This window comes from Phaseolus vulgaris, chromosome 11, assembly GCF_000499845.2.
Source record: "Phaseolus vulgaris cultivar G19833 chromosome 11, P. vulgaris v2.0, whole genome shotgun sequence".
NCBI lineage: Eukaryota > Viridiplantae > Streptophyta > Magnoliopsida > Fabales > Fabaceae > Phaseolus > Phaseolus vulgaris.
Genome location: NC_023749.2, coordinates 45,200,154 through 45,306,950, shown reverse-complemented (window position 1 = coordinate 45,306,950; position 106,797 = coordinate 45,200,154). Strand labels below are relative to the sequence as shown.

General features: G+C 31.8%; 5 protein-coding genes and 2 pseudogenes across 10 annotated transcripts; 4 read left to right on the top strand and 3 right to left on the bottom strand.

Annotated features, from left to right (window-relative positions):
• Positions 1-13,956: 13,956 nt before the first annotated feature.
• On the top strand, positions 13,957-18,693 carry LOC137824846 (uncharacterized). 3 transcript variants are annotated; one of them, XM_068630540.1, is made up of 6 exons: positions 14,056-14,182; positions 14,936-14,990; positions 15,179-15,351; positions 15,836-17,276; positions 17,868-18,055; positions 18,349-18,693. In XM_068630540.1, the coding sequence occupies exons 3-6, from the start codon at positions 15,256-15,258 to the stop codon at positions 18,547-18,549; spliced, it is 1,926 nt and encodes a 641-aa protein (XP_068486641.1). In that variant the 5' UTR covers positions 14,056-14,182; positions 14,936-14,990; positions 15,179-15,255; the 3' UTR covers positions 18,550-18,693. The 3 variants fall into 3 exon arrangements, with proteins under 3 accessions (XP_068486635.1, XP_068486628.1, XP_068486641.1); XM_068630534.1 differs by lacking the exon at positions 14,936-14,990 and having other exon boundaries at positions 13,957-14,182; XM_068630527.1 differs by lacking the exon at positions 14,936-14,990 and having other exon boundaries at positions 13,999-14,494.
• On the bottom strand, positions 18,620-22,146 carry LOC137824865 (protein trichome birefringence-like 31). Its single transcript, XM_068630546.1, has 5 exons — positions 21,707-22,146; positions 21,235-21,406; positions 20,409-20,608; positions 20,169-20,315; positions 18,620-19,297 (listed from the first exon to the last, which is right to left on the bottom strand). Exons 1-5 carry the CDS (start codon positions 22,126-22,128, stop codon positions 18,943-18,945), a joined length of 1,296 nt encoding a protein of 431 aa, XP_068486647.1. The 5' UTR covers positions 22,129-22,146; the 3' UTR covers positions 18,620-18,942.
• A 6,870-nt stretch (positions 22,147-29,016) lies between these two features.
• LOC137808508 (uncharacterized) lies at positions 29,017-33,580 on the top strand (annotated as a pseudogene).
• Positions 33,581-37,893: 4,313 nt separating this feature from the next.
• LOC137825079 (malate dehydrogenase, mitochondrial) lies at positions 37,894-42,727 on the top strand. Its single transcript, XM_068630754.1, has 7 exons — positions 37,894-38,318; positions 39,226-39,399; positions 40,576-40,744; positions 41,040-41,101; positions 41,208-41,329; positions 41,485-41,602; positions 42,292-42,727. Exons 1-7 carry the CDS (start codon positions 38,064-38,066, stop codon positions 42,427-42,429), a joined length of 1,038 nt encoding a protein of 345 aa, XP_068486855.1. The 5' UTR covers positions 37,894-38,063; the 3' UTR covers positions 42,430-42,727.
• A 14,600-nt stretch (positions 42,728-57,327) lies between these two features.
• On the bottom strand, positions 57,328-59,087 carry LOC137828317 (VQ motif-containing protein 19-like). The gene has a single exon (XM_068634838.1). It carries the CDS (start codon positions 58,914-58,916, stop codon positions 58,233-58,235), a length of 684 nt encoding a protein of 227 aa, XP_068490939.1. The 5' UTR covers positions 58,917-59,087; the 3' UTR covers positions 57,328-58,232.
• Positions 59,088-69,880: 10,793 nt separating this feature from the next.
• Positions 69,881-76,441, bottom strand: LOC137828647 (dynamin-related protein 5A). Of its 4 annotated transcripts, none has more exons than XM_068635331.1 (9): positions 75,930-76,388; positions 74,506-74,697; positions 74,207-74,413; positions 73,267-73,695; positions 72,693-72,920; positions 72,409-72,604; positions 71,383-71,694; positions 71,034-71,304; positions 69,881-70,343 (listed from the first exon to the last, which is right to left on the bottom strand). In XM_068635331.1, the coding sequence occupies exons 1-9, from the start codon at positions 76,335-76,337 to the stop codon at positions 70,157-70,159; spliced, it is 2,430 nt and encodes an 809-aa protein (XP_068491432.1). In that variant the 5' UTR covers positions 76,338-76,388; the 3' UTR covers positions 69,881-70,156. The 4 variants fall into 4 exon arrangements, with proteins under 4 accessions (XP_068491432.1, XP_068491425.1, XP_068491418.1 ...); XM_068635324.1 differs by having other exon boundaries at positions 71,383-71,682; positions 75,930-76,362; XM_068635317.1 differs by having other exon boundaries at positions 71,034-71,694; positions 75,930-76,441.
• A 16,958-nt stretch (positions 76,442-93,399) lies between these two features.
• On the top strand, positions 93,400-104,364 carry LOC137831337 (protein SPA1-RELATED 3-like; annotated as a pseudogene).
• The last annotated feature ends 2,433 nt before the right edge of the window (positions 104,365-106,797 follow it).

The following is a 106,797-nucleotide window of genomic DNA, read 5'->3' as shown; positions in this document are numbered from 1 at the left end:
AACATGAGATGTTGAACATTTATCCATTATGAATCTCTCTAAAACTTTGTTCATATATGCTTTCTGAGACAAACCTAATAGTCCTTGTGATCTATCACAGAATATTTCTATTCCTATTACATAGTATGCCTCACCCATATCTTTCATCTCAAAGTTATTAGAGAGAAACTTCTTAGTCTCACTTAATAGACCAAGATCATTAGTTGCAGGCAAGATATCATCAACATACAGAATCAGGAATATAAACTTGCTCCCACTGACCTTCAGATATATACACCGATCAACGATGTTTTCCTTAAATTCAAAAGACACAATAGTATCATTGAACTTAAGATACCATTGTCTAGAAGCCTGTTTAAGCTCGTATATTGATTTCTTAAGTTTACACACCATGTGTTCCTTTCCTTCTTCAATGAACCCCACTGGTTGGTCCATATAAACATCCTCTTCTAAATCCCCATTCAGAAAGGCAATTTTGACATCCATCTAATGCAACTCAAGATCATAATGAGCTACTAATGTCATGATAATTCTAAAGTAATCTTTCTTAGAAACAGGTGAAAATGTTTCCTTATAATCAATGCCATCCTTTTGAGTAAAACCTTTGGCAACAAGTCGGGCCTTGTAACGTTCGATATTTCCATGAGAGTCACATTTAGTCTTAAAGACCCATTTACACCCAACTCTCTTGCATCCTTTTGGAAATTCTATAAGGTCCCATACATCATTCTGTGTCATTGATTTAAGCTCATCTTTCATAGCATCTAACCACTTATCAAAATTATCATCATTGATGGCGTCTGAAATGAAACTGGATCATTATCAACACTTAAGTCATTTTCTGACTCTTGTAGATAAATCACATAATCATTCGAAATAGCAAACCTTCTTTCTCTTTGAGATCTTCTTAATACTATTTCTTGTGGTTGTTCTACTACAGGTTCATTGTTAACTTCATGATCATTAATTTGTTGTTCTTCTTCATCGTTGAGTGGTTCAACTACATTAGGAACAACAATACTTGAAGTAGAGGTACTAGTTAAAGGAACTTGTACTCTAACTTCCTTAATCTCCACATTTTGTGAAGTATCACTCCCACTGGTTTCATCATTTTCAATGAACCTTGCATTTCCAGATTCAACAATTCTTGTGCTATGGGTAGGACAGTAAAACATATACCCTTTCGAATTTGCTGGATAACCAATGAAATATCCACTAATTGTTCTTGCATCCATTTTCTTTTCTTGCAGATTGTATATTCTAACTTATGCCTGACACCCCCAAACATGCAGGTGTCTCAAACTGGGTTTCCTTCCTGTCCACAATTCAAAAGGTGTTTTTTGAACTGCCTTACTAGGAACCCTGTTCAACAAATACATGGCAGATTTTAAAGCATGCATCCACAATGAAACAGGTACAGTTGACTTACTTAACATGCTCCTAACCATATCCATTAAGGTTCGATTACGCCTTTCTGAAACACCATTTTGTTGTGGTGTACCTGACATTGTGTATTGAGTACAAATACCACGTCTCTCAAGGAACTTAGCAAACGGACCAGGGTGTTGTCCACTTTCATCATACTTTCCATAATATTCACCACCTCTAGCTGACCTGACAATTTTCACCTTTCTGTCTAATTACCTTTCCACTTCATTTATATAAACTTCTAAGGCATTCACTGCTTGCGATTTTTCATGCAGTAAATAGACATAACCATAACATGAAAAATCATCAATAAAGGTGATAAAATACCTTTCTTTATTGAAAGAACTTGCATAAAAAGGTCCACATATATCAGTGTGTATAATTTCAAGAAGCTGAGTACTTCTTGTGGCTCATTTCTTTGTGTGTTTTGTTTGTTTTCCTTTAATACAATCCACACATACATTCAAATCAGTAAAATCCAAACTTGGAAGTATTTCATTCTTTACTAATCTTTCCATCCTTTCTTTGGAAATATGTCCCAAACGTTTGTGCCACAAGAAAGCAGAACATTCATTCACCAAACTACGTTTAGTGCCAACATTATGATGCGAGGTCATAAGAGTTTCGGCATATAGATTATCGAGATTTAATCTATATAATCCATCATAAAGAGTACCAGATCCAATCAAATAGGTACACTGATATAAACTGAAACAACCATTCCCAAATTTAAAAGAGTATCCGGCAACATCAAGTTTAGACAATGAAACTAAATTCCTAGATATACTAGGTACATAAAAAGTATCCATTAAGTCTAAATAAAATCCAGTGTCGAGGATTAACCGATAAGTCCCGACTGCTTCCACTGGAACCTTCTCTCTATTTCCCATGAAGAAAAACTTTTCATTTGGCTTTATGGTTCGGGTTGAAAGGAATCCCTGCATCATATTAGAAACATGAGTTGTGCATCCAGAATCAATCCACCAAGAATTATGTGGAACTTCAATTAAGTTTGATTCAAAACATACATAATAAACATTATGCTTACCCTTCTTTTCGAACCAAGCCTTACGTTTCAGACAATCCTTTTGAAAATGTCCAGCTTTCTTGCAGAATTGACATTTGTCATTCATCTTCTGGAGCTTGGTACAGGACTCATTTATCTTCAGTGGTATTTTACCCTTTCCATGTTTCTTGAAGAATTTCTTTCCAGCTCCCTGATTGTTCACATAATGTATGGAGTGGTTTCCTCAATTCTTCAATCTAGTCTCTTCCTGAACTAACATGCTATGCAATTCATGCATATTCCATTTATCTTTCATAGTGTTATAGTTCATCTAGAAAGGACCATACTCAGACGATAAAGAGTTCAAAATGAACTGTACGAGAAAATTATCATCCACTGCCATTCCAGAGAGTTAAGTCTTGCCGCAATATTAGTCATTTTAATGACATGTTTGTGCATAGTACGAGAACCATCAAATTTCATGGTGATTAATGTACTCATTAATGTCCCAACAAGAGACTTATCAGCTGTTTGGGAGTGCTCTTCCACAAACTTCATGAATTCTTTTGCATTCTCGGTTTCGAGAAGAGCAGACTTCATATTGTTTACTATGCTCATTCACATAAACATCAGGCTAAGTCTATTTGACTTTTCCCAAGCCCTATAATGAGCTTTCTCCTCATTGCTACTATCATCAGTAATAGCAGCAGGTTTCTCGATTCGAATGGCCAAATCAAGATCCAATACACCTAAGTGAAATTGAACTTTTTCACTCCAGTCAGAAAAATTTAGACCATTAAAGATTGGAATAGACGTAGCTTGCAAATGTAAGACTACAGGAACAGATACTGCAATCACACATGCTTAACATTAATACTTCGAGTCATAAACTAAACATACAATACAGATTTAGAAAACATTATATGTATACTAATGTTCTCTTTTGGGAGATCCATTACTACACAAAACATAATGATGCTAATAGTATTAACTTTATTTGGCAAGATATATGCATTAAATAGAAACACTTGTTATCTTTGGATATACAAGTAAAACTAATAACACATACTCACTACCAACAATCATATCCATTAATTATAAGGACAACTAATCAACCTTTGGGTGATCCAAAAATGTCTTATAATAATGAATTCCATTTACCCATATTTAAATAATTTAGCATCCATTCTATAGGTAATTGAAATAAAATTTATCAGTAATCTAGAATTAAATAAAACTTAAAGATTTGATCACTTTGGTGATTACAAATCTATCATACAAATAATTCCATAAATAATATCATTAATTGAAATAAAATTCATCCATAATTTGGAATTAAATAAAACATAAAGATTTGATCACTTTGGTGATTACAAATCTATCATACAAATAATTCCAAAATCATAATTTAAAAAATTAATACATAAAGCGGAAAAATTAATTTTCCATTTATCTTCATCAGATGTAGGTTTTCCATTAGGTATATCATCAGATATATATTTCTCACATTAACCAATGGACCCTTTATTCTATTATTATTAAATCATATTTGGGCCCAAAGCCCAAACTCTAAGTCATGTGAGTCACTTTATAGAAATTAATTTACATAATTTCTTACATTATTATCATACAAATTTTATTATAATGGTTTTATAAAGTGTTCTAGTTTTAACTCTATCTTATAAAATTAATTTACAAAGTGGATTTCTATTTATATGTTATATTTTGGCATTATTATTGATAAATATGAGATTTGATTTTTCCTCCTTTACATCATTCACCTTCGAGACTTCTTACAATTATAACATGATGAATAAGTTTTTTAATGAATTTAGAATAATCTTTAATATAATCTCACCTTCAAGACTTCTTACAAGTATAACATGGTGGATGACCTAAGTATAACATGATGAATAAGTTTTTTAATGGATTTAGGATAATCTTTAATATAATCTCACAAAGTAATTTAGACTTAATTTAATCTTATAAATTAGTTTGTTATAAGGTTTTCTCTCCCTTATGTACTGTAATGTAGTCATATTTTTAGTTGATGTGAGATATCAAACACACCCATTATGTTTAGAACTGAACATCTGAAATTAAATTTGTGGTGGTTCAATAATGAGTTGTACAATTGGTCAAAAAACTTCTAAGATAAACTTTGATATCAACTTTAGAGAGTTGCATATGCTAACTCAACTCTTTAAAATAAACTTACGCGGTAAAGATTGCTTTTACTTATACAATGTAGTATTAATTGATGTGAGACTATTGGGAATTTAAATTTAACTTTACAAAATTGAATTGTAAGGTGAAATTTGTAGTCACTTTATATTATAATTTAACTATTTGATGTGAGATCTCTAACAAATATGTTAAAATTATATATTTTTATTTTAATTATTAAACATGTGGAAAGTGTGATTTGATTGTACTCTATCATGGTTTAGAGCTCATCTAGATAAGAAATTCCAAACTTTCCTTTGTGATCTGGATGACTGTCTTGCATTAGTTAGAATAATAAAATTTGATTCTTGCTTTCCTTGCTAATCTTATTCTTCTTATCTCAAGCTTATACATAGGAATTAAAACATGACTATTATGTATGTTAATAGAGAGATTAATGTAGTTGTTGATAATTTCCTTGCCAATAATGATGCTAGACAAATCTCTTTCTTTATTTTTTTTAATAACTTCCCTTCCCTTCCTTACTACTCTTCTTAAGGATATTGTAAAATGATTTATTATGTTTATCTTCCATAGTAGAGCAAATTGATCTTATAAAAGATTAAACTTATAAAATGACACACAAGTAAATTTATATCTTATTTAATGATCTTAATTTCCTTGCTAGTAAGTAATTTATTTTGGTGTGTTATATATAACTATATATATGTGTGTTATTTTTAATTAATCTTTTAATGTGTGTTACATGTAATGAATTTTACATTTGATGGAATGTTATAGCACAACTTTATAACTTAACAACTTTACTTGTTTAAAGCATTGTAGAAGTTAATTCTCATAATAAATCTCCTTTTTAGGATAGTGAAAATTATAATTATGAAATGTAAAAGAGATAAGGAGAAATAGAGATACACAAAATATTTTATACTAGTTTTTCTAACAAAGCAAACTATGTTCAGTTCTCAATCAACATATTGAGTTCCACTAAGTAGACTAATGCTAATAAGTTATAAACAAGTATTATTTTGGCTCGTAGCCACTCTTTGCTAACCTACATGAGCATTGTATTGGATTGTAGCCATTTCTGGCTAACTTGTTGATTATTTGTTAGGTTCATAGCCACTCCTAGCTAATCTATTCGAGTATTCTTTGGAACACAACCACTCTTGACTAAAACCAAGTTTTTTTTGGAATGTAGCCAATTCTAGCTAAAATGTGTATTCTTTGACACACAATCACTCCTGACGAGTATTTTTTTGGAACGTAGCCATTCTTGACTAACATGTTTAAGAGTATTATTTGAACAACAAACATTTTTATCTAATAATAGAGTATTCTTTATCAAATAACCATTTCTAGCTAAGATAAAGGATTTATCTGAATAGTGATCAACATATCAGAGGGTTGCTCACTAGAGAGGGATACCGTCTTTCGACGTATACAAGATTTATGCACTTTTTCTAGTTTGCTAAGTGAACACAAAAACTATTCTCTATGAATCTTGTTGGCGCAAAAATTTGAGCAACGTATAATGTTTTGCACTTAATTAATTTCAGAACTTAATTAAAATCATAGGTGTTGGAAATTTCCCAAACAAACTATAATGATAAGTGGTTTTTAGAGATAAAGTGAGTGAAAGATCAATAAAATTGCAAAATCATATAAACCATAATTGATTAAACACAATGTTTTTTTTATATAGAAAGTTTATATTTTACAATGTTCACATTAGAACATAAAAAAGGAAACAAAGTAAATATGTTGGGTTTTACAATCATAGAATCATTATTTTATTACATGTGTTTGAAAATGTTCTATAATAAAGAGATGAAAAGCTTAAAGATACCAAGGTCATGCATAAAAGCTTTCAATCATTAGAAAGTCAAGGGAAGAATTGCGAAATCTATAAAGATGATAAAGATTGTTTGCAAAGGATTAAAAAGAAGCAAGATTTAAGCAACAATAATATTGAAGAAATCATATAAATGATTCAAGTTGAATGTGAAGAACACACAAGAGCTACACAATTTTTCTAAGTACTCATAAGTTTGTTAAATGTTCTTTATGAATGAGATAAACCTTTGTATTTGTATTTATTCACTTTGTGAAGTAAATCTTGTGAGTTTAAACTATCCACTCTTTGAGAGTTATCTTTGCATATTTTGAGATCTCATATTTAGAGAGAAATTAAAATGGGATAATCAAGAGTGATTTGTGCACTCATAATAACCAAAAGTGATCTGTGTACTCCTTGTAATCGTTGATTGATTGTTGAAACTTCTTAAGTTGTCTTAAAGGAAGATTTGAATATAATATGTGAGTTTATTCATCAAATTAGAGCTATTCATTATTCACATTAAGAATTTAGTCTTTATGGAGGTAAATTCACAACATTGAATAATGCTACGTTGTGTCATAGAACCAGTCAAAATTCAATCCATAAGGGTCAAATTTCACTTAGTTTTTCTATTTTTTATTTTAAAAACTTTTAAAAGATTTAAAATAAATAAATATAAAATAGTAATTAAAAATAAACCGATAATAGAAAATGTTGAATATAATAATTTTTTTTAGGTTGTGTAATTTAATTTAGAATATAAATTAATATAATAATGTTTTATATACAAATTAAAAGAAACATAGAAGACAAATATAAAATTGCATTATGTTATACTTATTATTATTGATCACATAAATTTAAAATAATATTACAATTCTTTAAAAATGCAATAACAAGTATAAAATTATTAAAAATTTGTAGTAGTTTGAAATAAAAATATATATTTTACTTTTGTTTGTTTTAAAAATAAAATGAAATATTAAATATTAATAAAAAGTAGGATAAATAAAAAATATTTTAATCGTGTTTACCATGAATTAAATTATTTAATCATATTTTTTTAAGAAATAAAATTCATAAGAAGTTAAATAATTTAGTTATATTAAAATAAATATAATGATAATAACTTATATGTAAAGTATTGAAATAATATAGTAAGAATTGTGTTATAAGATGATGTTAAAATAATATTATAATATAAAAATAGTATTTTAATTTAACAATTATTTAGCCTAAAATATAGTATAAAATAAAGTGGCGTGATTAAAATTAAGGATTAATTTAAAATAAGAAAGCTAAGTTAAATTGGTGTGAATAAAATATTTGGTGTAAGGATTACCAATAAAATATCCCAGTTCATTAAATAAAAAATATCTACTTTTAATTTATTTGTATTATTATACATATATATTTTTAATAATAAAAATATTATGTTTAACATAATACAAAATAAAATAAAATAACATAAGAATCAAATAAAAACTTTAAATAATTAGAAATTAGTGAATATATCACATCACTATCATAGGAAAATAAAATAACAAAATTATAAATTATTAAAGAGATGGGTGCGTAATTAAAATAAATTAAATGACACAAATATAAATAAATAAATAGAATGTATTTGAAAATTAAATGAGATAATTACAAATGAATAAATAAAATGAATAAATAGAACCATATGAAATGACATAATATAAATAAATAAATAGGATTATTTCACAATTAGAGATTAAATAAAATAATTATAAATAAATAAACAATATCAATATGCAAGTAGAGATTAATTAAATTATATAAATATAAGTAAATAAACAATATCAATATTTAAGTGAAGATAAATTAAATTACGTAAATATAAATATATAAACAGATCAATGCATAATTGAAGATTAAATTAAATAACCACAAGTTCTTTTAGAAGGTTAAAATTTCTCACAATTCCTTATTACAAACTCTCTCCCTTTCCTTCCCCTCTCTCTAATAAACGGTGAAACAAGACAAACAAATTTGGAATATAATATTAATTTTTTTGACCGAAGAACATTTAGCTTTGATGACCAATTAATGGAGATCTCCTTGGCTCCATGAAATGTTCTTCGGTGCTAATGGAAAAGGAGATGAACTGGTTGTGGAGATGGAGTGTAATTGAGTGGGTTAGGATGCACAATAGTGGAGAATGAAGGAGATTGGTGTGCAATGAAGAGGTTAGGCCAACGTCATGCAGTTCGGCTAGATCACTCACAATTGATAACAAAAAAATATAGAGACTTTGAAGAGAAATGAAATTTTTTTTGGCAGCATTTCTATTCTCAAATTCCAGTTTGAATTTTATGTACAAGAGATCCTTTTATAGGATAAAAATCTTGCAAAGAAAGCTTCAAACCCTAACCTAGTCCTACCTTGTGGAGAAAGTTTGTCAATATTCTCTCAACTTACAAGTTGACTTGTGGCAAAGGTAACTAGTAGCCCAAGCTTCAAATACTCTCCAATGAGAGAGTGACAAGTGGCACATGGAAGATGGCGTCACCAAACCCTAATCTAACACTAACAAGGTAGGTTATTTACCTTAGCTTGGAACCAACTTTCTATCATAGGGTTAAGTTATTTAACCTAAACTATTCATAACTCAAATACAAGGTCCAAATAATTTATGAAACTTTTACGACAAGTGTATTGAGTCAAAAGTAATAGTTTGTATCTAAGGACAAATATTGAAACCACAAGGAACAATTATTTAAAATCCTAATAAATTCACTAAGTTTAATAATATGCACAACAATTTGATTTGAAAGATATTGACATGAGTTTGCATGAAAATTAAATAAAAGCAAAGTAAATGATTTGGATGAGTCAATTGGGAAAATTGGGAATGAGGTTAATCCTTCTTACTTGTTTGTAGTTTCAATGAATAAAAACATATAACATTTCATCTTGATTGACATTGATGCACATATAAAAATCATTCATAAGAATTCCTCACATATACAAAATTATTAAGAGAGTCTTCTAAATATCGATTCCTCACATATTTTTAAAAACTCCTTATCATTATGAAAAAATGTTATAAAACAATTAACCTTTCAAATCTATTCCTAGCATTCAAATATGTTAAACATTCTCATTTAGGTAAGATACTCAGAAGTACTTTCTAGTCTAATCTAAAGATCCAAATCATGAATAATTTCAAGTTTTTGAGAATAAAATGATAATACCAATCATCAATCAAGAATTAAATATTATAAATAAATATCACCTCAATACATAAGAGTTTGAACAAGTTACTCACAATCCCAAAGGAAAGAATTAGCCACTCATATTGGCCATTACAAGCATGAAAAGTAAGAAAAAATTATCCAAGGTGTTTCTCATTGGCGGCTCTGCCTCTTCTAGGGTTTTTTTCATCTCTCCATATCCTCCGAATGATGTCTACGATTATGCCTCACGCCTTCTATTTAACCTATTTAGGTTTGGACTAAGTGACATCTCGCTTAAACGAGATATTTCTTGCTTAAGCGAGTTTTACGAGAAGAAACCCAACTTCACTGGAGTGAACTCGCTTAAGCGAGCCTTGGACGAGTTTTCAATGCCCCACTTTGTCTTTTCTTTTTGTCTTCAATTTGTCCATTCTCCTTTAGCCTTTTTTTATCTCAATTTTCTCCTAGATTCCTGAAATTAACACAAATTTGGAAATGGTTCATTCATATTCATCTTATAATCCAAATATATGTAAAAAGGTTCAAATTCCTAAATTAAATGTTGAATTATAACTATTTTATCAATTAAATTCCATATGTGCCTATCTTTTTGTATGAAATATTACTAAATTATGGCACCTATAATCATCAAGCAAAGTAAATGAATATAAATAAATCATATTTGAGTTCAAATATCAAAACAACTTTATTTACTAAACAACAGATTAAATTGATATAATCAACTTTTAGGATAACAACTGAAACAATGAAATGACAATTTATCAAGGAATTTCTTCTTAAATTCTCACAGGTAAGTGTTTATCTCAATTTTCACTGAATCCTAACAAATCACAGTTGTTTTTCATTTCACCTTCACATCACAATCACATTAGAATCATGAATCTTAAGCTCTTCTACATGGTTATAATCAATTTAAACAAAGGTTGGATATTTGGACTTGAGTTTCTAATTAATAAAAATGCCTTAATCATTTTTCATGCTCTTTTATGATGTAACATAAAATAAAAAATAAAGCAATCACAACTATTAATTCATCAATGAAACTCTCAAATTGTTTAAGATCACACACACTTACCTGACTTAATTAGCCTAATTCCTTATTGTTTGTCATTCTCTGATCTAACTAGTCATCTTGTTTAATTTTCATGTACCACAATCTCAACTAAATTGGAATATGGATTCAACACATTTTCTTTTCCAACCCATGTCTATATCATTTCATTGTTCTAATCTTAAACACAAAGTCTAGTTAATAATTTCCCCACAATTTAAATTAATATTCCAGTTCTCACAAGAATATTTAAGAACAAAATAAAACTAGAAAAATAACTCAACAAATAAAATATAAATATAAATATAAGCAAATTAAAAAACTAAAAAAATAAGCAAATTATACAAATTGAAAAGAAATAACTGTAAAGATAAAACCATGTTTTGTGCTCAATCATCTCTTCTTAGCAACTCATCCAACTATGTGTTGAAATCCTCATCTACAACTTTAGATGATTCTGCTTCATGTGTTGGACCTTCTCCTCGGGTCATGCAATATACGATTCAAACTATTCCGAGGTCATTAAACCTGGTTTTACCACACAACATATAACTTAAACAAAACACAAAAAAACAAAATATAGTAATTAAAATATTGGGTTGTCTCCTAGCAAGTGCTTGTTTAATGTCATATATCTTGACGCATATTTCTTTATAGCTACTTTAACAAATCACTATGATGAGCCTTTCAATTTCACCACCTAAATAGGGCTTCAACCTTTGACCATTGACTACCCAACTTTTGTGTGACACTGGGTCCTCCAACTCCACTATTCCATAGGATTTAACAAGTGTTCTTCTAGGTCATGGTTGTCCTTCATAAGCCATGTTACTTTCATATTGAATTATCTCAATGTGAGGGGTAAACATATTTGAAGATTATTTTCTAACTTCTTGCATTTATGAATAACAATAATAACGGAAATTCACAAAGTTATTTCATTTCCAACATTTGTGTTATATTGTTACTTTCTTGCTTCACTGATTTGTCTAACATTCACCTCTCAATTTAAATAGCTAGTAATAATATTATTATTTATAGTTTCTATTTATAAATATTACATGCAAAAGCTCCCTTTTACGTATCACTTTATTTTTTAAGATAATTATGCTGTGATATGATTAATTCCTTGTGGATATGACAACTCTCAATTATACCACAATTGACTCGATCCGTTTGCCGAGTAAAAAGAGTGGGATTTAACTGACCTAAAATTGATTAGTCCACCACCAAGAAGCAATAGGTTCTAATGCGTGTATGCATGGATTGTATGAGACAAATAATTATACTTAATCTATGAGTTCATCTGAGTCTAAGATCATTCAATTAAAGTAAAGCTTGAATCGTCTAATTTGAACAATATATTGAAACAACATGACAAATTACTATATCATCTAATGAGTTAGAAGTGCTTACCTATCTGACACATGTTTGCAAGATGATTCTTCATTAATAGATGATGTGTTGTTCATTCTAGTGTTCTTTCCAGTTTGCTTTGTTGCTTATTTTTCTTAATATTCCCTTGCTTTTCTGTTATAGGAATATAGAACTTTTTGCTATAGGTAGTTGCAGCCATCCATTTCTCATTATCCTAGTATTTTTGAAAGCTGAAAAAGAAGAACTTTGTCTCTTGGTACCCATACTTGGTTGAGTCCTTTTTTGTTAGACTTTCTCAAGGAATCTCTTTTATGAGTACCTTTAGAAATTGGGGGTTATCGATTCAATTTTGAAATAGGAATTTATACTTTCATAATCAAATATTATTTTTAAGAGATTTCTTGAATTTTCTTAATCAAAGCATTTATATCAATAACCTTTTTAGGTTTAGTTTCTTCTTCATTTGAGTAGTTTAAGATTTGATCAAAAGGGTTCTTCATTTGAGTAGTTTAAGATTTGATCTTAAAGGTCTTTTTTAAGTGTGACTACATCTTTGTTGGTTCTTTCTAATTTTGTATTAACGATCTCAAGGTTTTCTTTTAAATTTAGATGTTCCTTATTTAGTCTATGATTACTATTACTTAATTTTGTATATTTATCATGGTTATTCAGGTTTTCTTTCTGTCAAAACTCAATATCCTTGCAAGTATTTCTAAATTTCTTTTTTTAGATATTTATATGCATATATGAACTGGATATTAGTAATAATGGCTTGTTGGTAAGCTTTTCAAAGAGAATATAAATCAAGAAGGTTTATCTCTTTATTAGAGTCGTCAACTCAAGAGCTTCTTGATGAATCTGCTACAATTTTATCACACATATCTTCATCAGATTCTTCTAGTGCCAATTTGTCAACAATAAGATAGATGTGGTCAATCTCAGTGTCATATGAGTTTGAATCTATTTTTTATCCTCTATCTCAACAATGATCTCCCGCATTTCTTTAGCACTAGTTATGGTGATCATTTTGATCAAACTCTTCTTCAGACAATGCACATATTATGATATGTCTTGCCCTGACATTGAGTTGGTATCTGTCTATTTGCTAATCTTTTCAGGTTCTCCTGGAAACAACTCTCCAAATGAATCAAATAGAGTTGGAATGCCTTCTTCAATGATAGCCAACAAATGTTCATCCATGTAGTTCAGAAAATTGACCATCCTTTCTTTCCACAACTCATACTTTTGTCCTTTGAAAAGAGGTGGTATGTCTATGATTTTTATCTCGAATTCCATTGAATGTACCAAGGATCTTACCTCAAGTCCATTTAAGAACTAGCCCATAAGATTAGCTCTAATACCAATTAAAGGTTCAATTAACTTTAAAAAGGACAAAAAGTTGAATGGAGCCTAAACTCAATTATTTATGACATAACAATGAGTTTTATGAATTAAAATAAAAAAAATATAGCTTTTAAAAAAAAAATACAATAATACCACGTGCCATCGACTATATGAATTTTTTATTTTATAATATATAATATGAAATATAATAACCATGAAATAATAGATATAAATTATTTCTAAATTAGACCTTAAATAAATGAATTTTAAGGTTGGATTAACCCAAAACAAAAGAATAAAGTGTGTAAAAAAATTGGCAATCTAAATTAAATTTGTGAATTTTTAAATATGACTACTAAATTTAGAAAATAAAATTCCGGAAATTGCAACTTAGTCTATTTTTAATTATCAATATTTAAAAGAATATATTAAATTTTAGTTTAAAATAAATTTGAAAAAAACAATAAAAGTAATAAGTTAAGAAAAAGAAATTAGAAAAAAAAAAACAGTAGAGGAATATTACCTGAACAAACGTCCTCCGTAGTTTATGAGAGAAGATAATAACAATAAACAAATTGATTCTGTTTCTGAGCGAAGGTTTCTTTCTTTCTTAAAACCCTCTGATTCCACTCCTCACCCTCAAATTCAGAACCCTTTCTCACTTTGCCTTTCAGTTCTGTTTGGCCTGTCACCGGCTGCTCACGTTGCCGGTTGCTGATCACCGTTTCTTTGTATGCTCCTTATTATCCCATAATTTACTTCAACTGAATTCTGGCCATGCTTCTTTGATCATACCCCGTATGCTTGTTTCCTCTGAAAATTGATCAGGGCCTTTCTGGATGCTTTCAAGTTTTCATCTTTTGCATACCCTTTTTGTTTTTACTGTCACTCAATGTTCTGCAGCCACATATACATCTTTTGATCACCTTTGTGCTGCATAGTAAGATAAGAATATGTGCGTCATGCATGTTTAGAACTTGTTTATGTATTACTGTATTGGTTCTGATAGCTCCATCACCATAATATGAGGAAGTTAGAGTTGGGTAATTCCTGAACTATTAACTATTCTTATTCTTCTTCTTCTTATTGTTGTTGTTTATGTTATTATTATTGTTTTGTTATTGTTATTGCTGTCTTGTGTTGTTATTGGTATTCCATCCACAATTAAAGCACGGTAAGTGTTGAATTGTGTATTTTCTGTAACATTGTTTAGTTACGATGACTACTGAAATTCAGGGGGTCCTATTCGTGACTTCTTTAAATTTAATTCGAGTTGATTCTAGAAGATATGTTTATATGCTAGAATGAGCCAGAAAAGATTCTGTGAAAATTTGAAATTTGGAGGAATTGTATTGGTACCTGTTTAATTGCCTTAGTGATTTTTTATTGTTATTAAGCAAAAGCGGTGAGAGTATTTCCTTTTAAGGATAAAGCTTTTTGTTTCACTTATGTATTATTATTGCTGAATATTTTTTGGTTCAAAGGGAGGAGTTGACTTGGACAAGGGTTTATAACAATTCACATACTGCTCAAACCATGGTATTATTGCTGAATTTTGAAGAGTGGGATTGATTTTTTATTTTTTTTTTATGATAGGCATTAAAACTTAAGGAGAAACATATAGTGTGTATATTTTCATGTGAAAGACAGTTTTGTTTGACATATTACCTTTTTGTGTGTAACTCTTTGTTTAATATGTGTGAGATCCTCTTCCACTGTTGTTGCAGTTTTATCTAGGATTGAAATGGTATTTTCACGAACCTGAGGATTGAAATCTCTGGTCCTGGCACAGTTTTACAAGTTCATGATGGATTTGAGGTTTAAAAATAATAACTGGGTTGGGAATATTTACCAGAAGTTTGAAGCAGTGTGCCTGGAGGTGGATGATATTGTAGGCCAGGTACTATTTCATTATTGCTTTTCTACTTTTCCATTTGTTTGTCTTCCCTCCTCACCTTTGCCTTATTTTGTAATTTATATTTTAATAAAACCACAAAAACAGAAGACTTTATTTTTTTTAAAATTTTGTTTATAAATTTTTTGAATGAACCTGTTTTTTGGAACAATATTGGTTTAAAGAATTCAATTCTTTTATGAATAGTTTTGAGGTTACATTTATGGATTTGTGAAGTGTAATCTATAGACTCTGATAGGGTTTTGAAATTATTGCTTTTCAATTATCATAACATTAAAGCATTGCTATCCACGGGTAGTTTAAAGAACTTCCTTTTTCTGGTAGGCAAAACTTCAATTATTCAATTACAGATTCCCACTTGTTGCTTTGATCCTTGTTCAGTTTCTTGTACTTGTATAACATGTTTGAGGTTGGTTACATTACAATCTTTAAGTTCCTTTGTTTTTTCCTCTTTATTTGTTGTATTCAGGATGCTGTAAAATATCTTGAGAATCAGGTCCAGAATGTTGGAGATAGTGTGAAAAAGTTTTATTCTGGAGTTGTACATGAACTACTTCCCTTTAATTCATTGGCCAGTTCAAAATATGAAGATCATCTTTTGGTAGCTGAGACAAATAACATTGACTTTTCAGTTGAGTCAGTTGCTTGTTGTAAAGATAATAATAAAAAAAGGGATAAGAAAAATCCCATCAATAATTGTTATTTGGCACTGATGGATTCCAATGCCATTGATATTGCTGATTACAAGCAAGCTGGTGTTCTTGCAAATGAAGAGAGTGATGAATCGTGCTCAGTTTCCCTGGAGTTGGAAGATTTTTGCATCACTCAGGAAGAAGTTGGCAGTGACTCAAGAGGAACTTCTGAGTCAAAGAAAGAAAACTTCCACACCAGCTTTGAAGAGATTGCTGTTGAGTCTGTTCCTAAACCAATGGTCTTCATGTCTGTTGGAGATACAGAATCCCTGGAATTCCTTATACACAGTGAATCTTCTTCTGATACTTTTGGCAGTGGATGCGAAGTTTCAATCAGAAAAAAGGTTAACATAGATGTGAATCCTGGGAAAAACTCATGTTTGATTGCTGAAGAAAATGTTATGAATTCATCCACTTCCCATGTGTTGTGTTCCCAGTCTCTTGATGATTCTAATGCCATTGATACTGCTGATATTCAGAAAGGTGGTGTTCATATCAGGCACGCAAGTGAAGTTAGTGATGAATCTTGCTTAGTTTCCCTAGACGTGGTAGATTCTCACATTTCTCAGGAAGAGGTTGATGATGACTCCCGAAGAACTTCTGTGTCTACAAAAGAAACCATCCATACAAGCATTGAAGAAGTTGCTCTTGAGTCTGTTCCTAAACCATTGAACATGATGTCTATTGGAGATAAAGAATCTCTGGAATTCCCTATACATAGTGAACCTTGTTCTGATTCTTTTGACTACAAAGTTTCAATCAGAACAAAGGATAACAGAGCTGTGAATCCACGTCAAAATTCATGTTTGATCGTTGAAGAAAAGGCTAGAAATTCATCCATGTCCGAAGTGTTGAGTTCCCAGTCTCTCGATAAGGAAGAATCAATTAATGTCTCCTTGTTTAGTAAATCGTCTAATGCTGACCAGAACACACATGGTATACTAGCTGAAGTTTCACCTGATGTTTCAGTGTCAAGTGAAAGGCCTTTTTCATGGACAGAACCTTCATGCTCGAGTAGTTTCTTAACTTTGGGCAGTCTGTATTCAAAGCAGCTTAATGAATCCTGCAAAAGCAATCCAGGTGATGCTATACTGTGTATTTCAGATGGTTTCAAGGTTCATACATGTTCTGAATGTTCCACCCATCTAGCTGGTCTAGTCACGGAACCTCAGGGTTGTCTCGTGTTCTCTGGTTACTGTCAATCTATGGAATCAGAAGGTTGGTTGCTATCTTCAAATTTCTATTTATGAGAATTTTTTCTTTCATTTCTAGTATATTTCATGATCAATGAAATAATGTCAGGATAATTCATGTAGACTTGGGAATGGCATACATGTTCTTCTCAATACAGCGCTATAAGAGGCTTGTCAGTTCAGATATAGTTCAATTAAACGATCGTGTCAAATAATATATCGACTAAAATTTGAACTCCAGATAAAATAAAATAAAAATATCTGAATAACTTGCTTCACTATATGACCTTTTGGCTTTATGTTATGCACAGTTAAAGCCATCTGTGCTGTATTATCTGTGCAAACCTGTTGTTTTTGCAAGTAGTATGGTTTATCCACACTCATGTTATATAGTGTATCCACACCTTACCATTTTCATTAGTTTTTTTTCCAGTATTTCATTTTGTGTAAAATTCAAATAAAGTGATGTAGATAAAAAAAATTATCCGGTATATTACGTGAAAAAAAATAACAATAGGAACAAATTTTGCACTTACGAATCTTATAATTAATTATTACATGTTTCATTTCATTTAAGTATATTGTCTCCTGTCTAACGTGACTTTTGCTTGTTCAGATAAATCACCGGTGAGTTCGATTGAATCCTGCATGGAAGTCATTCAATTGAATGATGATCTGAAGCTTGAGAAAAGATGTGTAAATGTGGATGATGGTGAACTCCATGCAGTCAAAAGATGTGTAAATGTGGATGATGGTGAACTCCATGCAGTCGCTTTTAGAACTCGAAAGCTTAGATCATATAAGGTACTCTCCTTGGCCTCTCTAATTGTGTTTTAATGTGTAAAGTTATTTAGTAAGTAGATATTGTATTTTTGTGTTTTGTGCTTTGTACAATTTAATACTTACCAAGTAACACCAGTGCTAATCTGCTACTCTATAAAAACTATAATTATAATAGAAGAAAATGCAGTTGCTTTGATATATCTCCCTTGATTCTTTGTGTTTTACATAAAATGGGTAGGGTAGGAAGAGGAAATGAAGTTTATTTTTGGAACTAAGTTATTGCATGTATCATTATGATCTTCTTTCTCATGCAGAAAAGAATCCAAGATGCATTTACTTCGAAGAAGAGGTTATCCAAGGAGTATGAACAGTTAGCAATATGGTATGGAGACTGTGATATTGAGCCTAGCCAAGATTTTTCAGAAACTTTATTCCCATTAAGCACCCGAACGAATATGGAATCAAAGAATGTTGAAGAGCAGTATGATTCAGAATCTGAGTGGGAGCTGTTGTAAATACAGTTAGACTGCATTTAAACAATGATAGACCAATTGCTTTGGCTCTTTATTTTTTGCATATTCAAGGTGGAAATGCATACTGAAACTTACATTATTTAGTTCCATAAAGAAATGGTAATAATGAATTATTTGTGATCATAATTTTTTCTCATTGGTTATTTTAAAAGCGCCTTTTATTTTATTTTCTTCCTCAAGCTGCATACCTGAAAAATGTTTTACTTGGTGTATAAATGGTATCTACTTCATACTAATAGTTAGTTAAATGGTATCTACATCTGTTTACAAAAAGTGTTTGTTTCTGAAAAAGAAAATGAATGATGAGCATGAAAAAAATGTGTGCCCCCCATTTGAGAGATGCTTGTGCTTTCTTTCATGGCTTCTCTGTTCATGTCAAGAGAAGTTTTGATAACCCTTAAATAGATATGCATATAGGATTTCATTCCATGCATCTGGGACTCCAGGTAGGCACCAGTGAATGCAATCAGCAAAATCTTTTGGGTTGGCTCTTTGTTCTTTGGTCAATAACTTGCCCTTTCTCTCCCCATAAACTGATGTGTGAGCATCTTTTCTATACTCTGATAATTGGGTGATATTCAAAAGGGTGACATCTATTTTCAGCACCTTTAGTGCATCATGTATTATCTTCATAATTTCAAGATTTGAGCCCGTTCCCCAATATGGACCTTGGATTGGGTATGACTCATTGAAGCAGTTTTCATTGCTTCCAGGTTTCCATTCCCAGCTCCTGAAGAATGAAAATCAGTAGTCATTTTTGGGAAGTGTCCAAATACAAATGAAGGAACATGAATTGAATGAGTTAAAGCATGTCTGCTTCAACAATTTCTCCTATTTACATCATTCATTTTAGTTCACTTTTGCATTCCAAACAAAATACTAGCATGCTTGATTTCTATTTTCAAAATTAGGATAAAAAAATAGGAAAGAATGATCTTTGGGTTTCTAGAACACTTGTTTTAAAAATGATTTTCCATAGATTTTGAATGAAAATTTAAAATCCTAGTAGCATGAAATTATCTTAGAAAACAATTTTTGGAGCCAAAAAAGTGAAAGGAATCACACATGTCATGTGTCTCTTAGAAAACAATTTTTTCACAAAAAGAGTATAAAAGTATTACATTATTTTCATCTCTTATCTTTCGTTTTTACAAATTTGTATAGGAAACAGCAAAAATATTTTTTTTTCATCTTAACTCTTTTCGGGACATCTCTAACAAGAAACAAAAACGACTGATAAAAAGATGGATCTTTAATCACTTATGAAAACAATGCATTTTCTTGAACTTAGAAGGCAAAGCATTGTTAAAGGATCATAACTGAGTTCTTAACTTATTGTTGTGAATCTTATAATCTGCATTAGATTTGAGAACTCCAATAAATTTTCACTCCAGTTTTGAAGCTCTTGACAGAGTTCATAAGGTAGAAAAACATTTTTTTTATCCTTAGGACACTTCTAAAGAACCTTTATTTAAGAATTGTTAAGCAATATCATTTGATGTGCTAAAGAATTAAGCTCTACTTTATTTATATCATAGAAAAATAAAAATGATGATTCAAACTGTACAATTTTTTACAGAGAAAAATGTTTGAGAACTCACCACAGATGTGTTGGAGACATACTCATGAAAAACACCTTTTGAGTCAGTGGTTTGATGTTTGATTCTAACCAACTAGCCCATGTTTCCAAAGCCAACTTGTATGCTGTGGTAACTTCATATTCTTTGACAAGATGTGGCGATCCATATCTTAAACAAAAAATGTTTCAAACCTTTTCAGTAAAGGAAGAATGATGTTACTGCTATGAACATTGAACTACACTTAGCATTTTGGACACTCACGTAGCATTGATCAAAGGTTTGTGCATCCACCAAACATAGCTCTCGAACACCAGAATGTCCACTCCTTTCCAATGTTTGCCATGGTTATTTATTGAGTCTAGTCTCACCATTCGTTTGTGTACCGTGTGATTTGTTGCATGATCTGAAATGGATTCCACAATGAATGGAGCCCAGTAGTACTCAATCGATGCATTGAACTCCTACAGAAAACAAAGCTACAGAACATCTTAGAAAACTGGGTTTGGTGAGAATGAAACCCCAAATTCATTTTTTGAATAATTAAGGATTAGACTTATTACTTCCTAGTAATTGGTCCCTAAAATTTACAGATTTTGACATCATTAGTTCTTGAACATTTAACATATTGATGTCGGAAAAGTACTAATATGACCCACATTCATGATTTCCAGGTACTAGGGTAAGATTTTCCCATTTGTATGAATTGATGTGTCCTACCAAATTTCTTAGGAACTTTGGATCTGCTCCAATCTCATGGTTATTTTTTTTTTTTTGACAAAAATGGGGTAATTTTTTCCTTTATTAATAAAATGGGGGGTATTTTTTAAAGTCGGAAAAGTTGCGACAAGATGACAGATTTTATTGTGAAGAAGTCGTGCTAATGTAACACGAATTTAGTTTAAAATAATTACATTGAAGTCGTGTCATGTGACACGACTTTTATTTTATTTTTAAAAAAATCCCATTTTAGTAATAAGGTAAAAAAAAAATTGACACAGTTTCATAAAAAATCAATTTCATCATAAGATATAGTAATACTATGTACAAGTTTGGTGTTTATATACATGAGAGACATGTGTTTATATACCTCAATTTTGAAGATCTTCATTGGTGGAATTCTTTGGAGGGATTTCTTTCCTTCAGGAATAACAGATTGTACCAAACAGATCATGGACTCAAATTGGCCTCTTTGTAATGAGTCTCCAATAAACATTATTCTCTTGTTCCTCAAAATGTCCAATAACTTCAAAGCGTTAAATCTGAAGTCAAGAAACACAGAACAACAGAGTAAACCTCACTGTTCCAATGTCACAAAAGTGAATGATTTTTTTTTAACAACGATGCACTGTTCACTCTATTACTCTAGAAACATGAAATACTTTTCTGCTTATGCTTCTGAGAAGCTAGTAGGAGAAGAAAAAAAAAAATTTTGTCAGTAAAATACATTTTAATTTCATAAATATGGATTGTCAGTGTAAAAAGATTTACATCATAAAATAGGAAAGAAAGGCACATAGAAAGTTAGAATGTGCATATAGAAGGGTGGCAATTGGCAAAACCTTGGGAGGTTGCATCCATTAGGCTGCCACCTCCAGTTCTTGTAGAAAGAATCAGGTCTGCCATTCTTGTGGCATGTGGTTTGCTTGACCAAGTAAGGGCAACTCTCTTCTTCATAGTGAGGATAGGACACATTGTCCCACACCCAAGTCCCTTCAAACACATTGCAATTATCCTCAATGCGATCCTCTGGCAAAACTGCAACAGGTAATCTGGTTTTTCCTCCTTGTGGCATGCCATAGATTCTCAAAACATAGCTCTGGTTGATCTTCAAACTATCTAGGACTAATCTTGCAGCTCCTAAGATCAGAATTGAGTACAACGCAATTGGGAAGAGGGATTGGATCCTTCGATCTATCAAGAGCTGCATTGACAAAGGGTGGTTCAAGGAATTGAGAACTGTTCTTACTTTTGTTACAAACATTTTCCCACTAGTTCCTGATTTCGTAGTTTGCTTGGGTTTAAAGCACTTTATAAAACACCCTTTACAACAAACGGTTGGTGGGATCAAAGTTTAGGTGCTGAAAATATTAAGATTGAAGGAACATATGTACTCACACTTAGGCATTGTCAAATGTCACATACGTGTGTCGAACAATTTACCTTTCCTTTTATTCAAAAAAGTGTATATCAAGTTCACCAACTCAAATACCCCTACAATAATTTAACTATGCAGGAGCAATCATTCATTATAACTATTAAATTAAAAAAATTAAAGTATATAAAATAAAAAGAAAGATGATTTTTTTAAACTTAATTAGATGCATTTTGACAAACTTTATGATGGTATACTAATTGTTTTTATTGGAAAAGATCACGACTCTCCCAAGGTAAAAAAAATGGTACTTTTAAAAATCGAATTTATACTTCTAAGGATTATTGATGCTCAAATTATTGATGAATACACGTTGCCATAAAAAAGATGACACCCTATAATAGAATACAACATAAATCATTATGACAAAAAAATAAAGATGTAAGAATTAATGTTCCAACCAAAAAAAATATGTAACCGAACAAAGTATTGTAAGTCAATGTAGTATAACCTCTTTGTCTTGCAAAATCAACTCCATCGAAAACGAAATTTTAGATTTAGCAAGATTAGTAACAAACTACAAACGTATAACTCTAACAATGATGTTCCAATTCTCTTTTGCAGGAGTAACATCGATAACATAATGTATCTGATTATGAACTTGCAATTTGGACATGATCTTTTGTTACGTAAACCACAATGTAAATGTCAATGTGAATATGACAACAAAAGAAACAACCGAAAATACCACACTATAGTATACACCAAAGAAAAAACCCAGAACTTCTAAATTATCTGAAGTTTGATGAACATACCTATCAACATTATATATATATATATATATATAAAAGTAACTTTTAATATTTTCTTTAAAATTTCACATTACAAATTTTTAAAATTTAAATTAAATTTAAACATTAACTGAATAATTAAATGCATAGTATGCAGAATATCTTTAACAATGCAACCTATTAACATGAAAAATATGTTCTCACCGAAATGTTATCCTTGATTTTAGCATAGTTTTGGAAACATTGGAAGTCAATTTGCACTCGTCTCTAAATTTACATAAAATAGAAAAAATGAATTTTAAATGATAAAAGGAATATTTATGAAGCATAACATAAATAACATAAAATTATTAAAAAATAACAGAAAGAATTTTAATATTAATTAGAATATCGAATTTAATATTAATTAATGAGGTAAACAACTAAATTATGTATTAATTATTTTATAACAAATAATAAATAATAACAATTATAAATAAATCATAAATATAAAAAAAATACCTCTCATTTACCTTTTTGAGGTGTGGTACGGTACATAGTTCTTGTTGCTGCTAAGTAGTGTATTCTATTATAAAAAAAATAACATTGCACATGTGAGTGTTAAAAAATCAATCCCTTTTCTATGCTTTTAGATAGCGAGGAGGACTTACAAAATCTATTAACACTATTTTTGCAAAGTCAAACATAAAAACCTATAACATAGGCTTTACAGACGCGTCAAAGTAGACACGGTTTCTGTAGCAATACATACTTGTAACCTTTTTAAAGACAATTATAGGTATATTTACAAAGCAAATGTTGGATTCATAATATACAACTTTATATGAAAAAGAAGAGGTTTGAATATTAAAAACAACATAATTACAAAATACAACCTCGCCTTACCTTTTTTCTACAAAACATGTAAGAAAAAAAATACCACTAAACGTGATGAATGAATGATGAACACATACTATTGTACTATTATAATAAACAAAAAATTGTTAAGTTAAATACTGTAATATAACATTGTACTTCGCAAACCACCATTCCTTAACTGTTCACACCACTAATAGAACCCTCATATCAATCAGGCTCATCCCAATATGAGGCTCAAAAATTAATTTGTCACATTCACGAAGTTTATGGCAATCACAAAATTCTTTCCATCCACAGCCAAATTTAATAGATGCTTTCGGACGTGGGCGTATCAGAATTTTGCACTTGACTTGCCTCTTATGTCCATGAAGGACAATATACTTTAACTTGCTACCCCAAATGTAGTTGGCAAAATCAAGAGGTAGATCCTAAAAACAGACAAATAAGGATATAAATAAATTAATAGAGTAATAAATTAAAGTTAACAAATAGTGTAAAAAATGTCATACAAAATTACTAGATGGCTTGAATGGCACATATATTTTAATAGTAAAATGAACCTTCGGACCATGAATGAGAGGGCACCGATTCTGGATATGATCATAAAATTTGTATATAGATAAAGGGCTCGATTTTCCCTTAAACAAAGTAATATTAAAAAAGTTGTTTCCTACATAACGAAAAAATACAAAATGATTGCCTTCAAGACCATAAAATTTACGGAATTCAAATCATCCTCCACAGATCTCAGGAATGCACAAATCCATATTGTATTTAACAACATGTCTATGACATTTATTATCCACCAAGAACCAATTTGTACCAAGTTCAGAGGCAAACTCTAAAAGCACGATTAAAAAAAGCATGATCCTATTTGAAAAGAAAGAACATGTTAGATTTTGGTGAGTAATAATGTAAAATAAACCAAATATAGAAAACAACATACCTCGTTTAAAATGCTCTTGGTCTAGAAACTTCCCTATGTTTCCATTGTCAAAATCTCATCCAAATTTTGTAAATTTGGAATTTGTGGTACTATCGAAAGATTAGTCATAAGCATAACAAAAAGGAAAATGGTAAATCATAATAATAAATATAATGGATATATCTATGATAGATAGACATATACATAAGATATACATAAGACATAATAGATATGTATAATATATAATATATATAATACATAATTATAAAAGATATTAACTTAAATAAAGATATTAAGATATTCATATTAAGATATTATTATCATTACAATTATTATTATTATTGAAAGTTGGTAATAAGGAATTAAAAATTAAATATATTTTCTTATTATCATTATTATTATTATTGATAGTTGATAATTTAAAATAAAGAAATCAAGATATTCAGATATTCAGATTAGGATATTATTATGAAGACATCAATGGAGTTTTTTTTTGTTGAATGCAAACGACGACAGATATACTCCGATATACATAATAAATATTAAAGTTAATGTCTTTTATTGTCATTTCACAATAAAGATTAAAGTTATTATTTTATTATAATAATTATAAATATATTATTATATTATTGTTATCATTGAAAACAACAACAAAAATATTATGAAGAGGAAATACGCTTCCATAAGTTCATGATGAAGTTCATCATGGGGAATGACAAAAATGAAGACGTCAATGGAGTTTTCTTGAAAAATGTAAACGGCAAAGTCAGAGTGCATGAGAAATGTGAGAGAGAGTATAGTTATGTTAGATGGTAATAAATAATAGTATAATAAATACTAACACAAATATAAAGATGTCAAATTAGTTTTTTCTGGGACAATGAAAAACAGGCCACGTTTCAAAATACCTTAAAATAGATGGAAAACAAAAAATCTTTCAAAGTTGGATCAAATGTGAAATGAACATGAAAGAAGAAAACATTTCACACACTAAACTAAAAAAAGTGTATTTCAGAACTTCAAAAAAATAATAAGAATGTGAAAAATGATAGCAAAAAAATACACTTTATTGTCAAATAGGCAATAACAAAAGAGGACACATGTACTCAAAAGATATAATTTAATTTCAGTAAATGCCTTAAAAGAGTTAGAAAGCAAAAACATCTTTAAAAGTTGGATCAAAACTGAAATGACATAAAAGAAAACAATATATCACAATGAAAACCATAAAAATGTATTTCGGAACATCAAAGAAATCAAAAGAATGTGGAAAATGAAATGATGCAGTTAGTAAAAAAATACACTTTATTGGCGTATTAAATAAACAAACCCCAAACCCTAATTACAAATTTAGAAGATTATTTTACTTTGAAAGAGAAATATAAAAAAGCTAATAACCCAGATTAAAAGATGAAGAGATAAAAAAAAAAAAGAGTGCAAGGATTGCTTCAGGTACAAAAGTGACGATAAAACACTTTACTTGAAGATTAAATGGAGGAATCATGGAAAAAGATGAACTATAAAATAACAGAAAGGGAACAAAATAGAACCTATTCCATTGCATGCCATTGATTATGAACGAAAGCAAAATTTCTGGAGGTGGTTTGCCATAAAAGAAGAACGCAGCAACCAAAAATGATAGAAATGCAGCAAAAGAACATAATAGGTAAAGATTTTCTGCAAAAGTGAGCCTTTAAAAACGGTTTGAAATGCTATATGCAAGAGTAGTGATTATAAATTTCAAGATGAGACATTTATAATCAAAATAATGAAAATGAAAAACTTCTATTAAAACGAGAAATTTTTTTAATTTCCGCTTCATTTATTAACAATTTTGAAGTGCTCATTTATTAACAATTTTACGAAAAAGTAAAATTTTGTATAATTTGTATTAAGTTCATTTATAATTAAAATTAAAAATTATTCAATTCTATTGAATTTTATTAATTGTTCATGAATGAAATAACTGCATTTTCGTTATCATTTACTTGTGATGTTTACTCTCCTTTAATATGTAATTTTTATTTTTGTTTTTAATTTATTAACCGAAATTTAGTATTTATATTCAGAGCTCCAATTTTTAATGGAGAGAAGTCATTAAATTTTAATTAAATGCACAACACTTTTGAAATGAAATTAAAATAGAATTAACAAAATACAACTTACATATTAAACGAAAATTACATTACATTTAATTTATATTTCCATTCTACAACATTTGAATGAAAAAAATCCTAAATGAAGCCAATTTGAATTGTAAAACCAAATTTGTTTCTTTGCCAAAGCCAATACTCTAAGATGGGGTGCTTATTCTGCTAACATGCAATTTGAAATAATAATATGTTTTTTTGTATGGAAACAAGCATATGGAGTTGAACACAACCAATTATGCCAACTAATGATAAATATAAAATTAATCAATAAAACCAACATAGAAGTATAATAAAACTGATACAGTAACAACTAAATATAACCACAAATATTAATCATATAGGTAAACATTTACTTATATGATTTGTCCATAACCACAATGACCCGAATGTGATTCGAGGGCTTCTCACTATCACATTCAAAATACAGTTTGTTACCTTCTCGAAGAACATGTAATGCACAAAATTCCATCCAACCACTACCCAATTCTACACATCCCATTTCTCATTAATCGATTAAAACATCGCATGTGAACTCCTTTGAAGGACCATGCAAAACAACAATACATAACATCAGTGAGCGAATAAATGTGTCAAATGCAGGAGGACGTTCTTATACAAATTGCCAATTAAAGAATTCTAATTAAGAAATGGCCACATTATAAACATGATGCAAATAAACCATATCAATAAATTTGTTAGCAACATAACTATCACCAGGTAAGGTCCATGACATTGGTAGATAGTAGTTGTTATTGTGAAATGACATAATAGTCCTTCAGATAGCGGTAGAGAACGATTAATGGTATCCATAAAAGCTACCACAAAAGATTGTGGTGAATTTCCTTTGTAAAAAGTAATATGAAAGTAATTCACTAGAACAAAATTCTTCAATAACGACACCCTTTAAAGACGATTTAGTGATAACCATCGTTAAAAACGACGCGGTGGCATTCCTGTAATTTTTTTAAAATTTTTTCAGACTTTTAACGACGGTTCGCGCCAGAACCGTCGTTAAAACCAGACCCTAAACATACAACGACGGTTCGCCCCAAGAACCGTCGTTAAAAGTGCAGTTTCAAAGACGGTCGTCGTTAAAAGTGGTTTTTTCCCCCTCTTTCTCACACTCTCTCACATTCTTTCACACTCTTTCTCACAAACTCTTCTCCGCAACCCTCACACACGCAGACGCCCGCAACCGCACGATTCCGCAACGCCTGCGACGACCGTCGCGCCCGCGACTCCGCACCGCGCGATTTCACAGCGCCCGCGACCCCCCTCGCGACTCCGCACCGCGCCGCGCCGACTCCGCACTGCGCCGCGCGACTCTGCAGTCCCCCGCGCGATTCCGCAGCGCCCGCGACTCTACACCGCGTCGCGTGCCCCTGCCGCGACCGGGCGCCACGCCCTGATGCGACCGCGACGACCGTGACCGCTCGCGATCCACTGTCGTGACCGCACCGTCCGCGCTCCTACCGCGACCGCCCGACAGACACCACCTTGACCGTTCCATCAACTGCCGGCCGACTCTGCCGTTGCACCTGCGATCGCCATCCACGACTATGTGACGACCGACCTGTGTCGCGACGCACGTCCGTGAGCACCAACTCCTTGCTGCAACCGCTTGTCGTGACCGCCCATCCTTTTGAGGTTAGTGTATTCTTATTTATTATCACCTATATTTTGAAAGTATTCGTTTTGAGTTTGATATTAATTGTTTATATTGAACACATTGGTTCTGAGTCCGGAGGTGTTCGACCTTCGGCAATTTTCAGTCATTATATATTGTTTTGACATATTGAACACACTAGTTCTGAGTCCGGAGGTGTCCGACCTTCAGCAATTTTCAGTCATTATATATTGTTTTGACATATTGAACGCACTGGTTCTGAGTCCGAAGGTGTCCGACCTTTGGCAATTTTCAGTCATTATATATTGTTTTGACATATTGAACGCACTGGTTCTGAGTCCGGAGGTGTTCGACCTTCGGCACTTTTGTTTTATTTTTTCATGATTACATATTGAAAGTATTGGTTCTTAGTTTAGCAGTTCTATGGATCGGAGTTGGATTAATACATCACGAATAAGTGATACTTACGAAAAAGGGGTGGAAGAGTTCATACAATTCGCAGAACATAATGTCGTTAGTTATAAGAATGGAGTAAGGATAAGGTGCCCTTGTATCAATTGTTTAAATGGAAGGATATTGACTGTTTTTGAAATTAGAGAACATCTTTTGTGTGATGGATTTTTGAAAAGTTATACAACATGGACGTGGCATGGTGAATTGTTAGACTTGCCAAGTGTGCACGGAGGTTCGGAGGAAGTTCATTTCTAAATGGATGATAGATTAGAAGACATGATTCGTGATGTGGGAGCAAAATCATTTGCTAATGTAGTTTTTGAAAATATGTCTAATGATGCAGAGACTCCTTTGTATCCTGGTTCAACTAACTTCACACGATTATCAGCAGTGTTAAGGTTGATGAATTTGAAGGCAATGAATGGATGGACCAACAAAAGTTTTACAGAATTGCTTCAATTGCTTAAGGACATGCTTCCAGAAGGAAATACCTTGCCCAATCGAAATTATGAGGCGAAAAAAATACTTTGTCCAATGGGTATGGAGTATAGAAAATACATTCATGTCCTAACGATTGTATTTTATACAGAAATGAGTATGAAGATTTAAGAGGATGTCCATGTGTGTTATGTCACGCTATAAGGTTAAGGTTGGTCAGAATGATGAAATTGACAAAGGAAGGTCCTCCTGCTAAGGTTGTTTGGTATCTTCCGATAATTCCAAGGCTTAAGCGTTTGTTTGCAAATGTATATGACACTAAAAACCTTAGGTGGCATGCAAATAATAGAAAATGTGATGGATTATTTCGTCATCCTGCTGATTCTTTGCACTGGAAGAATATTGATAAAGAATTTCCTGAATTTGGAAAAGAATCAAGAAACTTAAGACTTGGATTGGCAACTGATGGAATGAATCCCTTTGGAAATTTAAGTAGTAATCATAGTTCATGGCCCGTTTTGTTAGTGATTTACAACTTACCTCCTGCGTTGTGTATGAAGCGCAAATACATGATGTTATCTATGATGATCTCTGGTCCAAAACAACCTGGAAATGACATAGATGTTTATCTTAATCCATTGATTGAAGATTTGAAATTATTGTGGAATGAAGGGGTTGATGTGTTTGACGCGTTTAAAAATGAATCTTTCCGATTGCATGCGATGTTGTTTTGTACTATCAATGACTTTCCTGCATATGGGAACTTGTCAGGTTATAGTGTGAAAGGCCATAGAGCATGTCCAATATGTCAAGACAAGACATCTTATGAGCAGTTGAAACATGGAAGAAAAACCGTGTATCTTGGGCATCATAGATTTCTAAAGAAATATCATCCGTATCGTCGATTGAAAAAAAGCTTTTAATGGATACCAAGAACATGACATTTGTCCCACTCCCTTAAGTGGTGTTGAAATTTATGAAAAAATAAAAAATGTTAATGTGACTTTTGGAAAAATGAAGAAGAAGCAAACAGTGAGTGAAATATGGAAGAAGAGATCAATCTTTTTTGATCTTTCGTATTGGTGTAAGTTGGATGTTAGACACTGTCTAGATGTAATGCACGTAGAGAAGAATGTGTGTGACAGTCTAATAGGAACACTTCTGAACATTAAAGGGAAAACAAAGGATGGTGTGAATGCATATTTGGATTTGATTGAAATGAATATACGAGAGGAATTTACACCGAGAGAAGTTGGTAAACGTACATACTTGCCTGCAGCGTGTTACACTTTGTCAAAGAAAGAGAAAACAAGTTTTTGTGAATGTCTTAAAGGTGTTAAGGTACCATAAGGCTACTCTTCAAATGTGAAGAGTCTTGTATCTATGAATGATTTGAAACTAATTGGCTTAAAGTCACATGATTGTCACGTTCTAATGCAACAATTATTACCAGTGGCTATTCGTGGAATCTTGCCCAAAAATGTTAGGCATACAATCACTCGACTATGTTCATTTTTCAATTCCATATGTAGTAAAGAGATTGACTCTCAGAAGTTGGATGAACTTGAAGAAGAAATAATTGTTATCTTGTGTCAACTCGAGATGTTTTTTCCTCCATCTTTTTTTGATATTATGGTACACTTGGTTGTTCATCTTGTAAGAGAAATCAGATTGTGTGGGCCAGTTTATATGCGATGGATGTATCCAGTTGAACGATACATGAAGATTTTGAAGGGATATGTGAAGAATCAATGTCGTCCAGAAGCTTCCATTATTGAAAGATACATTTCAGAAGAATCTATTGAGTTTTGTTCCGAGTACATGTCAAAAGCCAAATGTATAGAAGTTCCTGAAAAAGGTTGGCACTCTCGTAGATTCATAAGTAAATCTTCAAGAGGTGTACATGTTATAAGAAAATCTAGAGAAGAGGTTCTGCAAGCACACTTGTATATCTTGAATAACACTGATGAGGTGTTACCATACTTAGATACACACAAAGACATTGTCAAATATAAAAATCCAAGACAATCAGAAAAATGGGTGTTAATTGAGCATAACAAAACTTTCATGTCATGGTTTAAGCAACAAATAATGAATGATCCATCAACATCTGAAACATTAACATGGCTTGCAAACGGTCTCAAATTTGATGTTTTATGTTGTTCTGGCTATGAAGTAAATGGTTGTTTGTTTTACATAAAGTCTCGAGATGATAGGAGTACAGTGCAAAATAGCGGAGTCACCTTGGAGGCAGAGTCTATGCAGTTTTCAACTGCAAAGGATCAAAATCCTATTGTGGGATCAATGCCTTATTATGGTGTCATAATAGAGATTTGGGAAGTTAATTATACCAAGTTTACTGTACCTGTTTTCAAATGCAAGTGGGTTGACAATAAGACTGGTGTCAAAGTTGATGAATCAGGAATGAATTTGGTTGACTTTCGAAAGATAGGTTATCATGACGAACCATTTATAATGGCACATCAAGCTTCCCAAGTTTTCTATATCCAAGATCCTACGTCTGACCACTGGTCTGTTGTGCTACATGGAAAAAAACAACATAATGACCCAGAAGATACAAACAATGACATTTGTGAGATTGAATCACTTACAAGAACGACCATCAATAAAGAGTACGAGGATGTTGTTGATGTTGTACATGCAACTCGAAATGATCATGATGAAGGAATATATATTTGTATGTACATGTGATTCATGTTTAGTTTTACAATATATTTCATTTTCATTATATTTCATATTCTTGATGCTTATTATATTTTTTTGATAACAAGAACATGGCAGATGATAAAGTTTCCCATTCAAAAACTGGTAGAGGACCTACAAGATTAAAGAATATGTTTAATAAGATAACTAAAGATGACAAAATACCTTTGTCTATTGATATCCACACTGGTGTGCCCACTGGGCAACATGCAAAGAAATATAGGAGTTATCTCGGAGTACTATCTCGTGAAAGGATCTCTATCTTAACTCAGTCTTGGGATCACGTGACTGACCACGAGAAAAACATGATTTGGCAAGATATTCTGGTATGTAACTGTTTTTACTTTGCTCAATCTAAAGTTCTTTTATACTTTGCTTTTGTTTATGAACTAATTCTTTCAAACAATGTAGACGCATTACAACATCCCGAATGTGGAAACCTTGAAAGCGAAGGTTCTTTCAGATGTGGGTGTCAAGTTTCGTCAGTTCAAATCAAAATTGACAACAGATTATATATATGGGAAAAGGAAAGAAGAAAATCCTTGTGCAAAATATGCATCCATTGATGAAGAAACTTGGCAGCAGTTTGTCAATATTCGACAAACTGAAAAATGGCAGGTTAGTATCACTTTTATATTTGAATATAGTTTATATTAACGTATTACTAAATTTTGAGTGTTATGATAGGAGGTTCGGAACAAAGCAAAAGCCAATCAGGCACATAATGATACCCCACACTTATTGTCTCGTGGTGGTTATAAGTTGCTAGAGCAGAAGATGCTTGAAGAAAATATTAAAGCACGTTCTACTTCCATTGAGGAAATGAATAGTGTAGATTCTTTAAGACCTCCATCCCCACCACTCCGACATGAGATGTGGAAAGGTGCCCGTATAAACACATTAGGGACATGGAGTTCTAAGTCTATAGAACAAACAATTGAACGCATTGTAAGTTTGACAATTTCTTTTCAATGTGTTATTTTAAATTCTATGTGTTATTTTAAATTCAATGTGTTGAAGTTTGTCAATTTCTTTTCATTTGTTTTAGGATTCTCTTAATGAGCAATCAACACATGGGACTTTTAAATCATGTGGTCGCAATGATATTCTTAATGTTGCTCTCGGACGACCTGAACACCCTGGACGTGTTCGTGTAGCTGGATATGGGGTTGGGATTCGGTCATACTTTGGACCTCCATCACACAGCAAGGAACAATTGTCCAATGAACCTAGCCAAGAGTATTTACTACAACTACGTGAGCAGTTAAAGGCTGAGGTAGCTCAAGAGCTTAAAGAAAGCTTCATGGAGGAGTTTAGTGCGCGAATGGAAATGGAGTTCAAAAAGCGGTGGGAGGGTTTAGGACACTCATAACAACCACCTACTATGGTAGAAGATGAACCACCTCCGCCTCCTATTAAGAAAGTCAGCACTAAAGGGAGTTGTTCGACAGTTGATCTATCAGGGGATGACTTTGGCTCAACTAGCCAATGCGAATTATATGTTGAGTGTAATTCTTTGACCCGATTCGTTGCCTTGGGTAAGTGTTATGAAGGGGTCACAATGTTACACAATGTGCCTCTTCCTTCTAATTTCATGAAGGTCACGGTGGAAAAGGTTCTTTATGGTGATCTTGCAGTTCCTGTGCCGACATCAGAGGTGACAATTGTGGCAGAGGCATTACATACTTTCGTTGCCTGGCCTAGACATCTCGTCAGACCTATAGACTCTATGGTATATATTTGCACTAATATTAATAGAATTATATATCAGATATATTACATTCTAACTAATTTAAGTGTTTTTTTTTTGTTTTGATGAGTAGCAGGAACCTAAGACAAATGTGCCTCTGGGAAAGAAGAAAATAGTCTCCATTGATGATCCTCTAGCGACATTGGTGGAAGTTGCTACAACTTTAGATACAACCGTTTTAGAGGTTCCATGGGATGCCAATGTTTTTGGAAGGCATAGTAATCTACCGTTGTACGTTCACATGTCTGATTTGTTGGACCTTGCATCCGGAGATCAAGAGATTAACATAACAGTTCTGCAATTATGGATGATGTAAGTTCAAATTTTAAAATCTTTATACTTTTGATTTATTAAATATATTAGTACTAACTTATTGAAATTTAGGTATCTTTCTGGATTATGCTTTGATGAGGGGAAACACAATATATATGGGTTTTTAGACCCTCAAATCACTCAATCAATTGGAAACAAGAAGTCGAAAACACAAACATACATCACCACTGCCTTAAAGAATGGTGGAAAACACATTTATTTTGCTCCGTACATCCATGAGTAAGTTCTTATTTATTAAATAAGTTTTAATAATTTATTGAAATAAGAGAAACTAATTAACTGATTTGTTATACAGGCGTCATTGGAACTATTGATCATATCTGTTCAAGATCATACCGCTGCATGGTTTTGCTCCTTGCATAAAAAACCTCCTGTCTATTTTAAAAACATTATAGATAGGTACGACAGTTTCATTTAACATTTATTATTACTTATATATTATATAATGTTATGTATTTTAACATGAAATCTTATTATTTTAGTGCTTACTCTGGATATAATATGTTGTGTGGGAGGAGAACTTCAAACGCACAAAAACTCACTTGGATGTACCTTAAGGTATTTAAAGTATATTTGTTTACTTAATTTAATGTGTTTTACTCATTCATTTAATACATTTATTTTCACATGCAGTCCAACAGGCAACCTGAAAATTATGATTGCGGTTATTATGTTATGTAGTGGATGTTGACTATTTTGCAAGCTGAAATTAAGAAAGGTTGGGATAAGGTAATACCTCAATACAATAAACACTTTAAAATTTGAGATTTATTATTCATGCACTAATTCAAAATATTTCAAATGTCACAATTGTTCAACGACCAACACCCGCTAGATTTAGAAGCATTGAAGTATGTGAGAACAACATGGTCAAAGTATTTTGTAACCATGTATAACACTCTAGTATAGATAAATCATTACAATGAAATTTTTTTTTTATATATTACCAAACTTTTTTTATATAATGTTATAATTTGTTGTATTTAATTTTTATATTTAAATTATGATTTGAAATGTTTTTATTTTCTGGAATTGAAAACTTTAAGCAGGTTATTTGAGATTTTTTTAATTTTTTTTAATCAAGACATATAACGACAGTTCCACTTGGAACCGCCTTTAAAAGCCATACTTATAACGACGGTTCCTATAGGAACCGTCTTTAAAAGTGCCTTCAATTTTTTAAATTAAAAAATCGCAACCCATCTTTAACGACGGTTGTGGGAATCGTCGTTATAAATTGGAGTTTTAATGACGGTTATGGGAACCGTCGTGAAAAAACCATACCTTTAAACGACGTTGGTAATAACGACGGTTCCGGAACCGTCTTTAAATGTTGATTTTAACCGTCATTAATTTACCTTTTTGTACTGGTGATTCCCACCAACGTAACGAAAATTTATACAATGATGATCTTCAAATTCATAAGACTATACTAAATTTGACCACCCATCGTTAATAACCGGACACAACAAATTCATGTTGTAGTTGACATAATGTACTGCATCATTACTGTCTTGAAGAATCCACAACTCACGAAGTTCGGTTGCAAACTCTATGATAAAAGCACGATCCACAAAAACAATATCCTTTAAAAATAAATTAATAAAAGTCTATGATTTTAACGTTGAAAATATTTCAAAGAATAGTAACATTGTTAACTTAAAACCTATACAAAACATACCTCCCCGAAAATGTTCATGGAGCAAAAATTCTCTTGGTTGACCTTCTTATTATTTCATCCCACTCTAAATCTGAATCTGATTCCGACATGTTTTGGAGGGAATGGAGAAGATAAGGGTTTTGGAGAAGTAGGAACTGAAGAGGTTGAGGGGAAGGGGGTGTATATCACACGAACGTGGCTTCGTGTGGTTATGCCATTTGTCAGCCTTTCATTGGTTCCTTCCTTGAGATATTTCTACATTTGGTAAATTTTGTTTTTGATTTTTTGTTGGTTGATTTATCTGTGATTGACACATGGCAAATGTTACCCTGTGAGTGAGTTTCATTTGTATTATTTATAGATTAGACATAATATAAGACTACACATTATTATATCGTCTGTTAGACGAATAACTTGCATCTTACATGATTTGTTATTGATTTAAACATCATCTTTCAGATAAAGCATGATAATATTTTTATATATTTTTTTTAGTACTTAATTAAAATCATAGGCTGTTTGAATTTTTTTCTAACAAATTCAAACTCATGTCCTATTTTTATATGCATGGTTTAATCATTTACTACTTTCATGTTAACATTATCTGAAAGTCGTTGTTTAATGATTATTAATATATAGTATTATATGTGTGATTCCATTACTATTTTCATGTTACATCCTATGATAGCATCATCTAATCATTGTATATACTTTAGATTATTTGATAGTTTTTTTTTGTGTAAGTTCCTCATATTGTCTTCAAGCATAATTTTTTTTTCTCTAACATATATTTAGAGAGATTATGATTAACTCATCAAAATTTGAAGGTATTTATTATCTATTAAAATCACTTGTTTTCTTGATAAAAAAATTATATTAATAAATAACAATTACACTATCTATAAAAAAAAACCATTTATTCACTTATCATAATCTATATGCCTTAAAAAAAACATAAATATCTAATATTATTAATACCACTAATATATCTTTTCGTTAATTTTTAATCTTTTAATTAGATTGTTTTATCCTTTAATAAATGAAATATATTTTTTTTATTTAAAAAATGTACAATAGAACAACCGCTCTATACTAAAAAAATACATAATTTCTTATTTAAAAATAACTATCATAAATACTTTAATATCATTCTTAAAAAAATGAATATATTTCCAAAGTGTATTATTTTAATATTTTAATACCATTACTATAAAATATATACTTTTGAAACTATATTATTTTAATGTAACAAAAACATAGACACAATGTGGGATTATTAGGTAAAGAGTTTAATTTTCATATATTGTAAAAACTTTAAATAATTATTTAAATATTTATAAAATAATTACTATGAATGGTAACAAATTTATGGGACAAGGCATGTCTTAAAATATATTCTTATTTATATTATTTTAAATTTAATCAAGTTTTTGTGCAAAATCATCGCATTTAATACAAATACATTATCAGTTTTTATAAAAGGGAATATTCCTATTAGGTATGAGATAAACTAAAGTTCTTTCATGTGGTTGATGAATTTGTATCGATGAACTTCTTCATCCAAAGTAGAAAATGACGCGAATAAGTTTCTTTATTTTTGCAAAACAATTATTAAATTTTTTAAAGAAATTAGATCTATGTTTTCTTATAGTTTGATATCCAAATTCATCCATATGCTTAACTGAAAATACTCTAATTAAGAGAATATTTTCTAATTTGAAATAATGTCTTAATTACAAATATATCCATCGGTAGTTCACATATTCCAAAATAAAATTATTACTTTTAAATTTTTTTTTTAAAAATATTATAACTCAAATTTACTAGATTTGTAAAGATTAAATACGCAATAATTATATTTTTATTATTTTTATAGAAACTAGATTTATAACTGTGTTATTATGCCTCTTATTTCAGAGGATAAGTTATAATTTTTAAATAGTATTATTTCGTGTGGACCCGAAAAAGTTGCAGATGCTGGCTCAGACTCACTCACTGAGTCACACTCTCACCATAAATTGTGACCCTTCTCACGCCAACCCTTTGTTCCTTTTTCTCTCTCGTTTTTCTCACAAAGTTTAGTCTCGGAGCCAACTTCAAAGAGAGAGAACAATGATGAAGCCATCCATGCTCAGATCCCTCCACTCCGCCGCCACCCGCGGAGCCTCCAACATCTCCCGCCGTGGCTACGCTTCTGAGCCGGGGCCGGAACGCAAGGTCGCCGTTCTCGGCGCTGCCGGTGGGATCGGACAGCCCCTATCCCTTCTAATGAAGCTCAACCCTCTCGTTTCTAGCCTCTCCCTCTACGATATCGCCGGCACCCCCGGCGTCGCGGCCGACGTTAGCCACATTAACACCAGATCTAAGGTACCCCCGATCCACCCTCTTAGCCCGATTGTGTTATTATGTTGTTTTTTTTTTTTCAAAATTATAGACTTTGCTGTGTTTTTGTGAGGTACCCTTTAGAGGGTCGTTGTAAAGTTACAAGCTTTCTGTAGTGCGGTCTTTTTTGTCCCCTTTTGCGGGGTTCTTGCAAGGATTGAAGCTTTAATGTGATTTTATGTACGGTAGCGTGTCCTCTTTGTTGAGATTTTGTTAAGGTGCTATATTTAGTGTTTTTTTGGTGTTTTTACAGAGGGATCGGGAACCCTGTAGGGTTAATTCGCCCTCTATTTTTATTAAGTTTTGATTATAGTTATTTATTTTTAAATTTTGTGATTAAGCCTATTTTGTGGATTAGATCATCTATAGTTTTTTTCTGAAACTGTTGATCTCGAGCCCCTTTCTGGGGCATAATGTTGTGGTATTATAATTCGATCCGTTTCGCTGAGATGTACTAATCTACTATCTTTTTGCGTGTGTGGGGGGGGAGGGTTCAGAAGGGAAGTTTTACTGTAGTTTGATGTTAATATCACAGTGAATTGAGTTTTTTTTTTGTTAGGTACATGGATCTACCCTTTTGTAAGCTTTTTTGGCAAGTGTATATTTACTGTGTTTTTGTTTTGATGTTAATAGCAGGAGTTGCACTAATACACCCTTTGGGCTTAATTTTTCCAAAAATGTAAACTTTACTGCAGTTTAATGTTGAGCTGTTTTCATGTTGTGCATTGATCTAGCTTTCTTTTGGGATTTTTGCAATAATGCATGCTATATTGTAGTTTTATGTTTCAGTATAATTGCTTGAGCTCTTTTGCAACTATGTGCAATTTTTATTGTAGTGTAATGTTGTAGTGCTAATGATCGAGCTTTTATTTATTTTTTAATTGGATTACAGGTTGTGGGGTACCAAGGTGAAGAAGAGCTTGGCAAAGCTTTGGAAGGTGCAGATGTTGTTATAATTCCTGCTGGTGTGCCCAGAAAGCCTGGAATGACTCGGGATGATCTTTTTAATATCAATGCTGGCATTGTTAAGGCACTTTGCACTGCTATTTCTAAATACTGCCCCCATGTGAGTGCCTATTTCCTTGAGTTGTTTTTTCAGTTATTTTGGTTGTTAGTTGATGTTGCTTGCCGCTGTTAGTGTTGTCTTGCTGAATTTGTCTCCGGAAAACATATATAACGGTTTTGGAAAATTTCATTAAGTTTGGTTTTGGGTGATTATTCATTTTCTTTTTTTAGTCACTATGGGTAACACTGTTTATCAGTGGCTATATTGTTCCAATAAAAATGTTTTGGGAATTGAATTGATATTAATATTTGTTATTCTTAAGAAAATAGAGTTTAATTCAAACTCACAAAACTGGCTTGTAAGACGAGATTTAAATTTGTACCAACTTAAATACTATAATTTGATCATATCTTTAGTTGATGTGGGATATTCATAACTTGATAGGTCTAACAAATTTGATTAGGATAGACTTTGAAGGATTCTGATACCATTTTATGAAAGTGACATTTAAGCATAACATAACCTACAAAACAAGCTTGTAAGATGATGTTTGCTCCCACTTATACATTATAAGTTTGTTATATTTCTAGTTGACGTGAGATTTTTAACATCTTAGAAAGTAGAGTTTAACTCTAACGTAACCCTACTAAATAGGCATCTAAGGTGATGTTTGCACCTGCCTATACATTTACAAGTTGGCCATGTCTCTAGTTGATTTGATATTTTCAAGATTCTAGAAAGTAAAGTTTAATTCTAACTCAACCCTACAAAACTAGTTGGTAAGGTGAAGTTTGCACCTATATATATATATATTATAATTTGGTCATATTTTTAGTCGATGTGGATTGGACATCTCATACATTGAAATAGAGGGGAACCCAACAATGGAACGATAGTTCCGACAAACTTAACTAGAATAAACTCTGAATAACTTTGATATCATTTTGAGTAAGTGGACTTTAAGCCACCGGCATAATGTGAGGTTAACACTCATTTATATATTATAATTTGACCATATGTGTGGTTGATATGTGATTTTCAACCATTATATGGTTATAATGGTTGATAGTACTATTGACTGGTTGATACATGAATTATTTTCCTAACCTCTAGAAGTATTTAGTAAATCAAAAGTGTAATTGTGTGCATGTCCTGTTTTATATTACATATGATGGCTTGTAGTCTTTTATAGTATGATTTTGATCCGGTACTGATTATTTTTATCTTTGGAATCAGGCTCTTGTTAACATGATAAGCAATCCTGTGAACTCCACTGTTCCTATTGCTGCTGAAATTTTCAAGAAGGCTGGAACATATGATGAGAAGAGATTGTTTGGGGTAACCACCCTTGATGTTGTCAGGGCAAAAACTTTCTATGCTGGGAAAGCCAATGTTCCAGTTGATGGTAAGTCTACAGTAACAAACTTAACAATTGCTTTAAGGTCTTGCTTGGATAGTGTTTTATTTAGTGACCTACTGATGGAACAAATGAGGCAGATTGTTTGATGTCAGATTTCATTGTCATGTTTGTGTGAAGAAAATTCCAACTACATCCAAGAAAAATAAACTGAAAGTGTTTTTTCGCAAGTGGGTAGGGGTGGATGGAAGGGTTAAAATTGGATAATGTACTTTTTCTTTTGAAGAAAAAATTGTATTTAGTTGTAATAACATTTGATTTGGGTTTGTTTATGTTTCTGCAGGTGTCAATGTACCTGTTGTGGGTGGCCATGCAGGAATTACTATTCTACCCTTATTTTCTCAAGTACCTTCCTGCTCTATTAATCTAATTTTCCTCCCTGAAATCTAATGTGTTTGCCTAGCTTGATACGTATGTACTGAATCCTTCTAACTGTTCTTCACTTGTATAGGCTACACCAAAAGCCAATCTTGATGATGATATCATCAAGGCTCTTACAAAGAGGACTCAAGAGGGAGGAACTGAAGTTGTGGAAGCTAAGGCTGGAAAGGGTTCTGCAACCTTGTCAATGGCGTAAGTCTGGCATTAACTAATTATTAATCTTTTTATTCAGTTTATTCAGAGAAGATCATTGATACACTAAGGCAAGAGTGTGGTCCAGCGGTAAAATTTGTCATGTATTGATGTAATATCTAATCCTGCTTTTTTAATTTATTATGTTCTTGCAGCTATGCTGGTGCCCTATTCGCTGATGCCTGTCTCAAGGGCCTCAACGGGGTCCCAGATGTTGTTGAGTGCTCATTTGTGCAATCCACTGTCACTGAACTTCCTTTCTTTGCTTCCAAGGTCACTGAACTGCAACCATTTTATTGTGTTTCAAATTTTACTTCTCTCTGCTTAAAAGGGGCTGTTCCATTTTAGAAAACTACATATCTTTGTGTAGAATTGGTGAAAACAAAATATACAACAATAAAAGTAGAAATAAGGTGGCATTTTATAAATATAAGTGTGAACAGATTGTTTCCTCAAACCAAACAGTCCCTAAGATTCCTATATTTTCACCATGCATATGGCCTACTTGCTTGTTAGACTGGTTAGTTTGTGTCTCCAATTGAACTGGTCAAAATCTGGAAAAACTGGTTCAATGTTGGTCAACAAATAAAAAAGAAGGTCTTTTAAAGTGTTATTTATTACCTTTTTCCTTAAAAATAAAGAATGTTAAGTATTTTGTTATTTTCTTTTAAAAAAGTTAGAACATTAAACCTAAATATGACCATTTATTTGATTTTGTGTAGATTTTTTTTTGAATATTAAAAATTTATATAGTTACTTTTAGTTTCTATTATTATCAAGTTAACATGTTACACTGGTTCAACCGTAGTTCATGGTTCGACCACCGGTTCAATCAATGAGTGAACTTTTGAACTGGTGTTTTGTCCGGTTTAGTGACCGATCCGGTGCCTTGCCCGGAGAGATGGTTATCCATGTTGGTTGCTGCCTATTGCTACTGACACCATGGTGAAAATGTGTTGCAGGTGAGGCTTGGGAAGAATGGTGTGGAGGAAGTTCTTGGCTTGGGAGCTCTCTCTGATTTTGAGCAACAAGGCCTAGAGAGCCTTAAGGGTGAACTCAAATCATCAATTGAGAAGGGAATCAAATTTGCAAACCAGTAATTGAACACGTGACATGCATGTCTGGTAGGTAACTGGATATTCCTTTAAGAACCAAATCAAATTTTGCAATCTCAGAACCATTGTTGTATTGTTGCCGGCAGTGGTGGCGGCTTTGTTGTTTTGTTTAGAGTAGGTATAGGCCATGGTTTAATAATTCAAGTCTGAGAGCATTTTGTTAAGGGATTGATCAATCTTAAAACCAGTTTTAGGTGTTGGCCATTCAATTAATAATTCTCCCTTTTAACTGTGGTTTCACATAATGTAATTGCAGGGTGTTATACCCTTTTTACTTGTTTCACTCATTGTTTTAGTTGTGAAAGCTTTTTCAACCTTCTTCTGTGTTGATCTCAGTAGATGAAACTTGGTCTTTCTTGAAGTTTGATTACTGCACATTTTGACATGTTTTTTCTTATATGGTTAAAATTCAATAAAAACTATAAAATTATATAGGTGATTTTTAAATAACAAGTGAGATTCTCATTATTTTAATGTATACAACACAATCATTAATACACTTTACCAGTTGTAGGTTTTTTTGAAGGATAATGAGTATTATTTCCATAATATTTTTTCTATTAAATCAGTTAGCTTTTAAAATTTATTTTAACTCTAGTATATGAATGTATTCCATTTTAATTTCTTTTATTTCTTTTCAACTTGGCGAAAATATGCGAGATAATAAAAATTGAGTTAAAATACATGCAAATACAATAATAATTGGTTGTACATAAATATGAAATGCATGGAGGAGAGAAAAATTAGCAAGAGGAGGAAAACTACTTGAAAATAGTCACAATTTGTTTTTAATTTTTTCTTTCATTTCTCCTTTACCCTAAATACCAATATTATTTCTTTTCTTTATCCATATTTATCCATCCGATATTTTGATATATTCCTCTTGTAATAAAAGAATTTTTTACATCTACAACAAAATATTAATATTTATAATAAAAGAATTTCTAATATTTATAATAAAAGAATTTAAAGAAATGAAAAAAATATTTGTAATAAAAGAATTTAAAGAAATGAAAAAATATCCGTAATGAAAAACAAAATATTAATATTTATAATAAAAGAATTTAAAGAAATGAAAAAATATTCTTAATGAAAAAAATATTTGTAATAAAAGAATTTAAAGAAATGAAAAAATATCCGTAATGAAAAACAAAATATTAATATTTATAATAAAAGAATTTAAAGAAATGAAAAAATATTCTTAATGAAAAACAAAATATTAATATTTGTAATAAAAGAATTTAAAGAAATGAAAAAAATATTTGTAATAAAAGAATTTAAAGAAATGAAAAAATATTCTTAATGGAAATATAAATATAAACAAAATGTAAAATGTTAAAATAATTTTTAAAATTAAAAAATTAAAAAAATATCCTTAATAAAAATATAAACAAAATGTAAAATGTTAAAATAATTTTTAAAATTAGTAAAAATATAAACAAAAAGTAAAATATTAAAATAATTTTTAAAATTAAAAAAATTAAAAAAATTAAAATATTAATATTTAGTGGGATGTATATACTTAACTTCCTTTTTAGATTTGTATATATACTTCTACTCTCTATCTAATCTTTACCGGTTTTCTTATCTTTAAATTTGGTTAAAATATATTTTTAGTTTTTAAAAAAGCGACTGAATTTTGATCGAGTTATATAAAAATTACAACAGGTACTTTTAGTCATTTTAAAATGTGTCGAGTACAGTTTTAATTCCTGTAAAATACTTTGTTTTGATTTTCATTACTCTAAATTTTAAAAGTACTAATTTTAGTTCCTAATATTGATTATAGGATAAATAAATAACATATATTTTACATGTAGTAAGAGTTTTTTTTTAAAAGTGTTACACATTAAAATTATATCACAATACTAATATATATCAGTTGAATTTTTATTTACATGCTAACAGTTAATAATGTCACAATACTCTAGATAAAATGAGTGGTTTTCAATTCAGTTCTAAAGGGAGTAAACACAATGTTTTTTTACTAACAAAGTTAAAATATGCATTTTATGTACATAAGAATAACAATGGGTGAGTATCACTTTGATTATACTCATTTTTTTTAGAGTACCATCTTTATCTATAATCAGAACTATACCACTTCCATATTGTTCTAAATATTAATTGATATTTTTCTTAAAAAAATCACAATAAGAAAAATGTTACTAAATAATAATTATACATAACTGAACTTTATGATAACTACAACACTTATTATTTTTATGCAATATTGACTGGAAAATGTATCAAGAATTTGAGTAAACTTGTTGAATATCATGAGTTGAATGTTGAAAGAAATAATGAAAAAATATGTAATGAAGGAAAAATTATTCAAATGAAACAAATTAAGAACTAAAGAATAAAATATGTTTTTTAATTACTTAATAAACTAATGGCTTGCATTATTAAAGTCAAATATTTTCAAGTGACAAAATAAATAAAAAATAAAAAAATAAAAAAAAGTATAAATGATCAAATGTGTATATAAAAAAGATTTAGATAAAAGTTGAGGTTTACATTTTGTAAACTATAATATACCATTTGGAGAAAATCACATAAAGATAAAGAAAAAAACTGTGTAATTGAGGTTGTGATGAGAAAGAAAATACTTTGGAGATTTGAGTGAATTTGATGAATCTTAAATGAGTTGAATAATTGAAAATTTGAGTGAATTTGATGAATCTTAAATGAGTCGAATAATTGAAAGAGACAGTTAATAATTACGGAACAAAAGAAAAGTTATTCAAATGAAATAAATATCAATAAAAAAATAAAAATAAGTTTTTTTAGGTTATTTTGATAAACTAAAATATTTTAATAATTTAATGAAGATGGATATGATAATGAAGATAAGATGGTATACTCATCTCCATAATCAATTTAAAAAATCATGTATTACTCATACTTATAGTCGTATCCGATTAATGTTTAAGATGAGTTTGAACAATACTATGAAAACAAATTTGTTTTCCATCCACGTAAACTAATAACATATTCAACTCTTCAAGATTTAGTATGTTTAGATTTTCTTTAAGTCAAGTTGAATGCTAATTATTTATTAAAAAAGAGTTTATATTCAATGTTTTGGGAAGAGAAAAATAAGGAAAATAAATAACATATGTTTGGTTTATAGATTTCTAACAAATGGAAATTGAAAAAAATAAAAAAATATCATCATAAATAATTTTTTTTGTCATCCATTCATCCATTACATTTTAACCAATGTTTTTGAAACATTGATTACCATTACCTTATTATGTGTGACGATTGCTTAATTGTTAAACAAACATGTTTACGAACTCCACCAAAAACCATCATGAGATGTGAAATTTTCCTTGAATAAGTTTTGCTTTGGACCAACTCATGAAATGCTCAAACATTCCTTTTCTGCAAGAAATAACCTATTTGTGCAGGGTGGTAGTAGGAGAAGCATGTTTCCACTTTGTACTAGGCACTAGCTATTAGAGACTGTGAAATTCCTATATCTTTTTATAAACTTTGATAAGAAGCTTTGTGGAGACATACACGAAGACAACTTTTCATGCATATTTGTTGCAAACGATCAAGAGTCTATGAATGTCTCCAACATTTGATATTTATGAAAAAATTAGTAATGTAAGGGGCTTGATTATGTGCATATAGAAATTGTCATATTCATATTGGTAAGCAAACCTGGTTCTAATTGTGGTGATGGAGAGATCAAGAAGTTCATGTTCCTCCATGGAAATTGCTTCTATTATTCTTTTGTAGTAAATAACTTCATCATTTGGTATCAAGAGCTTTGGTCTTCAAGAGATAAGTGTCCAGTTCTTGAATTTTCCCATTGTTCTTAATTATTTTTGCTTGTTCTTGTATTGTTCTTCATTTGTACTAATTGCTTTTGAGTTTGTAATGTTTATTTCTTGTTTTTTTGTTCAACTCATTTAATTCCTTCCTTAACCAATCCTTGTGTTTGTTTTAGGATTCTATACATGGTTTGTCCTGTCAAATTAGTAGGAGCTTGTGATTTTGATTAAAATTTTTGTTTAGAGTCATGTTTAGTTCCTTTAAACATTCCTCAAAGTTATTATATATATTTTTTGTTTATTTTACTTACGTAGGAAAAATAAAATTTGAGAACCAAATATCTTTGTTTCATGTATTTGAGTTTATGTTTGTTACTAAATCATTAACAAATTTTTAAAGTAAGGTTCCTAATTGTTATGTATTAATGGAGACATATATGATTCCTTTTCTTGATGTTCTTGATTGAATCTACTTATTAGAACATGATGAACACATTGCTTGTTGAATTTGAAATTGAATTAGTATAATCATTGAGTTGCTTCTAGAATTATAAGTAAAAAATAAAAGGATAGTCTAAAAACATAGAAAAAAAGCAAATGAAAGAAAAGAAAAACAAATCAATCAAGAAAAAAAAGTGGAAAGGTTGAGACTCATACCTACTAATGGCAAAGAAAAACAAGCAACTAATACAATACAATGTTTTTTTTATGCAAACTTTCATACTTAGTTAATCTTTTGAATTAAATTCATGTCTTGTAACAAGCATTTTAGAGCATAAAAATTGTTTAATTTCAAACTAAATTTTCAACTTGTGTTGTGTTTGTGTTTTCACTCAACTTGCATTTTATTTTGTTTTGTTAATCAATTCTAGAACTTTCAATCATGAATTTCCTTTTTTGTGATAGCATTTAAATTTACCTTTAATTCTAGTTTGTCTTTCTTTGGAATTCTTTGAAGTATTGTCATCATCTCTATTCTCTTTGATTTTAACCAATTCTAATTCAACTTTTCTTGATTTTAGTTCTTTAAATTCTTGGAGTTATGTTAGTTCTATACGCTCTATTTTTTGAAACCTTTCTTATACAAATTTGAATTTTATCAATCAAACATAGTTCTATTAGTAATCAATTTACATAGGAAAGTATATTTCTTCCTTGAAATATTTAAGCGTATGTATAAAAAAAATTTGTACTGTATTTCAAATCAATTTCACAAGCACATTCCATTCTCAGTTTCAATTATTTCTTTTGATTTAAATCATTCTCAATTAATTTGTGGTATAAAAAGGAGTATAGAAAACATATAACACTCATTTGAGCATATATTGAATGTAAAATACTGAGTTTGAGAACTTCATTTTGAAGATCGTTCAACACGATTTCTGTAATTGTATGACTTGATCTTCGTCTGATGCGTTCCAGAGCTTTTTATCATCTGTCACTACAAAAAATTATGTATAAAGTGACGGTTTTAATATGGCGGTTACTAATAACCGCCACAATTTGCCGTATAATACGACATTTTACGAACCACCAGAATTATCCTTTAAATTGTGTCATTTTTAAGTGTCGCAATTATCCTTCATAATGAAATTCCCATTCCCGCGTTTGCTTTCCCTCCCTACACCATTTCTCTTTATTCTATTTTTTTTTTCTAAAACTGGTTGGAAACGTGCTTTCACAACCACTGTTACCTCCCACTCTCTTCCCCTTCTCTGCTAACTCACTCTCTTCCCCCTCTCTGCTAACGCGACCGCCAGAAACCCTTACACGACCTTGACGAAACCATAACACCATCTTCAAGAAACCCTAACGCTCATTCCTCTGTCCGCCATTGCCGCCTCCGCACAAGATTGTTTCAGGTTTGTGCTCGCGCGCCCTAACCCTTTGTCTTGGAAATTTTTTCGAAATCTAACTTTTGATTTTTGTTCATTGATTGTGCAACACGTACTCGCGACCTTCACTAACCCTTCCTCGGACGCTCACGAAACCCTAATGCTCACTCCTCAGTCCGCCATTGCCGCCTACGCACAAGGTTGTTTCAGGTTTGTGCTCGCGCGCCCTAAACCTCCATCTTCTGAAATCTATTGTGCTTTTGCTTTGTAGAGTGAATCAGAGTTTTGAATTTGATGTGCTTTTTGTTTGTAGATCGTAATCATGTTTTCATTGATTTTTTAAGAAATAGAAGGTGATTACTATTTGCTTTAATGGGTTGGGAGAAATGTATGACAATAACATTAAGAGTTACTAGAATGAAAGAGGTGTGTAATTTGTGAAAGGGCAAAGCAGATGATGGTAACGAAAATGAAGTATTGTTGAAATGTCTCTGTCTTTGTTTTTCCCTGTGACAACTGGTTGGATATACATCAACCAAGCGTAATTTCAGATATTAAAGTTATAAGATATGATGTTATTGGGGAAAAGTATTATTCGGAAAAAATAATATATATAACTATCTAAAAATTTGTCTGGCAGTGACTTAATTTAGTTTGAAATAGACTGCTATTTTTTAGTTTGACACTGATGAGAGGCACTGATGAGTGATGATGATTGGTTAGATTTGTAATAAAGTCTATACCTCCCCTGCATGTGAGATAGGCCCCATAGGGCATGTGCCTTGTTCTTCACCAAAATTGGCTTACGGATCATATGGGTTTTCGATATAATGCAGAATTGTCAAGCACTCTAAATATAATTGTCTAGTTACACAAAAAGGTTTTCGATTAGAGGACCACAATTGAGTTTACTAATGATAAAATTTAGACTCTAAATTATTGGGTGTTGAATCCTATGCCCTATATCAGCAACTACAAGTAGGAGTCCTAAAGCAATCCAAATGTCTTATATAAGATGGAGGGTTCTAGTTGAAACTAGAGCTGAAGATGGTGTGACTGTAAGCTTTGTTGCAGTAGAAAAGTGTAAGGAGGTTTAAGTGGTAATGGTTTAAGGAAACCTGGTGTAGGGGCTCATATTTCAGTGTTAAGGGTGTTGCTGAGATTCTGCAGAAGTAGTAGGAAAGGTAGCACGAGGATTGCCTTTTGTTGGCTGAGGTAATCTGAACCCAGTTTTAGTAGCACCCAAAGTCGTGGCTTTTGCTGGCTGTTGGGTGATGGAGTAACTTCTTTGTAGGGAATGGCTCTTGCCTTGGCCTATGAGAATGTGCTATAGAAGCTGTGAAATTAGAAACACTGATGTAAGAGGGGCAGAGTGGCTTGGTGGACCTTAGTAGGATCGTTTTTTATGCAGTAATGGTGTTGAGTGCCCTGGTTGTGGAGATGGCCTCGTGATAGAATGCTCTGCTCATGGTGTTCTAGAGTGAGGTGAGGTGGATGGTATGGTTTATGTGCAAGCTAATTTTGAATCTTGGGAGGTTATGGACAGGTAAGGAAGAGATATAAGTAGGAAGGTTCTGGAAGGAGGTGGAAGGCCTACTTTTTGTTCTGGTTAATCAAGGTGCCAAAGATGGAGCAAAAACAGTTTGTTGGTATGGACAATTTTGTTGGTTGCTGGTTCTCTTAGCTACTACGTTGGTTATCAAGCTAGCCAAAAATGGAGCAATAATCCGTGTAGTGCTTTTGAAGCTAGGAAAAGCCAGAGCACTCTTACATGCCTCCTGTCTTTGGTGCTAGGAGAAAAGTTGTTGTGGAGGAGGGGTTTGGTGCCTTAAGGACCTGAAGTTTCTCTCGTTTACTGAGGGGCCTTTAAGGAGACTTTCTGGCGTTTTAAGTTGTGTAGGTGCAAGGCAGGGGGCTCTATTTCTGGAGCTATTATGATGTTCATGACTTTTATGCAGATTTTGTGATGCTTCGGTGGTGGAAGGAAGTTGAAGGAATGATGTCAATGGCTTAATATGGTAGCTTGGGATGAAGAAGGAATAATGCTTGGGTATGGTAGTAGTAGAGTTTATTCTTGGAATCACTGGGAGCATATTTGCCAAGCTGCCAATCTCTCTACTTATATAGCAACAACCATGACAAATTAAAAGGTTTATAACCACTGCTTAGGCTTATGTCATGCAAATTTTTGCAGCAATCTTGGTGTGCTGGTTTTACCTGTTTAGGGTGTTCTGGTGCTTGGCAGCTTTTGAGGTGTAAACCTTACCATGAGCCAAAGTAATATGCTAAAGCTGCAAAATTTAAGAAGTGAGGTAATGTCTATCTAGACCGCTTCAAGGAGTGTTAGTGGAGTTTTACAACATCTTTTTCTAAAGGAGAATGGGATGGGCTTGTGATAGGGATTTACAGCTATGGCCCACAAGTGTAAAGGTGTTTTCGTCTTAGGTGGAGTAATGAGGTGAAGGATGGTAATCGTAGGAAGAATCACCCTGTTGGTTAGGTTGGAATGTATTGGTTAGTGATTAACTTAGCTTTAGAATAGACTGTTATTTTTTAGTTTGACTCTGTCCTATCTTTGTTAAACAATTTAAAGGGTGATTTTAGTCAACTTTCTTAAAAAAACAAATAAATTTTTAAAAAAATATGTATTTCTAAAATTTAAATTACATTATGAATCATGGTTCCTCTAGTGGTGGGTCTTCAACAAATGTTGAAGAAAAGGTAGACCAGATGGCAACTGAACTTGCAACTATAAAGAGCCAAATGCATACTCTACTAGCCTACATTGCTTCTAGACCAGACGTGCCGGAACATTTAGCTGCAATGGCAGCAAATTTTGTACAACCATCTATTAATGAGGTATAAATTATATACTTCAAATTTTATTCTAATACTGTTTTCATTTCTTTTTTTTTAAAATTGTCAGTTAACTATAAACATATTTTAACTTATTTCAGGCACCGGATGTTGGAAGTGATGCTCCATCACCAAACCAGAATATAAAATCAAGTGGAGGCAGTAAGACAAATTAGGATTGGAGTTTTAGTTCTAATATGTTTAGAAAGTGAAACAATTTATATTTTGACAATTTAATTTACTTGTTTGGATTAGTTTGACATTTTCAACTTTGTTCTTTAAATGAATGAATGAAGTCATCTTTTCATTATTATATTTCTCAATTTTAATTATATTATGAAATTAATTTATATTATAATTTAATTATATTATGAAACTTAATTGTGTATTGAAATTTAATTATAATATAAAATTAAATAATATTATGAAATTGATTTATAATATGAAATTTAATTATAATATTAAATTTAATTGTAATATGAAATTTAATTATAATATGAAATTAAATTATAAAACAGAATTAAATAAAATATTATAAATATTAAAAATAAAATTAAATATTTAATATTTAAATTATGACAGTCATAAAGGTTATCATAAACGCCATACTATACCGTATTAACTGGCGTTTATAACTGCCACAATTTATGTTGGAATTGGTTTACCAGTTTGAAAATTACGACATTTATAACTGACGTAAATTACACGCTTAAAACTGTCATATTATACAATGCATAATATGGCGTCTGCTACAACGATTCTCATTTGACTGCCACATTAAACTTTGTGGCGGCAAGAATGTTGGCGTTATGGGGTACCGCCACATATGTAAAATGTGGTGGTTATAAATGCCAGGTTATACGAAAATAACCGCCACCACATACACGTTTTTTTTTTTGTAGTGTGTCAATTATGTTAGCTTTCTCTAACATTATATAACAAGCTTGGTCCATTGATTTCTTTTGTAGACATCGTCTACCTTCTTAATGAGACCTTAATATAGCTCTTTCAAAGATTGAACATCATCTGGAGAATTCCTTGAGACATTGTCTGTCATTTCCAACTAGTATTATATTCACTCTTGTCATCATTTGTTACTTTGTGTAACATCATCTTTCACTTTTCTAAGACAATTGTCATATGTATTTATTGCATCATATGTGTTTTGGTAACTTTTGCATTCTTAACATTAGAGATAATCTTTTATATATTTTTGTTATCATTAAAACATGTTTGGAGTCTTTTATCACGAGATTGTCTAAGATTGATTATATTGTCTATAATCTTAACAATTTCTACTTTGCTGATATCTTGCTCGTCTTGAGTGTGTACTTGTTAACATTGTACTTTTGAATACTTTCTATTCTTGTATAAATTCGAACCTTGTAGCTTGAATAATCTATAATTGATGTTTGCACAAATCTCACACGGTTCTTCCCTATTTTCGTATTAGACGCTCAAAGAGGAAACTTCTGATTTGAAGATTTCTACGTGTCTTGAGTGTTTATTCTTTAATGTTGGTCTTCAAAATCATTCTATATTTGTAAATCTTTAATATTTGAAACTTGATTTTTCTTTCTTCACTATCTGCGCAAATCACGTATTGTAGCTCCTTCGTTTTCAAGTTAGATGATCAAAAAGGAAACTTTGACTTTGAATTATTTTGCATGTCTCAAGTGAGGTAAGTAATTTCTAGAAACAATTTGAACACCATAATAAATACTGATCATGATTTAAACAAATAGGTATCAATGAATCAAATTCTTTAAATTTTAGAATCATAAATTATAAAAACCTTCTATAACAAAAATTTCATTATTAGTGATATATTTTTTAAAAACTTTCCAAGTTTATATAAGTTTTAAACGTTTCAGACTTTAACCAAGTTTTCTTTTGTCAAAATATAATTTAAAAAAATGAACTAATACCAAGTTGAATATACCTCTATTTTTTGAAAACCTTCTATCTAAACATGGTAAACTTGAAATTTCTAATATTGATTTCTTTTGTATCGCTTAGGTGTATCAGTACATACACAAATTTATAATCATCATAAAATATATATTTCATTAAAAAACCATTAAGACAATCAATATATACAATTTTTGAATTGCTCTATTTTACCTTCAAAATACAAAAACTTTCTAAAATTAATTTATCAATTTATTTGAATGAAAACTATGATTTGTATGAGTTAATGTTATCAAATGATGTTCGAAAATAATCAAGTAAGGTCAGAAAAAATTTTAAGAACAGATCGAGTTTAGACACTCTATAATATGTTAGAATGTCTAACGAGTAGAAAATGAAGTGACTATCTAATATGCAGAAAATTAAGTGACTATCTAACGAGTTCATGGTAATTGTTTGTCTAACTCATCTTGTAATCTGGAATCGTCTAGCCTGTTGAGCGTCAAGAGATTGTCTAACTAGACGTATAACACATCTTTATACTGTGAGACCATCTAGCAGTCTTTGCATAATTAGACAGTCTAACACTTCTATTGTAAATTGACTTCATTTCCATGAACATAGAGACTGTCTAGTAAGCTTAACTCTGAGAGATCGTCTAACAATTTTAATACTGCAAGATTGTCTGACAAGTTTAATCTTAATAGATCGTCTAATGTTTTTGGCTAAGTCTACACAATAATAGCTTTGTTAAAAAAAAATCTTAGCACACCTTATGATATTTTTTTATCATGAAAACTCATACACTCTTTTATCATAAGACTGTTTAATAGGTATTAGATTGTCCAACCGGTAATATACCAGTTAGCGTCTTAATAGTATTAAGATAATTTCAATGGATTGAAATGATATTTTAAAATATTCTTAACAAAGGTCTTTAAAGACTGGAGTGAATATTTTAATTGGTTATGTCATCAAATCAATTTGTTAAAATTACTTAAAACCTCAAGTAATTATGTAGAAATATTTTAATTTGTTATAACTAATTTTTAGTAGATAAAAATCTCTTAGATTTTAAGGATGTTGCTATATGTTATATGTTATGTTTTTAACAAATTGAAAACTTTAACTAATCCATTATTCTTACCTTAAATAAAATCAATCTTATAATCCATTAAAATTGATAAATTAGTTTTTATAAAGAGTTTTTCTGTGAGGTTTTAAAAAACAAGAGAAAACTATTGAAGAACTTCCACATAGAAACATTTGTAATATTTGAGAGAGAAGCTTTTCTATGCAATTTTTTTTATCAATTATAGCTTCTCTTGAATATATATCACTAAAGGTATTTCAAAAAATCAAGAGAAAACTATTGAAGAACTTCCACATAGAAACATTTGTAATATTTGAGAGAGAAGCTTTTCTATGCAATTTTTTTTTATCAATTCTAGCTTCTCTTGAATATATATCACTAAAGGTATTTCAAAAAACCTTTTCAAACTCAAATTTAAATCTCAATTAAATACATTTTTGTTTTCATAAAATATCTTTTGCAAAGATATATCAATTAAGTTCATTGTGCTTTAGATAATGTTTTCAAAACATTAAAGCACTACATTGTGATTAAATATGATTTGTATAACTCATCATAATCAAAACACTGTTTAGAACACATTGAATAGTCATTTAAGCACATGTAAAAACTGAAATGATTAAGTATGGAAACTTCTCTGACACTTGTTCGTCCAACATATGATCTTCTTCTGTCATGTTCATTCGATCATCGTCTGGTCTATTAAGGCTCATGCTTTACTGTGTGTAGCTCGTTGATCAACATCGTCTGATGCATTTACCTTTGAGCACTTCGTGTTTAGATTGCACCTAAACTTAAGTATGATGCTTGATCCATTGAGTTATGTTTTCAGACTTCGTCTGCCTTGAGATCTATACAACCTGTTGCATCTAAGATATTCTCAAGGTTTGATTAGCCTTTTGATATCATCAAAACGTATTTGAAAGTTTCACTGATGGGATAATCTAAGATTGAATTGTATCAAGAAAGATCAACATCAACATAAAATTACTCAAGACACGAAAGAGGTATTCGTAACAAACATTTTCTTTTGGAGTCTCTAATGCCAAAATGATGAAGTGCACAACGAGAATTGTGTAGTCTTTAAGTATTGCATTTAACTAGCTTCAACGATCATCATTTCTGAAGACTATATGAAGGAATGAAGTTGAAGAAGATATAAGAAGTGAAGAACGATGAGGAAAGAAAATCAATTCTGATAAGATATAAGATTCACATATACTGCATATAAAGTATCTAATCATTCGGGTTGTGAGCTATCTATTGTAAATTATTCACTTTATGAAGTATACCTAATGAGTTTTTACGGTTCTCTCTTTGATATTGTTTTTCTAAGACTGGTGTACCTGAAAAGGTCAGGATACTTGTTTCCAAAAGTGTGCTAAAACTTGTTGCAACCTGTAATTGAATTTCAATATGTTATTTTGTATTCTTGAGATATCTTAATCAATTGAAATCTTAAAGAATTTCATTCTAAATATATTTTTTTAAGAAAATTTTGAAAATTCAATTATTCTTTTTTAAATTTGGTCTATCTTTTTAACAATATAAACACATAGGTAAAATGTTAAAAGAAATAGTGAAGTTAGTATTCAAGTTGGAATTGACATACTTAACGTTGAATATGTGTCATACACGGCAAAATCAAGAGTTAAAATTTCTAACACGGTAAAATTTATGAAATTGCATATCAACAAATAATTAGATAAAAGTGTAGAAAAATTGCATAATATATCAAATTAAAGTATTTATATAAAAGTAAAATGATAGTGGTCCCATTTCTTAGTTTTGGAGATTTGTGAAGATGTTGACAGATCTTTACAACAATGGAGGACTAAAGTGCAATAAACTCACATATTAAGGATTAAAAATATAAAAAACATGAGCAACATTTGGACGGAGAATCCAACCATTTTTGGAAGCATTACATTATAAAATTCTCCAAAAATGTGTTGTAAAGATAATAAAATAATGGGAATTTTTCTTTTCTTAAAATAGTTTAATAAAATCCTTAAACCCCTCCTAAATTTCATTATGCTTCATCATGAGGTCTTACTAGACCACCTAATTAGCTTCCCTATTTGTCAAAAAAGTGATCACAAACCGTGGAACTAGATGTCCTAATTGAATAAAAAGTGGTAGAAAAAATTTAGAAAACTTATTCTTGTCCATTTTTTGTTCATTGCATTGGCACAGTTGGGTCCAACCTAGATGTACCTAAATGACAAAACAAAGTCTAAAAGGTTGAAGAAAAGAAAAAGGTATTCATCTCATATTCTCTAATCTTGTTATTTATATATGGAATATTGTTTACAACCCAAGTTACTTTCTCTAAGAATGATGATCATGTCAAAAGTTCCACTTTCTCTTTCTCCATCTTTAGACCTTCTATTGTAAGTTTCTCATTCCTACTTCATTTCTAGGTTTCTCACTACAACTTCAAAATTTAAACCAACAAAATAGAAAATTAATAAAATATGGTGGAATAGCAAATTGCTTTCTAAATTTTTTATTTCAACTCTTCTTATTTGGTTTACAAGGATAATTGACAAGTTAAGAGAGGTGGAACAAATTTACTTTAATATTTGGAGAATGATATCTTGACACCAGTTTTATTTAAAAAATGATTGTTTTTTATTATTAGAGTGTCAAATATACTTTATTCTTAGTTTTATCTTGTAAGAGAAATTTATACGAATTTTAAAAATGTATGTTTTACATACTTTCACCTCTAAAATAAAAAACAAAAAATCGTATAAATTGTGTGAATTTACATATATACCCTCCAAATTATAAAACAAAAGAATGATGATCCTTTAAACATAGTAAGAGAGTTTAAGATGTATAACGTAACATAATTGATTCCGAATATAACATAAGTCTTTTAGATTTTCTTAGTCATTTTAAAAATATTATTATAAAGAGTTATTTAGAATTTGCTTAAAATTCCTTCTCCACAAGTTCATAAAAAAATAAGAAAATAAAATAAAATTTACTTCTATATATGTCTGAGTAAATTATTATTCTTATTAAGTAATTTTATTCTAACATCATCTTTGAATAGTCTTTTGCTGATTTTATTACATGCATTTTGTGGTAATCAATTTTGTACAAATAACATTGTCAATTTGAAAATTCTTTTGGATAGTCACAAACTCACTACTGATAGAAGCTCATCAAATTTCACTGAGTCATAGATATCTCTTTTTCTTTTGCTGCGTTATTTTGTTTCATCTTTCTCCCCTTTGTTGCAATTTTGATGGGATTGAAACAACTTACAACCTTATTATCACTCACTTGAGTCCTTGTTTAATTGCTGCCATGCGAATTTTCTTTTATACTTCTCATAAATGTCTAGTATTAGTCATGCAGAGCAGAAGATGCAGAACCAGAACACCCATTGAAGAAAAAATCTTACCAATTAGATTTCTGCATAGTTTCATCAGTAATAAGGAGAATTAATGAAGAAAGTTTTAGTGATCACTGATCAGTACCTACATACATACTCACTAAGATGTAACAATTATTACAGACAAGGTACTGTCACTATCCATGATTTTATTTTGTCACTTGAAAACAAAAGAAAAAAAGCAAGAAAAAAAGGTCTCTACTTTGCTACTTTGATCTGAAAGGGATCATGAGACCTAGTACATTAACATGAATTTCCATCCAATAAGAGTGAGACAAGGAAAACCAAACCCCAAAACACATCACGGTGTGTCGTGTGAGTCTCTCAGAAACTATTAATTCAGACTAAAATGTTGCATAATTACTAAGTAGAGGGACCCTTTCAACCTTCAACCTTCATGGAGTTGACCCACCCACCTTCCCTTTGGGTACATCTATCTTTGATGAGAGGTATAGTGGGATACAGTAAAGTCCTTAGTAGAGACACTGTTATGCACCAAAAATATCTCCCAAAAAACTTGTCTCTTCATAACTTAGTCTTTGGTGGTTGGTGTGAAATTGAATCTACACACATGATCATAAACTTGGACTCGCGATTATTTCCTTTTGATGTGGTTTAGTAACAAACGTTGGAACATGAGGAGACAAATTTAGAATTAAAAAAAAAGGAAGAAAAGAAGAAAAAGTCATCTAATTGAGAGGAGAAAGAGATAGTAATAGCAGCAAAATCTAAGGTGGAAGGAAGACAAAGAGGGCATCGTCATCTTCATTTCATGGAAGGAAGGAAACAAAGTGTACAATTTGAGTAAGCTATGTACCTTTCAAATGATAAATCATAGCTTGAAGATGATGATGATGATACACAGAAATCTACTTTTCAGTTTGGGTTGATTTTTCTCAAGGTAACTGAGAAACTCTAGGTGAAGTGACAGGGAACAATGGCAAGAGTTGAGGCTGAAATTCTCTTAGAGTTGACATGGGAGAGGGATGCAGGTAGAACCCTTTTTCAGCTATGGCTTTCTCTTCCTCTGAGGAGGAGCTTCCAAGTGAAGGTGAAGACTTGTCAAAAGGGTCATCATTCAATGGAGTGACAGGGCTGAGAGTGAGGGAGGGGAAGTCAAGCAAGCTTGGGGAGAGGATCTCTGCCTTGTGGGGTGAGGAGGAGAAGCCTGAGCTGTGTGCAAAATTGGGGACCAAGGTGTTGATCATGAGGGTGTTCTTGAGGTTGTTGTTCCTCCTTTCATAGAGCTTGAACCCTTGCTGCTTGTTTGGTGTTGTTTTCATGGGAGGGATGTTGAAGGTCTTGGAAGATGGTGGTGGAATTGGATCTTGTGGCTTGGTGGAGTCTGCTGAGCCAGTGAGCATTTGAACTACCTGTTTGAAAGAGGAAGTGTCAGCTTGAACAAAGGTGGTGGGGTAAGGGGTGCAGTCAGATCTGGGGAAGGATTTTGGTGTGGTGGGGATTTGGATTCCAATGCTATTATTACTGGTGCTGTTGATGCAGTTGTTGCTGAGATTGGTCCTTGGTGAGTTCATGGAAGGTGGGGTTTCTGTGTCTTGGAGCCTCAAGCTGATTTCCATTGATTGGAGGAGGGTGAAGTGATGAAGGTGTGAAGAGAGATCAAAAGGGTGAGGGTTGGTTTGGACTTTGGATGAACATTGAAGAAGAAGAAGAGAGATAGTAAATGGAAGAGTGAAAAAGAAGACTTGTTGGTTGGTTTTGATTACTTTTCCTGTTTTGTTTAGTTGAAACTTTCTTCTTTCTTCACACTATTCTTTTATTATTATTATTTTTTATCATTTTCTTATGCTGATGATGACATATTCTTTGTCTATAGAGAAGTGTAAGTAATTTAACTTTGGTCTTTTGGTGGGGCTTGGAAGTGTGGTTGAAGAGAGAAACAAATGGCTTTGGGATCAATAAATAAAGATAGAAAAACAGAAAAAGGAAGATTAAAAAGTCTTGTTTACAGCTGGTCCATACAAATTATGAATTTTAATTATATAAACTAAACTTTATTCTCCCTCCATTTTTAAAATACACTATATTTTTTTTATAAAATTAAGATAACAAATAAATAACTCTTTTACTAAATTATTTTTTACTGTTAGATGAAAAGTTGATGTGCCCTTTCTTGTTTAAAAAAAGTAGCTTTTACAAACAGTGTTTTCTTTCTTACACAAGAGTATTTGCTTGTTCAAAATTCCTTTCATGTTTAACAAATTATCAATTTTATTGTTTAACCAAACAAAGAAATTATTAAAAAATAATTAATCTTGAACGAGAAAAATACTTTTAAGAGATAATTAATAATAATAATAATAAAAATTAGTATTAAATTATGTTTTCATTAAAAATGTAAATATAGATATACTTTACCACATTTGTTTTCACTAGTAAATAACAGCACAATTGTTTTCTCTTATAAATATAAACATAACTTTATGAGTAATGCAGAAAATAGTAGTTTAAATGTTCAATTATTGTCTAAGCATATTTTTAGAAAAATATTTGCATTTAATTTTTAAAAATATTTCTAACATACTAAATATTTTTAAAAAATTAATTTTATTAAAAATAAAAATATAATATAATTTTGATGAACTAAGGATAAAATATAATCAATATAAAAAACGAAAAAAACTAATTAAAGTATAATTGAATCCTCTCTATTGTTTTTTATATCTGTTTTCACATTTTTTTTAATTGTTTGTTGTATTAATTAGTTTTTTTAAATATCTTCAATTAATTAATAAATAAATATTTAGTAAAAAAATATTAAATATTGAAAGATGATAAGTAACAATTAGATAAAAGTAAAATAAAAAATAATTTGGAAGAATTTTACAAAATATTAACAAATTTAATATCTGAAACTAAAATAAGTATATGAGAAAATAAAATAATTTTGTTGGCATGAAAATAGTGCGAAATTGCATGATGTGTGAATGGTTGATTGGGTTGTGTGTTACATCTGTGATGCATGCTTATGCAACAAAAGAATCTGTGATGTTAGAATTAGGAATTTTTGGGCACAAGCATCGATCAGTGCGACACCACTAGCAAAGTGCTGAATGATTATTATACTATGGGAGTTAAATAAAATATGAGAGTGGGGGTTTGACTTTTGAGACTCAATTCTACTATTCATCATGATGGGATTGGTAAAGAATGATTTTGTTCACTTACGTTTAATACAGTATGAACTCGGACGACATTTGTAAAACACTCCGATATATATTCGAGAAGTGGCGAATTCAAAAGATATTTGTTAAATTTATGAAAATTTTAACATGATTTTAATATAATTTTAAAAAAAATATATTAATTTTTTAAAAATTCAAATTTATTATATAAATTTTAATATGGTTCTAACATAATTTTAAAAAAAATATATTAATTTTTTAAAAACTCAAATTTATTATATAAATTTTAATTATGATTATAAAAATAAGAAACAAATTCTTTTGAATTGTTCATAAAAAATATCTTTCTGCTCCAAAAAAAAATCTGAAACATACTTGTGTACATAAATATCTATTATCAATTTATATAATTTATAATTATATAATATATAGATTCACATTTTATAGATTATACGTATCTCTGTGTCTGTATAAGTGTCCGTATAAGTGTCTATGCTACATAGGTCATATTGTTTAGAAATTGAGACCAATGACAATTTATTTATTTTTTATTTTTTCAACTTATTCAAATATTTTTTAAAGATAAAATTGTTGGAGATCCCACATCGACCAGAGATTAGAGCCTTTCATTGTATATAAGTGGGTGCAAACCTTAACCTCATGAGTCGGTTTTATGGGGTTGAGTTAGGCTTAAAATCCACTTTCGTAATAGAAACTGTGATAGAACATTGATTTAATAATATTATTTTTCAAATTACAATTTATGAGAAAAGTTATTAAAATGTAAATCTTCATGATAAAATAATTTTAAAATTATATTATGTCACGTTATATATGGTTACACATTTTAGAGGTGAAGTTTATTATTATGTAGTTGTGAAAATAAGATTTTTTTAATAATAAATGTATTACATTACGTATATTGTGGTGTGTTGTGTGCACTTTCTAGAGTGCAATTTGCACGAACCAATGTCGTTCGGTTATGACCAAATCCAACTCTGACATGCACAACACGGCTATCACCTAACATGGACTTTAACATGATGGTTATGTATTCTTTGACTAATGATTAAGAGTTTTTATCATTTTAAACGTACACAAAATTTAGGAGAAAAATATTGACATGAATTTAAGATAATTGACCATGAATAATTCATAATATGATGAAAAAAATATGAGTATTAAATAAGGGTAAATAAATGGATAAGTTAAACTGAATTATTACCATAAACAAATTGTATTTTCCAGCAGAAGATATCTCTTTGTAGTATTTCAAAAAGTTTTCATGTAAATACATATTATCTACTAATTGTCAAAGGTTTAAAATATGTATGTATTCTTACACATAAGTAATTATTCATAAATAACTAAAATATAAAAAATTATTATTAAATAAAAATTAATTTTAAAGATCAAAATAATTAATTATTATATTCACTAAATTATAAATCATTTTATAAACTATTTTTTTTTATATTTATAGTAGTTTATATTATTAATAAAAATTTATAAAGTAATTTTTAAATTAATAATTAATCGTTAGTTATCAAAGTTTTAGCTACTAACTATTTTATATTCTAAATTAGTTTCTATTAGTCTTTTAGAGACTATTTTATAATTTAAAATATTAATAGCTAAAAATTTGATAATTAATTTAAAAATTATTTTATAAATTTTTATTAATAATAGAAAACACTTTAGATATCAATAATATTTAGTTTATAAAATAATATATAATTTAGTCAATATAATGACTAATAATTTTTTTCTTCTAAAATTTTATTGTTATTTAATGATTTTCTTGTATTGATAAATAATTATTCTTAAGTAATTAATGTCGATAAATTGATCCGGAATTCTATTATTCTTAAGTTACCTACGAATATTTTTCCATGGGCAATATTACATTACGAATCCATGGCAATGAATATTAGGAGTGGCAAAGCGGGCAAAAAGCGGGTTGGGTTGGCCCGCTCCGCATAGAATCTGTGGGCTGATTTTTGTAGCTCGCCTCGTATAAGGGTTTGTCCGTGAGCTTGCGGGCCAGCCCACAGAATTTTTTTTTTTAAAAAAAATTAAATAAAATTTTTGAAATTTTATTATTTAGATGCATTAGGTAAATTGTTTCATAATATTATTTTCATGAGACATGCATAGTAAGATGTTATTAAAATTTTCGAAATGTGAAATATGAGGCTACATGAAGAAAATATAGAGGTGCAGAAAAAAAATGTATACATTTTAAAGTTATGCGGGCCAATCCGCCCCGCCCGGCACTTGACCCGCGCGGGCTACAGTTTATGTGGGGCGGACCTAAGCGGGCCAGCGGGTTGAAATAAGCAACCTGTCCCGCGTTTTTTTTCAGCGAGCCGCGGAACAGTCTGCATGACCTATCCCACTTTGCCACTCCTAATGAATATATATGTAATGAAACTATTTGTGTTACTTTAGTAAAATTTGTATATATTGGCAAATAATTTTTGTAAGACTTTACAAGTGTAAATCGTTGATAAAAATATTGGTAATTTATACATTTATTAAATAATAATATTTTTTATTTCATATTATTTTTTTTATTCTTCAATGATGAATACAATCTAACAATATTTAAATATATAAAGAGTATGTCAATCACACAAAAAAAATGTTGATTGTGTATTAAATTTTTTTTATGGAAACATTTCTAAGCAAGTCCTGAAAGGAAAATTCTTAAACTTTTAAGTTTCTTGAAAGAAACTCATATTTTTCTTCTCTTCAAGGAGGGTTCCTTGAAGAAGAAAAGAGAAGATTACTCCCTTGTTAATGACCTCAAAAGAACAAGTTCATATGTGCTATATCAAATCTTCATTTAATTTCAAGGTGAGTTTTGCAAGAGACAATGAGCTTTATATATAAATGTCTAGCCCTCTTGCACTCCATATACAATGGATGTGGGACATAAAACACAAAAACAAGAGTGAACAAGGAACACCCCAAATTAGCCTATTTTAGGCTTATTCCATGTGACGTGGGACTACTATGCACCCTCTCTTGTGTTGACTAAGGTTTGGAGGTGTTTGGTCATCCTTCCTTATGAAATAAAGAAGTTGTATTCGGAAATGGAAGTAAAGGTGTGATAGAGTTAAAACCATAAACAACCTCAAAAGGAGAAAAATTACTTGTCTTATGGATTACTCAGTTATAAACAAACTCTACATGAGGAAGATGTTCATCTCAATACTTGTTCCCCTTTAATATGACCCTCAATAAATTGGGTAGTAACCTATTCACTACCTCAATTTACCCATCAATTTGAGGGTGACATATGGTAAAGAACAAGAGTTTGGTTACAAGTCTTTCCAAAAGAATACTCCAAAAATGAATTAGGAACTTAATATTCCTATCTGACATTATAGCCTTGGGTAGACCATGCAGTCCGACAACTTCCTTAAAAAAAGTATTGAGATATGGCTAGCATCATCTACTTTGTGACATGGTATAAAATGAGTTATTTTACTAAAACAATCCACTACCACAAAGATAGAATCGTAGCCATTTTGGTTCTTGGGAGACTAAGTACAAAATCCATACTAATGTCAACCCAAGGGGTGCTAGCTATGGGGAGGGTTGTGTAGAGCCCATGAGACATTACTTTAGCTTGAAGACAAACTAGAGCAAAACCTTCGAACATCTACTCTCATGTGTAACCAATAAAATTTGTTTTTCAAGAAAGTAAGAGTTTTTATCAACTCATAAATGGCCCACGAGACCTCCCTCGTGACTTTTTTTTATGAGAAGCTTGCTAATGGATCCTAGGAGTATACCCATTTTATAAAGATACCCTCAGAAATGTGACCCATTAATATGCTTCTTGAGACATGGTGCAAATGTGGATGCAAAGTTGATGTCATTCCTTTATGTTATCAAAGCCTAAGATTTGAGAGCTTAGAGAGATGAGTAATGCGTGTCTTCTAGATAAGGCATCAACTTCTAAATTATTTTTCCCTTTCTTTATAATAACATAAGGGAATTGTTCCAAAAGTTTAAGCCCCTTACCATGTCTTTTATTTAATTTCCCTTGTCCTCAAAGATACTTAAATGACCCAAGACCAATGTGTATGATAAATTCCTTGGTCACTAAATAGTGCTCCCATGTTTTGAGGGTCCTTATTAGAGCATAGAGTTTTTTTGTCATAGGTGGGATAGTTCAAGGTGTGTCCATTAAGAGGTACATCATTCTAAATAAGTTCATTAAGAGGAGTGACAAGTGTAGAGAGGTCCTTGACAAATCTTCTATAGAAGTTAATGAAAGCTTAAGACTTTTACCACATTTTTAGGTGTGGGCCATTCTTGGATAACCTTTATTTTATCAGGGTCTACATGAACACCATCTTTTCCAACTTTGAAACCAAGCAAGACCACTTTTTCCTTACAAAAGGTACATTTTTATAAGTTGACAAAGAGGTGTTATTCCCTAAGAATAAATAAGACTTGTTTAAGATTACCTATGTGTTCATCTAGACTTCTACTACAAATTAAAATGTCATCAAAGAAGACAAAAACAAATCTTCCTATTCAATCCCCATGTACACGATTCATTGATCTTATAAAAGGGCTAAGAGCATTGGTTAAGTCAAAAGGCATGACTAACCATTCATATAGTTCAAACTTGGTCTTAAGATCAATTTTCCATTCATATCCTTATTTAATTTCTTATTTAAGGGTAACCATTTTCAAGATCAATATTGGAAAATATATTCACTTTATATAACTCATCTAACCTAGTGATTAGGTTCTTATATTTTAGAGTCAGGTTGTTGATGGTCCTACAATCTGTACACATTCTTCATGACCCATCTTCTTAAGGACAAAAACAAATATAATCTAACTGATGGATTTGATGCCTATATTTTACAATGATGTTGTTGATGGCCTTACCAATTCTCCATGACCCATCCTTTTTAGGGACTAACAATGGGACATCACAAGGACTGTGAATCTTCTGTATCTAACCCATCTTCAGCAAGTCATTCACTTAATTCTCTATCTCTTTAGTCTTTTAAGGGTTAGCCCAATAAGTTGGCCTACTGGGTAGATTGGCTTTGGGAATTAAGTTAATTTGATGTTCTATTCCCCTCGAAGGTGGGAGTCCATGAGTAACTTGCTATGGAAATAAATAATCATTTTAAAAAATTTGTACCTCATGTGCAAGAGACTCAAGGTCATGACTCGTGGCAACAAGTGTCTCTTTGCAATAGAGAATGAAAATAGGTTGTTCAACCTCAAAGAGATCTTTTATTATTTTTATTGAACAAATTCTCTGGATAGGACACAAACCTACAAACTAAATTCTTTCCCACCTTTTATTTATGCGTGAAAGTATTTTACTTTTCTTTTTCTCTCTGTTTTCTCCTCTTCTAACTTTTTTTTTTTCATTTTTATTTGGTCTTCTCTCACTTGTTGGGGGTGTGATAGGACACAAGACTATCTTTTTGCCCTTCTGAGTGAAACTTATTTAGTTGGTGATGAAATCATGGATATATTGCTTATCAAATTGCCATGGCCTTCCAAGTAAGACATGTCTAGCTTCCATAGGAACTATGTCACACACAAATTTAGCTTTGTAATTGCCTAATGGAAATTGGAATACTTTCTTGTTCATTAACTACCATCCCACTGTCATCTTTGATTCAGTTTATAAGGTTTAGGATGGGGTGTAGTAGTTAAGGCTAACTTGTCTACCAACCTTGAGCTACAACAATTACAATAAGAACCACTATCCACAATAAAAAAAATATATATTTTCAAAGACTTTACATTTAATATGGAATAGGTTCTCTCTTTAAGATTATTCAAGCTTAATATATTTGCCTTCAAGAAGCCTTCTCACCACCATCAACAAGTCTTCCTTCACAAGGTAAGGCTTCCTCTTTAGAACTAGAGTTTCATCCTCACCAAGTGAAGATTGAGATTCTTCTTGGCTTTCAATCTCTTAGTCTTTCAAAACCATGATTTTCTTATTGGGACACTCAAGCATAATGTCCTCTACCAAGAGATCGAAAGCACTAGATATATCTCGCTCTAGTTTCTTTAGATGGTTATTTTTCTATATTTTCGTTTTTCTTTTTCCTTTTGTTTTTCCTTTTTCTCTTTCCCTTCCTTTCAATTTGGATTCAAAACACATTCCTTTTCTAGTTGGATATTCTTTCTCCAGTTATGTTCATCATCTTCCATGTGTTAGACGCTCAATAAGGAAATATTGGTTTTAATGAAATTTGTGCGTCTTTAACATGTATTTTCTCTTTAAATAACTTTATTTATATGTATGAACTTTTTTTTGTTGAGGTTCGAATATCACTAAACTTGGATGTTTCAATTTCTGCATTATTCATTTTCTTCTTCATGTCAGATGCTCAAACAAGAAAGTTCTGATATAAAACTTTGATAAGTCATGTCACTTGTATATGCTTTAATTCTTATTTCTCTTTGTGTATATTTGTTCGCAACCGCTTGATATTACTTTGATATTCATCCGCGGGAATCTCGCTTCTTAGCTTCATCTCTTTTCTATTAGACGTTGAAAATGGAAAATTTAACTCTCAATTCTACTCACGTCTTAGTGTGCCATTGATAATATATTGGAACAATATCAATATTAGTGAACATAATAATTAACAATTTAACTCATGGGTATCACTGAAACAATATCTTTATAATATTTTTGAATTATTGAGACTTTCTTTTCTCAAATATTTCTCCTTGAATGAAGTTTCAAATTTTTTCCAAGTTAATATAAATTCTGAATGTTGTAGTGTAATGACATTTAACTCGGGTAGGTTCCACCAAATATATATGAAAAAATATTTTATATAAAAAATATTTATGCAATGTTTTTCGAAGACATTTTAGTGAAATATTGTTCACTCAACAACTTGCTAATATATTCTTAAACTTAATTCTAATTACACAACTATATTCGGAAAAAATTTATAATCAATATGGAAATTATTTTTTCATTCACAAAACATTAAAGCATAACATATTTAAGATTTTTAGATTTATCTATATTACGTTCTCAAATACGAAAACTTTCCCATTTAACCATTAATCTTATTTGAAAATAACGTTTTATATAATTTAGAAATATCAAATAAGATTCGAAAACATAAGAACAATGTCATAAAATATACTAAGAATGCAAACGTTTAATATGGACACTTCCCTGACATAGTGCTTCATCTGACGAGTAAAAGATATTTGTATCGTCTGATATGTTCAATCTTCAGTGTTCGTCTAATGGCTTGTAAGTAAATGTTTTGATATCGTCTGCTTTGTGATATCCAAAGAGTTCGTCTGACAAGATCTTCTAATGAGTCGTGAGCACTAGGATTGTCTAATAAGATCTTCTTAACTACTTCATCTAATCCATTACAAAGGGATCGTCTAATGCAGTTTTTCGACATCGTCTGACTTGTTCCTTAACATTGTCTAACGGGTTTTTGTTGTTGTATCATCAGATACATTAAAGCTGGTGGGTCTTGTTCATCTTCTCTAATGTTTTTGTCTAATCTTATATTGCATACGAGTGAACTTTGTTATGCCATAACACATCTTATAGTGTTTGTTATCATCAAAACACATAGACTCTCGTATGAGATCTTCTACTAGGGGATAGATCGTCTACTGACTTAACAATCTCTCCCTTTTTCATGATGACAAAAACTAAAAATCAAATGAAAAATCATTCACAAAGTATTTATCAATGTATGCAAGTGGAATAAGATATATCAACCAAATTACTTATTTATTTATTCCCTAAAAGATATTACAATCAATCAAAGTAAGGTTCAAAAAAGGAAAACTCAAACCAAGAATCTTTATTGAAAACCAAACCAATATTTTCTTAAAAAGCTTCCAAACTTTTATTTTTAAATTATTAAAAGGGTTTGTTGGAAGAAATCACCACTGCTGCAAAGGTTGATGAGGTTGGTTAAACAATTGACGAGGATGATTGGGTACTAACTCAAAGAGCAAGTCATTAAGATACTAGTTAAGTTATTGAGAAAAGGAGAGTGAATGACTATCTAATCTCTCAGAAAACTTAGACTCTATAAGTTATAACTCAAACAAATCACCCTCCCTGAATCGCATGATTCAGCCCACTCGTAGTGGTAGATGTTTCCTTAAAACTGTCTACTCAAACGCTTTTATCGAACTGTCTATTGCAACTGAAACACAAGATTAGCATAAATAATAGTTAAGTCTCAAATAAATTCAATTAGATGAATCTTATTTAAAGCAGTGGATTTATGCATGATTTTAGTCCAAGACAACTATGATTAAAGGTTTCAAGTGTGAATAAAATTATGCTCATCAATTATATATGTATTGACTATTTGTAAGTTTATAATTATTAGTTGATTTATTCTAGTATGGTATACTACAAAAAGTGGAAACTTGGAAATGATGTATACTCACAATGAAGAACATTTATGTATTATATTATTTACTTTATCCTTAGAACTTAATTTTATTTATGTGGAATCAATTCTTAGTTCGACTACCAATGATTTAGTTTCTACTCTTTTTGAATTAAACTCGACTTCTCACCAGATGTATATGGTTTAGAAAATATAAGAAATATGTTTAAGTATTTTATGATGAAAATTATTCCGTGGCTAGTTTTGGTTTGGCATACCACTACTAATTAGTGACTTGAACAAAAAGGGGCATATGTATGTTGTGAGGTTAGTTTATAAATTTATTCCTTGTTGATAATACTATTCCAAATATTTCAATCATCCAAAATAATGAGGCCAGACAAAAAGAGTTGTTCTTTGTATATGTATGTATTTTTTGTCTATTTTGTAAATGGATTGAGACCAAGTGTCTCCTATAATCTTATTCTTCTTTTGCTGAAAAAAAAAACTGTCTCAAATCTAGATATAGTATCTTTTTCAAGTTTGTGAAAGCATTCTTATACTTTCAAGAATAGCTCATAATGGGGAAAAAAGAGAAGAGGCAGGATCACTTCAAACTAACTTTAATATTTGGCTCGTAAACTGTGTTAAGAGCGTGCTTACATTATGGCTGTCTCCTATTTGGCTTGTTTTCTCTTTCGAGAATGATACTATCATCATCACAAACAAGAAAACATTCAAAATTCCATATGGTCATCCATTTTTAGAAACGTAAGCTTGCACTTATTTCGTTGATAGTATGCAATTCAACCTACAAGGGGTAATAGCTCCATACCCCTTCTATAAACATGCTATGAGAATAGCCATGATATTGGCTTTTGGCACGCTATATGATCTTGTACCTTCTATAGAAGAATTTATTAAACTTTTTCAAAAGTTGAGGTTTATAATAATTCATTTTACTTTAGTTTTTTCTCTAATAAATTCATGCAAACAAAGTTCAAAGTGAAACTCTCAAACATTTACACAAATGCTTCCCGAAGCAACCAAAGCTAGGCTTTGCTCAAGTTGCATTTATTCTTTAAATGAACGTTATACCAAAGCAGGGTACAATAAAATACAGGTCGAGGGAAAGCTTTCTCTAAACTAGATACATTGATTTACTGTAATTATTGTCCAATTGGTTAAGAGCTGCTGGCACACTAAATCACAAGCATAATAAATTGCCGAAAGCACAGCCAAAAAATCTTGGCTCCTTGGAAAGCTAGTAACTGATCATAGTCCCTGAGCAACAGTTTTGAATTCATTCAAGCAAGATTGGAGTATCTTCTGACGCTTCATGAGAGACTCTCGTTCACTTTGTAGCACATCTATGGCACCAGGAGCTACAAACATGTCCATGAATTTCTCATCGTTCACAGCAAATAAATCCAACCCAAGAGCCACGAATATCCGGTCTCGGCTGCACAAAGTAAGCAGAACAAATAAGGAATTACTGTTCCATTAGAAATGAAAGTTTCATGTACTAAGGTATGTGGACCATGTTGACCATTTATACTGATTTATTATGTCATGTAATTGCAGAAGTGTACGCAAACTTAAAATAATTCAGGGTTCAACTATATGCAGCCCCTGTAGTTGTTCCTTTTTCAAGTTTTAGTCATTACATAATTTTTTATAGCCGTTTGCGTTACTAGAAAAAAGTTGTAACAGTTTTATACCATCGACAACTCTTCTCTAGTACAAGTGTTAAGAATCAAGACTTGACTAAAATTTCTCAGGGAATAGAAATTAGAATAGAGATAATTATAAGGACCGAGTGAATAGTTTAACTAACTAAATCGAATGAAGGAATATGAAATAAAAGCTACTGGACTATTTACTTGGATGAAGTTATTGAGTAACAGCCTAAATTCTGTAAAACAAATTAAATCAACCAGAAAATGAGAATAAATTCAACTGAGTTTATTATTAATGAGAATTGCATGATGCCTTAAATGAAAAAGTGGCTTAAATTTGGACAAAGGGCATTTAAATAATTGTGGAGTACTACTGAAGTGAGAAGATGCTACCTGAAACGAAATCTAGTTTAAGTTCCGCATTTGGATAAAATTACAGGCATAAACTGATTTCAAACAAGGCAGAAGCTTACCAAGGGGTTAGAAATCCAGAATTTAATGTTGATGTCACGCCTCTCTCAACAAGAACTTCACGAATACGTGCAAAATGCTGGGCAGCTGATATACAAATATCCGTGTAAGCTGAACCAGATCTCTCTCCATTTCCAAATAAAACGCCACCATTTTGCAACGTCACATAGTCAGAATTTTTGGAATTCCCTCCCATTCTGGACGCTCTCTTTCTTGGTCCCACGTCATTGCAAATTCCAAGCTCCTTTTTAACCACCCCATATGCTGCATCACCTGGTTGATCAGGAGATGGGGTCTCAGGGATAGTTATGTGACTTTCTCTCAAGGCATCTCTAGTTTCTGCTGCTTTACCTGGTGTGGTTTCTTGTGCATTGTTTTCTGGAGGTATATTTTCCTGATCCCTCCTTGCGTCACGGGAAGCTGAACTAGTATCACTTAGCTCAAGGAAAAACGAAGAGGCTGAAGCCTGGCTGAATTTGTTATAAGAGGGTTCATAGTCATTGAAGTAGCAGACCTGTGAGTATGGACTAGTAGCTGAATCAAGGTGGTGTCTTACAAGCTGCTTGCAATTCTTGGCAAGATTCCCTATGAAGCGATTGTAAGCACATCTTAAAGCAGCATGGAAACCTACATAGCCATCCATGTTTCCCCCTGTAATCCCACCTTCAAGGAACAAAAGCACCAGTCAGAGTCATTTTCTAATCAGTTACAGGGAAGCATATATGCAAAATCTAGGAGATAAAATTTAACAAGATCATTCCTCAAAATAGACAAGAGATAATTAAAGTAATTCCATGAAATTGACAAAATGAAAATGAATTATTATACCACAAGAACATAGTGAAAAAACGATAGAATAATACTTTTTTATTGTTGTATGATTGTATCATTTCAGTTCTTGGAGGACAAGAAAATATCCAACTACCTAAACAAATCAAATTAGTGTTTCAACTCCTCCCAAATGGCATTTTGTAAGATCTTTAAGCTGAAGAAACCATACCCTCTCAGGGGAACGTGATACAAAACGGTATCTTATTAGAAAGAATATGGGATTTCTCCCTCAATACAGTGTCTAACTTGCAGAACTGCAAGGGTCTACCCCTCCCAACCCAAAGGCCTAAGTTCTCTCACAGTTGACAAGATGGCATCCATCTTTTATTTATATACAGCTGGTCTACTAACAAAAACCCACCGTCAATTGGACCTAATCAATTGCAGTTCCATTAAATAACCCTTTTATTTCAGAGACTAAAATAGCTACTATCGAAGAATGACAATGATGCCATGATTTCGAACAGGAAAAGGAAAAACTATCCAAGAAAATTGTAACATTCAAGTAACGAAGACAGAACCTAACAACTAAGGAGCTTCACTTACATTCTAAATCTCGAATACGGTTTCTTTCTAAAGCCAAATCAAATAAACTTCCCAAGACAAAAGCAAGTCTGTCACAAGCAGTGTCAAGAAGAGGAGCAAGCCATGATTTAGCAGCGGCTCGAGCAATCTCTGCAGCAGCCTCTGTTCTTCCTCTTCCCCCACCTCGACCAGCGTGGGCGAGTAATATATTTGCAACCTGTTATAAAAGATACCCAAGAATTGGAAGTTGAAAATTGAATGAAAAAGATAGGATGTTCCTCACACGTTTATGAAAAGTAAATCACCTTCTCCCTCGACACTGACGGGCATTCTATGGAATATGCGGCACAGCGAAATTCATGCATCACCCTCTCAAATGCAGCTCCTCCATAAAGACGAAGAGTAGCATTGGGGGGGTTTACACAGGCAATGACACCAGGCCAAACCCCAATACCACTTTGTGACCTCTCTTCTACTGTTGTTTTCCCCCACTGCTCAGGGGAAGGATCTGCAGCACCATCAATCAATGCACCCTGGAGAAGTGCAAACGAAATGGTTAATTTCAAATAAACGTTCGCAATCTTTGAAACCATCTTTCTAAAAGGATGCTTAATATTGTAGGGTCATTTGTGTGCAAAGACGCTACATGACTATAGTTTACTTTTGAACCAGTGTCCAAAGTGAAAGGTGTAATGCAATAAAAACTATTATTCGTACGTTATCCATCAGGAGAAAACAAATGAAAACGCGAAGAAGCTTGTTAAATAAAACTAGCAATCAATGAAGAAAATGTTTCAATAGAAGAGTGTTATCACAAAAAATAGGTTCATCAACATCAGTTCATCCCTGGCAAAGTATATTTGACATAATGTTACCCACCACATGGTTGCTGATAGAAGCCACATGCAGCATTGCAAATTTCCTGAGATGGGAAACATCTGAAGTGGCCTGTATTTTCGAATCCATTCTAGCAAGTTCAGAAGTCACTTCACTGCAGCGTTGCTCTAGCAAAGCAAGCGTTGCTGGGGCGGCTTCTTTGTACTTCTTTTGAAGCTCCGACTCCAAAAAATCTCTCAGACGACCAAATCCAATATAGGATTTGAATTTTTCTTCATCAAAACCTCCCTTGACACCCTCACGCAAATGACGAAGAACCTCTGAGTCCACCTGAGAAATCTGCCTCCTGAACTCATCATTTGAAACATTACCCCTATCCTTTGGAAGTGCCACAAAAAAGGGGTGAGTGCTATCTCCAAGGTAACCACTCGCACTCAAATAGCGATCCACTTCCCACCGGTCACCAAATTCCTGCAAGCATCGGATAGCTGATCATTAAAACCAGTCTCTAAAATACAACGTACTATGCACCATTATATACTTCAAACTATGGTGTGATGAAGGATGCAACATCTTAGTGGCTGCCACTAATACAACCACCTCAAGTGGCCGTTACGGCTGACTGCATTGGCCACAATGCAACCACAAATGCAATCACAATTCAAATCCGTTCTTATTTAGCCTAATGGCAATATCATGAACCTCAAGATATACAAAGATTGTGGATTACATACTAACAGATTATTTTTCTTTCCTTCATAACTTGATGATTAGTGTGATTCATTTAGTCCCCAACAAAAGAAATACCACCACAAAAGTCATATCCCATTAAGTGAAATCAACTACATGGATCACATTAAAATAAATACTAAATTCTAAGGAATATCATTCAACATCAAATCTCTCTTTAACAATTTCTGCCAAAAAACCAATAATAGATTGTCAAACTTTCACTGTTGCAATAAAAAGGTTTCATCCATACCTTTAGACGGTTGTCAAATTTGGAGACAACAATCACTGTCCGCCTATATGTTGGGTCAATTTCGCGAATGGCATCCAACCACAACGAAGAGCACCACTCAACACTACTTTGCTGAAGGAACAAGAGTATGCGATGAGGAGGACTAGCCAAGGACTTCACCATGGAAAGGATTTCATCGGGTGTGTTCTCTGGCTCACCCTTCTTTGCCTGCAGGATCAGATGAGTTCCCATGAATACAATTCAGCAAGGATAAATGTCAAACCTTCACTTCTCACTGGGCAAAAATTCCAAGAACTCACCTTAAGAACAAACCCAGGTGTGTCAATAATAGTAAGGTTAGGACAATGTGCATACTCGGCTCTCATTACAATTGGCTTGGGAGAAACTGCTGCCTTGGTTTTCTTCAAAAGTGCCTCAGTTCTGGACTTTATAATGTCAGCAATCGCAGATGCCAAAACTAAGGGACTTCCATACTCTTCTGAATCCTCCTCCTGTGTTTCCAAAACTCGAGAATAAAACATATTGGCAACCCAAAAAAATTGTAAATTCAAAACCAATGTTGTCAAAGCTAGACCACATCCAAATAGTCTAACTTTGAATCAAACACCTACCAATTTTTTGTTTAATCTTCACCAAATTAAGTTATTCCTTTTAAAACAATTAAAGCTGAAAACCAATCAAGCCGAAACTGGCTAGGCGTATAAAAAATACAAAATATAAGAACCCATTTTAATTTTTTCTTCTTCGTTATAGAATGAGAACGAATTAAATGGAATGTATTATTAAAATATAATGAAACAAAATTATCCATTGGATTTTTGGACGTGTTACCATTGAACGACACAATGGTAACCATTGAATAAATATCTACATTAAAGCAGTGTTTTATTCAAATTTGAGAAATTATATTTTTTTTCTTAATTTTGAGAGATTAAAACCGAATTCATCCCAAATTTTAGAAACTAAACACATAGATCTTTCCATTGTATGTCATCCTCATTTTATCAATTCATATGACAAAAATACATTTGTCATTAGTTGATGTTAACTACATGGATACACAATCTCATTAGACTCAATACCATCATATCCCTCTTTACAACTTCCTCCAATGTTCTTCTTCACGGACTTTTTCTCCATCTTTTAACATTACTAAAAACTATGCCATCTAATAATATACTCACTGGTGCTTTAGACAACTTTCTTTTTATTCACCAGACACCAGTTTTCTATCATCTTTCCTCCATCGGTACTACTCCTTAAATAATGGAACGTGAGAGCAGTATATTCCATTCCTCTAAACAAATTGTTGGAATTTTCAATATCGGGCACCAAAGTTTCTCTTCCACAACTTCAGAAACCAAATCCACCAATAGTTAGAATTTCAAGAACTAAGTACATATTTGGTTAAAAGATACAAAAGTACTCTTAGAAATTATAATAGAAATGTGCGCGTTTCAAAGCATGAATCGAGAAGAAAATATATGTTCCTTCTAGATTAAAAATACTATGAACTCTCCCAACTTTAATCCAAACAAGTATAAATATATTGTTATACTACACCCAATGCCACTCTCCACTCTGACTCATGCACCATGAAAGAAACATTCAAAATTCTTAAACCCGACCGAACTAAACACTGTCTCTACCATACATGGATTCCTGAAAGAAGAACCACTCTGCAACATTCAATTCATAAAAAGAGAGTGGGAAAATTAAAAACCTGAAAGCGACATCGGGGTTCGAGAGCGGAGGCGTCGTGAACCATCTGGAGTATGAGGGGTCTGCGAGTGCCCATCTCGACCTCGCGCACGTTGAACCGGAATCCGAGGAGCGCCTCTAGGAGCGAACTCTTCCCGTCTGACTGGCCCCCGACCGCCACGATCTCCGGGATCGACATCGTCTCGCTGAACGCCACAGCCGCGGCCTGCAGCCGGTTGTACGCCTCAAACCGGGACTTCGACTCCGCCTGGCTCCGCCGGCTGCTCGCCTTGGACGACGGGGTTTTCGAGGGAGTCGCTGTGAATGAGGGGGGTGTGTCAGAACCGGCCACGGTGGAGGACGACATAGTAGCGACGGTGACGGAGGTGTGCTGGTGTGGAGTGGAATGGAAAGTACGGGGGAGAAACATGAGTTTGAATTTGAATTTTGTGATGGGTTGATGCGGATTTGAAAATGGGCTTGGGTTACAAAAGACCCAAAAGAAAGTACATTAGCCCATTTTTCCTCCACCTCCATAATTTTGGAAATATCAATTTTACCCTTCGAAGTATATTTAGGCATTGAATGGTGTTAGGGTGTTTGTATTTTAGTGTCAAGGTTGTGGTGTGCTTTGTGGTGGTGCTTAGTGGTACTTGTGCTTTTGATTTTTTATTTTCAGTTTTAGTTATAATTATCTTTATAATATGACATGTTTGTAAATTTCATAATTTTTATTCAAAAAGTGACATTTTTGTTAACTTTTTCTTTTGCATTCTCATTAAAAATGAAAATTTTTATTTCCTAAAAGTATATTTGACTTTGAAACCCTCCTTTTTCTCTCTTTAAACCCTCACTTCTATTTGAATTTCTCCTTGATTGTGCCTCATTGTCTTCCCTCGTCTTCCTCGAAAAACAACTGCACTGTCACTTTCTCTCAACTTCTCCTCCTCCTCATCCTCATCTTCTTCTCTGCTAATTGTGATCACAATGAGTTCGTGTTTGGTAGTGGTTCGTGTTTGGCGGTGGTTCGTGTTTGGCAATGGTGATGACACACAATGTTCTTCATTAACAACATGGTTGGGGTGCTAGCCCCCTTATTCCAGATGGCATTCAATGGTGGCGGCATGATGCCATCGCGATTTATTTTGGGGAGGGTTTTGGGCAAGGGTTTTGCATTCATGTTTGAGGAGGTACACATTATATGGTAGTAATTGATTCTAGGATTTATTCTTGCATTATGTTCTATTTGGCTATTACTTTTCTGTAACATCTTTTTTTGTTTTGATCTATTTGAATGTGATGGACTGGGTTATTTTCTCTTTTGTTGGATGTTTCCATGTTTGTAATGGGAACGATGAACTCAATATTTGAGAACTTTGTGTATTGATTGATTAGATATTAGAATTGGAGTAACTAACAAGATTTATTTGTTATGGTTTGTATTCCTCTCTGTTTGATTTGTTCCCCTAACGTGCCAATCTAAGGTTCAAAATCTCTAATGGAATCTCGAATGGGAGAGACCTTCATTTAGTTTTGATAGTGTCTTTAATATCTATATTTTATATTCTGACAGTGTCTCCAATAAGACTGTCTCGAAAAGATAATATGTGAGAAATTCAAAAAGTGGGATGTGTAACCTTTATTTGCTTTTTAGTTATCGATGGGCTATGATTTTTATAGACTATTCTCTCCATTCCTTTGTGGTTGGAGACTTTTTTTAGAAGGACAAAACTCAAGTACATAACTATAGTAGGCTATTGGTATTGTTGTTGTGATTTGTCTAATTAAAATAGATTTTTTTTATCTCGGTGACTATAGTTCAGTGTCTAATGGTTTGATAAAATTACAGTGTGTGTTTGATAAATCTCTAATTGATACAAGAAAACACCACAAAAGAATTTACAATTTTCTGACAAATGTAGGTATGTGAACTAAAAACCTAAAATATATAAAAGAAAAAACCTAAAAAGTACTTTAAAAAAATATATTAGTAAATGATTGAACTTTTAAAATTTTGGTCCCCAATCTCTTTCTAGTATTGACCATGACATTCCTTACTTCGAACAACTTCAGATTTAATGCATCTCAATCCGAACTCTCTATCAAAAGTTATGATCATTTAATTTTTTTTCCTACTAAATTTTGACAACTCAAAATCTATTACTATTTTATGAAAATATAAGGACTCCTCTATCTAACCTACACTAAAAGAAGTTAGCATAAAAAAAAAGTGAATCAAAAATCATTTTCTACCTATTTTTAATGAATTTTACAAAATTTTCTGAATAGTGCAAACTAATAAAAAAAACAATATGTTTTCAATCTGTACATTTTCTCCTAATAGTTTGGTTGCATTATTGTTTCAATTTTATTCTCATTTTTTTTTAATTTTCTATATTCTTCTACCACTATGATTTTAGTTCATGCACTTTATTTATTTTATTTTTAGTTTCACTTTACAACCAATTATTTCAAATCTTTTAGTTATAGTTTTACCATTCTAGTTGTGTTGTTTACAATTTCAACCATTGCACTGCATTCTTTAATTTCTTTTGTTGTTAGTGCTACTGTTGCTAGTGATGTTACTACTGTTTAGCTGTTAGTGGTGTTGCAGTTGTTGTTTAGTGGTTGTGGGTTTATATAAATATGATTATCTTTTATAATGAAGTGATTTGTATTTTGAAGGGGGTTTTCATGTAAGTAATAATACTAATAATAACAATAATAGTAACTACTAAATATTTAAATCGAGAGGTGAAGTGTTAGACAATCACTGAAATAGTGAGGTGACAAGATAACATAGATGTTGGAATTGGAATAACCGTGTGAATCTCATTTGTTCTTATTATTTATAAATGCAATGTTTTATTCAATATCCTTATTCCTATTTTGGCCAAACCAAGTTGATTCCTCGTGCAAGGTTATCTAGAGTAGTAAGTCATTGTTTTTACCTTACCTCTACATTAAGATAGAACAATTCACCATAGTCTCAGCTTCGCGCTCTACGACCATTGAATCCTATGGCTGGCTAAATAGGGTTCAGAAACATGAAATCACCTTCCGGTCTCATTCATGTCCTATGGACATTCAACGGTGGTTCCTCACCATTGAGCATTAAGCACACTACCAGACTCAAAGAATTTGAATAAAACATAGAAACATGTATCCATAAACAATAATAACTCCAAAAATATCACAGTGTCATCCAATACCAACAAAATAGATTTAACAACTCATGATAAGATCTTACAGTACAAAGCAAGATGAAAAGCTAAATTTCAATAACCAAGGATCCTTTGATGTTGTGGCCAGCTTGGCTTTTGAGCTCCCTCCTCTAGAGATTGGTTGATGACTTTTCTATGGCAAGTGCACTGTGTTGTCAGAAGTAATAATCTTTCCCTAAGGACGAATATCGAACTCATAAGGAACAATTGAATAATCTAGTAAAATATTCACTAAATAGAAAAAACAAGATAATAAAGTTTGTTGGAGTTTGTTATGATTGCAATGATTAAAAAGAAAACAAGTCATTGATTAAGCTTGCGGTGATAACCTTTTCTATATGGATGATATGGCGTATGAGGAATTATGCTAGATTTCAGGATAAGATTGGGGTTTCTAAGGCTATTTCGATAATTAAAGATTTAACTTGTCTAGTGGGAAATTCTTCTAAAGCTTCAATGAAGAATGATATGTTGGACTTCAACGTGATTAAGTTTTTCGGTATTAAGACTCGTAGTGGTAAAGTTCTTCGTCCTCTTCCTATTAGATGGGAATTTCCTTCACCAGGCTGGGTCAAAATTAATATTGATGGGGCTGCTAGGGGGTATCCTGGTCTTGCTACTTGTGGAGGTATTTTTCGTGGGAGTATGGGAGAATTTATTGGTGCTTTTTCAGCGTTTCTTGAAGTTCAAACTGCTTTGGTTGCTGAGTTTTATGGAGTTATACATGCTATGGAGGAAGCTCAAAAAATGGGACTTACTAATGTCTGGCTTGAATGTGATTCTGCCTTAGTTTGTGTTGCGTTTACTGCTAGGACTAATGTTCCGTGGATGCTTCAGAATTGATAGAATACTTATCTTAATTTTTGTGGGACAATCAGGTTTAGGGTAACTCATATTTTTCGTGAAGGGAATGCGTGTGCTGATAAGTTGGCTAATTTAGGATTTATTCATAGAGAATCTTTTCATTGGTATAATAGACTCCCAGCTAGTCTGTTCTTAGAATTCTTTATGAAAAGGTATAATCTACCTATGTATCGTTTGTGTTAACATATGGGTTTTGGTTTAGTCCCCCCATATTTTTGTATTTTCTTTCTTTTTTCTTTTTTTTAATAATATTTTTTTTCATGTGATGGCAGATGATTGTTGTTTCTTGAGGTGTCAGCTTAGCTGAGATGTCAAGTTGCATAGTGATGCCTAACATGAAAACTTTATAAAAAAAAAAAAGAACAAGTCAAAGAGTTTTTTTTGTTTCAATTGGGAAAATAGGGATTGAGGTTCATCCTTCTTACTCTTTTGTATTTTGATTAGAATGATAATACTTTATCCTTTGATTGATATTGATGCACGTATACAAATCATTTATATCGATTTATCGCATCTAAAATTATTAAGATGTCTCCTAAATATTGGTTCCTCGCATATTTATAAAATATTCCTATCACTACAATCAGAAGTTGATAGCAATTAACATTTCAAATCTATTCGTGACATTCAAATATGTTAAGCATTATCATTTGGGTCAGAAACTTATAAGTACTTTTCAGTCAAATCTAAGGATCGAGATCATGGTAAACAATCATTGCAAACAAAATGACAATATCAATCATCAATCAAGAACAAAATATTATATTTAAACATCACCTCAATACATAAGAGTTTGAACAAATTATTCCCAATCCAAAATGGTAGAATTAGCCACTCATGTTGGTTGTTACAAGCATGAAGAGCAAGAAAAGGAGATCTAGGATGTTTCTCCTTGACGAATGCATCCTCTAAGGTTTCTAACACCTTTTATTCTCCCAATTGGATTCCAATCCAATATATGATTACGATCCTCTCAATCACTCATGCTTAGGGTTGTGCCTCAAGCCTCATATTTAAATTAGATGGGCTTGGGCTAGTGACTTCTCGCTTGGGTGTTATTAGGCTCGCCTAGGAGAGATTAAGCTCGCTTGGACGAGATCCTCTGGGGGCGTTTGGCTTAGGCGAGTTTGGGCGAGCTTGGGTGAGTGCTGGTGTGTTCCAGTTTTTCCTTTTTAGCTTTGTATATTCTCCTTTTGCCCATCATCTTCATTCTTCCCCAGAATCTTGAAATTAACACAAATTTGGGAATAATTCGTTCTTATTCAAATTAAAATCACAAAATATGTTAAAAGGTATAAATTCATAAATTAGGGGTTATTTTATGTTTATTTTATCAAATAATATCCATAAGTGTCTGTATTTTAATATGATATATTACTGAAATTTGGCACTTATCATTGGTCTTTACATCTTCTGAGGCTTTGACCTTCTTAACCTGATTGGATTCTGAAGTTCATACTCTCTCAGCCTAAACTAGTAGAACCTCTCTATCTAAGCCTTTATATATCTCACTTGTTCCTTCTCCTAAACCTCTGAATACTTTTTAGCATTTGATTACTCTTTCTTTCTTACTTATTACCATCTCTCAAAGCCTCTTGATACCTTCTCGGTGCTTTGGATGTTACCTCAAGGTCCCTATTTATAGATTTTTAGACCTAGGATTCAAAGGGATCCAAGGAGATTGGTTCTTTTCTCAACGCAGGCCAATCCGCAGCGGGTTAGCTTTCTTCATCCTTAAGAATTCTTTTGGCTTCAATCTTCAATTTTTTAGTTTCTTAGGATCTCAGAATCAGGGATTCATTAGAGATTGGCGTTAGATCTTCCCAATCTTTTCCAAATCTTTAATCATGACATAGGATTGGCTTGGCTAAGGCTCCAAGTGAAATCCTCTTAATCCCATTATTGGTGCAATTAGGTTTGAGCCTTTTCTGAGCGAATTTGGGTTCTTCATGGTTAAGTACTTGATTCGCTCAACCTTTCATGATTCACTCAATGCTTTTTCTCTGGATTCTTCATTTGTTATGGTCTCAATTCGCTCAACGAATGAAGATTGGCTTAGTGTTTTGGAGTTTTCTATTCTGCTAAGCATTTCTCCCTGTGTTGGGCGAATTGGCTCTATTGCTCCACCCTTGATTTGCTGGTTTTTCTTCACTTTTCTGCAAAAATCTTCATTGGTTTCCTTCTTTCCTTCATGTTCTTTATGTGCAATTGTGGTTTGAGTGGTTTGGCATGCTTTCTTGTTGATAATTGCACATATTCTTCCTATTTTACATGTTTTTTTTACTATGAATTGTTGCTAACACTTGAAACTTATCATTTAGTTGTTTAGTGTTGATGTTGCTGCTATTTAGTTGTTTAGTGTTGTTGTTATTGCTGTTGTAGTCAAACCCAATCCCTTCCCCAAATATTATTTTCTTTCTCCCTTTGTTATTGTGTTCAACATATTTTTTAGTTTGTTTTTCAATTTGAGCTTTAACCTCATGGAATTTCTTGATAAACTTTGCTTTAGAAGAAGTTTCTAGAAGTGGTAGTAAATCAAGAGGTGTGAGAGGATTAAATACATAAACAATCTCAAAAGGAAAAGGTCTAGTTCAGCTTCAAACATAATATTCTCTTCATTTAAATCCTTACAACGGGTTTCTAAAGAAACAAATTGAATTTCAAAGTTTGGGTCAACTCCAAATAAAGAATTATCTCTGAGTTCCTTTCTTCTTCATAGTCCAAAAATTGATAGTTACTAGGATATGATGTAGTTTTAGTGGAACATTCTTTGCCATGTTTTTTTTCTCAATATGGAGGAGGTTCTAGATTTGGTGTGTCTAAAGTTTGAGGTACCTTTTGTTGAGTTTCTGTAGATGTAGATTTTTGTTTCCTTTGAAGAGATTATAATTTTTGTTTCTCCATCTATAAATTTCTTTCCTATTTTAAGAAACTCTTCCATCTCATCCCTAAGCTTCTTATTTCTCTTATGTTCCTCCACATAGTTTGATGTGTTTCTTGAATCCCTAGATTGTGGTTTGGAGGAGTAACCCCCCCTTTTGCACTCATTGTTAAGGTAAGAGGATCTAGGGTATTCATCCACATTATAATTGGTATGGAAGACCTTTTCACTTGGAGGGTCAATAAAAGAATTTTTTCTAGGAGATGTATTTTTGTGTGAAAGAGATTGAATATTGAAAAGTTTAGTACATAATCATTTTATCTCATAAAGGTCTCTACTTCTTTCTTCCAACAAAAAATGTATGCTATGATAAGCCATAGTTAAAGTTGAAAACAAAAAGGTTTTCACAATAGTTTAAAATTCAACTAGGGTGAAGAAAAATGTTTTCGCAACATTTTTATTTTTGGGTGAAGTTAATTGAGGAACCTCAAATGAGAATTCTCCAAGTTCACTCCCAGGAAAGTGAGGTGAGTCACAGTGGACTACTTAAGTACCAAGATTTTCCTAGCCAAAGCTTACCTCAGATAGGCCTAACACAAGTCTCCTTAAAGAACTTCAAAACAATTTTAAAGTTGAAGTGTGTGTGTGAATGCACTGAAGATCCTAAGACCAAAGGAAGGTTTACTATTAACAAAAAAAGATAAACCCTACGTATCACAGAGACATAAAGGCAAGAAAATAAAGGAAAGGAATATAAAACAGAAAATAAAGCAAGGAAATAAAAGCAAGTGGAAAGATTAAAACTAGACGTGTCCTACAGTGACAGTGCAATGAACACTTAGAACTCATTGATACATTAATGCATGTGGATTATTACAGAGTTTATTAGGATTTCCTTTGGAGAATTTTCCAAAACATTTGAAAGTAAAGAAAAATAAACAGAATACAAAACTACACAAAGTTATGTGATACAATATGATGACATTTTTTTTTAAATTGAAGGAAAGGTGTTTATTAAAATGCTTGGTGTGTTTGGCTGGTAGCAAATATGTGGATGGTGTGGCAATGAATGAGATTGACTTTAATTCTCTTAATCCTTATTTCCCCTTTTGAAAAAGTTTCACCCCAAAATAGTTGCTTTGAACCACTTCTTATACCAGTTTCAGCATCAAAATTTCAACAAAGTCTTGCACTAAATGAAGCCAAGAAATAAAGCAATAAAAGGTACAAATTTGGAAGCTAAACTCAAATGGATTAAGATGTGACAAAACAAAAGGAAAACCAAAAATTGATAAGAAAAAATTAAGGCTACATAGTAAAGGCTAGCACATACAAAGGAAACCTATGAAATGCTCTAGACTAGATTAGAAAACAAAAAAATATAGAGTAGTTGGTAGATGAAACTTTTAGGTACAAAATCAACTCAACAAGTGACAAAATTCAACAAATTTGAGATAAATTGGATGTGTATTCATTGAGAAATAAATCAAACAATGTGTTGTACCACAAGCAAAAAATCACCAAAAAAGAGCGTTATGGTCCGCGGTTACAGAGGTTATGCCAAATATTATGACAATTTTTGTACCAAGAATTTGAATCTCAAATTTTACATAGAGAAAGGTAACATAATAAGAAAAATATGGTAAAAGTTTCAGCATAAAATACTAAAGGAATGACGTGAAATAAATTGGAAACAAAAACAATGATACACTGGAATGCTTGTGCAAACAAAGTTAACGTTCTGACATTTATGATTTATATATTTTTTTGTATTTGATATTAAGATTTTCCTTTTTAACTTTTCAACATGTTAAGGCTCTTATAGTAAATTTTTCACAAGGTTTGAACATAAAATGAGTTCAATGTAAATTTTCAAAACTAGGTCAAAGTATTACAAATCTGAAACTCATAAAATCCTAAAGAATCCAATTTAATGAACAAAACTACAAGACATGCAAAAGAATTGATGTATGAGACTTACTAATGAACAAATAGAAAGTATAGAGACTAAAAAATGTGAGAACAAATAATATATGTCCCTAAGTCATGCAACATACGATTGATAAGTGCATAATTTCAGTAATATTTCATATTAAAAATATAGGCACTTATGAATATTAATTGTTAATATATATATATATATATATGTATAAAATAATCCCTAATTTATGAATTTATACCTTTTTACATATTTTATGATCTTTATTTGAATAAGAACATTTTATTTCCAAATTTGGTATTAATTTCAGATTTTTAGGGAAGAATGGAGATGATTGGGCTAAAGAGGAATAATATAAGCTAAAAGGAGAAAGCTGAAAGGCTCATAACGCACAAAAGCACAGAAAACCCAAATCAGCATCAGAGCATCTCGCTCAAGCAGGCTATATCTCGCTTGAGCGAGAGAGCGTCAGAAACATTGGGTCTTTTTATGTTTTAATCAACAAGCCCATCAGTGCGACACAAGAAGTCACCTAACCCTAGCAAATTAGGTTAAATAAGGGGCTTGAGGCTCGATCTTAGTGTGCCAGATTGAGAGGAAAACACCATTGAGTGAATTGTAATCCAATTGGGAGAATAGAAGGTTAGGAAATATTAGAGGAGGCAGACGTCAAGGAGAAACATCCTGGAACTTCTTTTCATGTCATCCTTGCGTGTACTAGTCATCATGAGTGGCTAATTCTATCCTTTGGGATTGGGAGTAATTTGTTCGAACTCTTATGCATTGAGGTGATATTTAAATATAATATAATGTTATGTTCTCGATTGATTATTGGTATTGTTGTTTTGTTTCTAACTCTTGATTTAGAATCTTAAATTTGACTATAAAGTATTTTTATGGTTCTGACCTAAACAACAATACTTAACATATTTGAGTGCTAGGAATAGACTTGAGATGTTAATTGCTATTAATGTCTGAGCTTGATTATAAGTTGTTTTTATAAATATGCAAGGAATCGATATTTAGGAAACATTCTTAATAATTTTATATGCGAGGAATCGATTTAAATGAATTTTATATGGGCATCAATTTCAATCAAAGAACATAATGTTAACATGTTAATCAAAATACATAAGAGTGAGAAAGATGAAACCTAATCCCTATTTTTCCAACTTGAAGCAGTCAATTCTTTGTCTGTTTTCTTATTAATCATCGTCAACACAACACTTTCAACACACTTTTTATTGTTTTGTTTTATATTTAGAGAATATTGTACTTGATAATTCAATTGTTCCTTATGGGATCAGTATCCGTCCTTAGGGACAAATTATTACTTCTGACAACGCGGTGCACTTGCCGTAAAATGTCATCAACGATCTGAATTGTTCTGGGGTCATCAAATCTGATTTCAACACAACACATAACTTAAACAAAAACTAAACAAAACACACAAAAGTAAAACATAGTAATTAATACTGAGTTCACTCCCAACAAACGCTTGTTTAACTTCATATAGCTTGACGCCTATTTCTTTGTATCTCTTTCAACAAAATCACGGTGATGAGCCTTTCAATTTCACCACCTAAATAAGACTTCAATCTTTGACCATTGATAACCCAACTTTTTGTGTGACATTAGGTCCTTCAACTTCAGTGCTCCATAGGATTTAACAAGTGTTATTCTGGTTGTCCTTCCTCATCCATGTTACTTTCTTCTTGAATTATATCAATATAAGAGGTAGACGTAGTTGTAAATTGTTTTTCTAACTTCTCCTTGTTTTTCTATTCTTTTCTTACTTCTCCTTATTTTCTTTTCTTTTCTTACTTCTATTTTTCTTATTTGTTTTCTTAATTTCTAAATCTAACTGCAATTCATATATAGAAACTTGTTCTTTTAACATCATATATCATAGGACAACTAAAGCAAGGATTAACACAAAAAGCATATAATAAAAAAAAAATATTTCAATTTGTTTTTTTAAATAAAACAAAAACCAAAAAAATTAAAATTTAAAATAAAGAAAAACTAATTTGTTTTTGTAAAAAGAAATTAAAATAAAGAAAAATTAACAAAATTTAAAAAAAATAAAAATACAAAAACACAAACAATTTAAAATAAAATAAAATAATAAAACTATTTTTTTTAACAAAATAAGAAAAATATTAAAAAAAAAGTGAAAACTTACTTAAAATAAAAAATAAATAAATACTAAGAATAAAATAATATAAACATAAAATAAAATAAAACAGTAGCTTATAATAAAGAACTAACTAAAATAAATTTAAAATAACTGTGTAAACTAAAATAAAAACTAAAATAAAATAAAATGTAATAAAAAAAACTAAAATAAAATAAAATAAAAATAAAAACAAAAATGAAAGCTAAACAAAATAAATATAAATATACTAAACAAAAACTAAATAAAATAAATACACTAAACAAAAAATAAATAAAATAAAATAATAAATACACTAAATAAAATAAACGTACAAAAAAAAATCTAATACACTAAATAAAATAAATACACTAAATAAAAACTAAATAAAATAAATACACTAAACAAAAACTAAATAAAATAAAATAATAAATACAGTAAACTAAAATAAACTAAATAAAAATAAATAAAAACTAAAACTAAAACTAAATAAAATAAATAAATAAATTAAACAAAAACTAAATAAAATAAATACACTAGCCAAAATAAAAAAATAAAAACTTTAAAAAAATATTGAGATCTAAAAAAAAAGAAAAACATAAAAAAGAATATTCACATCTAAAAAAACCAACAACTTTTTAAAGTATTTACATATAAAAAAAACAAAAACATTAAAAATATTATCAATATTTAACAAATTATACTTTCAAATTTTAAACAAGAATGTTCAACGGAGTAAAAAACTTGATGACTCTTTTTTACAGTAAGGTTATCGAGTTAGGAGTAATAATTTATCTCTAAGGACGAATATCGAACCCACAAGAAACAATTATTTAAAACCCTAATAGTACCATTCACTAAGTATAAGAATATGTACAATAATTTGATTTGAAGGATATTGACATAAGTTTGCATGAAAATTAAATAAAAGCAAGTAAATGATTTGGATGAGTCAATTGGAAAAATTGAAAATGGGATTAATCATTCTTTCTCATAGTTTCAATGAATAAAAACATATAACATTCAATCTTGATTGACATTGATGCACATATAAATATCGTTTAAATTAATTCATTGCATACAAAATTATTAAGAGAGTCTCTTAAATATCAATTACTCGCATTCATAAATTTTTTTTATCATTATGAACAAATGTTATACAACAATTAACATTTCAAATTTATTCATTGCATTCAAATATGTTAAGAATCATCATTTAGGTTAGATACTCAGAAGTAAGGGTGAGCAAAAAATCCAAATTACAAAATCCAATACATAATTATCCAAATCCATATTAGTTTTGATCCATTTAAATGGATTTATTTCAAATCCAAATCCATATTTTTGGATTTTAAATCCAATCCATTTAATTGGATATGGATTAGATATGGATTGGATACATTTTTGGATTATCCAATTTGTATTTTGTGTTGGATTTTGACTTGGCCCGATCCAGGTTGAGCCAAGACAATTCAGGCGCAGGTTGAGCAAAGTTGACCCAAGTCCACGTCGAGCTGAATGGGCCGGGACCGATGTCAAGCCGAGCGGGTCGGGACTGATGTCGAGCCAAGCGGGTCCAAGCCGATGTCGAGCCGAGGGGGCCAGGGCCGATATCTAGTCATTCGAGCTTGGGCCAATGTTGAGTCGTGTGAGCCCGGGCCGATGTCTAGTCGTGCGGGCTTGGACCGATTTTGAGTCATTCAGGCCCAGGCCGATGTCGAGCCGAGCGAATCCAAATCGATGTCGAAGTGAGCGGGTCTGGTCGATGTCGAGACGATCAGGACCGGACCGATGTCGAGGCGAGCGGGCCCAGGTTGATTTCGAGGCGAGCGGGCCTGGGCCGATTTCAAGCTGACCGGACCCGGGCCGATGTCGAGTCAACTGGGCCCGGGTCGATGTCAAGTCGAGAAGGCCCTGACCGATGTCAACTCGAGCGGGCCCAGGCCGATTTCGAGGCGAGCGAGACTAGACCGATTTCGAGGCGAGTGGGCCCGGGCAGATGTTGAGACGACTGGGCCTGGGCCGATGTCGAGGTGACCGGTCCCGGGCCGATGTCAAGCAAACTGGGCTCGGTCAGATGTCGAGTCGAGCGAGCCCGTGCCATTGTCGAGTTGAGCGGGCCTGGGCCGATTTTGGGTTGAGCGGGCCTGGGCCGATGTCGAGTTGAGCGGGCCTGGGCCGATGTCGAGGCGAGTGGGCTCGGGCCGATGTCGAGGAGAGCGGACCCGGGCAGATGTCGAGCCGACCGGGCCCGGGCCGATGTCAAGCAAACTAGGCCCGAACAGATGTCGAGCCAAGCGGGCCCAGGCCGATATCGAGCGGTCTCGGGCCATTGTCGAGTCGGGCGGCCCCAGGCCGATGTCGAGCCGACCGGGCCCGGGCCGTTGTCGAGCCGACCGGGCCCGGGCCGTTGTCGAGCCGATCGGGCCCGGGCCGATGTCGAGTCGATCGGGCTCGGGCCGTTGTCAAGCCGACCGGACTCGGGCCAATGTCGACGCGAGTGGGCCCGGGCCGATGTCGAGTCGAGGGGGCCTAGGTCGTTGTCGAGCCGAGCGTGCTTGGGCCAATGTCGAGTTGTGTGGGCCCGGGCCGATGTCGAGTCAAGGGGGCCCGGGCCGATGTCGAGGCGAGTGGGCCCGAGCCGATGTCGAGCCGACCAGGCTCGGGCCGATTTTGAGCCGATCGAGCCCGGGCTGATGTCGAGCCGGGCGGACTTAAGCTGATGTCGAGCCGAACGAGCCCGAGCCGATGTCGACGGGCACGGGCTGATGTCGAGTCGTTCGGCCGAGGCTGATGTCGAGTTGTTCGGGCCTAGGCTGATGTCGAGTCGTTCGGGCCCAGGCCGATGTCGAGTCGTCCGGGTAGGGGCCGCTGTTGAGTTGTCTGGGCCCAAGCCGATGTCGAGTCGTCCGGGCCCGGACCGTGTCGAGTCGTCTGGGTTGGGGCCGATGTAGAGCCAAGTTGGTCTGTGTTCAAGTTGAGTCGGCTTAGGCCCAGTTCGAGCCAAGTTAGTCTTTATCCATATCAAAATGGATTTAATGTAATTGACAAAGTGGATTTAATATAATTAACAAAGTGGATTTAATTTGGATTCAATCCACTTTAAATGGATTTAAAAAAATCCAAATATATTTGATCTAGTTAAAGTGGATATGGATTTTAAATCCAATCCACTTATTTGGATTTAGATTGGATCTAGATTGGATTTTGGAAAATCCAATCCATGCCCACCCCTACTCAGAAGTTCTTTCCAGTTAAATTTAAGGATCAAAATAATGAACAGTTTCAAGCTTTGAGAATAAAATGATAATATCAATCATCAATCAATGACTAAATATTATAAATAAATATGATCTCAATACATAATAGTTCGAACAAATTACTCTCAATCCCAAAGGAAAAAAAATTAGCCACTCATATTGGCCATTACAAGCATGGAAAGTAAGAAAAGAAGATTCATGATGTTTCTCCTTGACGGTAGTCTCCTCTAAGATTTTCTATCTCTCCATATCCTCCCAATGATGTTTGGGGTTATGCCTCAAGCCTTCTATTTAACCTAATTGGGCTTAGAAAGAAATATGCCCCTTCATGTTATGATAGGCAATTAATGTAACAACTCCATAGGAGCAGACAAGGGGAAGGGTATCATAGAAACAAAGAACCTTATAAGAAGTCATATTCTCCAAGTGAAGAGGTCTTCCATCACCACCATAATATGGATCAATACCTTAGCTCCTCCTACCCTAGGAAGGACTGCAAAAGTGAGGGTTACCCTTCCAAGCCACAATCTAAAGATTTAAAAACAAAAACAAACTATGTTGAAGAGCATGAGAGAAATAAGAAGCGCGGGGATGAGATGAAACACTTTCTTAAAATTAGGAAATAGGGAAGAAATTTATATAGATGGAGAAAAGGAATATGTCAGGATAGAGACATAATTTAGAGAAAAATTAGAATCTCTCAAAAAGAAAGAACAATCTTCATATGAAGAAAATCCACATGAGGAAGTTCAAAATATATACAAACACCCACTAGAACCTCTTCAAGAAAAACTAAACATAAAAGCACATGATAAGTCTCCTTCCTTAATAGAAACACAACTGCACTTTGAACAATCTTTTTCTGGAGCCGAATCAGGCCTTGATACAACTATTTCTAAAGTAAAACTTAGTGAAGTGAAGTTTTCGAATCTAAAACAAAAAATGAACTAATAGAAAATTCTTTGTATGGAGTTGAATCGGACATTGAAATGTACTATTCTTTTTAAAACACTTTTATGAGGAATTAGTTGAAAAAAAATTTCTATTTGGAACTGAACCAGACCTTCTTAAAAACCCTTGTGAAGACTTTCTTGTAATAATACAAGAAGATCAAAAGTTTCGGCAACTTCATGAGTTGTCATGTGTAAAGAAGAAAATAGAATTTAATGGTACATGGAGCACATTCAATGTTTTTCTATGTCAAAGCTTGATAGAAGATATCAAGAAGAAGAAGAATAATACATTCAAGTGAGTTAAAAGCTACTCAATCGATTGAAAAGGGTTTACAATGGTCATCTATTCTCGAGCTTATATAAAGACTCTCTTAGAAGAAGAAGATAAGGATTAGAGTGATCATTTTACAATTGTCAAAACTTTGTTGAATTTATATGTGCCCTAAAGCTTTGTAAGAACATTGTTTGTGGTCATATTAGCAAACTAGTTGAGAGAACTTAATCATTGTATATGCCAAAAGATGCTACCCTCTCTATTGAGCTGAAATCGTGATCTATTGATCACTCAAATCTTGTGTTTGTATAAGTCAAAAGTAAGTTGTCAAAAAAATACTTAGTTAAGACATAAGTGGCTTAAAAAAAAATACTTGAACGAGGTCAGCCAAGAGGATTTAGGAGTCAAGAAATACCCATGTTGAGGAATTCACTCCTAGGAGTAAAATTGAAAAAAACTTGGAAACCACTTAGCTAAATTATGGAATAAAAAAAACCGAAATCCTCTTTTGTGCCAAGAAAAAAGTGATGAAGTGAATTTTTTCTAATAAAAACACTCTTACAAACTATTTTTAGAAGACGCCAAGTTAGTCTCAACCTAATATCTAAAAAAAATAAAATTAGATGGTACATAACTACTTTTAATTTATTAACTAATTATTTTTTTTCTTAGGAATTTTTGTAAAGATCGTACAAAAGTAGTGTAGAATTTCTAAATAGCTTATAGTTCTTGGCTGAAAATAAAAATCAGTTGTTTAATGACATAAGATGCTGTGCTGCCAAGAACATTGCTCAAGGAAATTGCACGTAGTCACATACGAAGAATCTTCGTACAAGTTCCCATTGTGACGTAATTTTAAAATATGAAAAAATGTTACCAATACTTTCTTAAATACTCTTTTCCAGACACTATATTATTTGTTTAATTCCAAATTCACTAAAATAAGAGATATATTTCATTAACTAAAGAATGAGACACATCAAAATTTCTAAGTGTTAATTAATTTCAATTAATAACAAATATTTGAAAAGAGGGTTGAAAGAAAATTTTAGTATACTAACTTCGCCAAATAAATATCTGAATCTGTAATTACTCAATATATGTTGAACCATTATCATTAGTTAATCCAAAAACTATAATATATATATATATATTATTAGATTAAACCTTTATTTTTAAGTAAAAAGTAATCAGAATAGAACACTTTCTACATAACAATATAATAATTAAAATATCATAATTTGATAATGATTTTTGTCATCCCATTAGCAAATTTGATCTCATCAGCTGGTGTGTGATTTTTTTTCCAAATTTGATCATTCTTTGTATTTGGTCACGTCCACAAGATATTAATAAAATAAAATATTATGCAGCCGTACACCTTGGAACAAAGCAATTTTTTTGGGTTATTAAATTAATTAGCATGGACATTAATTTATTAATGTTTACACTTTTTTCTTATTTTTTTAATTGTTTAACGTTAGTGAGAGGAGAGGCTATGGTATCGCCACGTCGCTTAAAGAAAACGTAACCAATAGCACCAAGAGCTCATGCTCGTGATGGGTGAGAAAGCAAACCACAATGAGAACAAAACAAAATTAAAACAAATTAAGAGAGAACCCGATGCTCAAAATTCATCACATTTTTCTTTTTTTTCTTCATATTCTACATATAAAACTAAATAAAATAATTATTGTGATAATTGGAATATACTTTAATATTATATAAAAAATAATTTGTAAATATAAAATCTTATAAAATGTTGTTATTTTTCCAACAATTCTCCAATTTATCTAAAACTTTCAATTAGGTTCCAAAACTAATATTTCATAACATTTTAAACAATTATCTTGTAATAAATAATATCTTTGAGTATGTAATGAAAATGTGCTGCATAAGAATAAATAATCTCATCCGTATCAGGTAGTGAGATATGATCAAATTTGAATTTTATTGATTTATTTATTTTCACATGGGGAGCTTTTGCTTCTTCTAATTTACTTTTCATTTTTGTATAAAATAATCCTTTGAAATTGTGTTGTTCTAGTAGAAAGATTTGTATGGGTTGCTCTATTAGAAACAGAATATGCTCCATAGTCTCTCTCTCTCTTTATATGTATTTTTTGAAGCCCTACTACAATCTGCTAGACATTTGGAACCAATGAGAAAATTTTGATGCTTATAATTGAGAAATCTAGCAGTATTTTTAAGAAAACATGTATGTTTTGTAACATTTTCGAATGTTGTTGCCTATAAAAAGCTTTCTTTTTGACTTCTGCTGATTTGGTTTTTCTTTATCAGGATGAACTGCATGGTGATGAAGTTGGTGAATTAACTCTCGTAACTGTGCAGGAAATGGTGAATGCGTGGTGTGGCATCAGGTTGAGAAACTAATCATGAGTATCTATGTGGCATTCTTGGAACCACTGAAATGTATTTGAGTCATGATGGTGATTTTCTAGCTTCAGAAAAAGGTTGTGTTTGCTGAAAGAGATCAGCATAAAAACCTTGGGAGAATTGAATCTTCTGTTTGTGCTATTATAATGGGTGATAATATTAGTTTGAGGCAATGGTTAGATAAATCTCAACGAACAGTGAATTGCTTTGAATGCTTGAACATATTTAGGCAAATAGTAGAAATTGTTCATGTGGCTCATTCTCAAGGAAATGCTGTTCATAATGTGATGCCCTCTTGCTTTCTCATGTCATCTTTCAGCCATGCCTCGTTTATGGATCCAGCAATTTGTTCAGATGCTGAGATTAAAACTACAACACTTACCCCTACGCACCAGCAGAGATGTTTAGGAAGTGATGACTTTGTGTCTGCCAAGACTTCAATAGCTTCTTTGTCAAACTCTACTTGCTTGTTGTCGAGTGTGGTGTTTGTGGCACCTGCATCATTAATGAGAGACACAGAAGGAAAGAAAATGAAAAACAAGAACTGCGGATGGAGGCGAGTTGGTATACTAGTCCTGAAGAGGTTGCTGGTGCTCTAAGTTCCTGTGCTTCAGACATTTACCAGTTAGGAGTTCTCCTTTTTGAGGTTCACAACACAAATATACTCATTCTTATTTTATTTGATTTTTGTTGTTTACCATGTTAATTATTCCAATATGGAAGTAAGAAAAAGTTTTTCAAAGATCTAATGTGCAGATTTTCTATTTCATGTTATTCTAACTTGGGTGAGTTACTTTGTGAGCAGCTATTTTGTCCACTGAGCTCAACAGAAGAAAAGAGCAGAACCATGTCAAGCCTTAGACATAGAGTTCTTCCTCCACAGTTACTTCTAAAGTGGCCTAAAGAAGCTTCATTTTGCTTATGGTTGTTACAACCTGAACCTAGTAATCGTCCAACAATAGGGTAAATTCTCTTCATCACATTCCTTTTACATATAAAAAAATATCTAAATTGTTTGCACATGTTCCAATCACCTTGCCACTTGTGTATATATTGTTTCTTTTCCCCTTCTGTTATCCATTTCCTTAAACTCTGATCAGAAGGTTGTGCTTCACCTATCACTGAATATTTTGAATAAATATTTAGGATACTTAGGCTAAGAATGCAATTATGTCTTAAGATTGTTTATGGTTTAAGGTTTGTGATCTTCATTTCCCCTTAAACTTGGAAAGAAGTTTGTCTTGTTTACATGCACAGATAAAAAGGGCTGCAACAAAACCATGGGGATAAAGGAATAAAGAGATTGAGTTGGAAACAAAGTTGTTCCCAGAATCACAAACCTTCTTAAGTGGTTTTTCTGATCGTTTGTTCAATGAGTTAGATCAATATTTTCTTCAATGTAGTCATTTTGTATACTTTCTTCTATGATAAAAAACCTATATTAACATTCTCAATTTTTATACTTTCATTTTCCCCCCTAGGTTTTTGCTTAAAGTCCGACAGCATTTACAATCACATGGTACACTCGGACATAGTTGTACAATAGTTATTTAAACTTTTTAACATCAATTCTAATGTAGTTGAAAGTCAGTTTTAACATTAATCCTAAAAGTGACATGATCAAACTTCAACATTGGATAATGTTAATATTGAAAGTACGATTATTTTAAAAGAAGTTGCCTGTTTTATGATGCCTATATGAAAAACATGAAGTTCAATACAACTGAACTGTTGTACCATAACAAATATTCTCTTTAGATATCCTTTTTTGAACAATTTCACTATATGATTTGGAATATAATTCTTCTCCTTTTCTTCTCTTCTCAAATACTTTTCTTATTTTTGTTTTTTCTTCTTTTCTTTGAGTTCTTTCTCCTCATTTTCTTTAAGTTCATTGTAATAATCCTTCATGTCTTATTCACATATTAGTTTCTTTATTAGGACATTAATGATAAGTATATCTATAGTGATGACTTACTAACCTTGTGTTGGATCCAATAACTAACAAATAATAAATGAAAAAACTTCCATCTGCTTTGATTTGATTGACATCACAATCCAGAGAAATTAATAAGTAAAGGAATTAATAAATAAAGGAAGATTCGTCACTTTTAATTAAAAGTTCAAATATTATAACCAAAAGTTCTTAGGTGAACAACTTAGAGAGAATTCTCTTTCAAGAAAATGATTCAAATTTTTAAAATGGAGCAATTATATGTACAAAAGTCTAAAAAAAAAGTCTTATATACTATTAACCTTGTATTCACGAACTTAATTACTAATAAGGTCCACCTAATCACCCTTTTAAAATACTAATTTCTAAAAGGTCTCTAATTAAAATAATTATAAAAAAATAAATATAAGACAAAATAAAGGCCCAATAAAAAAATGAGAAAAAAATTCCAAGGTCCAAAATAAAAAAATGCAAAAAAATTATCCTAGCGTCCAACCTCCTTGGTGGTCCTTTATTATGTCTCATTCCTAATGCTATCATGTAGTTTTAACCTTGGAGCATGATATCTTTTATATTTATGTTCTTTATAATTTCATACTAAGAAGGAGTTCTTGAATATATTTGTGTCATTCTATTTCTCCTTTCTTGGTCAAGTTGTTCTCTTCTTTCTTTTCTTTAAAGTTAAAGTTCCTCACCCGTCTCCTTAGTGTTTTCACTTAAAAACTATTTAGGTTTTTCAGTAAAAACAAAACAAAGTTTGAAATAAGAATAAATAACCAAGCACTTATGTGAAGTTTGAAAAGAGACAAAGCATCCTAATAAAACTTTATCGATAGTTTATTTTTTATGATGGAAAAACAATGATTTAATGTGCACAAGGAAATGAATTGAAGTAAGGTTTTATAATTTTGATCTGAGTTTATTTTGATTCCTTAAAGATGGAAGGATCTATCAACTCAATAAGGAATTGATGCAGGAAAAATCCATGGATGATAAAAAATTGCTCTAAGAAAATACAAAAGTAAACAACAAAACAAGGTAAATTTGAAAATAAAAAAATTGATCAAGGTAGAATATAAATAAAAGGTCACCTTAGTTAATGAACCAAGGATAATTTCTATGAATATTCACCACTTGAAGAAGCTCTCCAAGATAAAAACCTATGTAAAAGAGTTTCATACTTTTAAGACAATAAAAATTCTCACAACTTTATTTATTTCAATCTCAATTGTAATTTGTACAAAGGGAGAACTCTTATTTATATAGGATGAGAGTTCAACCACCTCTTTATAACATAGTAAGAAAAGGAAATATATATTGAACTTTCAAGCTCCTTTGGAAGTTCACTTGATGTGGACACGTGGAGAAAGCTACAACCATCACACGTCATGAAAGTGACATGTGGAGAAAGCTACAACCTTCATATGATGAGGTAGATGGATGTTTTAAATATCTTCATCATGAGTAATCATAAATTACTTCTTTAGTGTACTTGAATTTCCACTCATTCCTTTTTTAGAAGTTTCTAAAACATTCTAGAATGTTATAAAATTTTACAAATTACTTTGTTTTCGTTTGTCTTCTTTAAGCTCTCTAATGTTTCTTCCTTGTATTTCTCTTTATTCTTCTCCACTCTTGTTATTCTTTTCTTCTTGTATTCCATGATACAGTGTGTTCTGGAGGTCATCATTATATGAAAGGCTTTCTTCTATAATATTTTCATATTTATATTCTTTGACTTGTCTTCTTGAGGAATATTCTCAAAGTTCTTCTTTAATTAAAGACTTTGTATTATGGTTCTCATCAACTTCGACTCTTAACTACTTATGGCTAACTCTATTCAAGTATTCTTTCAACAAGTCACTTTTGGCTCAACCAAGTATTCTTTTAATTGCACACTTAATTGGGTAGATAGTTGAGTCAAAGTTAACATATGTTTGTGTGAGAAAGAGTTGGTGGTCATTTTACCTTTATCTCGAAACCCAAGAGATATTTAAATGAAGCTTGTATTTGACACGAATCTCTAAACAGATGGTGAAGACATTCCATGCGTAAAAAACTTAAACTTTAGGAATATTGTTTAAGTTCATGTTAGCTTAAAGTCTTTGACAATTAATACTTATCGTGTGATCATCATCATTCAATTATCAAACATAGTGGAAATTTGCATGGTGCTATATTGTTTGTCAGACGAAACACATGCACTCATGATCTATTCAATGTCTATCAAACACAACTTCTTCATGCTTGAGCTTTATTGTCTCAAACACTTAACTAGAATAACACAATGTTAGAATTTTGCTCTAACATAAAATATTATAAGTTTTCCACTATGCATCTTTCTATATTGGTTGTCATGTAATCGATGTTGAAAACCATTGTCACAATTACATTTTGTACCACTAAGTATTTAAACATAGAACCTTGTAGCATAATTTAGTTTAAGTTTACATGATATCAATGTAAATAACATATATGACATGTTTAGGGATTGAATAGATATAAAGGGGAATGGTGCAACTTCATAGAGTGTAATGAAAGGGTGATCTTTCACATAAGTGACTCCTCACCTATAGTCCATCAAATCAATTTGGAAATTGAAGCAAATTATTTAGTTTAATATCTTTATAAGATAATAACTAGCGGATTGAATATCCTTTTTGCTATACAATATGAGAACATCTAAATTTGACGTGTTCCTTAAAAGGTGAGCAAACTTGCAGAAAAATGGAAAAAACAATGCAAAACATGAACAAACTTACAAAATGGATTACAAGTAAGAACAAGAAAAGGAACATGCCAACTTAGAGAGAATTTCAAAGATAAGTACAATGAAGATTCATCACTTGAAAAAACTCTTCATGGTAAGAACCAAAGGCAAGAATGTCACTCTCTTAATAAACTCATATATTCTCATAGAGTTATTTGCATTCAATGTTCAAGGGTAATTTTTATAAGAGATGATGACCTTATTTTCTAGCTAAGGTGTGCCCAAGACACTTACTAAAATAGGTAAAATCAATGTGAACATAAGATTAAGAAATTTTAAGTATGAACACAAAAATAATGATTACATTAGTGTGAATACAAACATAATGATTATAGTAAGCTAATGATTACACCTAATGTGAGCACTTATGATTAGGAAAAGTTAACATCCTTAGTCTCTTATCAACACATGGGACATCCAAGAGATTTGGAGAGACATATGAAGTAGTAACAATCTTCACATGTACTTAGAAGTAACATGAGAGTAGTTACAATCTTCATATGCACTTGAAAGTGATATTTTGAAGTAGTTACAACTAGCACATGAACTTACAAGTAACATGTTGAAAGAAGTTACAATTGTATGTGTGTCTCTTTCTCTCTTAGGCATCCACTCTTGCATCCCCAATGTTTATAAAATATCATTTGATTAATATTCCTTTTGTATATCTTCATTTGAATTTATTTCTTGTTCTTTCCTCTTAGCTTTTTTCTCATCATGCTTCTTGTTAGGAGTATTTAATTTCTTTAAAATCCTTTCTTCCTTCTTGATTTGATTCTATAATCACATAAAATGTTTATGCTTTCAGTTTTAAGAACATAAGAACAATGTAAGAAGACATAAAAAATAAAGTTCCAATAATGTAAATGGAGAATAATATAAATGGAGAACATGCCACGAGTTAAACTAAAGATAAGTGAGAGAAAAGTTGTAATAATTTTTTTATACTTTTTGTTATCAATTTTCAATTTTCAAAATTAAAACATTATATTATTAATTGAAACTAAATTATTCATACAAGTCATGGATTCTTACTCTACATATCAAATTATGAAACTCTCACACTACAAGAAAATCATGAAATAGAAACCAATTTTTAGAAACCAAAATAATTAGTTGCAATAGTAACTAAATTAGAGACCATTTTAGAAACTAAAAAGAAATTTGATTTCTAAATTAGTTTCTATTATTTTCTATTATTGTTAAATAGTTTTTAAATTGGTATCTAATTAGCAACCAAGGTTTTAGAGACTAAATTTAGAAACTAAATAATTGGTATCTAAAACCTTAGTTGCTAATTAGATACCAATTTAGAAACTATTTAACAATAAAAGAAAATAATAGAAACTAATTTAGAAACCAATTTTTTTTTTAGTTTCTAAAATGGTCTCTATTTTAGTTCCTATTGTAACTAATTATTTTGGTCTCTAAAAATGGGTTTCTATTTCATGATTTTCTTGTAGTGTCATAAAGAGTATGGAAGATTTATCTTCACATAAGTTGCTTACCACTTACTATCAAGTCAATTCCAATTAGTAAAGAAACAAATACAAATCAATTAGTTCAACATTCTTGTAAAATCATAACCTTATAAAACATAATAATGTCTCATGTTTATGTTTTATGTCAAGAAAATCAATATAAGAATATATGAAGACTAATGCGTAAAAAATATAACAAAGAAAATAGAAAAGATGGAGAAGAATAGAAATGAAAAACACACTACTTGATAAAAAGAATCACTGTCTCATGAGATAAACTCTCACAAATTTTATAAAGAATGTTTATTCATTCAAAAGTTTTGATGGAAAGAGAAAGACTCTGTTGTACAGATAGGGGACCTAAAAATTGAAAATTAAAAAGTTTGTCACATAGCTTTAGTTACACATGTTTTTCTTGCTTCTCCATGTAAAACGCTTAGATCTTGATTGAATGTGTTTAAATTGAGGACGAATTTAAAATCATAAACTACAATTACAATTCAAAGAAATAGAATAGAACTAACGTATTCTAGAATTAAAAATGAAAAAAATTTGTACACTATAACTAATATTAGTATTGAAATAGATCCTCTTTATGCATTCAATTACTAGGAAAAGAGAGAAGATGAAATTAAGTTGAACTTATTAGTTGAGAGAAAAGGGTGAAAAAATAATTTTAAAAATAATGGAATTCGTTTGCTATTAGACACCTATATATTTTGCATCATCTTTCTCATATTTTTTTTTCAATCAAAAACACTTTTAACTTCCATTTTCTTTTCACTTATTTCACTAATTTATTTTATTTTATTCTAATATACTTTATTTCTCTTTCTATCAAAGATAGCTATAGTGAAAATCTCTTTCACAAAAATTATAAATGTGTTGTTTGATGTACATTGTACAAATAATCAAATCAAATGACAATTTTCATCGTCCCAACCGTGTGATGTCTCACCAATTTTCGTCTAAATTAATTGTGATTGATTATAAATTAACATTTGTTGCAGGGATTTGTTGCAGAGTGAATTTCTTAAGGAACCAAGACATGATATTGAAGAGTGTGCAGCAGGAGAAAAACTTAGAGAAAGGATATATAATCAGGAGGTGTTGCTAGAATTCCTTTCCTTAATTCAGAAGAAAAAAAGGGAAGCTGCTGAGAAGTTGCAACATGCTATTTCATTTCTGTGTTCAGATATTGAAGAAGCGACTAGGCAAAAAACTGAATTTATAGAGATAACTGGCACAAGATTAAGGAGTGATGATTGTTCAACATCAAGTTTCCCATCCACCATAGTTGTTGATAATGATGAGGATTCTACTAGTCCAAGGACCAGAAAACGAGTCAGAACTGACATGTGTGTTGATGACACTGCAGAATGGGATGATCAGAACAATGATGAAACTACTCTTTCTAAAAGTCCAAGGTTTTTGAAGAACCTCAAGAAACTAGAGTCAGCATACTTTTTGACTCGATGCAAATCAGCCTATTCTTCTGGGAAACATGTGGTTGAACATACACCTATATCTACTAATGGTAGAGGGTCTTTTGTTGTCACTGAAAGGAGTTGTGTCAATAAAGCAACATCAAAAGAAAAATTAAGGGAAGGAAAAAGTCCTTGGACAAATCCTTTCCTTGAGGGTTTGTGCAAGTACCTATCTTTCAGTGAGTTAAAGGTTAAGGCTGACCTGAAACAAGGGGATCTTTTGAATTCTTCCAACATTGTATGTTCACTCAGTTTTGATCGCGATGCAGAATTTTTTGCTACTGCAGGAGTAAATAAGAAGATTAAAGTATTTGAATATGACACAACCATAAATGAGGATTGTGATATCCACTATCCAGTAGTGGAGATGGTTAGCCGATCAACATTGAGTAGTACATGCTGGAATACTTACATCAAAAGTCAAATTGCTTCAAGTAACTTTGAAGGTGTTGTTCAGGTAGGTTGAACATCAGAAAAATTATTACATGGTATGAAACCATTATAGTTTTTATCAATTTGCTCATGATACATCATAGAACTTGAGAGACTAGTATGGATGATAAAATGTAGTGTTCTTGTCTGTGAAGCTCGAACACATCTCTTAAATGATGTGTCCGATTATCGAATACTAATACGTGTACGATATTTGTACAACACGTATTGATGAAGTGATTAATTCAAAAAATATCTTTTGGATTTCTCATCATTCTAGTACGGTTCCAACACAGTTTTAAAAAAGACCAATATAGTGATTTTCTAAAAACTCAAACTTATGGTATAAGTTTTTATTATGATTATAGAAATAAGGAACAACCCATTTTATAAGAAAATGATAAAAAATGGTAATAAGAAGAAGAGATGTTTCTTATTCTCTATATTACATCACTCATGTATAGAAAATAAAATATATAGGGAGTTCCTCTCTCCCAAATTACAATCCTCCCAAATTACAATCTAATTAGGTAGGATACTAATCATGAGATTCTATAATTATTAAAATTAATTGCATATAATTAGGTACAATATCGTCAAATATTGCATACAATAATTGCATATAATTTTATAATTATTATTTCCTTAATACATCTTGAACCAGTCATGTGAAACATCTTTTTAAAAAGATTTGTATCCCCATATCCTCCATTTTGAAAATTACACATGTCGAAGTATCCGTGTCCATGTCCATATCGTATCCCGTATCTGTGTTAGTGTTTTTACTACATAGGTTATTGGATTATATAATAATTTATTGTCAAATATACTTTGTCTATGATTTCCATAGAAGTTATTGTGAACTCAGTTGTTTCAGCTCTGGGATGTGACAACAAGTCAAGTGCAGTCTGAGATGAGGGAGCATAAGCAAAGAGCATGGTCCATTGATTTCTCATCAGCAGACCCCACATTACTAGCAAGTGCAAGTGATGACGGTTCTGTGAAGCTGTGGAATATCAATCAGGTAAGCCTTCTTTTCCATTTTTTGTGTCTAGCTATAGATTTTTGATGGGTGCTTTCCTCACTTGTACTATCACTGCAGGGAGTTAGTGCTGGTACCATCAAAACAAATGCAAATGTGTGTTGTGTTCAGTTTCACCCTGATTTTGCTCATTTCCTTGCATTTGGTTCAGCAGATCATCACATATATTACTATGATCTTCGCAACTTAAAAGTGCCTCTTTGTACATTAGTTGGACATAATAAAACAGTGAGCTACATCAAGTTTGCAGACACCATGAGCCTAGTCTCTGCATCCACAGATAACACTTTGAAGCTTTGGGATCTGTCCATGTGTGTTTATGGGGTTATACATTCACCGGTCCAATCATTCACTGGTCACATGAATATTAAGGTATGTTTCTTGACAACAGTTATTTGTCTCTACACTTGAAAATGAAGAAGATAAGGAAAAATATTTTAAAGAATGGTGTTACTATTGCATTAAAGATTATGATTCTTACAACCATGGCGTTTTAATTTCTGAAGTAGTATACTGATTCATCTTCCTTTTGTTGTAGAACTTTGTGGGGTTGTCTGTATCTGATGGTTACATTGCTACTGGTTCAGAGACAAACGAGGTATTTCATTTGTCCCTTAGCATTGGTTAATAATTTGTCATTTAAGGAGTTCCTTTCATTGTATTTTTCCGAAGTTGTCTTTAGAAGAATATTGCTTTTGCATACATTTCTGTTAGATTATATTATAGATAAAGTTGTTAAAATATAGGAATTATGATGATATTATGGTATGAACTACTAACTTTATATAGGCATTTTTCTTGAATTTTGTATCAATGGTCTTATTCTATGTTAAATTAGGTGTTCATATATCATAAGGCTTTCCCCATGCCAGCATTGTCCTTCAAATTTTGTAGCAGTGACCCTTTGTCTGTGGATGAAGAGGATGATTCTTCTGAGTTCATCACTTCTGTTTGTTGGCGTGGTCAGTCCCCAACCTTAGTTGCTGCAAACTCCAGAGGGAATGTCAAAATTTTGGAGATGGCTTAAGTTGGTCTTTGATGGAAATAATGATACAAAGATGTATGAGGTGACAGATAATTGTTCTTGCAATTGGGTAGCTTTGTGTTGCTAGAATAGGCTATAGAGAAGTCTTGTGAATTTCAGGGCTACTTACAAATTTTATTTTGCTCTAGATCAGAGTGAGTGGAGAGAGAAAAAAATGTGATTGATCTCTTCAAGTGTATTCTATAATGGAAGAAACGAAAAGTGGAAATAGATATTAGGTTGCCTTTTTTGTTGTTGTACTATACTATATTTTCTTAACCTAATGATGGATAAGTGTCAAATTTTCTTTTCATATCAAATTATGATGCATAATGGATGATTAATATAAAAAATATTGTAAAAATAATGTCATTTTTCTCAATTTTTGCTTGACCCAAAAGAAGATGAAGATGAAGAAAAGAGAAGATTGAAGGAAATTGTAGAAAAAGGAGGAAAACAACAAACAAAATAGAAACAGAAAAATTAGCCAATCCGCCCAATGCATGTATAAAAGGTTAAGCAGATTGGCATAAGAGAGTACATATGGGCACTGATTGATAAAATAAGTATAAAATAATCCTTAATTTATTCAATTATACCTCTTTTACATATTTTGTGATTTTAATTTAAATAAGAACGATTTATTTTCAAATTAGTGTTAATTTCAGGATTCTAGGGAAAAAGGAGAATATACAAAGCTAAAAAGAGGAAGTTGGAATGCACCAACATCACCAAAGCTGCCCCAAAATTGCAAAAAGTCAAGACACCACTAGTGGATCTCGCTCAAGCAAGCTCATTCTCTCTTGAGCAAGATTGCTCCAGTAACGTTGGGCCTTTTTACGTTTTACTTGCCCCAGTGAACCCATTAGCGCCCAAGCAAGAAGCTACTTAAGCCCAAGCAAATTAGGTTAAAATAGAAGGCTTGAGGCACAACCCTTTACACTAGTGAATCAGTGATTGAGAGGAAAATACCATTGAGTAAATTGTAATCCAATTGGGAGAATAAGAGGTGTTAGAAACCCTAGAGGAGGTAGCCGTCAAGGAGAAACATCTAGAATCTTCTTTTCTTGCTCTCCATGTTTGTAACAGCTATCATATGGGTAATTTTACCCTTTGGGTTTTGGGAGTAATATGTTCAAATGTATTGAGGTGATATATAAACATAATATTTTGTTCTTCATTGATGATTGGTATTATTGTTTTGTTTGTAATGCTTGGTTTTCCATGATCTCGAAACTTAGATTTGACTGGAAAGTACTTCTAAGGTTATGACCCAACCGATAATGCTTAACATATTTGAATGTTAGGAATAAATTTGAAATATTAATTGTTATAAACATCTAATCTTAATGATAAGTTGTTTTTATAAACATGCGAGGAATCAATATTTAGGAAGCATCTTAATAATTTTATATGCGAGAAATCGATATAAATGATTTTTATACGGGTATCAATATCAATCAAAGGACTCAATATTGTTATGCTAATCAAAATACAAAAGAGTGAGAAAGGTGAACCCCAATCCATATTTCTCCCATTGAAGCAACAAACTCTTTGACTTGTTTTCTTATTAACCATTATTATCATAACAACTCGCAAAAAAATTTTATGATTCTGTTTTATATTTAGTGGATCTTTTACTTGATTATTCAATTGTTCCTTATAGATTCGATATCCGTCCTTAGGGACAAATTATTACTTTATGGAGAAAAGTCACCAACTTATCAACTATACTACAGTTGACTTGATACACTTGACGAGAATAGATTTAAATAATCCCACCATCTTTTGGGCGCCTTGCTGGGGACTAATTTGTATACTAGTAGTCATATCTTTCATTTTGAAGAAGTACATATTGTTATATTTGTGTATAACTAACTTTCTAACTGTAGATATATTTTTTAACTATAGAATAGTCTAACCGCCTTTTATTTTTTCTAACTGTTTCAATTTGTTTTAGTTTATTTTTTCTTTTCCTTAAGGATTTTTTTATATTTATGCTAACAAGAGAGAAAACCTCCACATAAGACTTGTTTTTTGAGAAGTATATTGAGAAACTCTTAAGAAAAAAAAAATAGGCCCAAACAAAACCAAGGAGATCAGGAGGAAAGACAAAATCCAAACCCATCCAAGTCACAATCTCAAGTACCTCAACATGAACACATGGTTGATGAGATGGGGAATAGAAACAATGAAGGAGGAATAATTGTAAATCCTCAAAAGAACATTAGGAGACTATGCTATGCAACATGGACCAAGATATTTTTCAAGCATAGCAATGCTAGTTGCAACCAAATCTTTAGAAATGAAGCAAACATTTTTTAACCTAATTAATAGACATCAATTCACAAGAATGGATCACCAGGACCCCTTCACTCATATATCCACTTTCTATGAATTAGTTGGTTCCATGGGATTTGAAGAGAGGGATATGGAATCATTCTACCTACATTTAATCCTGTTATCACTAGCTGGAAAGGAAACAAATTGGCTGAAATCTTACTCCAACCACAACTTGAACAATTGGAATGAAGTTGAAGAAAAACTACTAAGGTTTTTCTCACTCCCTCGCTTCATAAAAGATAAATATGATATTTCTACATTTAGGCAAGGACCAGACGAACCCTTATATGAATCCTGGGAGCACTTTAATATGTTTCTCACAAGATGTCCAAATCATGGATTTAAAGACATAACCTAACTAAGTGTGTTCCACAATGGTCTAAGGTCTGACACTAAATTGATCACAAATA

What these genes read in the sequence shown, in the direction of transcription:
- LOC137824846 (XM_068630534.1), top strand. Translation starts at nt 15,256, where the DNA reads ATGATGGATTTGAGGTTTAAAAATAATAACTGGGTTGGGAATATTTAC. An exon ending in TGGATGATATTGTAGGCCAG is followed by an intron (nt 15,352 to 15,835) that starts GTACTATTTCAT and finishes TGTTGTATTCAG; the next exon opens with GATGCTGTAAAATATCTTGA. An exon ending in GAAAGCTTAGATCATATAAG is followed by an intron (nt 18,056 to 18,348) that starts GTACTCTCCTTG and finishes TTTCTCATGCAG; the next exon opens with AAAAGAATCCAAGATGCATT.
- LOC137824865 (XM_068630546.1), bottom strand. Translation starts at nt 22,128, where the DNA reads ATGTTTGTAACAAAAGTAAGAACAGTTCTCAATTCCTTGAACCACCCT. An exon ending in TGAAGATCTTCAAAATTGAG is followed by an intron (nt 20,609 to 21,234) that starts GTATATAAACAC and finishes TGTTTTCTGTAG; the next exon opens with GAGTTCAATGCATCGATTGA. An exon ending in AAACCTTTGATCAATGCTAC is followed by an intron (nt 20,316 to 20,408) that starts GTGAGTGTCCAA and finishes TTTTTGTTTAAG; the next exon opens with ATATGGATCGCCACATCTTG.
- LOC137825079 (XM_068630754.1), top strand. Translation starts at nt 38,064, where the DNA reads ATGATGAAGCCATCCATGCTCAGATCCCTCCACTCCGCCGCCACCCGC. An exon ending in TTCTACCCTTATTTTCTCAA is followed by an intron (nt 41,102 to 41,207) that starts GTACCTTCCTGC and finishes TCACTTGTATAG; the next exon opens with GCTACACCAAAAGCCAATCT. An exon ending in TTCCTTTCTTTGCTTCCAAG is followed by an intron (nt 41,603 to 42,291) that starts GTCACTGAACTG and finishes AATGTGTTGCAG; the next exon opens with GTGAGGCTTGGGAAGAATGG.
- LOC137828317 (XM_068634838.1), bottom strand. Translation starts at nt 58,916, where the DNA reads ATGGAAATCAGCTTGAGGCTCCAAGACACAGAAACCCCACCTTCCATG.
- LOC137828647 (XM_068635317.1), bottom strand. Translation starts at nt 76,337, where the DNA reads ATGTTTCTCCCCCGTACTTTCCATTCCACTCCACACCAGCACACCTCC. An exon ending in AATTTGACAACCGTCTAAAG is followed by an intron (nt 73,696 to 74,206) that starts GTATGGATGAAA and finishes CGATGCTTGCAG; the next exon opens with GAATTTGGTGACCGGTGGGA. An exon ending in CTTCTATCAGCAACCATGTG is followed by an intron (nt 72,921 to 73,266) that starts GTGGGTAACATT and finishes GCACTTCTCCAG; the next exon opens with GGTGCATTGATTGATGGTGC.